Here is a 144179-nt window from a genome sequence, read left to right as displayed (position 1 = left end):
AAATAAATGTCAGCTTGACCACGAGCTGCTTGGGAGGAGTGGGAACAATTATAAGGGACTGCTTTACTGCACTGAATCTCAGACTTTCACAATACAAGTAACTGCAGACTTTTTAAGCAGTATTTTTTATATTCTAGTCTTCTGAAATTCTGTCGTTTCACGACCCAGCATTTTCCATGTTTTATTTTCTACCTACCACAGAGAACACGTTCTGCTAGAAATTAATTTTCATTCCAGTGGCCAGTTTTACCTCCACTTTTGCTTTCTCCTTCCCATCACACTCTCTCTCTGATGGTACTAATGGTTATTTCTCAGCGAGTGCTGTACCCATTTGCCCTCTTGTTGTATCTGTTTGTACTTTCGTAGATCGGACCTTTCCACTGATCATCTAGATCAGTATCTCTATAGCTACCATTTTCCTTTCATATAGCATGTGCACTGACCGTCTCTGCCTGCCTGCCTGTGTCTATCAGCTATCTCTACAGCAGAGCATTTGCATATGTCTCAGTCTTTCTCCATTGGTAATATATATGCAGACAGAAGCTAGCTAAATTAAGGACTAGTATTATTAAATTAAATAAATCTGGATGTTAGAAAGAGTATGAGCGAACTGAAAGGGCAATTGAGTACAAGCAGGGGAGTCTGAGTTTAGCATAAATAAACTGAGAAAGAAGATATGGAGAAATGACAGTTGGGCACTTATAACTGTCAAAAGAGGTCATGCTGTGAGCTCCCTTGTGAAATATTAGATTAGCCCTAGTGTGAGAAAGGGAGAGAATAATGAGGTAATCTATCTCGTAATTAAACAATGCTGACGAAACAGTGGCTGAGCTGAGAAAAGGAGGTCAGAGTAGAAACGTGATAAAAGGTTATGGGTAGACTGGTCATGCCTTGCAGTAAAAGAAGCCTCATCAGTGAAGTCCTGATGCTTTCATGTTCATGAAGGTCTGTGACAAAACAGGATAGCGTTATTAATGATACTGTGAAGATTTCAGTTTCACAGCAACATCCGTTAATGCATAACTTTTGCATTTCTTCAGTATCATGTGACTGACCATTTGCAGGGTTATTTATACACTGCACTGATATTTGGGTGTTGTTGTTATTTACACTGATATTTAGGTAGCATTATTCTTATTTTATAATACCATCCTTCTGACACTAGGATGCTAATACAAGTTCAAATATCATGTGTATTAGTACTATTAATCTGCAGTGTAGCTTAGAACACTGTAACTATCAGTTTAATTTTCTTTTGTAATATGCACTGTCTATGTCACAGAGATGATTTCTTGCCTGTTGATGCACCACACTAAGATAACTGGTATCATGCATGCTGCAGCTGGCATTGTGTATACACTGAATTAACACATGCACCCCTGAACCAATAAAACCCTCAGACAGCTTTCTTCCATTTGTATAACTTCCCCCACCACATGTGTTGGAACACATAATGCACTGGTGACACAGATGAGACACATTTAAGTATGATGCATACTTAACCCCAAACACCCACTCCTTATAAAATCCAGACTTGCTATGAAGCAGATAACCAGAAGTCCTTCTGTCATAAAAGACAGTTTCTTAAACACAATGTTTTATTATCATTCATTAATATTAACTGTTCAATATCATTTACTAGCATGAGAAGACAATTTAAAACTTTGGTAGACTCTATTCATACTGATGCTTGTTGTGAACAGGTTGTTTATCTAGAGATGGTAGGATAACAGATTTTACATTTTAAAAGAAACAGTGTATTATTTGGGATGGAGAAGTAAAGATAACTGAAGTATTTTGGAATAAAAAAGGTCCCAGCCATTGTGAATACGTTTTTTACTGTTGTTATTGAATATCCATAAAGCAATAATTAAAAAAATGGTTAACATATTTATTCTAGACCTGCTCTTTATTTTTGCTATTCCTTAGGTGAGTGATGCTGATGTATTATTATTATTATTATTATTATTATTCTATAGTTCCATTATCATCCTTTTGCATACTTGCCCCTCCACAGATGTATGATGTTGTGAAGTAATGTCACTGTTCTTTTGTCAATGTGCTGTTCTTTTTTTATGTCTATCTCTCACCAATGCTTCTTTTCAGGGATAGCCTGGGAAAAACACCTAAGTAGACAAATGGAGACTAAGGTAACCAAACAAACAACTACAACATAACGTATATTAGCAATTCGTCACCTTAATCCTTTCCACTACACTGCCAGACAAAGGATCCATGATGTGCAAATGTGATTTTGTTATTGTCTGCTGCTGTGTGTATGAATAGTCATAGGGTATTGCCATGTTGCCTGCACGCTTTCTTGTTTTAACAAGACCATTACATTATTACTGTGCTGTCTGCATGCAGTCATTTTAATATATGATTCTGTGTTGTCATTCTGTTGGTTATATGCTGTCCTGCACGTGTGATGTTTTCAGTATTGCTGTTTGATTTATTGTTTTCCACCTGCAGTTGTGATGTTCTGAAGATGCCGTATCATTGTTTTGTTATCTACTTTTTGTATTAATGGTCATTGTCATTGGTTATATGCTTTGTCAAGGTTTGTGAGCCTGCTGTCCCATAGATGTGAGGTGCTGTTTTGCATTTCTCCACTATAAGCATGATGTCATGGATCCCCATCAAACTATCAAAGTTTCAAAACTTCAAAATTCATATGGCTGAGACCATATGATTGAAGTTCTGAAACTTCAGTTTTGAATGCAGATTGCCCTACAGCATGTAACGGGAAATTTACTGTTTTCCTCACTATAGTACAACACTGGAGTTGGTGTATTTAATTAGCAGGAGGTTTGGGAGGTGTAGGGGGGATTGCCCCCCCTGCAAAAACGTAAATATATATATATATATATATATATATATATATATATATATATATATATATTTTTATATTTTATTTTCAAAGTTTCAAAACTTCAATCATATGGTCTTGGCCATATGAATTTCGAAGTTTTGGAACTTCAGTAATCTGATAGGGATCCAGTGTCATATAGATGTGCAATGCTATTCATTATTTCTGTGCTGTGAGGGGTAGGGGGGATTGCACCCCCCTGCAAAAATGTAAAAAAAAATGTTTTATTTTTTTTTTATATTTTATTTTCAAAGTTTCAAAACTTTGATCATATGGTCTTGGCCATATGAATTTCAAAGTTTTGAAACTTCAATAATCTGATAGGGATGCAGTGTGGGTCTATATTAGAACACCGAACGTTCAAAATTTCGAGTGTTCTAATATCGACCTGTTTTCAGTGAATGCTGAAAATATCAAAGAAACAGAAAACCAAATTTTTTCCCAGGGAAAGAATTTGGTTGTCCATTTCTGATGCTTCGGTATTTTCAGCACTGTGGTGGAAAGTTACGGGTCAGGTTCAGTTAAGTGTGCGATTGTGTGGACATGAGGGTTAGGGCGGGTTAGGTGAATTAGGGTTAGGGTGCGGATCAGGTAAGTGTGCGATTGTGTGGACGTGAGGGTTAGGGCAGGGTAGGTGAGTTAGGGTGCGGGTGAGGTGACTGTGCGATAGTGATGGACCTTAGGGTTAGGGTTTGGGTTAAGGTAAATGGATAGTTAGTGGTGTATGTATAGTTTAATGTAGGGTTAGGTGTAAGAGTTTAGGTGTATGTGTGTGGACTGCTGTTTGTTTGGTGTGCTTGTGTTTTGGAACAGCAACATTTTTCCCTAGGAAAACATTCGCTGTTCTGTATGTTCAATGTTTTAAATTTTCGATTCATAGGGTTTGATATTAAAACACTCAAAATTTTGAAAGTTCGGTGTTCTAATATAGCCCCTACAGTGTCATATAGATGTGCAATGCTACTCATTATTTACATGTTGTGAGCCTACTGTCTGACTGACATGAAACTCTGTTTTGTATTTTTGTGTTGTGTTATGAAGATGTGAGGCTGTTTTGTGTTTCTCTGCTGTATGCCTGCTATCTCATAGATGTGTGATGCTGCTCTGCATTTATATGCTGTGAACCTGCTGTCTTATTAGCATGAAATGTTATTCTGCATTTATCCACTGTGGACAAGGTGTCCCATAGAAATATAATGATGTTCTTTGTTTATCTGCTTTGTGCTTATTGTCTCATGCATGTGTGATGCAGTTTTGTATTTATATGTTTTATACTTGCTCATGGTGTTCTGACGAAGTATGATTCTGTTTTGTATTTATGTGTTGTGTGTTTGCTGCCCTATGTGTGTGTGAGAGATGCTTTTCTGTATTTATGTATTTGTGCGTGCTGCCTTATGGATGTGTGATTCTGATTTCTATGTATGTATTGTGTGCTAGCTGTCCCCTGTGTTTGAGCATGCCATCCTATGGATGTGTGATAGTGTTTTGTATTTATATGTTCTGTGCATGCTGTCCTACGCATGTGTGATGATGGTCTGTATTCATGTGTTTTGTGTTTGCTGACCTGTGGAAGTATATTGCTGTTCATTGTTTTCAGCTGTGTGCTTGCAGTCCTGTATGTGTGATGCTGTTCTATATTTATGTATTCTGTGCTTTCTGTTTCATGTGTGTGTGTGTGTGTGTGTGTGTGTGTGTGTGTGTGTGTGTGTGTGTCTAATGTGATTCTGTCTTTTGTGCATGCTGGCCTGTGGATGTGTGATCCTGTTTTGTATTTATGTGTTTTGTGTATGCTGGCCTATGAATGTGTGATGCTGTTCCTTGTTTATTGCCTGTGTGCTTGCTGTCCCAAGCATATGTGATGCTGTTCTGTATGTATAAGTTCTGTACATGCTGTCCTATGAAATTGTGATGCCTTTATTTGTGTGTGCTTGCTGTCCTATGGATGTGTGAAGCTGTTCTGTTTTTATATATTTTGTGCATGCTGGCCTACGGATGTGTGATGCTGTTCTTTTTTTATGTATGTTGTGCATGCTAGCCTATGGATGTGTGATGCTGTTCTGTTTTTATGTATGTTGTGCATGCTGGCCTATGATTGTGTGATGCTGTTCTGTTTTTATGTATTTTGTGCATGCTAGCCTATGGATGTGTGATGCTGTTCTGTTTTTATGTATTTTGTGCATGCTAGCCTATGGATGTGTGATGCTGTTCTGTTTTTATGTATGTTGTACATGCTGGCCTACGGATGTGTGATGCTGTTCTGTTTTTATGTATGTTGTGCATGCTAGCCTATGGATGTGTGATGCGGTTCTGTTTTTATATATTTTGTGCATGCTAGCCTATGGATGTGTGATGCTGTTCTGTTTTTATGTATTTTGTGCATGCTAGCCTATGGATGCATGCTGCTGTTCCTTGTTTATTTGCTGTGTGTTTGCTCATCCATGCATGTAAGTTGCTGTTCTGCATTTGTTTATGTACTGTGTGCTTGCTGTCCTAGCGATCTGTGATGCGGTTCTGTTTTTATGTATTTTGTGCATGCTAGCCTATGGATGTGTGATGCTGTTCTGCTTTTATGTATTTTTGTGCATGCTGGCCTATGAATGTACGATGCTGTTCCTTGTTTATTTGCTGTGTGTTTGCTCATCCATGCATGTAAGTTGCTGTTCTGCATTTGTTTATGTACTGTGTGCTTGCTGTCCTAGCGATCTGTGATGCTGTTCTGTTTTTATGTATTTTGTGCATGCTAGCCTATGGATGTGTGATGCTGTTCTGTTTTTATGTATTTTGTGCATGCTAGCCTATGGATGTGTGATGCTGTTCTGTTTTTATGTATGTTGTGCATGCTAGCCTATGGATGTGTGATGCTGTTCTGTTTTTATGTATTTTGTGCATGCTAGCCTATGGATGTGTGATGCTGTTCTGTTTTTATGTATGTTGTACATGCTGGCCTACGGATGTGTGATGCTGTTCTGTTTTTATGTATGTTGTGCATGCTAGCCTATGGATGTGTGATGCGGTTCTGTTTTTATGTATGTTGTGCATGCTAGCCTATGGATGTGTGATGCTGTTCTGTTTTTATGTATTTTGTGCATGCTAGCCTATGGATGTGTGATGCTGTTCTGTTTTTATGTATGTTGTACATGCTGGCCTACGGATGTGTGATGCTGTTCTGTTTTTATGTATGTTGTGCATGCTAGCCTATGGATGTGTGATGCGGTTCTGTTTTTATGTATGTTGTGCATGCTAGCCTATGGATGTGTGATGCTGTTCTGTTTTTATGTATTTTGTGCATGCTAGCCTATGGATGCATGCTGCTGTTCCTTGTTTATTTGCTGTGTGTTTGCTCATCCATGCATGTAAGTTGCTGTTCTGCATTTAGGTGTTCTGTGCATGCTGCCCTATGGATATGGATATTGCTTTATATCTGTCTGCTTGATTGCATTCCATTCCATCTTAGCATGTTTTGCACCGGTGTTCTTTTGTCTGTACATTGTGCTATTTTAGTAGCAGCACTGTAGTACAGCACTTTCATACTGATGTCTTGATGATGCACAGTTGCTTTGCTGTTTGGGTGGCTTTTGCCAAAAAAAATGACTAAGGATGATATTTGACATCTAACTGGCTCACTGTGGTGCGGACTTTTTCAGCAAATAAGTATCACATGGTTAATACAGTCTGATCATTTCCTTATCTGTAGGAAAAAAACAGAAATGCTGTTTAAAGGGTAAATTATTTATCCCCTGTTCGGCCCTTCATAAGTATTGCCTTATGGATGTCCTATGCATTGAATTCTGCTGGTTTGGAACTTAACCTTCTTTTCTCCAAGATGTCTGTTCCAGTTACCCAACAGCCTTTAAGTGAAGTGATATAACTCCTTCTTCAGGGAAGGTTATTCTAACAGTAAATCGTAACATTCAGATTTTATTCATTTCATATTTCCTCAATCACAGCCAGAGATTCTACCATTTGTGCCTCAGACTTCTACTATATCTCTCTTCAAGCTGCAGCTGGTCAGTGTTTCAACCACACAAAAGCAAACCCCCTAAAGTTTCATCCGGACACAGAATACAGAGGAAAAAAATATTTTTATATGAAGGGGCATGCCTCTCTGACTACCACCATCTTACCTAAACATGCTAACTCCATCGTACATGTGGAGAAAACTTTGGCAGTGATTGTCTAAGAAGAATAGCAATTGACATGTTTAGAAAATGTATTAAGTGAGTTCTAACTTCATCTGATTCACACACAACTGGGGGTCAGAAAGTTCAACTCAGTCCCCTTGAAGAATGGCATTGGTCTTGTTCATGGATTCCTTTGAACATTAGTAGGTGTTTGAGACTTCCATACAAAGTCATTGCTTTGCTCCATTCTTGAGGTGAATGTTGTCTTCATCCTTGAGCTGAATGTGTTGACATCCATGGATATCAGCATCAACCCCCTTGTTCTCACTTTTTACACAGAGTGTCATGTGTCACATAAAAAGTGACCACCACATACATCCAGTGTTCATACTAACAGCCGCATAATCTAATATCATGATTATGTATAGCCGAACTAAATAATGTATTATATAAATGAAATTTTAGAAATACCTTTAAAAAGTTTGCTACTTTTTGTCCTGTTTCTATTGGTTAACCAGTGTATGTAGATAATGTTCCTTGAGGTGGTAGTTATTACTTTTGGTTAGATTTGCTAAGCACAGAAAAGTATTAATCATGTGGAAGATGCATCATACATCTGATATCTTCTTCTTTCGGCTTTTCCTGATTAGGGGTCGCCACTGAGGATCACCTGTCCGCTCATGATTGGCAGTGGAGTTTTACAGTGTCAAGTTGCCAGCCTGGCATCCAACCTTCCACAGAAGGCACACACATGCATGCACTCATGCCTATGGCCAATTTAGAGTGTCCAATCCACCTCCAGCATGTCTTTGGGATGTGGGAGGAAACCGGAGCACCCGGAGGAAACCCACGCGACCACAGGGAGGACATGCCAACTCCGCACAGAAGACACCTGAGCCGAGAATTGAACCGGAGAACCTCTTGCTGTGAGGTGGCAATGCTAACCGCTGCACCGCCGTGGCCAACCCCATCATACATCTGATATAAATGGAAAAAATATTTACTGTATAGTAATGTTATGGATTGGATTAAAAAATATAGACTATGGTAAACAAAACTGTCCAAAATATTACATTGAAGATTATATATAGTCACAACCCACTACACCAGCTGCCATATTTTCCTTAATAATGCCCATTTGTTAACCACCTCCATTGGACAGACTGGATTTTAATAATGCAGATAAAGCTGATGCTATTTCTATATTGCTATGAACTTCTACCCAGAATGGTCAAACTATGCCTCTAGCTTCAATCTCATTTGGATAAGGATTCCATAATACTAGTGAAATATGATATGAAAGTTTACATGAGTTTATAAAGAGAAGAATGTGTTGCTGTGCCCACAATGTCAATAAGCAAATGAACAAGGGGAAAATAATGTCCATGGTCCCCAAGGGAACATGGGACAGCAGGCAATATGGCAGGCATCAGCAGCAGGCTGGCCAGTGGGCATGTCAGTGGCAGTATAAATGCAGTGCTCAATGGACAGTGCCTATATAATCGGTGTGTGTGACCACTACCCCCTTTACAGTGTCTAGGGAACATTACCTAAAACCCATACTGGAGCATAATTGTGAGTACAGTAGCCTGCAGGATTTCCTGCATGCTGTAGCACACTTCTACATGTTGTAGTTACATAAGCATGTACTGTACACTGAGCAGAACACTCATTACTTCTTCTGCTGCCATGTATTTGGTTATTAAAGCTGTGAGCATGGCAGTGTGTGCTTCTCTTTGCCCACAGGGAATTTGCAAGCAGCCATATTTCTCTGCAGCTGAATGTCACTTCAGCCATGTGTCCCCAGTTAAATGTAGCACAGGGAAATGTCTCGCTGCTTAGGTGCCTGAACCTGGTATGTCAGAAACATTTACAATCATTCAAGATATCCTCTGGATATGATAATTCTTACTGGATATAAAAAGAAAGTTCTTAGGAAGGGCAGACAGATATACATTATTTTATAGGCACAATAAAACTTGCACCTTCTAAAGTTCAAATTCTGACCATAACTTATTCAGATTTTGTATGGGAGGCCTGTTTCAACAACCTTCTGACTCCAAAATAATTAGTCTTAACAAGAAAATATACTTCAACTTTTTGGGAAGGAGATGAAGGCAATATAAAGACCCTGACACCCTTCTTGGACAAATTTTAGCAAGGCCATGTGGTGATCAATAAAAGCAGTCTTATATTCACATGCCATATAATACAAAAGTTCAGAGATTTAGTTATTCCAGTTTGACACACTTTCTTACTTCAAAAAAGGAGTTAGACAACTGGATGGGAATCCAAAAATTCACCCCTGGAATGACGGCCTGTTGTTCTTTGAAAAAGGAGGTAAGGTCTAAGGGGGCACTGGTAAGCTGTAAATGACCACAGGTCCAAGCTGCCTTGTATTTTCTATGAGTGTATGAGTCTTTTCATATGTAGCATTGCATCAAGAATTAGAATAATGCAAGAAAACCTACAGCCCTGGGGCTTTGTTGTAATGGTCTGCTGTTAAGAGAAGCCTGCCATCATTCAGAATTTACAACTTTTAGTACTGAAGTAGAAAACCATTCTTCTGTGCTAAGTCTCTAAAGGTCCCTAGAAAGGTCACTGTTGCAAGAGTTATGAATGATTTCCTGAAATTTATTGTGATTCTCCAGGGATTGCAATAAACTCTTACATTACAGTAAAAAATTTTAGGGACTGACTACTTGAAGAAAATCATTACGGAATAGAAAGTTGGTTAACTACTGTTTCTCCAAAATGACTTTTAAACATTTTGGGATGCGGTCATCAGTCTACTAGTTTTGCTCTGATGGTTAATGGTGCAAGCAATTAATGACCTTCATCCTATAGTCCTTTGATTCTTTCAATTTCAGCTTACAAACTATATGATTCTCGGCAAATCAAATAAAAAGACAATGCTCTTGGGTCACCACTGAAAAGGGAGGGACACATGTTCAATGGGCTTACCTAGTAAACAAAAATAAATATACAAAACAGAAAAAAAATCACATTCCAAAGAAACAGTGACTCCTCTTCTCCAGTCAGTAGAAAACGAAGTTCTGTGATGGATGGATCCAGTGGCAAAGTAAATGTAGCCCCAACAGTTTTCAAACATTGGCCCCTTTCACTTTTTTTCAGGAGCATGCATAAATGTACTTGTTTGTGTATTCTTTTGGATTCACATTCTTGGTTGTTTTAAATGTAAACTTACCAATCAAATATGTTTAGCAAATATGTTATATTTAATAAACAAAAACTGTTTTGTGTTTTAAGTTTGAAGTGCTAAACATTTTCCACTGAGAAGTAAAATAAATTACTAACTAATAATAACAAAATTACTCATTTCAGAATATTTAAACCATAAATGACCACTTAAATTGATCTCATTATAATCTACCAAAGTCTGATTTCCTGAATTTCAGCCACTTTTACTATATACATTTCACTGTAATAAAATAGCTGAAGTACTCAAATTTACTTTTTACAAAGGCATACAAGTTCTCTAAAGGCTAGACTAATAACTGCTTAATTGATTGCAATAACGGGGTCAGTCATTATCTTCTACAGTCACCTCTTGTACCCAATAATTAAAGCAACATTGTTGATTGTATGCCCCACAAATTTTGATTGTGGAAAAATAATAATGATGGCTAAACTTCTCTCAAATACCAGATTAATGAGGTGATGACAATAGAAAAAAGTTACTTTTGTTTGGCCGCTTTCGCTACTTTGCCTTTTTGGCACTGTAGTGTGATCTCGGAGTTGGTATATTTAAGTAGGGGGGTGTGGGGGGTGTGGGAAATGAAGCCCCCCCCCCACATTAAGTAATGTTTTACATTTTTTTTTTTTTGGAACAGCGGTTGTTTTCCATTGGAAAATAATCGCTGTTCTGAAGTTTTCGGCATTGTAAGCTTTTGCTTTCTTGGGGTCGATTATGTGTCGTTCGCTCTTCTGAGCATGCAATATGATAATATAGACCCGAATATTTAGGTACCTTCTCCTTCCTGTAGATTGAAACCATACTTTTTTGCTTTCACTCAATTCCCTCTAATACAGGAAGTAGTCCTCAGGAGTCAGTCTCATTGTTATAGATCCTTCTTTGCCAAGGAAGCCATGACACTCTCTTGATTAAGTTAACCACTCAACCTATTTGTCCTTTACTTCTACATGGATCCTCACAAATTCAACAGCAGAAAAGAATGGGTTAGTTTAGAGGATAACATTTAATTCCTCAGAGTAATTTATTTCCATCCTGGTGTTACATTTTTAATTCTAAAGGAAGCCAGAAAATTATTTTAAGCAATACTTGCATAGAGAAATGGAAACTATATGTCACAAAGACTTGCAAAAAGGGCCTGGACTTATTTAGCTGTCCACTTATGAGGATCTTGGAATATTTTAATCATTTGCTTCATCGTATTTAGTATAATTTTGTATAAAATAACTTGTTTTTACAGTTTATGTCTGTATGACTTTTCTACATATCCAGGTTTACCTGTTAAAGCCTTTCTAATGAACATTTCCATTTTAGCTTTTCAAAAAGGCATACCTTTCTATCATGGAACTTTTCTTTTTACATTTTAGGTAGGTGAAATGGGAAAAGGGGGGCCATTTTCACCCACAGTCTGTTCAGAAACACTAATAACAGAAAGCACAAACACAATATTTTATATTAAAAAGTAGATACATCACAAAATAAGTATAATAGTTTAAATAACACACTTAAAAAATAAAGCTGTAAACCTAAACATGCTACCAAATATATTGCCAGCATCCATAAACTGTTTGATTAAAACCAGTTTTGGTTCGGGATGAAATAAGATTTTCAAATGATGGTGTCAGCAAAGTTAAGTAGGGCAATATTAAGAAGAAGTCCATCCTTGGTGACATCTTAAGATTTATGTCACATTCATTAGGACAACTTGGCAGATAAAACTTGCTCAGGCTACTTTCTCATCTTTCCCCTCCCATAATGCCCTATGGCGTCACCTTTGTCAAGTTATTTCCTACCATGTGAAAGTGTCGTTCAAGAGATAATTGGCTGCAGGCTGCTTTGGGTGTTTATATTAAAACATTTTGCTTATCAGGTATCATGAAATTACCTCCTCTCATTCTCTTAGTTGACTGAGTTTTTCCTACCTAAATAAGAAAATGCTTCCCTCTTTCTTCCTCATTTGTGCTAAGTGGAGATCCACCTCTTCAATTAACAATATTTTCTCTCTCTCTTCACCAAGTGTGCCTGCAGTAGGTCATTTTCTGCATTGTCCTGCATATTGTTTGGACCAGAGCACAATACATGTGCATGTTCAGTTTGCATCACTACAAAAAGGCTGCTGGAAAACTATTTTCTTTCAAAGAAACTTTCAGCATTCTAGACAAATTTCCACTGTTTACCTTTGCTCATCACTTCTTTTTTCCCTTGTCAAGAATATCATCCTTTTAAGAAGCCAATGGCAAAAGTCAGGATTCATGTCACTCAAATCCAAGGGACCACAAAAGTTATTTAAACACCAAGAATAACTGAAGATGCCATTCTTGGTGGCATAAGGTCCCTCCTGCCCAGGTTCATCTTTTCCAGAACTGCTTTTTTAAAAGTCTGTTAGCCATTAAGAGGAAACTGCAAATGCAAAGTTATTGTCCATTATTATGAAGGAGGTAACTATTTGATATTCAGATATGTGCATCACCATGACTAAAGATAGCAAAAACAGCTACCTTGTACATGTTTTTATGGCCTGTCTCCCATAGGTTCATAGGTATGCACTAGGCTAATGTGGCCCTGGGGCCTTTACAAGCCTAGCCATAGGATTACCCTGGCATTGTGCCACCTGACCTTAGTTCCCAGTGCCTCTGTTGAGTAGAGCCACTGGAGTTATCCTCAGGGTGAATTTTCTATTTCCCATCCAGTCATCAGGATTTCTCTTGAAGAGGGTCAGCGAAGTCTATTCCATAGCATGGGCAGTCTCTGGGTTATGAACCTGTCTCTCCAGTACGTTCTGTTGATTGTGGTAATGAGGTTGAGGTCTCTGGAGTGTGTGGTGCAGAGGGATTGGGATTTCTTTAGATGTAGCATTTCTAACAGATCTGGGAGGCTTTGTATGTCAAGCAGAGATCACCTCTAAGTAGGTGATATGGGACAGAGAATAGTTGGAGTTTTTTGAGTCTGTCCATATGGGACATGTTTAAGGCTTAGGATCATCTTTGTGAGGTACTTTTGTGGCCTCTCCAGTTGTTGCAAGGTGTCTAGTGAGGTACATGCCAAATGGGGCATTGCACTCAATGATTGGCCTAATAAGGGAAGAGTAGAGAAAGACAATGACCTCTTTCTTTATGGATACAAATCCCGTAGTAATAGGATATGCCACATAGAAGGACTTTCTGACCATAGTGGCAATGTGGTGATCAAAAGAGAGGTTGCTGTCAACCTGTGTTCCCAGATCTCATACAATGCCGTCTGTGTTCAGTGGACTACCATCAATGTAGTAATTCATGGGAACTGGGATTTTTCCAAGGGGAATGACGACACATTTTTTGGCATTGAGCTTAAGGCCATGGTTCTGACACCAGTTGTTGGTCTCAGTGAGGCCATTCTGTAGGATGTCAACATCACTTGGAGAGTTAATAATAGCTCCCAACTTGCAATTGTCTGCAATCTTTGTCAGCCAGAGTCCCTTCGTGTAGGCCTGGACTTCAGAGAAGTAGATACTAAACAAGAGAGGACCCAGGACCGAACCCTATGGGACTCCACTCTTGACTAGTCGGCAGTCTGACTTGGAGTCAGCTACCTTCACACTGTGGGTTCTATCTGTGAGCCAGTTTGCAACCCATCTAGTGATATAGGGGTTACTGCCTATCTTAGTGAGTTTTTCTATGATTCCTGAGTGGAGAATGGTATCAAAGGCCTTGGCCAGATCAAGAGAGGCTGTATGAACCACCTTGCCTTCATCCACAGCTCTGGTGACTGACTCAAACAAGTCGACCAAGTTTAGCAGGCATGATCTACCCTTCACAAAACCAAACTGTGTGGGATCCAGAGTTTGGAGATTCCCTATATCCTTGTTTATTAGGTCCATGATGATGTGTTCCATAGCTTTGCATATCAGACTCATCAAGCTAATGGAGAGATAGTTCCCAGGGTCTGTAGTCGCTCCTCCTTTGTGGAGAGAGATGACTGTAGCAGTGCACCATTCAGTAGGGACAAAGCCTGAGGTAAGGCTGTGATTGAACAGGGCACACAGGTGAGGTGCCAGTTCACTCTGTAGTTCATGTAGAACACAGCCAGGGATATTTCCAGGTCCCATACAAGCTGTATTCTTGGCCTTGGACAATGCTGTTTTAACCTGTGCAGCAGTAATACTGGGTGCCTGGCAATCTACTGGTATTGTGATTGGTCCTTTGGGGGTTAAAGTTGGGACTGAATCTGTCGGCCAGTATATTGGCAATATCTGTTGGCTCTGTATATGAGGTACCATTGTGCAGTAGCTCAGAGCAAATCTGGGTATTGCCGTGGAGATTCTTTACATAACTATAGAAAGCCTTGTGGTTGTCTTTACTATCTGCTGTAATTCTGTTTTCATAGCTATCTTTAGAGGATTTGATGAGGGATCTCAACTTTTTGTTGAGGCTGATAAGGGAGTTTTTCCAGTCTTGGAACTTTACCTTATTTTACATCAGCTTCCTCCTTCTGTTGTAGAGTTTGTTTACAGCAGGAGACCACCAGATTGGCTTCCTTTTTTTGGAGGAGAATGTCTTGGATCTATTGTCTATGGTGAGATCCATGCATTTGTGTACATGTTCGTACAGTGCATTGGTGCATGATTCAGCGGTCATGCAACTATTCTGCATTTGCATGGGTGCCATGAAGTTAGCCACCTCTGTTTTTAGGAGCCCAAAGTTAGCTTGGGAGAAGTTTTTCATGGTGGTCACCATTGCAGGGAGGGTAGAAGGGATGTGGATTTCCAAGGTGATTCGTTTGTCGTAGGATCTAACCAGAAAGGAGATGACTATTGGTGTAGAGAAACGGTCGCCCATGTTAGTAATGACCAGGTCAAGGATGTTGCTACCTCTAGTGGGGGTAAGAATGAGCTGGACCAGGGCATTGGAATTAATGAACTCCAGGAAACATTGGGCAAGTGTATTGGTATATGAGTAGTTTACCCAGTTAATTGAGGGGTAGTTGAAGTTGCCTAGTATGACAGTTTTAGGTTGGACCCTAATATTCTCCAGGATGCTTAGGAACGTGGAGTGTGAGTCTTGGGACATGGTTGGGGACCTATAGCAGGCTATGACATGAATTGCTGTCTTACCCAATGTTAGCTGCACCTGAAGTATCACTGATGCATTTTGTTGGGCTACCAGTCTGGAGGTGTGCGTATCCTTTATGAATATGGAAACACCACCGCCTTTGGAGCTTTGGTCCAAGATCTGGGGCCGAAAGGTGTGGAAAGAGTTATAGCTTGGTAGTGTAGGGGTGCTTTCTGCTGCCTTGAACCAGGTCTCTGTTACAGCACAGATGTCGATGTTATCCATTTTAAGGAGTGCTTTGAGTGAGTGCATTTTGAGATTTAGACTTCTATCACTGAGCAGCATGACCCTCAGATTGCATGTGTTTGTAGCTGTTATAGTGGTAATTTGGTCTTTGGAACACTGCCTAAAAAAGGCACTATAGGGGTGGCAAGAGCCTTGGCCAGTATCCGGAAGCCCAGTGGGTGACAGATGCAGGCAACCTTTGGCAAAGCATTGAGGTCTGTCAATCATGTCATCCCAGGCAGACAGATCCTGGATTCCCTTAGAATGACACCAGAAACTTAGCCAGTTGTTGAAATCAATCATTTTCTGCTTGTACTGTGGTATCATTCTGGGTGATGGTAGGATGCTGCTCAAGGCTAGGGTCACACCTGCCTGGACTACATAATCCAAGAGTTCCTCAATGTCTTTTTTCATGTAGTCCAGAGATGTATGTCTCAGTTCATTCACACCCACATGTACAATGACTGAGTTATATTTGTACCTGTTGTTGAGGGACCTCAGTGCGTGCGTTATGTGTCAGATCCTGGCACCTGACAGGCAGCTGACTGTTACTTTCTCCTTTTCAAGCTAGTGAGTGGGACATCAGTGTGACTCACTAGTGATTCACCTATGACTAGTGTGCTGGACATGCTGTTTTGGCTTAGGGGCTTTGGTTAAGTGGCACACTGTTTAGGAGAGTTATGTGTCTCGTAATTAGTGTTGTGTTGTGGTGGTTGAGTGAGTTTCTGCCTTGGAGATCTCTGCTGTTTGGGTATATTTTTATTGAGAGCCTCCATGAAAGTGGGTGTGTGGCTTGTGTTTTTATGTGAAGGCAGTGCTGGTGTGTTTTCTGGAGGGCTATGTCTTCTATGTGGTGTGGTGCAAGCACTGACCTTTTCTTTACCAGCTTTTCTGGTCTTGCTGGAGAGTGCCTGGCTCCCAATTTGGATATATAAGTGCATATCTCACAAGTCTGAGTGTTGGGAGGTAAGAGGAGAGGGTTGTCAGTGTACAAGAGGCAGTTGCTACATTGCCTCAGGATGCCCAAGTTCACCAGGTTAATAGGAGAATGCACGAGAACTGACCTTTAGACATACTTGGAGTGGTGGGCATTAATAATAAGTACTGGATTTGTTTCCTTGTATGACATTTAGTGCTGGTAGCACATTTGTGTGCTACAATAATTGCTACAAGAAGTCTGGTAAAGTGCTAGACTAATAAGCTAGTAAAAGTGCAGGAGAGGAGAGTACTAGTAGATCTAAGAGAAAAATTGAAGAGGAGACTTTGGCACCACTCAGATGCTTACAAGCAGTCCTGGATACAGCAAGTCTGTATCTGGACTAGACTACTTACAGGAAAGGCAGAAAACAAGTGCAAATGTGGGCTTATAAATCAGAAAGTTGAGAGAGCTGGAAACACTGCCCAAACGGCCAATAAACTACAATTTCTGGGTCAGAAACCACTCCTCTTGTGGTAGATAGGCTACCTAGTGCTTAACACTCCTCCTGACAAGCTAGAAGGCTTCTCTCCAACACAGAAAGGCTTGGGGGGGCCTCAGAAGCTTACAAACAGTCCTGGATACAGCAAATCTGTATCTGGACTAGACTAGTTACTGGAAAGGCAGGAAACAAGAGTAAATGCGGGCTTTTAAACCAGAAAGTTGAAAGAGATTTAAACCAGAAAGTCCACATTTCAGCTGCACTCAACAACTCTGAGGTTAGCATCTCATCATGTAAAATGTAAACATTTCTGAATTGCTACACCATGTTTTTTTACCCACATTTGTATTTGTTGTCTCATTTTGATATCGTTGTTCATTGCAATGTCATTGTATCATGTAATTATACCACCATTTGAAGCCTGTCCTGATAAGGAAGTTTTGTTCTTATTAGCTCCTTTGTGGATCAGAGGTTGTAAGTTGTCCACACTGTGATGCCTGTGCACTGGCCCAGTAATCAAGGAGCCTCAATCCTCACCACTAACACCAGTGAGGGTCATTCATATAGGGAAAGGATAATAAATACACACAAAGTAAAGTACAATTTCCCTTAAGAGCACACAGAGATCACAGTCAGTCTGGGCTGGTTTCTTTCTTTTTCTCCAGATCCCCAATAAGACTCCCCACTGGCACAGCTATGGGGTCCAGATCTCAGCCGAGTGGGCATGCTAAAACCTCCAGCACGCTCTCTGTCCAACTAGTGCTTTGTGTCCCTGCCCAAGTAGCTGACACACACACACACTTTGAGATTAGTTTTATACAACCACACAGACACTCATGGGGAAGGCTGGCACAGGTTCTCCAGCTGTGCCCCTTTAACCCAGATATACGATAGTACCAGCTGCCACCATCCACTAATATCAGCTACTGAAAGGCCCTTCTGAAATGGTGTCCAATTATTACTGTGCAATATTATTATCCAAATGGCAAGTGTAGCTCAAGGCTAAAGCTATTGGAGTGGCTTTGTACAGTTTTACCAAAGACATGCAAGTACCTTTAAGAGCTTAAATTATCTCTACACAAAGCAGCCACAGTTGAAAGGTCTAAAAATATTTAATAATAAATAATAAAAACACAAGACAATATTTCTTGCTACACAGTGCTAGTCAAGAGTTCAGAGATCACAGAGAAATACTTAAAATAATGCAGTAGAAAAGTTCTGACATCACAGAAAAACAAACTCGTCTAATCTTCCTTTTTTCCTAGCTATATCTAAGATGAAATACAGTTCTAAAATCCTAATTACATATAGACACAGGCAGTGCTGAGTTGGATGTTCTCAAGACAAATGCACAGAGGTCTCTAATTCTCTCTCTTTAAATTGATATCACAAAGCTGCTTCACATGACATCATTCTTCACACATCTCTGGTGTTCCCAGGCTAACAGAAACTACATTTACATTCCTTATACCTGGTCAGAAACCAGAGCAATAAAGGACATTTATGTATGCAAATTCTAGCCATTAACTCTGGTCTTAAAACAATAGACAGGATGCCTCCCTCTAGACATATTGGCTCAGAATTTTGACATCAAAGACAGTCATAAAATGCTTGACTTAGTTTTCTTACAGCAGAGTGCACTGTTGTTACATTTTTGCAGTTCAATATCCAATGCAGTCTTTTCACATTTAAGAGAACAAACCTGTGGCTTACATTAATATTTACAAATGACACAATTATCTACAAAATTCTATTTAGCTAGGCTGGCAGCCTTTACCTATCTTCACATGCTCCACAAAGGAACTAATAACAACAAAATGTCCTTATTAGGAGGGGCTTCCGTTTGCCTATCTCAGAACTAGCCACAGTCCTAGACCCCTTTTTGGGATAGGTGGGATTGTTATTTTTGCCTAATGCTTTTTTTATGGACCTAGATCACATTACTAATCATGCTCTCAGTTGTTTGGCTTCTAGTACACCAAGGTTTTGGTTATTTATTTGTTTGCTGCACAGGATCTGGATAGGTATGGCTTTAGTTGAAAGCCTTTAGGTAGTGTTTTACATAGGTTAGTAGTAGGTTAGCTGCCCTAGGAAGCCATTTTACATTTAGCAAATTTCCCTTCAATGATGGGAATCAAGCACTCTACCTTGTGAGGTAAGCACCTTGACCATTATGCTAACATCCAATCTTGGTTTAGTGAGAGGAATAATTAGAGAGTAATTGGACTACAGTGAATCACAGCAGCATTACTGGATTTTAAGATGAGTAGAAGGGGGTTATCTGTAGAGTATAGGAATATAATGGGGGAGTATTTTTGGGTGAGGGTAGAGAGAACTGGACAGCCTATCAGTGTGGTAGTTTCAACCAGTTCAGTTTTTTGAGAGCTAGACTGTGGTGAATCTTGTGCTGGTGGTTGGCTGCAAATTTAGCTGCTTTGTAGTAACAGTGTTTGAACTGTGATAAATGAGCAGCTTCTATATTGGTGTATATTTGAGCTGAGTAGAGGAGGACAGGTAAAGCAAAACAAGCTAAACAAAAATATTTTTGGAGGAGGCAAACCCCTTTGTACTCCCCACATCCTCTGCTACTTAAATATACCAACACCGAGATCACACTATGGTGGAGAAAGGGCAAATCCCTGGTCCCTCCCTACCACGTCTTGCACATCCTAAAACAGGCAATGTTCAAAAATTTAAGTTTCTAACTCATTAGGTTCATAGGTTCATAGGTAGGTACTAGGCTATCTGCTCGAAGGCCGCCCCCTTAGATTAGTTCCCTGTGCCTCTGTCCAGCAGAGCCACTGAAGTGATCCCCGGGGTAAACTTTCTGTTTCCCATCCACTCGTCAAGGTTTCTCTTGAAGAGTGCTATTGAAGAGCTCTGCCTTATGTAGATTGGAATCTTGTTCCAAAGCATGGGAAGCCTTTGGGACAGGAATCTATCCCTCCAGCACATCCTATTTATTGTTGTGGTGAGGTTTAGATCCCTAGAGTGTGTGGCTCGGGGAGATAAGGTTTTCTTTAGGTGGAGCATGTCCATCAATTCTGGGTTGGGCATGGCCTTGTATGTCAGGCAGAGATCACCTCTGAGCAGGTGGTATGCAATCAAGTACAGCTGGAGTTTCTTCAGTCAAGCTGCATAGCGCATCTGTTTGAAGCCAGTGATCCTCTTGGTGAGGTACTTTTGTGTTTTTTCCAGCTGTTGCAGGTGTCTTGTAAGGTACATCCCAAATGGGGAGTTGTACTCTATGATGGGTCTGATGAGTGATGAGTAGAGGGGCACAATGACCTCTTTTGATCTGGGTGCAAACACTTTTGTAATTAGGTGGACCATATAGAAGGATTTTCTAACCACTCTGGCAATGTGATTATCAAAGGAGAGATTACTATCTACTTGGGTCCCCAGATCCCTTATTACATTTTCCGTATTTAGGGGACTACCACCTATGTGGTAGTTTGTGGGTACTTTGTTATTTCCAAAGGGGATAACTATGCACTTTTTGGCATTTAGCTTGAGGCCATGATTTTGACACCAGTTATCCGTCTCAGTGAGACCCTTTTGGAGGATGTCTTTGTCAGCCGGTGAGTCAATTATAGCCCCTAGTTTGCAGTCGTCTGTGAACTTGGTCAGCCATAGTCCTCCTGTGCTTGTCTGTACCTCTGAGAAGTATATGCCGAACAGGAGGGGTCCTAGGACTGAGTCCTGGGAAACACCACTTGTAACAGGTTTAGAGTCAGACCTAGCTCCCACAACTGTCACCGTGTGGGTTCTGTCCGTGAGCCAATTGGCAACCCATCTTGTGACAAAGGGGTTTATGTTCAGGCTGGTGAGCTTGTCTATAATACCAGAATGGGGAATGGTGTCAAAGGCCTTTGCGAGGTCTAGGTAGGCTGTGTGTACCACCTTTCCCTCGTCTATAGCCTTGGTAACTGTCTCAAAGAAGTCCACCAGGTTTAGGAGGCATGATCTGCCTTAACAAAGCTGAACTGGGTAGGGTCCAGTGTTTGGAGGTTCCCAATGTCACTGTTAATGAGTTCCATGATGATGCGCTCCATAGCCTTGCAGACCAAGCTAGTCAGGCTTATAGGGTGACAGGTCCCGGGGTCTGTTGTGGCTCCACCTTTGTGGAGTGGAATAACCGTTGCTGTGCACCACTCTATGGGCACGTAGCCTGTGGAGAGGCTGAGTTTGGTGTGGGGTTAGTTCGACTGATGTTTTAAGTGCTCAGACTTTTTGTAGAAGTTGAAGGCAACCCATTTCAGGATGAAGAGGATGAATTTAGTTTTATTTAGATTAAGAAATAGTTCAGAATCTGTTAGTCGTGTCTCCACTGAGGTGAAGGATTCCTGGGTGATTTTCTGTAGACTCTCTAAGTTTTGGGCACAATAAATAAAGGTGGAATCATAAGTGTATTGGACTACTGAGGCTGTTGAGAGGTCATTGATGAAAATGTTAAGAGTATGGGACAGAGCCGTAAGGAATGCCTCTAGATATTGGAAGAAAGGATGATAATTCACTTTGCCATTTAATGGCTTGGGATCTGTTAGAAAGATAATTATGGAACCAGGACAAGGAAGAGTTATCAAGATCTAGAGTAGAGACTTTTTGTAGTAAAATGTGATGAGAAACATTGTCAAATGCTTTGTAGAAGTCAAGAAAGAATGATGACACTAATTTACCTTCATTGCTATGTATGTTACTATATTGTAGGTTCGTAGATTAGTACTAGGCTAACATCCCTAATGGGCCATTTTAAACCTAGCCAATTAACACATGTGAGAATCAAACTCTACACCTTGTGTCTGTAAGGCAAATATCTTAACCATCATACCAACCTTCCTTTATTGAAATGTAGGAGGGTAGTGTTAGCCCTGTGGTAGAGGTACAAGCCATGTTGGGAAGAGGTGAGGAGGCTATTTTGGATAATGAGCAGAGTTAGTTAGGCCCCTATGCATTTTTTCTAGTACTTTTGTTAGTAGAGACAATTGCCATTGTTTAGTGGAGTTTCCACCATTATGTAGTGGTGAAATATAACATGTTTTCCAGAGGAGTGGGACATAGGATTCTGTAATACAGCAGCTTATTAAGATAGACACCAGGTATTCTATTGCCTCAGAGGCTGGGAAGATAATGAAATGAGAAAAGCAGGTATAAGATAAAGTAGTAGTAGAAACTGAATGCTGCTGTGACTGATTACTGTAGGTGCAGGTTATGTGCTATGACCTGCTGTTAGAATTTGATTTATGATGGACCCCTGAAAGTTTTGGGTTTTTGAAGTTTTTTGAGATTGCAAGTTTGTGTAGTAGTTTTTTAAATGTAATTTGATAAGGTATTTTGAGCTGTTTCTGAGTTGTCTGCAGTTTTGAAGATTAATATAGGTTTTGTTTAATGTACAAGTTTTCCAGGCTATGTCTCTCTATTTCATTAGTTGTTTTATGATTCTAGATAAACAGAGGGCTTGTGTGAACTTTATTTATTTTGTTCTGGGGATGGTGGGGGTGAGGTTATTTAAGATGTTAAGATGAGTTCTGTTGAATTTTGGTGCAGCATCATCTAGTGGGAGATGCATCAAATATTGCAAGTTGCAGATATTTAGATTAGAGATAAACCTGTTATTTTTTTTTTTTGAATGAGAGAGCTTGCCTACTTTATTGAGGTAGTGTTGTTTGGGGGTGGAATGTTGTGGAACCTGAGGAAAATGTATTATTTCAGGAGGAAGTGAATATCCAGTATAGGACTGTTCCGTTATCAGTATTTTTGTTGTATTGGGTAGAAGAGGTGATCGGTAGAGTGAGGCCATACATGATTATTGCATTATGAGAGGAATCTGTGCTAATGGAGAGCCAATCAATGTTAAAATCTTTTTGTTTTGTTTTTTCATGGGGAATGTTGGATGCATCCCAGGATAAGAAAGTCATTCAATAGTCCACAAAAGAAGCAACCAAATCTGCAGCAAAAGGATCTTTTATTCACAAAACAGACAGAACATTGGTAAGCGCTTTCACCCCAAAAGGGCTTCCTCAGACCATATAAAAATAGTATCATTTTTTTTCACTTTATAAAGAGAGAAAAGGCACCAAACCCAGCCCATTTAGGCATTCAAAATCAACTGACACTTGTTAAAAACAATTGATACATCATCCTCAATAGTATAAAACCAACCATATGTATACACAGATGTCAAATACGTTTATATACCCAATAATAAGATATTAAAATATATACCAAAGTATATTTATCTAATACGCAAGTTAAATGTTCCATCTAATAAAACATGTATACATTGTTTAAAAATGCTCATCTCTTGGTATAAAACATACATTACTACAGCTGTTACCCAAAAACCAAATTGAATAATTATCTGAGCACTCTAGACTTCAGGAAGGGCTTCAGTGATATCTTGTCATTATGTATACCCAGGACTTAATGACAAGATATCACTGAAGCCCTTCCTGAAGCCTAGAGGGCTCAGATAATTTATTTTTATATTATGTTTTATATCAAGAGATGAGCATTTTTAAACAATGTATACATGTTTTATTAGATGGAACTTTTAACTTGCGTATTAGATACATATACTTTGGTATATATTTTAATATCTATTAATGTATTGTTATTTTATATTATTATTGGGTATATGAACGTATTTGACATCTGTGTATACATATGGTTGGTTTTATACTATTGAAGATGATATATCTGATTGTCAGTTGTTTTTAACAAGTGCCAGTTGATTTTGAATGCCTAGATGGGGTGGGTTTGGCACCTTTTCTTTCTTTATAAAGTGAAAAAATGATACTATTTTTATATGGTCTGAGGAAGCCCTTTTGGGGTGAAAGCGCTTACCAATGTTATGTCCGTTTTGTGAATAAAAGATCCTTTTGCTGTGGATTTGGTTGCTTCATTTCTGGAATATTGAATGACTTTCTTGAGTTGCGGCCTTGCTTCGCTCCAGCACCTGTGTTTTTGCTACGTATACAAAACATAAATGATCCAGCATGCAAAAAAATAAGAACTTAATCACCCTGCATTTTGGTGATTTAATAATCATAAGGTCAATAAACTTGTCAGGTATGTTTGAACTGCATGGCTAGGCTTCAAAAGGTGCCTGTGTTCATTATCTTACTATAACCTATGAATCTATGAAGCTATGAACCAATGATACAGAATTACTAAGCTCAAGAGAAGTATAGATAAGAATAAGTTTAGAGGATGAGGAATATAAGTCAAAGTATGAAGGAAGGGTCTAGATAAGAGGATATAAGTTTAAATAGTTATAGTGTTTAATGAGTTTTCAAGGAAAAATCTTGGTACTGAGATTTATATTTATTAGACAAGAGGACTAGATTCTGTAGCTCTGTTAAGTGAGTAAGAGGTGTAAGACCCTGACTAGGGAATCGAGGATTAGAAGAACATTCGCTTTAGTTAGTAAAGATCTGTTTCTGTGTTATGCATACTAATATATTATCTTTATGAGAGGTTGTAGTAGGATGTGGGAGGGATGATAGGTTTATTGTGGAGTGTGAGATGGTCAGATACAGAGACAGAGGAGATGAGTTTGGTAGTGACTTTTATGACAGATGGGTTTAAGCTTAGAGTAGGTGGGGTGTGGGGGAATTAGGGGTAGGGTAGGGAAGCAGAGTGAGCCTGAGCATAGCAAGGCCAAATGGAGGAGGGTCCTTAGTCTTCCAATTACAGAAAAACAATGTCTAAGTTTGCTAATGGAGTGAGAAAGACACCAGAAGATTCCATATAGTAGAAATCAGCCAAAAGAGAGACAATCTGGGTTCAAGGATTAAATGGCAAAATTTTGGTACTGAAATGAATATCTATTAAGCAATAGGGCTAGATACTGTTGCTCTACTAACTGAGTAAGAGGAGCTAGACCCCGACTGGGGAATGCAGGATTAGAAGCAAGTTAGCTTTAATTAGTAAGGGGCTGTTTCTGACTTATGAATACTAAATCTGCTCAGCATACCTCTGTCTTAAACAATTGTCCCAAACAGACTGCTAGAGACACTTAGCCGAATTTAACAACCTAAGTTACTCCTTAGTAGTGAATCCTCTTCTCCAGAGGAGAAATATGAACAGAGGCTTTCTCCAAAACTATTTATTAGTCTATGGATGAAAACTTATACAGATTTTTACATGTTCTCTATCCTAAAAATTGCAATGGCCTCTAGTATATGGTGGCTTTGATGAAGAATGTCCTAACCACAAATAACAAGGGGAACAACTCAAGGCAGCTACTAAGAGTTTCTTGGTAGATAAAATAATAATTACTTGGTTTTAATGTTTAAAACACATTCACTGCGCCTAGCTTAGTTTATTTATCCCATGTGATACCTGTTTGCATATTGCTTATGCCAGAACTGTACTTAGCTGAAGAACTTTGTGCAGTCAATGAAATAGTATGATCTGTGTTTGTAAACCTGAGCAGATTGGAACCAGGCTGAATATTACAGCATGGGGTTTTAGCAGGACAACGAAAGAAAATAGGAGAGAAAGTGTTGAGTTTATTGATGCATAGGAAAAATAAAAAGGCAGAAACAGTATGAAGGGGGTTGAGAGTAAGAGGGAAGTAACCAGAAATAAAGAGAGAGAGAGAGAGAGAGAGAGAGAGAGAGAGTGCAAAAATGTAGTCTGTGAGATAAAATAGAACAAAATCCAATAGTGAATGAAGCCGAAAACCAAAACCTTTTAGTAGTTTTATTTATTATGGGTACAAATTGAGGAGTAAATTCCATTGCAACTCTAAATTTGTAGTATATATAGCTAGGTGCCAGGTATGTCCAGCTTTCTACATCGGTAAAACCGAACATAGAATGAGGGACAGGGTTTATGAACATACCCATGCCATTGATAAGAAAAAGGATGAAAACCTGTGAGTAAGACACCTTGCTGTGTACCCTAACCACAGTTTTCTATTTAAAGCCATTGATCAAGTCAATATGGACCTTAGGGGTGGGCCATTTAACTTGTTACTTGAAGAACGAGAGCTTTTATGGCAAGTTAGATTAAACGTGTTCTCAAGTCCAGGATTAAATGAAGCCTGTAATATATCTTGTCTCTTAAAACTTAAGAGTTTGGCTAGATGAACTCTTAGTATATTTCTTTGTACACACCAATGTGATTACACATTGGGGTTGGCTATGGACTTTATCTGATGTCATGCTACATTTGTATTTGAACAGTTTTTTATTGAGTAAGGCATAACTTTAGTTCTCAGTGTTATGACTTTTTCAAGATATGAAGCGCAACATTTATGCATTTATATATATATATATATATATATATATATATATATATATATATATATATATATATACACTTTTTAGATAAAATGTTTAGTCGACTTACAAAGTCACTTTTTATATTTATCAGACTTGTTAAAGTACAGTTCTATACATAAATAGTGAATGACAACCTTAACAGATTGTCACTCCAGGGGGTGTTGTTATTATATGCATTTGTTTCTTATCAGATAGCATTAGAGTGCTTTATTTGCTCATTGACATAGTCTTTCTTAAAGAATTGTATTTAGATGGATATTTTGCTTTAAATGGTTTTAGATACATTGTGTTTGTCAGCTGATGCTAGTCATATGACCTTAAGTAACTACTTATACATTTGAATGTTACTTTTTAACTGAATCTGATGAAGTTGCCGCATTAGCGTCAACGAAAAGCGCTTTATTCCGAAATAAAACTACTAAAAGGTTTTGGTTTTCGGCTTCGTTCACTATTGGATTTTGTTCTATTTCATCAGTTTGTTGGTCTTGTTAGTTTCATGTAGTCTGTGAGATAGGCTATAGGTAACCTTAAAATACCTCAGTGTTAGTTTGTCACACTGAAATGATGACATTCAGGGATCCTGCATGCCTGTGCTGAACAGGAGTTAAAAAAAGATGATCTCTCTAATCAATTATCAATAGTGTTATCAGTAATTCAAAAGAAGTACATTGCAATCCTGTGTGCGAAAATAGTGAAGCTGAACAGAGCACACTCAACAGCAACACCCTTTCATGAGCAGGATAAATTCAAAGCAGATGAACTCAGACATAATGAATACATACATGCATAAATAAATTATTCACCATGATTCTGGTGAGAGAACACTTTATACTATAACTCTTCTGGTCTTAATAACCACAAAAGATTCTGCTATGCAGGATTTTATTGATATAATATTTTATACTGTCATCAATGCTGCTGTATCTCTGTTCCAAGGACAACCTAGTTTCAGTTATATCTTCATCCAATAACTGTAATAAGTGCTGCTATACTATTGTTGGGACAGCACAGATTCATTAATGCTGTAATGGTGATAATAGAATATGACTGTCATGTTAATTGTGAGGGCAGCCAAGATTTGTCTGTACCCTGATACGGACAACATAATGCTGCTGTACTTTTGTTCCAAAGGCTAACTGTTTTGGGGACATGCTTGTTCAGGACACTCTTCTGTGATGATTCCAGTATCAGAGTGCTCTTGTATTGCAGTTTTGGTAATGACATTTTATATGGCCTTCCTAATCCTAGTGACAACACAGTTTTTTGCAAAAGCGGCTCAGATTAAGAATAACTGCTTCTGTGGTCCTTCCGAACACTTCTGTTTTGTTCTGAGAATATGACATACAATCCGACAGTACACTGTGAAATTTGTTTGTCTTTTCTCTTCTGCATTACGATGCATGGTCCCCATTTCCTCTTCAGACCCCACCCCACACAACAACAAATTAGCGTCTATGACCTATCATGAACAAATATTCATAAATCTAAGCAGTCCTAAAATAGGAATCTAACTTTCATTTTTAATGGATACCATAGTTTCACCATCAGCAACCTGTAAGATTTTTTACCAAATCATAAATGGCACAGTTGTTCATCATTTCTCTTGCTGATGCTTCCCAGACAAGGGGCTGCTGACCAGAACATTGGTGGAGATGCATTCTATGTGGTTGAGTTTGGACTACAGGTGTCTCTGATTTCTGGTACCTTAGCCCAAGTAGATAGACCATTACGCAGTTCCAGCCCTGATGTTTATCACTGATGTTAGCAGAGGAACCTGAAATGACATAATCACTTCTATGTCACATCAGAATGGGATTATCGCAATGAATTCTGACGGGGGTCCTACACACCAATCCATTTCCTCCTCCTTCCTCTAAGAATTGACCTCAGCTACTGGTCTTGTAGTTCTTTCCCCAAGAACTGACCTCAGCTACTGGTCTTGTAGTTCTTTCCCCAAGAACTGACCTCAGCTACTGGTCTCATAGTTCTTTCCCCAAGAACTGACCTCAGCTACTGGGTGCATAGTCCTTCCCCCAAGAAGTGATCTCAGTTACTAGGCATATAGTCCTCCCCCCAAGAACTGACCCCCAAGAACTTACCACAGCTACTGGACGTACAGTCCTTCATTCCCCTCTGTCTAGTCTTTCTTGTATTTTGAACTTTTTCTTAGTCTGTGGTATTTATTACACACGTGTAAGTCCTGCTGCATGCAGTTTACCTTTGTTATGTCCCTTAGAACTCACTGTGATACTTGAGGAGATGCTTTTTGGCTGTGTATTTTATTTCATTTTATTTATTTTATTTTGCTTTTGTATACCCAGTTTGTCTTGCTGGGTTAAGAGGCTTGGATAGCTTGGATCTAATAGATTAGAAACATTTTAAAACAGACATTCAGTAATAAACATAAAGTTTTCTTTGAATCAGACATTAAGTAATATATACTAACAATTATACATATATTTGCTAATTAGATTATATTCCTATGAAAAAAACACAACTATTACAGTATAAAAGATACTCATACATCAGCAGATGTCAAACACTGAGCATCTGAAGAGGTGTATTATGGGTTTGTCAAATAGATAATAGATCACGTGATTAGCGCTTAGAAATTGAAAGATATGAAGGTGAGGGAAGGAACAAGGTAGGACAGAAAATGCTAATATTGTATTTGTTAGGTAGGGTTTAAAGCAGATTCATAGAGAGCTACAAACATTGTTATCATTAGGTTTGTATTAGAAGTATAAAAGAGGGAGGTGAGCAGTATCACAAAACTATGTATGTAGCTGGGAGAGGCTAGTAGGCTAGGAAACCTGTTCAGGTATTGCCGAAGGCTGCTACTGGGGCATAGGATTCTGAAGGAAGGGAAATGGTTTGACAATATAGCAAGCTGAAGGTAGCAGTTGCATTTATCCTGGAGGTGTACAGGAGCAGATCCATGGATTTGATATTTGACGTTTTAGTTGTATTTTAAATGAGTGTGAATTCTGAATGGATTTCAGTGGTACTGGGATATGGTTCAATATTTATCCTCACTATTTGAATATAGAGAGTCACCTGCAGTACTACATGATTTGGTTATAGGTATTAGTGACTTTTCACTAGAGTGTAAAATTCTATTGAGGGACTTGTGTTGCATTAAGTTGTTTAGGACAGGACAAAATATACTGGAATATGTATACCTACATTGTCTTCTATCAGGGGTCTTGCCAGTCGCCCATGAATTTGATGTAATCCCAAGAAGCACCATCATCATGGCATACTATTTCAGCTCTTCCATAGTCACTAATAAACTAAATCCCAACCACGTCATTTGCCATTAAGTGTGGCATTTGTTAGTGTAGTTTATATGTTTGGCATCAGCATAGCTACAGTGGGATACCTGTGTTCAAGCCTGGGAAGAGGGTGGGAGTGACATTCTCAGCATGATACAGTTTTCATTTTAAGAACAGAATGTTTTCTCCTTTTCTGGTTTTGAAGCATAAAATTATTTCTTTTTGAAGCACAAATTTGGCTCATTACGTCATGTCTTTCTTTATCTGTCCTTCCCCCTCCCTCGTTGTCTCATGCTTTGCTTTCTCTATATTTATCTTTGCTTTTTATTTGCTAAATAATTTATAATTCTGAAATACTTCTGAAGTTCCCTGAACTTAATGATTATCCCCATTTTCTTTTCTTTTTTTCTTTTCATTTTAAAGTTTTCTTTAGCATTTTTATCGGGGGAGCACATTCTGTACTTTTGGCAACTTTACTATTTTGGGTAACTACAGCATAACCTACTTTTGTTCTCCTTTAATTATGTTATACACTGATGATTTTTCTATCAGCATTTTTTGAGATGTAAATAATTCAGTCCACGACACCAGCTTTATATGCAAGATCATCACAGTTCTTTCTCTTACAAAGAATCTAATTTTGCTTTGCATATCTCATGTTACAGTTAGGATGTATGACTGCCAACAGATAACTTTCCATCTGAAATTATCACTGGAGCTGAGACTGCCTGGAATAAAGTGATGGGAGTTTTGGAAGGTAGGAGTAAGGGACAGCGGCTTTCTAGGAAAACGGTATGAAAAAGCAAATACAAATGGGCAGATAAGGCAGCCTATGGGTATGTATCTGCTAACATTACATGTAGTTTTATCCCATTAAAGGTTTCTCTTTCAAAAGGTATGACAGTAAGAAGAGATGGAGTAACCGGAACCAAAAGAGGACAATAAGAAGCCAAGTCATAGAAAGTAAATGACCCATGCAGGCATTTATGGGGTAGTCTATTTAGATAAATATTCTCACTTTTGCATACCTCCCCATAACCACTAAAATATCCATTTCTGATGTTATTCAAAGATAAGACAAAAGTTCTGTAAAGAAGAAATCTGTATGTTTTTGTGTGTGCACTGTTTGAGTAGTTATTCAAACAAGCAGTAAAGAATGTAGGATACACATTAGTTTGTCAAACACCACTTTTTAGAACTAGCACATGGCAAATGCAGTTAATTTAAAATATTTAAGTTTTAAAAACTAAAACTAGAAAGACTTGAAATTATTTTAATCCTGACATCAATCCCATCCTGCAAAATGCAAAAGGGAACTCAAGTTGCAATCTTTGAAAGAAATACCATTTTTGATTAAATAACTGTGTTAATGAATTTGACACATTACATTTGATAAATTCATCTTTGAACAGATGGATTCATTGTATTGATAAATTCATCTATGAACAGATGGATTCAGTGAACTGCTATTGTCTGCGTACAAAATTCTTAAATGATTTCACTAAGCAGAAAGATCTAGAATCTTTCTGAGAAGTAAATTAACAAATTTTATGTTAGCATTGAGAAAACTTCTACCTTTTTATTTAACAAGTAAACGGGATCTGTAACATTCTCCTGAAAAATTGTACCAAATCTTATTTCAGCAGCCTAAAACACAGTGCTATACAAATTAGTGCAACCATCTCTCTATTTTCTATAAAGCTCTTCTATCTGAATTAACTTCAGATTGGAACTGCAACCTTTTTCCTGCCAAACCCTCCCCTGTTCTGATAATGCTTACTCCCTGTTTTACTGATTCTGAATGAGAGATTCCCCAGTAAATATTTTGCCAGGTCACTTAGTTTGTGTCTTCCAGATATGGCAGGTCAACAGAGGGGTACTCTAACCCTCCACACCTGTGACATAAAACTTGACATTGGTTAGAAAATTCAGTATATGTAATAGTGGGGACTCTGGTGGATATTTGATTTGTTTCATCCAGTGCTCATGTTTCATTTAAATTAGTTTTTTTCCCCTGAAACTCCCATGCATCTGTGTGTGTGTGTGTGTGTGTGTGTGTGTGTGTGTGTGTGTGTGTGTGTGTGTGTGTTCGTGTATATGTGTGCGTGCCTAAGGACAACAACTTTCAACATATTGATGTGGTCATCAGCTAATGGCATTGTCACTGCATTTTGGGAGAAAAACATAATGTGAAGTATTGTCATAAATTCTAGTGGTTTAAGCCAATATAGGGCAAACATCAGTCATGTCTGCCTGATAGAAAGTTGTTTGTGATAACAACCCTCAAGTTCCCTCATGTCATCTCTTTGCCCATAATTGGGATGACTCACATTTACACCAGTCTTCTTGCCCTTGACTTGTGATGACTTACATTTGCACAAGTCCTTCACATCAACGTATGGGAAAGGACACAGGAGATAAATCCCAACCCCCACCTTTGGGAGATGATATTTGTGACATTTAAATTTTGATGCAGACAGTGGATGTCGGGTCACAATAATGCTGGTGTGATGCAAAAGCTATGGAGAGTTGAAATGATGACAAATGAGCAAGAAAAGGGTCTGGGGGTGTTGATCATACTTAGAAGGGAAGAGCAGTACCAGTGTGAGGGGACAGTGGCTGCAGCAAACAGAATGTTGAGGTGCTGCAACAGGGAATAGTTTCCAGGAGCAAAGAGGTAATGCTTCTTCTGTTCTGTCAAACCTTGGTTACGCCACACCCTTGTCTTTAAAGCAAGAGAGAAAGCAGGCTGCTGGAAGGAGTTCATAGGAAAGTCATCAGAGAAATACAAGAAATAGGAAGGAAAGGATATGACTATGTATGTGACAAGATGGAGCATTTCTCAGTACAGATCAGAATGGGGAAGTGAAATGATGCTGGCGCACACGATCATATCAGGCAGATGTGAAGGGCTCATTCTGAAGATGAAATTTTAAGGGGGGAGGAAAGGGCTTATGTAAAAATTACAGGAACCAGCTATTTCCTGTATCCGTGAAAGCATTTTTGCACAAAGAAGAATGTGGACCCATGGTATGAACAGCTGGAATGGGTTATGAATAAGGATTCTACTGAGGTACTCAAGGAGGTATCAGAACAATGAAATAAAGCTGAGAGGGAAAACTCTTAGATGTCTCTGACTTGGAAGAATGCTCCTGACTTTGCCTCACATTTTTACACTCTATCTAAATGTTTGATTTTCTGGTATATCACTGAGAATTAGAATCAGTAAATAATGCTAGAAATTATTTCATACTTCTTATTCTTTAGAAAATGCATGCTGAAGCAAAACATGCTGTCCTAATGACCTTTTAAGTGAATTAGAGCAATATTTAAAATTATTCCTGATGTTTGGGAATTTGTGCCCCGTTATTTTTTGGCTTTGTTCTTGATGTTTGAGCAAAAGAAGTTGAAGGGATATGGTGAGAAGGAAGAAATGGATAGGCAGGAGGTTGAATGTTAAATGTTCCTAGTGGTCAGACCAGATAAGTTTATCACCTCTTTCTGCCATCAGACAAGTATAATACAACTTGTCTTCAGCACCAAGCCCACTACTAGCATCTCAGATCCCCAAGCCACCAATGGCACTTATTTCCTCGAGTGCTGTCACTGTGTCAGCTAAAGTCCATCACTTGTTCATCTCACAATTGACCTTAGGCCACTGCTTCAAAAGGAAAAGAAGTCTGCCCCTCAGCCACCACACAAAGCCTCTCACTAAATGGTCTCTTCTTTTGGAGAAGTCTTGAGGCTTAGAGTATCCACCATAGAATGGCCTTTGAGCCCCATTCCTTTTTTCTAGAAATGCTTCCGTGAGTACCTGGGGAGAAAGTAGGCACCTTGGGTTAACCTCGCACTGGAACCTTTTATTAAGATTAATTGTATTTTTTTACATTAGTTATTTTAGTTATTTATTTAATTTGTATTGTCTAGGTTAATCCCACCATGCCAGTGTCATTTTATTTAAGGGAGACGCAATGTTGTGCTTATACTGACTATGGGAAATTTTACTGAGGTGGTTCTATTTTTTTACTGCCCTTTCTAGTAGTCAAAAGAAACACCTCTTATGTCAAATATTTTGACTGGTTACTGCTCCAGTTATTGATATAAAATTCTGCATTGCCACAATGTAAATACCATCAGCTTCCAATCCCAGTATGATTCAAAACACCAAAAAATTAAATAATCAAACTCATTATAAATCACAGGTTAATCGTTTTAGGTGATCTTCATGTCAACTAAAATTGTCCATACAGTAGTCAAGTTATTTGATATCTAACCCTCAATAAACTATCACAATCTGTTATCAGAAGAACCAGGCCAAACACTTGCATTATATACTATTTAATACTGGATATAGTAATTGCAAATATTCTTGACAACTATTATTACAAATGCTTCCATATTCTCTCAGGAGCCATTGTTCTATAATATTTATGTGGTCTTTCAAACTAAACAGGTATCCTCCTGGAATCGCTTAATTATATCCCAGGTTTCCGCAGCAGGGCTAGCCACCTGACAGTGTGAACTTTGGCTCTAGATGATTGTCAATTTTGAAGTGACACCTCGACCCTATGTGCAAAAATTGGAAAAAGGGGGTGGAGATTAACAGACATTGTGATGATGTGGCCAAGTACCAGCATAGCCAGCTGGAGTTTTATAAAGAATGATATGTCCTTTGAATATCAAACTGATTTATATAAGATGCTTGTGTTACAAATGTAATGTAACTATGTCATTTGTATATAAAACTGATTTTGTACAGATGCTTGTGCTGAAAATGTATTTGTGAACTTTGCTTGTGTTGAAATTTATCAACAGTGCACCCTGCTGAAATGAAGAGAAATGTACATGTATTATTGTAGCGGAATTAAATGTATATGTTTTAATAGAGGATATTAGCATAACAGAGGATAACTTTAAGAAAAATAATGGAAATGTAAATGAGCTGTTAAACCATTAAAAGGCACACCACAGTGCTGAATAGGACCAGAGATGCTGGGTCTGGGGAAGAGCCTTTGTCCATTAGCTCAGTAAAAAGAGGGGATGCCCCAGGAACTGCCATACACATTTGGATGTGTATTGTAGCCATCTGTGCTAACTTCCTGTCTCTGCTTCAAAGGGGAATACTGTGAGAACCTAGTGTCAGGTGACCAGATGAGGTTATTCTGCCAGCCCTCTTGGAAATTATATTTTAGATATTACAAACAGAAATCTCAGGGTATTGAGTATTCTGTTTGGGAAGCCTGACTAGAAACGCCCTCAACCACAACATATTGCCTTGTGTTAGTAAGTAACTTAACTAGGAAACAGTAAAATTATCTTAGATTCAGTCAGGAATATAGTGAAGTTTAGTTTAGAGAGTGTTTTTCTTTATTTGTAGGAGTCTGTCCATCAGTGTTAATTTCAATATTTTTGTGATTTGAACTCTGTGGTTTACTGTTAATATATATTGAGTATTCTCATGTACTTTTATTATTTATTATTAAATATATTTAAAACTTTTATTGTGGCTGGTCCTTTAAGAAAGTATCTAACCTTGGAGAGTGCTTATATTTATTTGGTGCCACCATGTGGGCCACTCCAGAAGGCCTAGTCATCTTGGTGAACTACTACCATTTGTATTAGTATTAATATTACACAGTATAATTGGATACCCTTTTAAAAGCCTTATAGTAACTGACTGGTGGCAGTGATAACTACCTTATAGTTTGGGCAAAGTTGGTACAGTGGGTAATCTGTGCCAGCCTTTCCCAGAGGTGTGTGTGTGTGTGTGTGTGTGTGTGTGTGTGTGTGTGTGTGTGTGTGTGTGTGTGTGTGTGTGTGTGTGTGTGGGGTTACAGAGAGGGTGCTGGAGGACTTGACCTGAACACTCGTCTGAGGACTGTACCAGTGGAGAGTCTTCTTGGGGACCTGGAGGTAGATGGATATAGAGACATCCAGACCATAGGCTGAGTGTGTTCCCTGTGTGCACTTAAGGAAAATTGTACTTGATGCAGAGAGGTCTGCATCTGGAAATACTAAGTGTATCCATTTGCATTCCAAGTACATGTCCCTCTCCACTGTCAGTGCTGATGATTCAGGCTCCTTGATTAATGGCCCAGCATGAGAACAACATATATTAGTAACCATCACATACTGGGCAGTGGTGGGCCACACAAACACATTAAGATTGATGAAAGAAATAGATTACAGAAAGTAAATAAGATGCAGAATGTTAAAAGTCTGATAAAACAGGTGAATACAGTAATCAAGACTATTAACAGAAACTCATGTGATATAAGAGAAGTAAATAGGATATATTACCATGCAGCTATTAATAAAAGATAAAGTTTTACCACAAAAACATAGAACAATGGGGAAAGGAAGTGAAGAAATAAAATGCCATCATGCAAAAACTATAAAGCAATTAAAACATGAAGTGTAACTGTTAAAGGAATACAGAAGAGGGAACCGATCAACAAAAATACTTATAAAGATAAACATGGTAAAATCAATGCACAGTATTAGATCGCACCAGGATCTATCCTACACTATTGCAAATAATAAACAAAAGATATCAGCTCAGGCAGAAAAACTTAGAAGCTATATAGGCACTTGCAACAGTTGGAACACCCTCAAAGTTTTCTCACCGGGAGAATCCACGGTATGAATATCCTGACCTATACAGATCGCCTTAAGGCCCTATCTCTGTACTCAGTTTCCTACAGGTTACTGAGAGGCGATCTATGCCTGGCATATAAGGCATACATAGATCCAGTTCTGATGGATCTCTTGCATATCCACAAGACAAACAGCACCAGAAACACTAGATTCAAGGACCTGAACTTTGTCTGCAACACGACATAACCTGCTGTAGGGACCAATGTGTGTCTCAAAGAATTTCTGCACTATGCAATAAGCTCCGCATGTATGTGAAGCAGAATTCATCCCTGACCCTATTCAAAAGAAACCTTGATCATTGGACGGGCAATCACAAATTCATCCCCAGGTCTAGCCCACATGTTTCTGATGGGCATAGTATGAAAGTAAATAAACTAATCCCCAATTAACATAGCCACTCCCTGACATAACTCTTAGTTACCTCTTTACTAACATACCCGACCATAGATCTGTCCAAGTAAATGAGTTAGGTTGTGCAACTAGGGTTGTAAAGACCCCGGTAGTCATTAGCCTTCTATAAACTTATGAGCCTATAAACATAAAGGAAAAATACAAAATAAACTATTCATTGATAGCCCAAAAATGTTTTGTAGAGAACTGGGAAACAAAGCAATAGTAACAGAAACTCACCAAAAAAGAAGAAATAAACACATTTTGGAGAAATATTTATGAAGACCCATGGATCATTAACAAAGGTGCTGAATGGATAGAAAATTTAAAAGAAGCAGTAAAGAGCTTAAATGTACAAGATATGCAATGGGATGAATTAATGGCCAGAGAAACTGAAAAAAAATAAGAAAAGATCCTAACTGGAAAACCCCTGGCCCAGAAGCAGTATCTCATTTCTGGCTAAAAGTATTAACATCTTTGCACACAAATTTAGCCGTGAGCAAGAACTAGTTATATGTGCATCTCGAGCAGACACCAACCTGGTTACAACAGAAAAAGTGATACTTCTCCATAGCAGTGAGTCTATAAACCATTCTAAAAACTATAGCCTAATAACCTGCCTTCCAACAACGTACAAACTATATACTGGAATTGATGCAGACAGTTTATAGTCATTTAGAAGAAAATTCAATCATGGCAATAGAACAAAAGGGTAATGAAAGAAAGTCATATGAAACAAAGGATTATTTCTTGCTAAATAAAGCCATAATGGGGAATTGTAAAATGGTGAAGAATTTAATTATGGCATGGATAGATTACAAAAAAGCATTTGACAGCATCCCACATTCATGGATGAAGGAATTCTTACAGATGTATAAGATTCATGCTGTATTAATTAGCTACATTACCTCTTTGCAGTTAAGCCATGATAATGGGCAAATTATTATCCCACAGATAAAAATTCAGAGGAGATTTCAAGTGATTCTTTGTTATCACTGTTGTTTAGTCTTGCCCTTAACCCACTGAGCTGTTTACTTATCAGATTAAGTCTTGGTTACAATTTGTCTCCCAGAAAACAACCTTACTTAAAGACTTTGTATCTACTTTTTGTGGATGACTTAAAACTGAATTCATCTGATGAGGAGTTGAAAGCACAACTGCAAGTGATTAAAGCTTTCTCAGATTATATAAAAATGACATTTGGTCTTGATAACTGTACAAAAGAAATGCTTAAAGCAAGAACATTTGTCTTGATAAATGTACAAAAGAAACGTTTAAATGAAGAAATTTGCAGTATTAAGAAAATATCAACCTGGACAGAAATGTCATATAAAGCTACTTGAGCAGGATGGAGTATGAATATTTGGAAATTGATGAAGGATCATCAATAACACATGAACAAATGCAAATTAATCTCAAGGAATATTTTAGAAGACTAAAATTAATATTGAAAACAGCCTTGACATCCATTGGAATAAAGTCCAAGCTATAAATCAATTTGATTTCCTGTTCTAACTTACGGTTTTGGTGTGACTGACTGGCCTCAAAAGGTATTGGACCAGTTGGACAGAAAAACAAAAAAAAATGCTTCACTCTTATTAAATGATAAAAAAAGTCATTGTATACCAAGATTAAATATGTCATGCTCTGAAGGAGGTATTGGCTTTCTTGAAATTGATTACATGCATAGATCTGCAGTTGGGGGTCTGCATACATGTCTGCTGACTTCATCAGATTGAAAATTTTAAAACATGAGGAGAAGAAGTAAGTCTAAGATTACTGCTCTGCTTAGTTTAGCAGAAGGATATCGGTGTCAGGCAGGACTGGAAACCAAACCAGAAGTACACAAAAATCAGACAGCAAATGAATGTGTCAAAACACAAAAGAAGCAATATAAGGAGAAGGATTAAATGAGAAGGAAGAAATGTGGAAAAGTCATTAAATATAGTGGTAAGTATAGACAGCTCCTGGAATGAGGCCGCAGTGGTGCAGCGGTTAGTATTGTCACCTCACAGCAAGAGGTTGTCCGGTTCGATTCTCAGCTGGGGTGCCTTCTGTGTAGAGTCTGCATGTCCTCCCTGCAATGATGTGGGTTTCCTTTGGGTAGTCCAGTTTTCTCCCACATTCTAAAGACATGCACTCTGAACTGGCAGTAGGTGGGAGTGTGTGTGCAAGTGATTGGTATGGATGAACTACCATGGCAGAGCTAGCCACTTGGTGGTGTAAACTTTGGCTCGAGATGATTGTCACTGTTGAAGTGATACCCCAAACCCATGTGTGAAATGGGAAAAAGGGGTTGAGGATGGATGGATGGACGATAATGATTTGATACAGAAATGGTTGAGGAGAGGTGAATTGAAACCAAAGGATGAAAGGTTAGTAAAGTCAACTCAAGACAGTGGATTACACACATGCTGGTTTACAAAGTCCTTTGAACATGCAGGAGAAACAGACAAATGTAGGTTTTGTAAAAATGAATTGATAAGTCACACATCATGCTGCTGGGTGTAATACACTCATGGTACAATAATTTGGCAAGACTGTTGCATTCAGGAATGTACAAATACTGCAATATAGAAGTAACTGATAAGTATTGGTAACATGAATCACAAAGTATTATAGAGAATGACTAGGTCGGCATCACATGGGATCACCCATTACCAGCAGTTCAAAAACTGATGGAAAAAACTGATAGAGTAGTCCATGAAAAAAAGACAAAATTAGCATTGATCATTGAAATTGTTACATCTGGCGATTATAGTGTCTCATGGACAGAGAGACACAAAGTCATAAAATATCAGGATTTGCAGGCAGAAATGAGAGCAACGTGGAAGGAAGATACACAGACAATTCCAATAGTAGTAGGAACGACGGGTCTAATAAAAAGAATCAACCGTCATATTTAAATATGCTACCAATACATTTAACTCAGTATGAACTGCAGAAGGAATCAGTTCTGGGCACAATATGGGTGCTGCAAAGAGCAGATTTGGCTAATTTCCAAGATTAAAACAGCAGTTGTTTACAAGAAGGGCATTTGTTTTAAAACTTTTTTGGAGAAACTCCCTGTTGTCAAGTCCAAGGGTGTTAATGGTTAAATGTGGCCATTGTTCACAATGTAGTTTCATTCTTTAAACACCTGATTTACATCTTGAGAGCTTTGAGACTATTAAACTACCATGTAGGTACCATTGTGGCAACAAAGGAATAGTTTATGTGGTGACGTGTCAGATGTGTTGATGTTTTTATTTAAGTAAAACAAAAAGGTTACTGAAGAACAGGATTTACCAACATCAGTATGACATTTCATGGGCGGACAAGAGGAACACCTTGTTTAAGCATATCAAAAATCACCCCTCTCATTCATTCAAATACATCACTATTGACCATGTCAGCCTGGGATCCATGGGAGCGCCATCTGATTTATATCTTGAGTATAAGGAACTTAGGTGTCAGATGAAATGTAATGCCACTGTTTTTCCAGGATTAAATGACATGGTATCAATTAGATGTGTAGTGAAGCTGAAGGCTATGTTTGCCATTTAGGGGCTAGTACATTGGTGATATTTAACATAGATCGTTTTTATTTTGGGTAAATATGTGTGCTTATTTGAGTTGTGTTTTATTCCACGTACATCTTTTTGAATCTTTTTTTTTGCATATTCTTTGCCCTGTTACAAGTGCTTGTGTATATTTTCTCATGCCATGTCTCTTTAAACTTTGACAAGTTTTAATTGTGTAGGTCATGTGGATTTTTAGTGCTATAAATGTATGATGCTTCATGGAATGAGTATTCTGAAGAAGTCCATTGTACCCAGGACGAAAGTGCTAAAGTTGTTTTAATAAAGTGACGTATTATGGCCACTGGTGTTCCTTTCCTTGGTTTTTTATAAATAGGCATTGCCTCCAGAATAAAAAGAGTTTATAACCCCCCTGTACTCTTTTCTTATTAGACCAATGATAGAGTATAATGCACCCTTTGGTGTGTACCTTGCCAGGCACCTCCAACAATTGGAGAGTCCTCAGAGGTACCTTACAAACAAAATTCAAGGTATCCAACACCTGCGCTATGTTGATAGACTAAACTCCCTGTCACTATACTCAGTGTCATTTAGACTACTCAGGGGCGATCTTTGCCTAGCTTATAGGGCAACTTTGGATCCTGCCCTGATAAGAGAAATGGGACTCATTCCACCCACTCTAGTGACCTCAACATGAGAAGCGATATTAACAGGACCTGCTGGAGAGACAGGTTCATCTCCTAGAGGCTCCCTTATTCTGTAATAAGCTTCCAATCCTAGTAATACAGAACCCTTCACTGAACCTTTTCAAGTGTAATCTGGATAATTGGTTGGGAAATCACAAATTCACCCCTAGGGTTTCACCTGCATTCCTTCTGGACAGGGGCAGCAAGTCTTGAGTCAGGTCTACTAATAGCACCATTAAGAGATGAAAAAAAGTAGCTAGGCTTGTAAGGGCCTCAGGGCCATTAGCCTAGTAACCTACTATGATCCTATGATAAAGCTTGATGTAATTGCTGTGATTGAAAGTATAACCTACATGGTCAGAGCTAAAAGCCACAATATAACAGTTTAAATAAAAGAACACAAGATTAAGTATTAACATATTCAAGATTGGCTAATGAACATACAAAAAGCACAACTGTTGCAACCTAAGAAATTCTGAGATGCTGAATAAAATATTGGCTCCAACAAATTTCCCTAAAGTTTCAACACACACAATGCTAGCAAAGACTTTGTACCTCTATACAGGCTTTTACCTAATCCAAACTTCTATTGAAAACAATTTTGAAAGGTAAAGTAAAATACTTTTTAAACCAAATTGATTTTGACTATAACCCCAAAATCCACACCTTCCATCTAAAACCACTTTAAATAGGCAGCCCCATAATTTGTAGTCCTCTTACATATATTTCTAGCATTTTAGTGACAAATGCCATTATTCAGCAAAGATTTAAATGCACTCTTATAATACCACTTCCAAGGATACCTACACAAAACTCTCTTAATGACTGCCTTTTAATAGCCAAAATCTTTCCTTTAGCAAAATTCTTGAAAAATCATTTATGGGAAATTATTGAAATGCACACAAAAATACATATTTACAAACAGGCAGCATATTATATTTGGGTCGGAAACCACGCTAACAGCTAGATATATCCTTATCCACTTAATTTATGCAAATATGCATCAGGGAGTTTTAACATGTGTTGTCATGCCTCTCAAATGTCTTTGCCGAAGAATTCTGGACAAAGCCAAAAATAATGGAGGGACAATGGTCCAAAATATAAGACATAATCATAGATATCCAGCAAAATCAGTGACAGTTGATGTGTATGGTTGCCATTTCCTTAGATTTAAATACATTTGAAACAGCTGACCATATTTTAATGCAAACATCAAAGGTAAGCAGTCATCTTAAAAAGTGACAATCTGAATTTGCTACCTGTCTGTACAACTGCAATTTGTGAATAATAGGTAATAGTGTACAATTTATTTTATTTTTATTTATTATACATTTGATTACCGGGTTTGTCCGATTGAGCTCATAGCCCTTTTTCATCAGAGGCCCGGGGAGAAAAGCTCCACAAATTTACAATAAAAATAAAAATTATAAATGACAATAGCATTAAAAACAAAGATATTAACATTTCCAGTTGGAACAGTAAAAGCATAAAGATTATTTACAAAGTTTAAGTTGCCATTTAACTTAAGATATGTGCAGAAACAATATGCAAAGTTTGTAAGCATAGTCAAGGTAGTTACAGTTAGTGAAGATAATACTGGTACTATTTCAGTAGAGATATTTTTAAGACTGAGTGCCAGGTAATTACCTAGATAGGATGGCTAAGAGAGTTGGACACATATCAGAAGTGAAACCAATGAGGGCAGACAGTAAGCTACATAGGAAAGGAAGACAGTTTAAGGAGGGTGAGTACAATGGCATGACCAGCAACTTTTTAGGTATTCTTTGGTGGCTGATTTAAATTCTTTGAATTTGTTGAGTGATCTAATTTCCAATGGGATCTTATTCCAATAAAAGGTAGGGTAGTAGCTGTAAAGGTTTTGACCAGTTTTACTCTTGGGTTTATAGATTTATAGTACAAGATAGAGTGGATAATTTGAAGCTGAGAGAGGAGAAGTTGGTGAGGTAATTCAAGCCAGTTTAAGTATTTTAGAGAGAGACAGTGATGAGGTCTATAATTTTGGTTCACAGAAAATTGGCCACTTTGTTATAGGCATTTTTTATCTTAGGAGAGAAGTTTGGAGGTTGGTGAGGACTTGAGAGCTATACAATTGGTTTGGTACTAGATAGGCATGAGAGAGGTAGACTTTCGCTTTGTTAGTTAGGAACTTTTTATTTCTATGTAAGAGTTTAGTATTGGGTTCTACTACTATAGGTGTGTTATTCAGAGAATAGATAGCAAAAGTGGATTTAAGGTGGTTTAGGTTTTTGGGAAGAAAAAGTAAGAGTTTTTTTTAGGATTCAGAATTAGCTGGTTGTTAGAGAGCCAGGTTTCAACAGAGTTAAAGAATTTCTGAGTAACAGAATTTAAGCCAGAGAGGGTGTCTGCAATGGTGGTGACTGTAGAGTCATCAGCATATTGGATGAAGGATGACAGAAGGCAGGAGGTATAGAGTAGATTAGTAAAGATATTGAAGAGTAGTGGACCAAGAATAGATCCTTGGGGAACATCCGTTTTGATAGGGAGAGGAGGGGAGAGACCATAGTGCCATTTTACTGATTGTAGTCGATCTGTGAGATAACTAGTAAACCGGGCAATGGTAGAGGTGGAGAAGTTAAGGTTAGTCAGTTTGTCCAGAAGAAAGGAGTGACAGACTGTATTGAATGCTTTGGAGAGATCTAGGAATAAGCATGATACTAGTTTATTGTTATCTCTGGCCAGTGAAATAGTGTTGATGAAGAATAGGAGGATAGTAGTGGTGCTATGTTTTGGACTAAAGCCATGTTGTGTCGGAGTGAGTAGATTTTCTTGAAGTAAGTTTCCATGACTTGCTTATGCACACATTTTTCTAATATTGTAGAGAGAGGCGACACGATGGCTAGGGTCTCAAACTGGAGATTTCTGTGAAGTTACCTCCTTTGTGTATGGGTATGGTATAGGATTCTTTCCAAACAGTGGGAACTTTTGATTCAGAGATAGAACAATTTATCAGTGTAGAGATTGGGATGGCTAGATAGTCTGTTGCTACCTGAAGGAAGTAGGGAGGTATGTTATCAGCAGATGTAGAACAGGGTTTTAGTTTGCAAAGTAGTGATTTAATGTAACTGGTAGGTATTGGTTTAAGGGAAAATATGCTAGCAGAATTTGAACTTGGGGACGGGTCAGAAGGGTTTATAGTGTTAGATTTAGAAGGGTCAGAACTTATCATCTTACTAATGGATTCAATGAAGTAGGAATTGAAGATGGAATCTGTTTCTTGGGGCATATTTGTTGGGCATGGATTAGGAGATGAGGGGTTACCAGGATGCAGTATTTGATTTATTGAGTGCCATAATTTATTAGGATTTCATCTTTGTGCAGTAGGTGGTTTATTATAGAAATCTTTTGTCTTTGTTATGTTTTTTAGTCAGGTTTCTGAGTTCTTTATATTTTTGTAAGTGGATGGGGAGCTTAGTTTTTACCCAGGTTTCCACATTCTATCTCTTGTTTTCATCAAGGTGTGGGTAGCATTAATTAACCAGGGGGATACGTTAGATTTTACAGGTAATGTGCACAAGGGTGCCAATGAGTTAAGAATATTTAGGAAGGTTGAGTTAGATGAGTGCCCTGCTTCATCTAGAGGGAGATGGGTCAGAAAAGACCAATTTATTTTGGAGAGGAGGGTATTTTAGGTTTCTGAGTAGAAGTCTGATAGCTTGTGACATTTAATGTATCTATGTGGTCTGGAGAAATATGGACAGTATCTAAGAACCTTTACTGGGGAGTCATTGTTTAGACAGTCAGGTAAAGTTTCAGAGTTGTGATATTTACATCAGTCTGAGACTGATATCTAGAAAACAAGTGAGCTAGAGTTCTAAGATTTACTAGCATGGGTGGGTTTACAGATAACTTGTGTAAAGACATGCAAGTTGATACTAAAGGTGGAGTTAGGTAAGCAGAAGGATAGTGAATTTATATTGACATCTCCAAGGAGGATGATTTCATTGTGTATGTGTTGAGAAAGACAGGAGAGAATATTTTCAAGCAGGGGAATGTTGTCACCAGGGGGTATATAAATGTATGCTACAGTAATTGTAATATGATCATTAAGTTTAAGATTGGCAATCAGGAGTTCTGCATGTAGAAAGGACGGGATTGGTTTATCTAGAGATGTGAATATAAGATGGTTTGAGTAGGCAATGGCTACTCCTCCACCTTTTTTCTTTTGACAGTCTAGTTGAAGTATATTATACCCCAGAGAAAGAATGTCTTTATTAGAGTTAAGAGGTTTTAGCCATGTTTCAGTGAGGAATATAATATCTGGGGAGTGACTTGACATCCAGGCATGGAATTAACTGACTTTATTTAGCACACTTCTAATATTCATCGAGTAAAAAGATATATGTTTTTTGGGAAAGTAAAGTGTCCAGTGATTGGGTCAGTTGAATTGTTGATAGGGGAGACAGAGTTTGGGCATGGATTTGGATGAATATCACCTGATAGTAGTAGGATTTTAAGGAGGATGGTAACAGTATAGAGAGAAGGGTAGTAGATGAAGCACTTTATTTTACTGTTTGGAAAATTTATGGGGGAAGAAAGAATTTTGATTTTGGGAAGGAGAGTATTTGTAGGAAAGATGGAAGAGGAGATTTCAAATGAGTGAAGAGGTTGTGTAAAGACATTTGGGTGAGTGGATGCTGGAGCTGGATTTTCAGGTGTTAGTTGGATATTATAGGAGGTGAGAAGGTAAAGTAGAAGTAAAGGAGGCATGTAGAAGAAAGTTAGGATCATGCTGGTTAGGTCAATTCTGTAGGTCAATAGTAGTATGAAAGAAAAAAGGAAGTAATTATTATAAAGACAGTATTCATAGTTACAGAGTAAGTAGGGAGAAGGAGGGATGACTTAAGTAGAAGGAGATGGAATAGGTGAAAATTAGTTAGTCCACACAGTCCTGGTGATTATTTAGATGTGAGGTGTAACTAGCTGGGTTGGGCCAGGGGACAGGAAGGGGTGGGGTTAGAGGTGAGGGGAAAAGGAGAGGTTAGGTATAAATAAAATGGTATGGGGTGGGTGGGAATGGGGGTTGGGTAGGAGAGCTGAGTCAGCCTGAACTGTGGTTCACCAGGAAAGTTGTCACTTAGGTGGCCATAATCATTAATCCTATTTATTAATGACATCCACTGGGACCTCTCTTACTTAAACTGCCTCTTATATGCAGACAATTTTGCAGTTTCCAGTTCTCATAAGTCCTCTATTTTACTGAATAAGAATCTTCATAGGAAATCCTGTGCTCTTTGGAAGTGTTTATATCAAATGGATTAACACAAATACTCAAACGCAACCATTATATTATTTGACTTGGTTCTCTTTCTAAATATTGAAGATTCACAAGCGTGAACATTAAAACACCAAACCCACATCATCAAAAACCCAGAAGCTCAAACATTATGGGCTGTTACTGTGCAGGATAACAGTACAGTGGGGAGAGGGAGTTTGCCCTTTTCCCCACTGCAGTGCAATATCTGAGTTTGTATATATAATTAACAGAGGATGTGGTGGGGTGTAAGGGGTCTGCCCCCCTGCAAAAAAAGATTTTGTAATCCTGGCATAGCATTCAAGCTTCTGGGTTTTGGGTGATGTGGGTTTGGTGTTTTAACATTTGCTCTTTGTTCAGTATTTAGACAGTGATCCTACTTGAATTACTCAAAAGAATTGCTGCAGCCCAACTGCCATTAAAAATAAAAGATCCCTGCAGACACTTATCTTCAAACTGCGTAATAAGCTTTCATTTCATATACATAGAAAAGCACACATGCAAAAAGTCAATAATCAACTAAAGGGAACATAAAAAAATGACTCTGCTTATACCTGATACATGAAAAGCAATTACTATCAATGTTTGTTACTATCATATTAGAATATGGATGTCATCTCTTTGGCTTCAATGTCCCCATAAAACTGTACCATTTTGCAGACTGCAGAAAATAGCAACATTTCATACATTTTTAACTATAGGGAACACAGTTATTATATCTAATAAATAACTGACTTGTTTTTGGTGACAGCCAAAGCAGGGTTTCTTTAAATAAATTATTGAGGCTAACTGTATTCTCTGATTTCTCAGCCTTAATGTGTATTCTAAATGTTATTTGTATGAATGTTTGATTAGCTATTGAATTATTCTGTTTTTTTATTGCATTTTAACTGCATTTGCCAAATAGCCTAGGTCATACCTGAAAAGCACTGTAGGACCACTTCACATACCAAATTAAAATAAAAAAAAGAAATGCATTTCTGCAGCATGGTAATACCTGGATATGCTTCTCTGGGATCTAAGAAGATAGATGTTCTGCAGAACATACATATATGTATACATTTTCATGTTTACCCTTCCACCCCTTTTAACTCACAACAAACGCACATAACTATTAACATTTTCCAGAAAAAGTAAATTACTCTTCCATATTTGGGCAGATGCCCCAAATAGACAGCTACTCCCAGACATTTCACCCATTTCTAAAGTTTAATCATGCTGACAATACATGTAAAAGCATGTGTTCCATTCTGCACCCATACTAAACTTATTGTCCCATCTCAACTTCTCTCCCAAATGTGAAAAACAACTTGCATACTCTCAATTAACTGAATTATAGCCTTAAGGAAAAGTGTCCTGTCTCATTAAAGGAATAGATTTTTCACTGATATGAGTCATACTGAGGTGATTATTACTGGTAATTGCATTCTCTTCAGTGGCACAGACTTCATTTACTTTCACGGAGCTACCTATCCTATCTTTGAGTATTAATTTTAATGTTTCTTCATACAGATAGAAAGCACCAAATAGACCAGCAAGGCAGCCCAGAGTTCAATAAATTTATTGAATACTGATAAATATAACAAACTAGTTTCGGCCAACAGCCTTCTTCAGTGTAAAACAGTATAGTCAAGTTCATTTGAGTCATCATTTAAATACATATCAAGAGCCAATCAAAAAATTAAGCTCATGAATATTCATAGATTTAAAACATATTTTTGAGACATGTTTTAAGGCACTTAAAGTATGTCATACAAATGTACAGTGGAAAAATAATATATACACTGTTGAGGTCCGTCCATAAAGAAAATATAACCACCAAATAAATACATGAAATTTGGCAAATTATTAGTATATTCTAACATGTCCATCTGGCCATGTATTCATACTTATAATCTTATTTTTATCATTCCATATTGGATAAGCCACTGTCACGTGCTGTTGAGCAGTTCTTGGTTAGAGACACCATAGGTAATAAATATCAAGTACTTATGTTCAAAAGGACTCAAACATGCTATATCATAAGGGAGCATTTGTTTAACAGGTTAAGTTGTATATATATACGTATGTGTATATATAGATTTATAGTGGGCAAAACAGGTAGTAAACATGAAACACAATGTAAAAATTAGATTGACAATGATGAAGGTAACGAACAGGTTGTTACCTTTATCATTGTCAATCTAATTTTTACATTGTGTTTCATGTTTACTACCTGTTTTGCCCACTATAAATCTATATATACACATACGTATATATATACAACTTAACCTGTTAAACAAATGCTCCCTTATGATATAGCATGTTTGAGTCCTTTTGAACATAAGTACTTGATATTTATTACCTATGGTGTCTCTAACCAAGAACTGCTCAACAGCACGTGACAGTGGCTTATCCAATATGGAATGATAAAAATAAGATTATAAGTATGAATACATGGCCAGATGGACATGTTAGAATATACTAATAATTTGCCAAATTTCATGTATTTATTTGGTGGTTATATTTTCTTTATGGACGGACCTCAACAGTGTATATATTATTTTTCCACTGTACATTTGTATGACATACTTTAAGTGCCTTAAAACATGTCTCAAAAATATGTTTTAAATCTATGAATATTCATGAGCTTAATTTTTTGATTGGCTCTTGATATGTATTTAAATGATGACTCAAATGAACTTGACTATACTGTTTTACACTGAAGAAGGCTGTTGGCCGAAACTAGTTTGTTATATTTATCAGTATTCAATAAATTTATTGAACTCTGGGCTGCCTTGCTGGTCTATTTGGTGCTTTCTACTTGGTTTGGACCGTGCATCCCCTCGTGCATAGGACTTGGTTTACTCTTCATACAGATAGCTCACAAGTCACAGTTCAGTCATTTCTTGATTGATGAGCTTTGCAGGCACTTGAAGAGCTCTGCTGGCAGATAAAAAGGTACCTCCAACTTTATCTCTAGCATTAACAAAAAAATACCCCGATAAGACCTCAAACTTGCATTTGAAATACCTATAAAATAACTGCAATGTAACCTACAGTCACCTTCAAAAAATGTCTTGTACACATAACTAAGAGAAGAAAAATAACTTGATGTACTTATAGGTTATACACATAACACCAAGAAATAAAGGAAACTTTTTCTGATTACAGTTTCTTCTTTACATCCTTTATTATCATTCTAAACATTAACAACAAAGTGAAAAAAATGATACTTTACAGTCCACAACCAGTTTAAAATAATCCACAGACTTCCAAGCTCTTTCTTTTCTTCTGTCCTTCCCTCAAATTTTTATAAAAAGCAAAGTTCTGTGCCAAATTGCAACTTATGGTAATATTTCTTTACATTTTTGTGTGTTCCTTTCCTACTTTCCAATTCTTGTTGTTGTTCTTTTTCCTTTTCTTGATCACTCGACATTGATCTCCAGTTCAAATCAAATGTACTCTATCATTTTCTCACCAGCTCCTGTGCTTTTTTCTCTGTTGCTCAATTATTTTCCTTTGAAACACTGGAAAAAAAGTTTTACTGGCATGTTCTGTCTCTGGGCTGGTTGCAGTCATGCTTAGATAACCAGCAAGCACTCTTGGACTGCCACAGGTAATACCACACTCTTCCTGGACAGCAGTCATTTGCAACAAACACAGGAGTATGGGACTCAGTACCGCCTATTTACAGAAGGGGAAGATAATACAGCAGTCGGTACCATTTCATTTTCAATGGCAGGCAGGTTGCTAGCTCATTTACTTTGTGTAATGAATCTATTGGCAATGAACATTGCAAGAAAGAGGAAAGGCAGGAAGGCAGAAAATAGCAATAGAGAACCTATTTTTTGTTTAGTTTTTTTACAGTACTACACTTCATGGGAACCAATTACTCTGCCTACTTTCCTGCATTTTTTCTCACAGAATCCCATTACCTGATGCCTTATGACCTCACGTTCACTTCTTGCTTCCCACCAAGATATATTGCACAGCATCAGTGCACACTTGAAGTCCATCATCATTTACTCTGTTATTACATTACTTGATAAGCCTTTGCAGGCCTCTGCAAAGTGGCAGGGAAATAATTCTTCACTTTTCCTCACTCACCACTTTAGCTATTTTTCATGCCTTCTTACCACAGTGTGTGTGTGTGTGTGTGTGTGTCTGTGTGTGTGTGTGTGTGTGTGTGTGTGTGTGTGTGTGTGTGTGTGTCTGTGTGTCTGTGTGTGCGTGTGTGTGCATGTGTGTGCTTTTGTGTGTGTGTGTGTGTGTGTGTGTGTGTGTGTGTGTGTGTGTGTGTGTGTGTGTGTGTGTGTGTCTGTTTGCTGTATGTGTGTGTGAATGAGCATAAGCAGATCATCCAGACAGTAAATGAAGATCTATGAGGGCACTTCTAATGATCAATAAGTTGGGTGCCATTTCTCAAAGTCAGAATTTGACTTTTTTTCTTTTGCAAAATCCTGCATTCAGGGATTTCATCAAGCTCTGCTGATGCATATTGTGACATGGCACTTTGGTTACATAAGCATGCTTATACACAGAGCTTGTTATTTATTTCCTGCCACTGTCATGATCGGATCTCACTGGTTTCTGTCAATGGGAAAGTACTGCTTTTCCATGTCTTAGCTTCATATTGTGTCCCTGTGACAATCAGACTAGCAGCCAAGACCTGCATTCATTTCTCATATTATCTGAAGAAAGAGCACAATGTTAATAGCTCCTACTGTTGCTAAAGATGCAACCCAGCTGCACAGCACGGAAGGAGGATAAAGTTATTATCCCACTTTACAGACATGGCATCAGTCAAAAATCTCTTCTCATGGATATTAGCAGGAAGGTCCTCCCCACAGCCTCTGTCATATACTAGAAAATAAACATAGCAGCAAGCACTCAGAGGCTAGCGTAAGTTCAGGCCTGAATATCCTGAAGGTAAGTCCAGTGTTTCAATGGTGTTTCAGAGCTTTCACAAAGTGAGATTGACCTCAACTACTAAGGGTCAAAACAAAACAACTGCACTGCAGGCAAGAAAGAAAACCCAACTTTATTGAAAGTAAAAATAAAAATAAAATCAATAGGTTAAGCGCTTCGTCTGTACAATTTCCATACTTCTTCAGAACAAACAATCTAATGCTCTCAAAACTCTTTTAAAGCAATTCCCAACTAATCAAAAACTCTTCCATCACAATGATTAAGTAAATTTACATAAAATCAATACAGTTAAAACATTTCTTTGTGTTATGAGCCCAGTCTCCCATTGCATACAAGTGAAAGTCTTTCCAACATGTTAACAACTGCCAGTAGTCAACCGAAAAGTTTTGAAATGAATAAAATGTAAAAAGTGCATTTAAAATAAAGATGTAAAATACACCACAGAAGTATGTTTGTAAGTAATATATGCACACAAAGGAACTGTTTCTATAATTTGGCAGCTCTAATTTTAAGCACACTAAAAATGCTTATATTGTCATTCAACCCAGGGGGTTTACTCACGTCCAGTCTTAGTTGCCACAGCAACTCCTTGTATTCCAACCTTGCTTCCCACAGTCCACTCCTAGGCTCTTGAATCACTTGTTCTATATAAAAAAACAATATTTACTAGTATGACACTCCTTCAAGTGCCTATAAAGTGTGTTAGTGTCTTTACAATGTGCCACCTCATACATATGTTTATAGATGCTCTTCTTTACAACTCTTTCTATCTCACAATATAAAAGCTCATGCAGGAATTGCATTTCACTAAATAAACAACCCCGTGGCTGCCACAATTGAAATGTTCTTTGGATATGATAAAAGAGTCCCTAGCCTCTAAATATAACTCACTGGCATTAATAATGTATTGACACTGATTACGAAACCGACACTTGTAAGCGCCAAGTTTCTTACTAATAATGATGTTGGAATTGTTAAAACTGTCAAAATTCTCTAAAATATCTTTCAAATTCGTACCCCTTCTAACAAATTCAGGTGTATCCCATATTACCTTTTTAATTTCTGGTGTTAATGTTAAAAATTCCAGTATTTCCTTATAATGTTCTCAATATCTGTAGCATTAGAACAAAATTTATAAAGAAAAGCCAAATCATGAAAGTTCTCCTCACTAGGTCTGTTTATCTGTAACCTCGTTTTAGAACCCAAGATAGGCCAATAGCTGTATGTATACTTGTTGTTAACCTCTAGGCAGGTTGGTCTATCAAATTTTCAGGGTTACATCTTTCCCAAAAACAAATATTTAATAAAACTAATTTCTTGTTCAAATATATCCTGGTCAGTAGTCATTCTGGAAGCCCTAATAATTTATCCTTTAACTATACCCTTTTTTTGACAGTAAGGGTGTTCACTGAAAAAAATGTAAGTATGAATTAGAAAATGTGTCCTTATGGAAAATCTTGGATTGAAATTTCTTCTCCTTAAAATCTTTATAGATATACACATCTAAGTATATCTATAAGTAAGGAAACTCCCACCCCCCAATAAGGAAACCTCCATAAAAAACTTCTCCAAAGCCAACTTCATGCTACTCAAGTCAGAAGTTACAAACTTCATGACACCCATGCAGATGTCAACTGAAAGTTCGACTGCTGAGTCCTACACTAAGGCACTGTACGAGAACATCCACTCATGCATGAATCGTGCAATCTCAAATAGAACCAAGATGCTCTCCTCCAAAAAAAGGAAGCCAATCTGGTGGTCCTCTGCCATAAACAAACTTTATAACAAAAGGAAGAAACTGTTGCAGAAAAGAGTAAAATCCCAGGATGCAAAAAACTCCCTTACCAACCTCAGTAAGAAGCTGAGATCCCTCATAAAATCCTCCAAAGCTACTTATGAAAATAAAATTGCCAAAGATTCCAAAGACAACCCCAAGGCATTCTATAACTATGTCAAGAATCTAAATGACAATGCTCAGATCTGCTCTGAACTACAACAGAATGGCATGAAATATACTGATCCCAAGGATATTGCCAATATCCTGGCAGATTGATTCAGTGCCAACATCACCTCCCTGTTACCCCCTAAATGGCCCATCTCAATACCGGAAGATTGCCAAATTCCGGTAATAATGGCCACACAGGTAAAAAATGCACTCTCCAAAGCTAAGAATACAGCATACATGGGACCAGATGACATCCTGGGCTGTGTACTACATGAACTACAAAATGAACTGGCGCCTCACCTAAGTGTCATGTGTAATCACACCCTCACCTCAGGCTTCATGCCCACTGAGTGGTGCACAGCTACAGTTATCCCACTCCACAAGGGGGGGATCCACCTTGGATCCCAGGAATTACCGACCCATCAGTTTGATGAGCCTGATCTGCAAGGCCATGGAATGTATTATCATGGAACTTATAAACAAAGACATTGGCAACCTTAAAACACTGGACTCTACCCAGTTTGGGTTCGTGAAGGGCTGATCTTGTCTCCTGAACCTGACTGACTTCTTCAAATCAGTCTCCAGAGCTGTGGACGAGGGTAAGGCAGTCCACACAGCCTATCTGGACCTCGCCAAGGCCTTTGACACCATCCCCCACTCTGGAATCATAGATAAACTTACTAAGCTGGGCATTAATCCCTATGTCACTCGATGGGTTGCCAACTGGCTTACTGACAGAACCCACACTGTAAAAGTAGCTGACTCCAAATCCAGCTCCAGACAAGTGACAAGTGAAGTACCTCTGGGTTCAGTCCAGGGACCTCTCTTGTTTGGCATCTACTTCTCTGAAGTACAGGCCAACACTAAGGGATTCTGGCTAACAAAGTTCGCAGATGACTGCAAACTGGGAGCGATTACTGAATCCCCAAATGATGTTGATACTCTACAAAAGGGCCTTACAGAAACAGATGCTCGGTGTCAGAGCCATGGGTTCAAGCTCAATGCCAAGAAATGTATAGTTATCCCCTTTGGGAAAAAAAACATGTACCCATAAATTACCACATAGGTGGCAGTACACTAAACACCGACAATGTGATAAGAGACTTAGGGACACAGGTGGACAGTGGTCTTTCCTTCAATAACCACATCGCCACAACAGTCAGGAAATCCTTCTATGTGACACACTTCATCACTAAGGGCTTTTCATCGAGAAAAAAGGAGGTCATTGTCCCACTGTACTCATCCCTCATTAGACCCATTGCAGAATACAATGCCCTATTTGGTATGTACCTTTCAAGACATCTGCAACAACTGGAAATACTGCAGAAATACCTCACTAAAAGAATCACAGGCCTAAAGCAGATGCCCTATGCTGACCACCTTAAATAATTCCAGCTATACTCTGTCGCATATCGTCTACTCTGAGGCGATTTCTGCTTAACATACAGGGCCATGTCAAACCCAGAGCTGTTGGACATGTTACACTTAAAGAAAGCCCAATCCCTCAGAGCCACACACTCAAGGGATCTAAACCTTGTCATCACAATAAACAAAACATGCTGGAGGGATAGGTTCCTAACCCACAGACTCCTCAGACTCTGGAATAGACTGCCCATACATGTCAAGCAGAGCACCTCTTTGGCCCTCTTCAAAAGGAACCTTGATGACTGGATGAGAGAAAGGAAATTCACCCCATGGATCACGTCAGTCACCTGCTAGACAGGGGTCCAGGGAAGTAAATAGTGTGGGAAGAAATAGCCAGGGAATTGTTATGGCTAGGCTTGTATAGGCCCTAGGGCCAATAGCCTAGTACCAACCTATGAATCTATGAACCTATAACTTCCCTAGAATGAACATTACTGAATCTTAAAAAAAGGGGGTGGTACCTTCAATGTAAACACAAAATTTCTCCAATTCCTCCTACGTACCTTTCCAACTGATTGAACAACTTGTCCTAGTGATTAAGAACAAGCATGCACACAGCTATTAAGCCTATCTTGGGTTTTGAAACAAGTTTATAGGTAAACGGACCTAGTGAGGAGAACCTACATGATTTGGCTTTTGTTTATAAATTTTGTTCTAATGCTACAGACATTGAAAACATAATAAAGAAATACTGGAATGCTTTACATTAACACCAGAAATTAAAAAGGTTATACCAAATACACCTATTTTTGTTAGAAGAAGGGGTACAAATTTGAAAGAAATGTTAGGGAATTTTGACACTTAATTCCAACATCATTAGTAATAAGAAACTTGGCACTTACAAGTGTGGGTTTTGTAATCAGTGTCAATACATGATTAATGCCAGTTTGTTATATTTAGAGGCTAAGGATACTTTTATCAAATCTAAAGGACATTTCAATTGTGGTAGCCAAGAGGTTGTTTATTTAGTGAAATGCAATTCTTGTACAAGCTTTTACATTTGTAAGACAGAAAGGTCTGTAAGGAAGTGCATCTATGATGAAGTGGCACACTGTAAAAACACTAACACACTTTACAAGAACTTGAAGGAGTGTCACACTAGTAAATAGTGTGTTTTTATACTAGAAGAAGTGATTCAAGACCCTAGGGGTGGACTGTGGGAAGCAAGGCTGGAATACAGGGAGTTGCTGTGGCAACTAAGACTGGACATAGGTAAACCCCCTGGAAAGAATGACAATATAAGCATTTCTAGTCTTCTTAAAATTAGGGCTGCCAAATTATAGAAACAGTTCCTTTTTGTGCATAATACTTACGAGCATACTGTTTTGGTGTGTTTTACATCATTATTTTAAATGCATTTTTTTACATTTTATTCATTTCAAAACTTTTTCAGTTGACTATTGAAGGTTTTTAACATGATGGAAAAAATTTTACTTCTATGCAATGGGAGACTGGACTCATAACACAAAGAGTATATTTTAACTGTGTTAATTCATTTTATATAAATTTACTTAATCATTGTGATGGAAAAGATTTTGAATGGCTGGGAATTGCTTTAAAAGAGTTTTGAGGGTATTAGATTTTTGGTTCTGAAGAAGTCTGGAAATTGTATAGACAAAAGCACTTAACCTATTGGTTTTATTTTTATTTTTACTTTTGATAAAGTCAGGTTTTCTTTCTTGCCTGCAGTACGGTTGCTTCATTTGGATTCTTGGTTTTCACAGAGGTTGTGTTTTTTCGACTACTAAGGACTCAATCCCAAATTGGTTAGGGGCCTTAGAGTAGAAGAAGCATGTCCTCATCTCCCACTTTAGAGGTGCAACCTGAAATTCTTCTGCTACCTTATCTATGAACTTTTGTCTTTAGCCTTTGGTTGATTTGTCTGATCCCAAGGATCAATTTTCTAGGTCATCCATTCATGGACTGGGGTGATCAGGATTAGTGAAGCTTTCCACTTGAGTTTGTCCATTGTTTGCTTATGCTGAGCAGCAGGGCTTAGTTAAGAAGAGTTGCTCAGTCATGGTACATTGAGACTTGTGCCTGAGGGCCTGGATGTCAGTCAGTTGTTTGGTATCTGGTGGGAACCTGAGATGAACATGTAGGATCACTCCATTTGAAAGTTAGGATGGAAGCTTTAACTGTCCTGATTTAGCCATTTCTCCACACCACACTGCCTTTGTCTACTTTATGATCCAGTGTTAGTTACTGATCTTGCAATATCCAGCACTGATTTGTTATGTGCTCTCTCAGGTATGAGGTCAGACAAATATGAAGTAAGAGTCATTACTCTTTCTCACCTACTAAATCCTAGAGGAGTCAAATAATCTCAAAGATACTGTCTCAGAGACTTAGAGAAAGAGAAAGGGATAATGAACATACCTCCTCCCCCTCTATATCCCCTTCTAGGTGACCTCCCAGGTGGTATAATTGTGAGCATAGCTGCCTTCCAAGCAGTTGACTCAGGTTCGATTCCTGGCCAATGCAAGAAGTTGGTACATTTATGTTGCAGTGGTGAATCAAAAATGAAGTGCTCATTTGGGGTGGGTTTGACATGATGATTAAGGTCTTTAACTGATAGATATGAGGTGCAGGCTTTGATTCTGACATGGGGTTATTGGCTAGGTTTAAAGTGGCTCTTCAGGGCAGTTAGCCTAGTATTCACCTATGATCCTTATAGATGTGAAACAGTCTAGACTGGCTTCTTTATTCTGTTTATTACCATAAAAGAACCCATTGGAGTTTCTGGGGAAGAGGCCTGATGGGTCATGAGACATCCCTTCACTGAAACATGTTATACAGAATACTATCTTAGCATCCAGAAATCTTATTGAGTCGGCACCATTGTCTATCCACTCAAAAAGGATAATGCCCTTTACAAGGTATATCCCAGTGTATCACCAGACTTAGCAGATCACCTTACAAAGCATTTCAGTGCTCACTTATGTGATTTTTCCTGTCCAGTATAGGTCCCAGTGGCCACACAGCAATTAACCACAATACTGATAGACTAGGAATCCAGGGTTTTAGACAGATGTGAAAAGGAGGTGTATTCTCCTGACATTTTGAGACTTAGGATGCTCAACTATTTGTCTTTGCTCTCTGATTTCTATTCACATCAGATGAAAAAGACACTGGATAAGTTGATTGACCTTCAGGAGTATCTGCCGAGATACCATGTGCCATTACACAAAGAATATGTCTTAACTGTGTTTTTTTCTACGATGGCAGAGTCAGCTGGGTGCTTATATAAGATGGTATGGCTTTAACTGTCCTCCCTTAAACAAGTAGTGCAGGCATAGGAGCCTGGATTTCTTCTTTCTGAGGGATATGGAAATTGTTCAACTTACCCTTAGTAGTTGAGGTCTGGAATGTTTATCCCTCAACCTCTGCTGAAAATAGTTTCTGTCCTAGTTGGACTTTCACGGTCAACAAATGTTAAATAAATAAATAAATAACTGTTTGATGAAGAAGAAGCCGGCCATCATCTCTGTGGAGGTTCACTGTGGTCCTCTTGTTGTTATTTCAACCCCATTCTCTATGAAGCCTGTCCTACCCCCAAATGAGGAGGACAGGGGCAGATGGGTGCCATCCTTTTCTGGATATGATTATTTCCTACCTGCCTATCTAGTAAATTTGCTTCCAGGTATCCTGGAGGCAATCGTGTTCTTGTTCCCACCCAGTGTTGTACCCTAGTAATTAACACAGATCATGATAGCACCATATATAATCTAAAGTAAAATCCACCCACTCTTGTACCTCCTAAAACCAACACAGATTATAATAACATCAACTTTAAACTAAAAATAAATTGCTATGTACTGTTATACCCTTGGTAATTAACAGATTATTATAATATCATATTTAATCTAAAAGTAAAACCCATCCTCTGTTGTACCTTTTGAAACTAACACAGACCATAAATTATTATAGTTAATATAAAAGTAAAACCCATCTACTGTCAGACATATATTGGGTGGGGTGAAGGGAGCAGCTGTCCAGGGTGCAGACTATCAGGGAATGTGATTGGCAGATGCCAATGGAGCATGACTATAGTACCAGCATTGATTTATGAAGCTGCAAGGATATACATATGGGCTCTCAGATGAAGCTCACATAGTGTGTAAATGTGTAGTAAATGTCACTAGCTACTTGTTAGAGTTTCAGCAAGCAATTTGCAATAAAATTATAGTTCACATCATAATGGATCATATCCAAAATGATACAGTGGACTCATTTCTACTAGATAGGAAATAACATGGCCTTGCTGGGAAGACAGCTTAACTGTTAATCTTGTGGAATACTTTGTAGAGGGACCACAACATTTCTTGATAAAAGCCTAACAAGCCCATACTGCTTACCTTGACCTTGATAAGATATTTGACACTCTTCCATGCAGGGGACCAATTTACAAATTGATAGTATTAAAGATCAATTTGTGTGTAATTGAAAGTATAAAACATTGGTTAAGCAAAAGAACAAAACAATCAAGGATGGAGGTTTCCTGTCTATCCTGAGAGATTCTCCACTAGGAAAATTGCAACATCTTGTGTGCCCTTTACTCCTCCCCCTCCCTGACTAACTCCTCCAGAATCAGGGCCACTAAATTTACTCTAGTTGCTTGGGTCGCAGTCAGGGATTCAGCTATCTGCACCATGGAACCAAGCCAGTAAAGCAGTTTTAGTTTTTAAACAAGCCAGCTGAAGGAACTTGAAAAGGTGCAGTGATCCTTTACTACACAGATCATAGTGTTGGAAAAATTAACTATTCACAAAGGCTTCCGGGCCTTTCATTATGCTCAGTTTATTTTATGTTTCTTAGTAGTGACCTCTGTCTGGTCTATAGGGCTATGTCTAATCCTGTCCTACTTCAATGTCTGCACTTAGAATATACTGCTGGGGAAGCTAACACCAGGCTAGCAACTTCTTCTTTTGGCTTTTCCCAGTTAGGGGGTCACCACAGCGGATCACCTGTCTGCTCATGATTGGCAGTGGAGTTTTTACGGTGTCGAGCTGCCAGCCTGGCGCCCAACCTTCCACAGAAGGCACATGCACGCACTTACACCTAGGGCCAATTTAGAGTGTCCAATCCACCTACAGCATGTCTTTGGGATGTGGGAGGAAACTGGAACACCCGGAGGAAACCCACGAGACTACAGGGAGGACATGCAGACTCCGCACAGAAGGCACCCTAGCCGAGGATCGAACAACACCAGGCTAGCAACATGATACTAAAATAAACAGAAATAATAAAAGTGTCAGATACATTACACAAATGTTCTAAGATTATGGCATATACTTCCCGTGACAAATAAGATAAGTGTATGCATGTATGTATATATGGATTCCTGCCACTTTGCTGATTTGCAGTTTAGTCAAATGAAATGGGAAAGTGATTTGAGTTCAAGCTTCCATTTCCTTGACTATTATCGTTATTTGTGAGATTTTGTATTGTAGAAGGGTATTTGTATCTTGGATGTACTACTGTGGTTGATGGTAGGTGTTCTTCTGTTACTAGGTCGGGCTTTTATGTTTTTCAGTGCTTTCTCTATTTATTCTGAGTGCTGGTATATGTGATTGTGCAAATGTGCAGGTAAAGTTGATTTGCCCTGTTCTGCACTACTATACAATCCTGAAGTTGATATATATAATTAGGATAGAGTGTGGGGTGTGAAATGAGGCTTGCTTTCTTGGAAAACAGATTTTGTTGAAAATTTGACTGATATGATTTTGATGTATTTCCATTATTATAACATAAACTTTGTGTGTGTGTGTGTGTGTGTGTGTGTGTGTGTGTGTGTGTGTGTGTGTGTGTGCGCACGCAATGTAGGTATATATGTATAGATAGATAGATAGATATGAATACACATATGAGTATATCATCAAACACCAAGCATTCAAAATGTTGACCATCAAAAGTGATAATTTTAGATTGAATATAAAATGATCCAAATACAGCAAAAATTAAAAATCTTTTTTTGCAGGAGGGGTCAAGCCCCGCAGCACCCCCACACCCCTGCTAATTATATGTACCAAGTCTGAGATTGTACAACAGTGAGGTAAGGACAAATTATCTTACTCTGCTGCACCATAATCCTATACAAAATGCTGCTGGCAAAATCTCAGTTGAAAACAATGTTCACTCATATGAGTGTTTGCTGTTAGTTATAACCTGAAAAAAACATTTGTTTATATGAGCATTTAATGTTTCAGACTGTACCCATGTACGGATCCTACGAATATTTCTGTAGTGGTTCCATATTAGCAATAAATCAGAGACTTTGCTACAGTATAAAAGAGCAACCTAGGAGTGTAAAGTCAGTGAATAAGCATCTCATTGGAGAGAAAGTGTATGGTGCTGAAAGGAAATCCTGAAAACATGGACTGTGAGACAACCCATTTGGAGTTAGCATGTGGAGCTTTGCTTGTTGACTGTCTCTGAGTATGAAGCCTAGGATTAAGGTCCAGAAAGTTTGGAGCAGAGAATGATGCCTAAGAGAGAGATCTATAATTAATGTGGGACTGAACAATTTCAATGCCTGATTTCTGGAGATGAAATCAAGGCCTAGAGTCTGGGACCACAGTTTGATCACCTGAGCTTGGAGTGATGCCTAGGGACAAGTATTTTCTATATTATGAAATAACGTTTATGACAGGATGAACTTTATGGACTGAAGCAATATTTGTTTTTCTCCTCTGTTAATAATATTTGCTCATTGTTTCAGTTGTCAGAATGACTTTACCATTTGTGATTACTCCATGTTTATGAATTAGTTCTATTGTATTTGTTGTGATTGTTTTTTCAACCAGGCTGTGACTGCAAATGGTTTATTGTGATCAGTGTACTACCCTGGTAAACCTACTTAAATAAAAATAAATACAAAAATAATACATTTTGAAGACACTATTTGCTTTGGGTATTTAAAAGCCATGTAAGTTTGAAAGGCACTGTTTTTGTTATATTTTGAAAATCCAAATACTGATATTTTGAGTATTAAATAAATGTGTGTTTATGTGGATAACTAACTCCAGTGTTTTCATAAATCCTATGTTTTGTGTCTATCTGACATTCTACATTTTTTTATTAATTTTCAGCATTTCTTTCTAGCAGTAAGTCTCACACATGAGGTTTGACAATTAGTACAGGGGTTAATGCTATAAGCTGTAGTTCCTGTGGTAAGGGACTGGATTCCCTCCACCTTGATTTGCCTGCTGTGTGACCTTGAGCTAGGTTCCCCATTGCCCCCCTAGTCTGAAAATCTAGTAACTACCTGCAAACATTTATGTTATTGTCTGTGATGCATTTTCAGCTCTCACAGCATCACGTTTACAAGTAATTTCAGTTAGCAGTATCAGCTCACAGTTAATTTTCATATTCCTGTTTAACAATGTTCATATTCTTTTGTCAGATTCATCAGATATAATTGAAAACTAATACACTTTCTTGTCAGGTTTATAGTAATACCTGCTGCAAACTTAAAGTTCAGTTGCACGCATAGCTCTTTTTTTCTAGACTACAGCTTTCGTACAGGACATTGTCATATAGCTTTGTTTTTATATCCATTACTTTTACAATATATCTTGCCATTTTTCATCTTATTTGGCACTCCTTCTTTTTATCAGTTCATTTTTAAAAGTGCACTAGTAATTTCACTTGCTGCGCACATATACAAAGCATTAGATAAGTCCTGGTCTAGTTCTCTTAAAAAAGCCTAAGGTTTTCAGGAGGGTGCAGTTGAGCCATATTTCAAATGAAAATTATATTTCTGTTGTTCTAAATTATAAGACTCTTGAAATCACATATATTCCTTCAGTTTTCCAGACCACTGTTGAAAAGGGCCTGACAACCTGTCAACTCACCTGATTAACAAAAAATAAATAAATGCAAAATAATTTGCACACTGTTTTACCAGTTATACCACAGATTGTAATATCTCTTCTTACAGTGTTGTATAACTTTATCAAATTCAGCATCTGACTATTCTTCCGTTCAATAACATATCCATCTATAGCTTCTGTAGGACCAAATGCTCTTGTAAAGAACAAATATCTGAAAAATGGCAGCTTTTTTCTGTGCTAGCAGTAATCACTTGATTTTTCAATAAGTGCTACATTTTGTCTCTCTTCTCTTCACGAAAATTAAAACAGTTAAATGTCATTATAACTTATTTCCTAACAATATACATAGATGCAGTTCTCTGAACTTTACATGTTTTTTTTTCAGTTAATCTATTTACAGTCTTGTGTCTTTCAGCTTTTCCTAGTTAGGGGTTGCCACAGCGGAACTCCGGTCCGCTAATGATTGGCAGTAGAGTTTTACGTGCTGGCTTGCCGGGCCTAACGCACAACCTTCAACGAAGGAACGCCTATTCACGCATGTCACCACACAGAAGACGCTCTAACTAAGAATCGAACGGACGTCTAACTGTGAGGCGACAATGCTACCGCAGCACCACCACCGCAGTCTAGTCCATTTACAGTAAATAATAAATATAATTTCTTGACCCCTTGCTTCCTTTTTGTCGGACAAATTTCTATGAAGCCCAATAACTTTAGAAGGGTACAGTTGAGCTATAATTCCAAAAAGCGAGAACTATACTTTTGTACTTCAAAATGCCAAGACTTTTGAAGTCAACCATATTCTTATATCCATATATAACAAGAGTAAGACTGAATAGTTGATGCTATAGCGCCGTCTGACCTGGCTACACAGCATTACTGATACCAGGCAGAGGCCTGGTACTATGGAAAAGACCAGTGAAAATAGTAGAGTGTATGTGCACCTACTAGGCAGCTAGTTTTTTTTTTTAACATTTTTTTTTTTTTTTTTTAACAAGAAACATCTTTACTAAATTATCGTTTATGGCATAGGCAGTCATACATTTATATAAATGAAAACAAACCATATTGACATATATTCAGTTGTACACATTATGCCTCACTTATAATTAGTCCAGTCATTGTCAGTCAAACATTACAAAGCTCATTCAGTTCCTGGCTTTCCATAAACCTCATTCCTCCTCCAAAACATTATTCTACATGTATTGTTCCCATAATTCCCATTTTTTTTCTAAATAGTTTGTTCCTACCTTTTTCTAAACATCCCACTGCCAGTTATTTTATCTCTGTTACTATAGTCATTGCTTCTAGTACAATTGGTACAGACTTTGATTTCCATTTTCTAGCAACTGTTTTTTTTCTAGGTAGATAGCGTTGTGCTGTAATCAGTTATGGGCGCATGTGCAAAAACATGCATGCGGTAAAAATAACATCATCGGGTTTATGTGTGGATGCTATAACCAAAGGCTAAAATCCACATTGTGTGGCTTCTTGAACGATGGCTCCTCTGTCTGTTAATTCTTGTCATTACCATCAGATGCCATGGAGCCGCGGTGGTACAGCGGTAGCATTGTTACCTCACAGCAAGAGGTTCTCCTGTTCGATTCTCGCTTGGGAGTGCCTTCTGTGTGGAGTCTGCATGTCCTCCCCGTGGTTGGGTAGAGTTCGAAAGACATGCGTGCGTAAATGGGTGTGCCTTCATTGAAGGTTGGGCGTTGAGCTGGCACCTCAGCGTTTTGTAAAAATCTACTGCCAATCATTAGCGGACCGGAGTTCCGCTGTGGCAAACCCTTACCGGGAAAAAGCCGAAAGACAAACAACAACCATCAGATGCCATGGAGTGCAGGTATCATTAGGAAACTTTCTAATATAGAGAAGAGGTTCTCACTACTTGAGAAAATGCAGAGTGTAGCGATCAGTGCATTAGGGGAACAAAATGGACAAAAGACTTCTTCCAAGTTAGGGGATGATGTATGACTGACATGAAGGGAATACTCAAGAAAAAAAACAACACTGGCTGGTTTGTTGTAGGATAAAATGAACATGCTGAAAAGCAAACATCATGACCTGGAGAATAAATCCCCTGGTGAAAGTCTAAAGTACAGTAACCAACCAGAAGTTGTGGAAAAGAGGAATGTATGCAGATTCATAATGGACCAACTGTTTTTGATTTCTGACAAAATTCTGTACATTGATTACACATGGAGAGCATTCATAGTGTGTGAGAAGCAATCACAAGTCCAACAAAATGGATTCTCCATTAAAATGTGATACTGCTGTGGTTAATGGAAAATAAGGTGAAAGTGGGTCAGGACTTTTCCTAGCCATGTGCATTCCACAGACCTGTTTCCTTCTCCTGACATGGGGCAATAGACAGCAGGAAGTTAAAGTAAAATTATCCTATCCAGTGCTTTTGATGGTCATCTGGAAGGGGCTGTTATGTGTCTTAAAACAACAGGGGGAGCACTGAGTTTTCATCGTCATGAAATGAGGAGTGCAGCATGCGGGTAGTGATAACAGATTGTGATGGAAGGAAGACCAGAGATCTAGGTGAAAACAAAGTAAAAGATTAGATTGATAGCCCTGCAGATAAAGTCACAGTTATAAGGACAGAAAATAAACAAGAGGCAGTAGGCAAGATGGCAGAAGGAGGATAACAACATCATCAAAAGCTGAAAGACAGAGGCACATCATCTGCTGATGGATCTGACCAAAAAGAAATAGAATAAAACATGTTCTGGGATACTTTTGTTAAAAAATAGGATGGTTGCGGAGTGTCTTTAGACACTTTAGATAAGTTTGATGAAAATGGCACCAGGGATGCCAGGACTGAGACAGTAACTGGGGGTAGAATATGCTAGAATTCCAGAGAAGGGCTAGATATTGCCTACTGGACAAGAGGTAATGTGAGAAATCAAGAAAGTGTGCCCTAAGGCCATCCATTCTGGGTAAGGAAGACAATGAGACAGGTTACTGTTTCGAGGAGCGGCCTTAGGTCAACTGGTGCCCTAGGCAAAAGGGCTCCATGGCACCCCCTACCACACCACCTGGTGCCCACATCTTGGTCTACTACACCAAATAAATACTGGAAAAGTGCCCCTGCTAGAGTGGCGCCCTAGGCGGCCACCTAGTTGGCCTATGCCTAAGGCCGGCATTTCACACACTATTTGACATCCTGCTTAATTTTGCCCCTTTATTTCTCTTTGCTTCTGTAATCCTTTCAGGTGTTATTTCATCAAGCTGGCTTTGGAAGGGTCTGATGAGAGATTCTGGAGTGTCAGAGATTATAAGATGGAGGATAGAGGACCTAATTGTAGGGGTGGCTGCCAACACTTCTGGTTTGGGTGATGTTTGTTAGACACAGAGTGCAGAATAATTTGTGATATTTGAATGCGGTCATCATACCACTGGAGTTTTTTTTTCTGATTAGGTCATTTTGCCTGTATCTACATAGTTATTTCAGGAAGAAAATGTTGCAGTCTTGAGCATTGTAATGAGCAACCTTTGAGGACACATGCCCACTATATAAGTTAAATTTTACAATTACTGCTTGTTGAAGGATAGTAATGCAATGAAACTGAACTATGTGCACCACACAGCTTATACCCAACTGAGGAACAGCAAAATAATCCTGTAGTATGCTGAAAAGGTCTACATGTGATAGATGAAAGTGCTTAACCTATGTGGTTCATTATTTTATGTTTTTTAAAAAATAAAAAGATATATCTATCCATGGTTCATGTGAGCTGTGATACCTTTTTAGAGTACTACAAGATTATTTTGCTGTTAATGAAACCGTACTGCTGTAGCAAAATGCTTAATAGTGGTGGCTAATGTCAGTTTGCACCTACTTTGAATCATTTCCCAGTCTGAGAATCAACTTTTGTTTTCCTCCTATCTTTTCTTTTGACTGTTAGTATAACTCCATAATAGTACATGTTTATGTACAGAGCAGGGTACATCCACAATGGCTACTCCCAAGTAAAGAGGTTTTAAGAGAGTCACTATGGTATCAAAGCAGGGAAAATGAATGGATGTGCTCCAGCAACTGTAAGTTAAGGCAGCACAGACCATCAGTGTCTTCTCCATACCCTCCTCTCATGATACAGCAGGTGCAGAAACATTCATATTTGGTATCAGGTAAAGATCCTGCAGGCTTCTGGTGAGAATTTGGGGAAAGAATGCATTTACCTTTTAATTGTGGTATAAAACCAAACAGACACTATAGCAGATGTTGACAAAACTTTTGGCATTAAAAGAAAAACATACCCGATCCCACCCAGTTTTTAACAAATGTATCCTCAAGCCTGCTACTAACACAATAAAAATTCTTACACTTAGTTTATATGTATACAATGTGTCTGCTGATCACAAAACACATTTAAATCTGGTGCTGTAAAGCAAGAGGGCAAAGTATGAGATCCAGCAATGACTTGTGATATGCAATTGTTTATTGACCAGAAAATATCTTTATTCTGGACATATGCAGTGACATTGCTTCTAAATTGTAGTTGCTTCTTCTAGAAACATGCATCCATTCTGTCAAAAATGGGTCTTGCACTGACTTTCATATGCTTTAATGTCCCCTTGTGCTTAGAAAGGAAGAACCGAGTGTACCATTTTTCACATTCTGTGGAAAAGAAATGATGTACTCTGTTTTCCATTTCTAAACACAATTAGGTATTAAAACACTTTATCTAATTAACTTTTGATTAATGGCTCATGTTAGCTTAAATGTGTTGTGCAGTTCTGAGGTGTCAGCTGGGGAAGTACAGATAAACACAGAGACAAGCAGAAAGGTTTATGTGTAAATCCTGTGTTGGGCCAATAAAAAGTATCATGTCACCTGCATGATCTAGTGCTTTCTGTTAATAAACTAGCATGGTGCTTCATCTTTTTTCTGCCATGTTTTCTCATTTTATTGGCCACACGTCTTTAACCAATATTACTCCTGTTCAACTGCAGCATGCTGTGAGCTAATATCAAACTTTGAAATATGCATTTTTTTATTCATTTGTTAAGTGGGCAAGCTCAGTGAACAGAATGACAGAAGTGTCCTTTTTCAAGGTCAGCCTGCTCAGGGTCAAACAATAGGCAGATGGAGATTGGAAGAATCAAACCCTGTACCCTTAGCTATAGGAAGCAGCTTATTAACAGCTCAGAATCTTGGTCCTCTGCTCTAATTATGAAGCAGAACTGCTCCTCCCATCCCGGCTACTCCATCTGTACCTGCATTACTATTTTTTTTCTTCTTGAGATCTTATCCCCTGTTAGGTCATTCCTTTGTGCCTTAAAACACTAGCCAGGACTGCTGAGTGTAGGGATTGGGGGTGGACTTTTGTAGTGGTGCGATGCCACAGGAAAGCAGACAGGGCTTCTCCACAGCTACTGTACAGCCATCATGCTCTTGTCCCCTCCACCTACTTTCTGTTTCATTAGGTCTAAGTTCTGAAATCTGAGTCCTTTCTTTGGTATTCTATGAAAAACAAGCTGTAAGCAGGCTGGTCACCTATGCCAGGACATCTCAAGGACCCAAAACCTCTAAGGTACCACTCTCTAAGCTAGAAGTACTGACTTTGTAAGTTTTTTCCACAAGTCCAAGTTCTTGTCTTGGAGTATGACAATCATACTCCTTCTCGCAGGTACCTGATAAGGGGAAGGACTGCAGTGTGCAATGGGATGGCAGCAGAGGGCATCCCCTCACTTCTGCAAGGGGTATTCCCCCCAGATATCCTTGCCCACCACATGAGGATAAGCAGTGTGTTTCTCAATCTTCAGCAAAGGTTAGCACCACTCTGTGTACCCTCAAGTGCTCTACGTGTGATTCCCATGATGATAAGAACTCTCTCATCAAGCTAAACAGGCATCTAATGAGGCTAATTAAGTCCAGTAAAGACAATTCCAAGGTAAAGATAGCCTTCCAGGCAAAAGACAGTCATATGGACTTCTTCAGCTATGTCAGAAATCTTAAAAGCAGCAAACAGCGGTGTGCTGACCTGGTGGTTAATGATGCCACATTCACTGAGCCAGGCTATATAGCGATATGTTACGCTGCCTGACAAATTCAGTTCCAGCTTCACCCTCCACTCATCCCCAGGTCTATATTGAATTGTCGACAGCTCACAATGTCGACTCTGAAATGTTCGATGCCAAAATGTCGAACTACGAAAATAGCAAACAGCCATATAACCAATTTCTTCCCAACGGAAAGAAATCGGTTGGCCAAACAACAACGACACACATAAATAAATATATTTAAGTGGGGGACTGTGCCCCCCAGACTCCTCCTAACTAAATATTCTAACTCCGAGACTGCACTACACTCAGGGAAAGGGCAGGTGTAAGGGAACGGCCAACCGATTTCTTTCCATTAGAAAGAAATCGGTTATATGGCCGTTCGCTATTTTCGTAGTTTGACATTTTGGTGTTGAACATTTCAGAGTTGGCATTGTGAGCTGCTGACAATTTAATATAGACCCTCATCCCCAGCAATCTCCCAAGAAATACCCTCAAACATAACCCCTCCAGCTACAAATAGAGAGCATGTCCTGGCTGCACTTGCTAAGGTCAAGAACACAGCCTCAATGGGCCTTGATAATATCCCAGGATGCCTCTTGAATAGTCTAAAATATGACTTATCAGGGCCACTGGAGTCACTGTTTAACTGTAGTCTAAAAACAGTTTCATAAAGGTGGACCATGAACTACAGACATATTATTCTGACTAGTCTAACTTGCAAAGCCATGGAAAGAATTATAATGGAAATGATCAACAAAGACATTGGAGACTACGAGATCCTAGATCCATCCCAGTGTGGCTATGTCAGAGGAAGGTCATACCTACTGAACCTGGCAGACTTCTTTGAAAAAGTCACCAAGGCAATGGATGAGGGTAAAACGGTGCATACTGCTACTGTGATCTGGCTAATGTATTTGATACAATACCCTACATGGGCATTGTTAACAAACATGGAGTTAGGCAAAAACCCCTATATAACATACTGGATAGCCAACTGGCTTGTGAATAGGACCCAGAAGTTTAGGATCAGTGAGACTAACTCAGCTAAGAGGATGGTCGCCAGTGATGACCCTCAGGGCTCTGTGCTCAGCCCACTCCTCTTTGGCATTTACTTAGCAGAAATCAAAGCTAATGTTAAAGTCCTCTGGATGACCAAAATTACCATACAAAAGGGTCTAACACAGACAAATGACTGGTGCCAAAGCCACAACTTAAAACTCAATGCCAAGAAATGCATTATAGTACCTCTGGGAAACTGTCCACCTGGGAAACTATGTCACAGATAAAATACCCCTAAGAGTTGATTCACTAGTCAGGGATCTGGGAACTCATGTAGATAGTAACTTAGCCATTGACTAACATGTGCCCAAGGTAGTAAGAAAATCCTTCTCTGTTGCTCAGCTTATCAGTAAGGGCATGGCATCTATGTCCAGGAAAGTCATCCTAATACTGTACTTAGCCCTCATCGGACACATCATAGAATATAATACCCCCTTCGGTAGGTACTTGACCAAAAATGTACAGCAACTGGTATGTCCACAAAATTTCCTTACAAAAAAAGAATACAGAACATAACCACAATGTCCTTTGCGGTTCACCTCAAAGCCCTACGACTATACTCTGTCTCCTATGGACTACTGAGAGACAATCTATGCCTGCCTTACATGACATCCTTGGACCATGCTTTGATGAACATTCTGCACATCCACAAAACAAACAGTATCAGAACTGCTCTGTTAGATCCAAAGATCTACATTTTGCTTGCAACGTAAGCAGGACATGCTGGAAAGACAGATATGTATCTCAGAGAATTCCCATTCTAGGGAATAGATTCCCCATCCATGTGAATTGAAGTCCCTCATTAACCCTGTTTAATAGCATAACTTGGAACATTGGATGAGAAATCATAAATTCACTCCAGGTCTTTTGTCTATGTCTCTGTAAATCATGTCATAACCAAAAATTACACCCTAAATAAATGTCTAAAACATAAAACTTCTGGGTCACATTTAGTCTGCACGGCTAGGCCTATAAAAGCCCTATTGGTCATTAGCTTAGTATGTACCTATGTACCTATTTACCAAAGCACCTATGAACCTATGTACCTATGTACCTATGAACCTATGAAGTGATAAAGTGGTGTAACAGGAATACAGTTTAGGATCACACTGCAAGTAGGGTGTATTGGGATAGAAAAAAAAAACTACTCTGAGTTTATAGCTTTGACATGCTTCCTCTGCCTTTAATGGAAATTTTTTCGTTCACTCTCCCCAAAAATACTGTGATGAAAGAGGTAAAGAAGAACATTGTTTCTAAGCCCTGAGTTAAATCCGTCAGGAAACAAGATGACAGTGCCCCTTGTCTTGTCTAAAATAACTAAGGTCTTTGTACAAACATTGCAGCTCCAATCCAGAGTCATATGTATTCCAGCTGACATCTCCTTTTATAAACAAACATTCTCATGAATATTTCAGTTACACTTTTTGTATGTATTACTAATGCTCTCAGTGATAAAATTACTCCGGCACTGAATTAGAGGAGGGGGCATTAGAAATCAGGATGGTGTCAGCACATTCTGCTGCAGGGAAATAAATGTATTTCATAGACCAGTTAAATGTCCCTTCTCCAAACAGTTTATATATTTGATGGAAATATATCGACACCTGTATTCAGTCTAATAATGGAAATAATGTTGTATCTCACAATAATGAACCCAATCTCATCTCTTTTAACTTTTTATTGTTTTATTGTGTCCATACTTAAAATGGATGGTAGTGATAATTTGTAGAAAAGAAGAAACTTCATTTCAGTATTGCAGTTCCTGTGTAAATATAATGTAAATAAATAAGGGAAATCACTTAACTTGTTAAGAGCAATATTTTACATTTCAGACATTCTGGTCTGTGTGAACACATAAAGATTATTAAATGTGGCATTCCGAAAGAGAAGATACTGTATCTCAGAAGCATATTTTGAGTCTATACATTACCAAAATGCTTAAAATATGACCCACTGAGGAACGCAGCATTACATTTCAGGTATTTTATGGCAATGTAAAAAAAATAAATAAAAAGTAAGGTTTATTTATTATAATTTAGTTTAATTTATTTTATTTAAATCTGTTAACTGGGGTATGATTTGATTAGGAAGGGCAGGAAGTTAAGTGCAATGATGACAAGAAAGTTAATTAGTTGCTTTGGGTCCCAAAGTGAACAAATGAGTGCTGTCAGATTCAGACACAGATTTACAGTCCACTGTCTTAACCAGTTAAACTACCTCTTTCATTGTACTAAGTAAGATCAGGTTCATATGGGAAATGAAAACTTACATCTCAAATAGTTATTATCCAGAAATTGCAGTGTAAAACTGGATAACACAGAATGTCATGGCCACCAAGCTATACCTGCCTTAATTGCCTATTTTTAGTACTTAATGTAAAAATAGGCAAGCTAAGATATCATGATGAAGGAGATATCCAGTGTGAGATCTCAACTCCTAACTTCCTGCATATGTAGTTTTAGGAACAAACCTGTTATTTTAAGCCGTAGAAGAGTATATCCCCAAACAGAAGGCTGCAAATGCACAAGTGATTCAATTATATAGAATTATTGCAAAGTGTAAAACAGCTACTGATTACAAACTGGAATGTGCGACACCTACCAGAATGGAGTCAAGACACAGTAAAGCCAACATGCAAGAATAGCAGTTAAAGAACGTAGCCCCAGGACAGTTGGGTAATGGTAAACTGACCATTCCATTACAACAAGACGGACCTTACCAAAACAAAAAGCAGGGCAATAGTAAGAACTACTGCTGCTATCCTGAAAAATGTATAACAAGTTGATGCTGACGGGCAGATGGATTACATATAGCTGCAGGTGAAGAGTTGACAAAATCCATGGCACATCACCTCTCATACAACAATGTAGAAGCTGAGGTGGTGAGATTTACAGCAGAGTTAGAATGTGTAGAATGTGTATAAATTTATATATTTTTAGTTACTTTAACTTCAATTCTGCTTTGATTAGCTTTAATACACAACTGCATGACACCAGAGATTTAAATGGTAAATTCAAAACATACAAGTTTTTATGCCGCTGTTACCATGTAGTATTGGTATAATTCTCCCATTTTGCATACTGGTGCATGCTCATGCACACTTATGTACACACCTGCATAATTTTATACATTACTAGCTTACTTCATCCACTGTTTTCTGTATTTTTGTGTGCTTTTTCTACTGGTTTCATTGTATAAACATTTTTTTGGGGCTGTAAACATGAAAACTGTCATGATAGGTGTTTTTTTTCAACTGCAAAGCACTGACATTTTTTCTGAGCTGTAAATAATTTATTTTTTATGCACACTAATACATATAGATGGATGCTTATTAGATATTATTACACAGAGATATATTTGCATTTATACTGTTCTAATTAGATACTGTTTATGGTTAGATAGCTATGTGTGTTTTTTCTTGCATCTATCTAGTTATCTCTTTTTACTTATCTATCTATGTATATGATTTTAGTTCTTGTCACAGACCTGATGAAGGCTTTATTGCATTAGTTAGCTGAAAGCGATTTTAGTTAAAAGCAAGTAGTTTTATGTCTATGTTATGCTTTTCTTAATACCTGATTTTGGAATGTGGGTTGCAAGTAGGGTAGTGTTTTCCTTAACTAGGATTTGGTTTGATCTAATCAGTAGTAGTGTCTGGGGGTGGGTACTTGTTGTTCTTATAAGTGCTTTTACAACCCTGTTTATATTGTTTGCCTACAGTAGAATGGTTTAAAATTAACTTTAAAATTCACAACACCGTTAAACTTGTAAAAATAAAAAAAGGTGGTTGGTTTTAAAACAGCACACTACTAGCTGCAAATTAAATATTTAATAATTACACACCGTATTTAGTGTTTTCATCTTATATCAAGTGAGACTTCCATCAGAATACATTCATACAAAAGCCAAAAGAATTTAAATAACCCTGTCAGTTAAAAATTCAGGTCACATGATAACAGTAATCAATATTTAAAGACATCATTACAAAAATCACATTTCTTCCTAAAATTATTATCTTCCTTTTACTAAAAAATAATATTATCATATAATATGTATACATCATAGTATTACCAGCATAAATGTATATCCCACTAAATATACTCTGATATAAAATACATTATATTTGACTAGCCCTTTCATGTAGTAAGGGTGCAATGGATATAAAATCATTTAAGCCTGGTGGAAACATAACAGCCAACTTATACTGCCTTCAGTTTCCTTCTTTTTCAGCCTGTTTTTCCAGTCACCCCCCCTTGGTTGTATTTTCACTATTTCTAGAATACCAAACATGAATTTATCAACATTTTGGCAAACTTGAACATGTCTATATACAGCATTATAATATCATTTAGATGCTCATATATCCTGTTCTTCTAAGGCCGTCTCTTTTTTGCCAGCATAAAAATGTTGGCATGATGAACATAGGTTCGTAGGTTCATAGGTAGATACTAGGCTATCTGCCCTAGGGCATTTATAAGCCTAGCCAGAGTGTATTTGGCTTCCGCCTCCCTATTAGATTAGCCTACTGTGCCTCTGTAAAGTAGGTCACAGAAGGTACCCTTTTAAGATTAGTTTACTGTGTCTCTGTCTAGCAGGGACACAGAAGAGATCCCAGGGATGAATTTGCGATTTCCCATCCACGCGTCCAGATTTCACTTGAAGAGGGTCAGCGAGGGGCTATGTCTAACTTGGATTGGGATTCTATTCCAGAGTGAGGGGAGCCTCTGGGAAATGAATCTGTCCCTCCAGCATGTCCTATTTATTTTTGTGCTGAGGTTTAAGTCCCTGGAGCGTGTAGCTCTAAGGGACTTGGATTTTTTGAGGTGGAGCATGTCCATTAATTCTAGGTTTGACATGGCTTTATACGTCAGGCATAGATCGCCTCTGAGTAGGCGGTAAGCAACAGAGTAGAGCTGGAGTTTCTTTAGTCGAGCTGCATAGGACATCTGTTTATAGCTCATGATCCTCTTGGTGAGGTACTTTTGGGGTCTCTCCAGTTGCCGCAGGTGTCGGGTAAGGTACATCCCAAAAGGGGCATTGTATTCAATTATGGGCCTGATGAGTGACGAGTAGACGGGCACAATGACCTCTCTTGATCTAGATGCGAACCCTTTTGTGATAAGGTGGGCTATATAGAAGGTCTTTCTAACCACTTTGGCAACATGATTATCAAAGGAGAGATTACTATCTACACTGGTCCCCAAATCTCTAATTACTTCTTCCGTACTTAATGGATTACCATCTATGTGGTAATTTGTGGGCACCTTGTTTTTCCCAAAGGGGATGACTATGCACTGTTTAGCATTTAGCTTGAGGCCATGGCTCTGGCACCAAGCATCTGTCTCTGTGAGACCCTTTTGGAGGATGCTTGTGTCAACTGGAGATTCGATTATGGCCCCCAGTTTGCAGTCATCTGCGAACTTTGTCAGCCATAAACCCCCCATGTTAGCCTGAACTTCAGAGAAGTATATACCGAACAAGAGAGATCCCAGAACTGAGCCCTGTGGGATGCCACTTGTAACTGGTTTGGATTTGGACATAGCACCTGCGATTCTGACCATGTGGGTTCTATCTCTGAGACAGTTTGCAACCCATCTTGTGATATAGGGGATGATATTTAAGCTGGTAAGCTTATTTATGATGCCCGAGTGGGGTATTGTGTCAAAGGCTTTTGCGAGGTCCAGGTAGGCTGTGTGGACTACCTTGCCCTCATCTATGGCTTTGGTAACTGTTTCAAAGAAATCAACTAGGTTTAAGAGGCAAGATCTGCCCTTAACAAAGCCGAATTGGGTAGGGTCCAGTGTCTGGAGGCTCCCAATGTATTTGTTTATGAGTTCCATGATAATACGCTCCATAGCTTTACAGACCAGACTAGTCAGGCTTATGGGACGATAGTTTCCGGGGTCTGTTGTGGCACCACCTTTGTGGAGTGGTACCACTGTAGCAGTACGCCATTCTTTGGGTACATATCCTGTAGTAAGGCTAAGTTTGAACAGTGACTTAATGTGAGGGTTCAGTTCTTCTTGGAGCTCAGGTAAGACACAGCCTGGGACACCGTCCAGTCCCATAGATGCTGTGTTTTTTGCTTTGGAGAGGGCAGCTTTCACCTGCGCATCTGTGATGTCAGGGAGGTTACATTCAGTTGGGATAGGCATTTGCTCCTTTGGGGGGGAAGGGGGGGAGAAGTGTGCGCTGAATCTGTCTGCCAGGATGTTGGCTATGTCTGTAGGTTTGGTATATTTTGTACCGTTATGCAACAATTCAGAGCATATCTGGGAGTTTCCACCCATATTCCTGACATAACTAAAGAAGACCTTGTGATTATCTTTAGTGTCTAGGGCAATTTTAGTTTTGAAACTGGCCTTTGATGATTTTATGAGGGATCGAAGTTTCTTGCTAATACTGATCAGAGATGCCTTCCCTTTTTTGGGATTTTGCTCTGTCATGTAGTAGCTTCCTCCTTCTGTTGTATAGCTTATTTATGGCCGGGGTCCACCAGACCAGTCTCCTGTTTTTGGAGGAGTGAGTCTTGGTTTTATTTGGGATAGCATGATCCATGCATTCCTGCAGGTGCTCATAGAATGCATTTGTAAAGGATTCTGCGGATTGGGCTGTATTATCCTCTGGCCCGGGGGCTTTGAAGGATTCCACCTCAGTCTTGAATAGTGCAAAGTTGGCTTTTGAGAAATTCTTTTACAGTTATTTCCTTGGCTGGGGGTGGGGACGGGATATGGATGTCCAGGGAAATTTGTCTGATCTTACCAATGAGGGGTTTACCTCTGGTGTGGAACATAGAGTCCCCATGTTGGTGATGACCAGGTCCAATATGTTGTTCCCTCTTGTGGGAGTGGTGACCAGTTGTTCCATCACGTTAGAGTTTATAAATTCAAGGAACCATTGGGTGAGGGCGTTTGGGCTTGAGTAGTTTTCCCAGTCAATGTTTGGGTAGTGGAAGTCACCCAGTAACATAGTGTTTGGAGAGACCTTCATATTCTCCTGTGTTCTCAGGAATGCCAAGTGGGGTTCCTGTAATAGGGAGGGTGTTCTGTAGCAGGCTACAAACTGAAAGGCAGTTTTGCCCATTGTTAGTTGCACATGGATGGTTTCCGATGCTTCGTGCAGTGCCACTAACCTGGAGGTGTAGGTATATTTGATGAATATAGATACTCCCCCTCCTTTTGTGCTTCGGTCCGAGTGTTGGGGCTGAAACGCATGATGTGAGTTATAACCTGGTAGTGCTGGGGTGCTCTCAGGAGCCTTGAACCAGGTTTCTGTTACTGCACAGACATCGATTTTCTCCATACTGAGGAGAGCCTCGAGTGCGTGCATCTTGAGGTTTAGACTTCTGGCATTGAGTAGCATTACCTTTAGTTTTTTTATCCTTGGGTTGTCTATGGAGGTGGGTTTGTCCTTTGAGCCTTGCCTAAAGAAGGCACTATGGGGGTGGCAAGAGCCTTGGCCAGTATACAAAAGCCTAAGGGTGACAGGTGCAAGCCGTCCCTAGCGAAGCAACGTGGCTTGTCGAGCATGTCATCCCAGGCTGACAGACACTGGATCCCCTTTGAATGACACCAATACTTTAGCCAATTGTTGAAACTGATCATTTTGTCTTTATACTGTGGCATCATTCTTGGTGAGGGCAAGATGCTACTCAAGGTCAGGGTCTTACCAGCCTGGGCTACATGGTCAGAGAGCTCCTCTATGTCTCTTTAAATGAAGTCCAGGGAGGTACATCTCAGGTCATTCACACCAGCATGGACAATGACGGAGTCATACTTGTACTTGCTTTGGAGTGACCTGAGTGCTTGCGTTATGTGGCGGATCCTGGCACCCGACAGGCAGCTTACACTGACCTTCTCCTTGCTCAGTCTGGTGAGCGGGATGTCAGTGTGCCGGAAAATAGAGTCCCCTATAACAAGTGTATTTGGTGTGTTGTTTGGCCTTAAGGGCTGTGACTGTGAGGCACACTGATTTTGTGAGATATGTGATTCGTGGGTATTGTTGATGGGTGGCTGTTGCTTGGATATCTGCTTAGGAGGTATTTGCTGTTTAGGCAGATTTTTGTTTAGAGCCTCTGAGTATGTTTTTGTGTGTTTATGTGTTGGGTATGCAGATGCAATAGGTCTGTGTGAGACTGGATTTGTGGTGCGGGTGGTTACCTTTCCAAATATACTATTCCAATTGTCAAACAATTCACTTTCTGGAATAGCACCTGACTACGCAGATTATTATTCAAGGAAATTATTTTTGTTTTATTAATATATGGGCTTTAACTACACATTCCACAAGGGTGTGTACCTACAGATGTCATATCTATAGGATCAACCTTATTTTAAAATAACCATTTAAAATTAGGTCCTGTGCAATTTACAAATCTTGGTGTACTAACCACCCTGTTTAAAATGTCATGGTTTATCCTAAAGATATTAAATTTAGCTCTAAATGCTCCCTTAATTTCATCTGAAAGATGATTATATTGTAGCACACCAGCCTTTTCATATGTAACCTCCTTTTTATGACCAGAGCTCATAGCCTTACTAGTGACATCCATCTGAAAGATGATTATATTGTAGCACACCAGCCTTTTCATATGTAACCTCTCTTTGGTGTTGCTCTAACCAAGACCAGGATAGATCTTTTTGTAACAGTTCTCTGAGTGATGCTGATAGTAGTTTCAAGTCTGGAATGAACTTGTCTAGGTAATTGGCCATGACAAGAAAACATTGCAGGGCTTGAACATTGTCTGGAGCTGGCATCTTGAGAATGGCTGATTGCTTCAAAGGGTCTGGTCATGAGCCTGTACTTGTGAATAAATGACCAATATAGGGAACTTCTTGTAGCATGAATTTGCATTTCTGTACATTGAGCTTAAAATTTACTTGGCGTGCCCTTTCTAGAACTTTTCTAAGGTTTCTGTCATGTTCTGCTTCATCGCGATCTCCTATCAGTATGTTGTCTACTATAATAGCACAAGAATAGACAGAAAAACAAATTTTGCTCCATTGCATGTTGAAAGACTTCACTTGCAGAATTGATCTCAAATGGCATTCTCAAAAATCTGTACCTAACAAATTGAGTACTCAATGTAGTGAGCCATGAGGATGTTTTGTCAAGCTGAATTTGCCAAAATTAACTTTTTGCATCTAGAAAATAGTGGCATTTGGCATCAAGGCTGCAACTTCTTAGACTGTGTGCATTGGATGATGAGGTCTTTTTAGTGCTTTTTTCAAATTTCATGGATCAATACATATTCTGATGTCATTTGAGCTTTTCTTATGAGCTACCATCATGGAAGATACCCATTCTGTTGGAGTTTCCACTGGAAAAATGACACCTTGTCGCACCATTTTATCTAACTCGATTTTGAGTCTGCCCTGCATGGCTATTGGAACTTTACATGCTGGTCTGATAACTGGACTGACCTCTGGATCTAACTTCATGGAGTACACAACTGGAAGTTTGCCTAGTTTGTCTTGGAAAAGATCAGCATAGGCAATAAAAATGTGCTGGGCAAAATTAGAGTAGTTGTCTTTCAGCTTAGCATGATGGATTTCCTTATTAAATGAAAGTAGTCCCATTTTCAAACTGTCTCTGATCCCTAATAATGACTGAATGTGCCTCTTAACCACATAAAATAACAAGTCGTAGCTTCTTCTACTCTGCCGGAAGTCACATGAAAGCACTACTGAGCCTTCAGTATGAATTTTTTCACCTCCATAAGCAACAAGCTTCACACACCCTGCCAAATCAAGCCTTTCACCTTTACATACTCTCACAAATGTTTTTGCAGACATAACAGTGCACTTAGAACCTGTGTCAACTTTGAGCTGTGTGGACTTGCCATTTCTCCGAACAGTAAAAAATACTTCATTCTTGGCCCTTAAATCATCTGCATTAACCGTTTCATGAAGCACACATCATCATCATAAAGAGTAGGCTTGTCACAATCTAACTGATCAACTCATTTCTTAAAATGTTCCCTTTTAATAAAAGAGTGCCCATATTCTTTTGATTTACAAAATCTTTTGAAATTATTCCATTTATTACATTTCTGGCATGGTGACCAAAAGCTAAACACTTTTTCCCTTTTTGAGTCATGACTTCCACCACAGTTATGACAGTTGGCAATGAAAGTGGGTGGGGACCCATGCTTTGGGTGTGCTCACTCACTCTTGTACTTCACTGAGGCTGTGTGAGGTCTGGAATGTGCTAGAAAGTTCTGGAGTTTACCAGTAGGTGCTGCAGGGGTTACAGCTGCCATGTGCTTGGGCCTGTTTCTTTTAGCCACGTACTGCATACTATCAACATGAGCTTTATCACTGTGCTTCATAGAGCTGCTCTCATTTGTAAGTATATTTGTGTGCTTTTCTTTAGACTCATATTTGACAAATCTCAATAGCCTTATTCAAAGTTAAATCATTGTCACGAAGCAAAATCTTTCTCACAGCATCATCTTTTATACCACACACAAGTCTGCTTTTATCAACTCATCCCTTAAGTCACCAAATCTGCATGTTTTAGCTTTATTTCTCAGGTCAGTTATATATGCTGCAAAAGTTTCACAAGGCTTTTGACCTCTTGTGTAAAATAAGTGCCTCCCTAATGTAACATTTGTCTGGGGGTTACACATTTCTCTAAACTTACATTTTAAGCACTCTGTGTCCTTCCTTGACTCAGCCTGTACAACGATATAATGATTTTCCCCCTCTCCAGCATAAATAGCAGGTGCATACACAAACGAGCATTCCGTTTCTATACCTTCTGACCCAGCTAAATTAAGCAGAATGAATGCCTCGGTATGGTCATCTTTATCAGAGAATGCAGCCTGTATGAAAATGTTGTACTCTTGCTCAAACACTCTCCAGTTCTCATCAATATTACTGTCAAACACAAGTGCACTGGGTTTTCGAAATCTGTCTGCCATGCCCACAAAGTATGCACAAATACACTGAAAATATGGCCCTTGTAACTATGTATGAACAGACTGTTCTGTCAGCTTGTAACAACATCCAAATGCACAATAAACTCTTCAAAATACTTTACTTTGTGAAATATACATTGTAATGGCTGTACATTGCGAAATAAATTTACTGTAACACTGCACAAACATGCAAACACTTTATACATTTCTGAAAATTTGGATATCTTTGCTTAATATGAAAATACATATGCTTTGTGAAAAATGAGGTCATTTCCCCTTACTTTATTTGTTTTATGCAATTGGACTTTATTTTAAACATTTTCCGTAGTAACTGGAATATTTTTATCAATATCGTACATATTTGTTTATGTGAAAATTATTTAGAATGTTCTGTATGCCCCATTTTATATTATGCAAAAAAGAAATAGTGCCGAGCAAGTTTTAATACCTGAAATTCTTTTTTGACTTGTTTTATGAAGTATGCACAGTTTTGGGATGGACAACTGCTGTATATTTGCCAGCATCTGGATAAGTGCCTTAAATAATTTTCGCCAAGCATTTTAAACTGCGTGCCCTTTTAGTATGCTTGTTCTGACTTCAGGCCCTTTTAGATATGCTGTTTCTGGTACCACATCCTTTAGATATGTCATTTCTGATATCATGTCACTTTGGATATGTCACTTCTGTCACCATGCCGCTCATTCATGTCTGTTACAAATAATAAGAAGGCTTGGGGTTTTGTTCAGATATTTTAATATATACAAACACATCGGGATGGATAGCAGCATCATTAAATACAAATTAACTAGTTAACAAACAGAGTTTACATACATACATGTTCACATCTCAACAGCTAACTACAAAATGGCAATCAGGCTCACACGTGCTAAGTATTTATACTGTAGTGCAAGCCCTTGGATAGTTTCTTAAAGGTTTACACACACACACACACACACACACACACACACACACACACACACACTGATCTACAACTTCTAAGTGTTTAAAAGCTGTTATGTTTAACATTGTAAAATATTTCTGATTTTTTTTTTATTGAGGATCGTTTGTCTGTGACGAATAAAGGTCTGTTGCTTTGGAACACTACCTGGCTTTCATGATTTTTGAAAATTATTGAGCTCATCAGATGTTTTAAGTGTATTGATTTTTCTGTTTTTTATTATTTTCTCAATGCTCATGTTGGTGAGGTTGGAACTAGACAGATTCTTGTGCTTGTTCATTTTTTTATATTAAAAGCAAAGGTCAGGCAAGGATCCACTGTCAATAATAGCATTATATTGTTTATCTATGAACAGTGTAAACCTTCTACTTCATCTAAGTACAACTGCATGGTCCCCAGAAGCAGTCCTTGCACCAAATAATCTGCCTGGAGAAACAGATGCTCATTTGTATGTGTTAGAAGACCTTAGCTGAAATAAATGATTTTATTGAGGAGGGTGTGCCATTTAAGAACAGATGTTTTATCCTCTGGCAATAGTCCGTGATGGACAACAAGACTAAGATGTGTGTTTTGACAATAGATGGAAACATCAGGGAATCTGGCTGTGAGCATTTTCTGGCTTATGGATGGGCTATTCCACAGAGTAATTGCCATTTGTCTGAAAGTTTACCCTACTAATGGTGTACTAGGCTCCAAAAATAATTATGCCCCCACATCTATATACTGTTGTCATACAAGAGCCAGATTTCATATTATCAGTTGTTTATGGAGATTCTTGGTATACCAGAGGCTGTTAGACTACATCTCAGCTGGAGCTGATACTCGGTGGCTTTGAGGTAATCAGTAAATAACTGATTTAAAGAGAACTTCCCCCAGACAGGGATCCCAGAACCTGTGGAAATGCCTACAAAAGTATGAACTGCATCTTGTTTAATCTGTCCCAAAACCTGTGGAAATATCTATTCTGTCTGCCTCAAAACCTGTGGGTATGTCTGTCAGAGTATGAACTGCATCTAGAACCTGTGGTAGTACCTGCAGAAATGTGGATGGCATTCTGTTCCATCTGTCTCAGAACCTGTTGAGATGCCTACAGAAATGTGGACTGTACCCAGTCTCATCTGCTGCTGAATCCTTAGAGATGCCTGCAAAAGAGTGGACAATATCCTGTTCCATCTGCCATAGAACCTGTAGGGATGCCTGCAGAAGGGTACACAGCATCCTGTTCCATGATCTGTCACATAACCTGTGGAAATGCCTGAAGAAGTGTGGACTGCATCTGAAGTGTTGTCTATGTCAGGTATATCAACCGAAAATAAAAAGGTCCTGGTCCTGTCCTTCCTGCTATCAAAGGGTATGCTTGTTACCTTTAACTAATCCTTTGCCAAATGAATGCATCAACTGAACTCTTTAACCAGTTCCAGGTCATCTATATACTTGCCTTCCCTTTGAAGATACAGGAATAAGATTTTTAAAGCACATATTTTGCCTTCTTTGTTCCCCCACCCCACAAACAATTCTGGTCCTTGCACTCTCTCAGTCTCAATGACCTGCCATGCATGCAGAATAATGTAGAGGCATGCATCAGCTTACCCCAGAACCACAGGCTGTGATCACTGCTATGAGTACCACAAACTATGATCACTGCTATGGGTACCACATGCTATGATCAGTGCTATGGGTACCACTGGCTATGATCACTGCTATGGATACCACAGGCTGTGATCACTGTTATGGGTACCACAAGCTATGATCACTGCTATGGGTACCACAGGCTATGATCACTGCTATGGGTGCCACAGGCTTTAATCACTGCTATGGGTATTGCAGGCTATCATCATTTCTATGGGTACCACAGGCTATGATTGTTGTTATGGACCAAGACTTTAAGTCTGCGAGAGCTTCTGGATGTTATTAGGCATGAACAAGATCATATAAATGTCAGTAAAGGCAATTTAGGTATGATTCCCACTGACATGGAAGCATTGGGAAGTCTGGAATGATGCTCCATTACAGTTTGTGCAGGGATGGCTGTTTATATCAGGGTGACCGTACACAGTTTTAGTTGGTGTTCATTGAGAGTGATCTATAATGTGGGTACCTCCTTGATGGTGTAAACACTTTGCTGAGTTACCAGGAGTGCATGAGTTATTTGATTTGGTTATGAATGAACATGGTTTATTGCTGTCTTGGTGAACTGCTGAATAGCTTCAACACATCTAAATTTATTTTTTTCTCTTACCAGGAAGGGCAGGCAACATCCTGCCATGAGACTTCTACAGGTGTCCCGTCCTTCTCTAGGAAAAATCTTGTCTTTAAAGATTCACCTTTTGAGGTTTTCAGACCTATATTTTGGGGTTATAGTTGGGGGACATCATATGGGCAGCTAATGAGGGTGGGGATGTTTTTGACATGCAGGACTTTGGATAGGGCATAAATGGGGTGAGGTGCATTGTGATATCAGATATATACTACTCAGTTTGGATTTGTCAAAAGGAGATCACACCCGTTAAACTTGGTGAACTTCTTCGAGACAGTCACCATGATCCTGAACAAGGGGAAATCTGTGCATACAGCCTACCTAGCCTTAGCCAAGTCTTTTGACACTATCCCCCACTCAGGCATCATTGATAAACTCACCCAGCTAGGTATCAACCCTTATATCTAATATAACCCTATTATAACCCTTTGCCTCTACTTCCTCTCCTACCCTATACCTCATAAACGTCCCCACAACCCACTCCCTTTCTCCACTATATACCACCTTTTACCTCTCCCACCTCACTTTCCTCTCCCTGCCCTCTCCTCACATTTCTAACTTCCAAAAAAAAGGCTTGTTTTTTTATCTGTACATAAATGTTTTACTTACATATTTTTTCATGGCAGATGTGTATATACACACACACACACACACACACACACACACACACACACACACACACACACACACACACACACACACACACACACACACACACACAGATTCACTGTCTTAAACCATGGCTTATTTTTGTTCTCCAAGTGGGCCTTCATCATTTCCAGTAACATGCAGGCCTTTTATTTATTTAAATTCTTAAATTCTTTTATTTAGTTTTTCAAGTCATAAGAATACAGACAAAATAAAACAGTACAACAATGATAACGTACATTGGGTAAAGAATTGCAGGTACACAAAATCGATTCATACATAAACACCTAACTTATTTACAACTGTACAAAGGTGCCATATACTTTATTTTCAAGGTGAATCTGTAAGCTTACAATAGCAGCCCTTTTATTTTAATTTTAATTATTCGTAGCTAGCAGTGTACACTTTGCAAATGAGCACATTACTAGAGGTGAGGCTATTAAGCATGCCAGTCTAATTGCCTGTATACTATTTCTTTACTTTTACAGGAACATCTAATAGTTTTTTATCCAAGTGCTTTACTCTGAACAGTCTAATGTAGCTATTGAGAAGTTTCCCAGTTTGTCAAAAATGCCCCATTATTTCAGTTTAAGAAACATCGGATTGAAATTTCCTGGATGCCCCGCAAGCTGTTTCATTCACAATTTCAGTAAACTGTTATAAACAACAGTGCTAAAATATTTTAGTGATCATTGCACATTGTGGTGGCCTATGCCTTATTCAGATTTTCGGCTATGACTCAGAGACCCACAAAGCTTGTTGTCATGCCTCAAAACACTGCAAGATTTACTTATGTAGCTTGTCATTAAATATCAAACTTGGCTGCTTTTTTTGCTAATTTTCAGCTTCTACTAACAGCTTAAGGAAAAATCAGTGCCTCTTAGGTTCCCTTGTATAAGTGGCATTATAAGATCTCCCTTTGACAACTGAATTTAGTAGATTTAGTTTCCAAATAGTAATGAAAGGAATAAATAAATTAATTGAAATTGAATCGTGCTGTAATCTTGTTACAATGAATAAAATAAAGCTGAATAAAAATATCTGTACATATTAAAAACGAGATTAAGTAACATGGATATGAATGCAACAAACCAAGCTTACAGAAAATGTAATGGCTTACAGAAAACCCACAACACTTTATATCTAAAGCTTTGGTGTCATTTACTTATTAGAGTAGATATTCAAAAAGAGACAGCTGTCAAGTGTGTCCAGCAGAATATGGGTCATAAAATCAACACCTGCTTAATCAGCCTATATTTGAAGTTGACCTAGTTCTACAACTGGACTCAAAACAGCAAGTGTGGCTGAAGTTAGGTGTGACACCTCATTACATATTATAACATATTCCAAGGTCGCCTAAGGGTAAGTTGCAAAATGTGGAAGACCACAACCACTTGATGAACTGCATCCTGCCTCATCATCTTTTACTAAAGCAGGTATCAGTCTCACAACCAAATACTGGACCGGTTTTCTTGAAGTGTAGTCTTCAGTTCCCATCTGGTTTTACCCCTTATTATTGATTATCATGACACTGTATTATATATAAGTTGTGGGTGTCCTTACATATGTAAGCAACCATCATTTCTCCATAATAAGCTACTGATAAAATGTTATTTTTGCTTTTGTATATTTTCCATGAATACTAAGTCTATATGCATAAAGATACCCCCTGGGTATAGGCAGTGTAGTGTTATATGCTTTGATGTTTGTGTCTTTCGGCTTTTCCCGGTTAGGGGTCACCACAGTGGAACTCCGGTCCGCTAATGATTGGTAGCGGATTTTTACGTACCGGGTTACCAGCCCTGACGCACAACCTTCAACGAAGGCACACCCCATTCACATATTCCTCCACACAGAAGACGCTCTAGCTGAGAATCAAATGGGACAACGTCTTGCTGTGAGGCGACAACGCTACTGCAGCACCACCACCGCAGTAGTGTTATATGCTTTGATAATATGTGAAAATGGGTCAGTGCTGGTTGTGCTGTCTACATGGTGTTGTGTGCAGAAGACTTGCCCCAGGATTCAGCAAGCTCTGCACGGAGAGCCTGAATAGTGCCAGAGCTGCTGCATGCAATATGGCTGACGAGCAATCCTGGATCGAGCCCTCAAGACGTAAACGAGCACCCTTACACTATTCCCACATGGACATCACTGCCATATGCTAATTATCTAATTTGCTGGAGAAAACTATGCAAATGAGGTGAATTAGCAATCCAGGAAGCAGGCAGGCGTCTGTGCAGGAACAGTGTAACCTGCAGAAATGTATTTGGTTACTAACCAAATACATTTCTGCAAATTACAAAACGGAGGCATGACAGCTCAAAAGAAAGCATGTATTCTATGTAGTAGGCATGCCAATGGCCAAATATATGGCTATTGGCATGAAAAATAGGTGAAATCTTATAAAAAAAACAACTTTTATTTTTTTTTGGCCGATCTCGGCCATTTAAGCGTAGGGCAGTGGTGTGCAAATGGGATCACCATGAAAATAAAAAAAGGGGGAGATAACCTTTTATACCCAAATCTGCATTTTGCCATTATAGTCAATGGCATGCATAAGACAACAATACCAGGGAATAGTGGTTGATAAGGAGGAAGTCTCAGTGCGAGTGTGGTAACTATGAATTAGCATTCTGGTTTATGCAAATGAGGGAATTGATACTGAATCACAGATTTCCTCTTAGTGTTAGCTTGCACCCAACCATGTAGGTGCAGCAACACCATTGTATAAGAGGTGGATGACCTCATAAGGAAACGTGTCATGCATGCTGTAAGCTTATTGGAGCTCTGTGGCCCTTGTTTGTCCTTAGCTAAGCACAGCTAAGGAAGGGGGGTGTCTCACATTGTTGAGCACTGTTTTCCTCGCTTAAATGGGGGTGCATGCCACGCACCGGGTTTTAGTCAAAATAAAAAAACAGGAAATAGCAGTACTGTTCACATCTGAGCACTGGGTATGCACAGCCAACCTCGGGGTATAAACTGGAAGTTAACGGGAAGAGAAAACAACAGTAGGAAGGCAATCGAGGAGAAGTAGCATAGCTGGCAGGTGAAATGTATCAGAATCAGCCAATTGCACAGGCAGCAGCCTAGCACAGAACTATACAGTATGGAAACACCTTTCAGTCTCTTTTTTCCCCACAAACACTACACCACTGATTTACACAGATGGGGAATTTTTGCTGCTGTCGCTCTCATACATCAATATGTGCAAGAGGCTGAGGGTGGTGAGGATGTGAATGCTGATGACCATCCCACAGTGAGGAGGAGGAGGAGGAGGAGAAGAGTGTACAGACCCGGGGTAACCTACCAGGGGCTACATGAGCTGGAGATACTGGAGTGCTATAGGGTGGACAGGGACATTCTACAGCAAACTGTTGAGCTGTGCCGGCCACGCTTCACACACAGAAGTAACAAAGGGGAACCCATCCCAGTGGATACCGAGGTATGTGTAGGCTTAAGAATAATACCCATAGGTACCTTCCAAAGGGCAACTGTAGATATCATGGCTATCTCACAGGCATCAGCATCCAGGGTATTCCACCAGTTCCTGGATGCCATGTCAACACATGCCAGTGAGCACATATATTTCCTCAACACTTGTGAGGCCTTGACCAGCAATATGCGTCTCTTCCACCAAATAGCAGAACACCCTGAGGTAGTGGATGCTATAGACTGCACGCACATTAACATCAAAGCACCACCTGGTGAGTGGCGTAGGATCTACATAAACTGCAAGGGCTTCCCCTCCATCAACTGCCAGGTCATGTGCGATGCCCAAGGCATTATCATAAAGGTGTGTGCTGGCAGTCCTGGAAGCTATCATGACTCCCACATTTGGCATATGACACAGCTGTACCAGTCATTTGTAAGTGAGGACATCCCATATGGCCACCTAGTGGAGGAGGCTGGCTACGCGCTGGAGCTGTGGCTGATGACTCCCCTCAGAAATGCACACAAACCTGAACAAGAACTACATAATGAGGCACACGCACAAACCAGAATCATTACAGAGGATGTGTTTGGGATGCTCAAGTCATGGTTCCGCTGGCTGGACATATCTGGTGGAGCCTTTCAGTACTCTCCAGCTACATGTACACAAATGCTCATAGTATGTGCCATGCTACACAATATGGTCCTGCAGAATCAGCTGCAGCAGAAACAGAATAAGGCAAGGCCACACAGCCCCCCATGATTTCCAAGGCTGTCACAGGCACAGAGTGACTCGGAGGAGGAACTACCTGAGCCTGCCCCTGCAGGCAGAAGGAGGAGTGCCCATTATGCCCAGGCCTTGGCAAAGAGGCAACGTATAGCACATACACTGACAGGGTAGGGACCTATGGAATTACACCACTCTCTAACTCGCACATACAGTAAAAGGGATGCCAAACATGGCACTACCTGTGCTTTACCATGTATAGGGAGTGTACTATGTGCATCTGACATAATCAGCTCTCCAGCACCGTACTCAATACTGGCCCAGCCACAAGGTAAGTCACTCTTCCTATCAATTACTGAATAGAGTAGTATGTTCTGATAGTTGTATCTATGGTATGGATGCAAGCATGCAAGGGAATCGGGTGGCTGAATGGGATGGCAGCAGATAGCGGGCACCTATATGGGCAGCATGAAATCCATAACAAATACTGTTGTCAACATACTAGGCAGTACTAGACAAAGTGACAAATCCCACCGCAGTACATGTGGTGGCCCAAATAACTGTGGGTGTCCATAGGACACACACATGCATGTCAGTGAGGCTCACATACCCACCACCAGCCTCAACCAGCAGGACAGGTGTAGATGACCATAAAGAAAGGCTGGGATAAGGCCTCCAAATGATGGCAATGGTGAACAGCCCCCCTCCAGACCTACACAGACAGACTACAACAGGTCTGGCAGTTGTATGTTAGTTCTGAAGGGTAAGAAGACTGAAACTGAAATGTAGGTCAATAAAACCTAAGATCTGTACTCTACTGATATGCCTCCAATCTGCATGATAAGTCAGAATACAAAATGAAATGGAAGCCAACATACTACCTGAAATACCAGTACAGTCATAGCAAATCCCCCCACAATCCTATGTAGAAATGCAGTAACATGTAAGTGTGAGGAGTAATGTCAGTGGAGCACAGATTGACTGAGCTGGCCCAATCTACAGGATAGACTCTTGCATGTGTACAATATGCAGGGGTCTGTGTATTAGGTTGTCGTGTGTTTAATATTGTCTGGAAGTGGTCAGCATGTAGGTATGGAGGGTTGTGTCTCGGTGGCCTCTGGACAATACTGTGGTTAACAGGGCCATGTTCCAACAACTGCAGTGCCAACCACAATGATTCTCAGCAATACCCATGTCAGCAGTCATCCATATTTACTGTCCAGATGCCAATATCTGTCATTGTCTGAAATATGGACATGCCATGAACATGGGCCCATACATACACAAAGTACACAGGTGGAAGTACCCTAGACAGAGTGCATATAATGTAACTGTCAGCTGCAGACAACTTTGGAATTGTACATACAGGTTAGCAGCACATTAGTTGTACGTGTAGTATGGAATACTGATGTAGTCTGATCAATCACTGGCAGACCACAAAAGGCACAGTTATAAAGTAATGAGAGACTGCTTATGTCCACACACAAGGCAATATAAGGGGAATCTCTTAGGTATATCAGTGAGTCAGCTGCAAGTAGCTTCCATATCACACATGCACTCATCTCAGCCCACCATCAGTCACAGGTTTATCACAGGTCATATCAATGCTGTTGGGAATGAGTACAGTATGACCCCAATTATGTATGGGAATACCCACAGAATGCAGCATGCTGAAGAGGTGTCCTGTGCAGATGTGTCCATAGCTGTAAGCAGCACCCTGCCTGCATCCAGACCAATGGATCAATATGGACTTCAAGTATTGCCAGTAACACCTCGCACACCTACCCTGTCACCCGAGGGGAATCCACTGGCTTGTAGTCTGGGAATGTATGAGTAACAGAATGCACTGTTTTGCTACAGATGGCCCACATCACTATCAAATGGCCTACAGACAGTCCTCTGCCAAAGGCCTGTGCCTCACCCGTAGTGCCAATGTATGGTATCTCGGGTCTATATTAGAACACTGAAGTTTCAAAATTTCGAGTGTTCTATTATCGAAGAAACAAAAAAACAAATTTTTTCCTAGGGAAAGAATTCAGTTGTCCATTTCTGTTGCTTCGGTATTTTCAGCACTGTGGTGAAAAGTTACGGGTCGGGTTCAGGTAAGTGTGCAGTTGTGTAGAAGTGAGGGTAAGGGTGGGTTAGGTGAGTTAGGGTTAGGGTGTGGGTCAGGTAAGTGTGCGATTGTGTGGACGTGAGTGTTAGGGTGAGGCAGGTGATTTAGGGTTAGGGTGTGGGTGAGGTGACTGTGCGATAGTGACGGACCTTAGGGTTAGGGTTTGGGTTAAGGTAAGTGGATAGTTAATGGTGTTAGTATAATTTAGTGTAGGGTTAGGTGTAAGAGTTTAGGTGTATGTGTGTGGATGGCTGTTTGTTTGGTGTGCTTGCGTTGTATGTATGTGTTTTGGAACAGCAAATTTTTCCCTAGGAAAAAATTTGCTGTTTTGTATGTTTTATGTTTTAAATTTCTGATTACTAGGGTTCAATATTAGAACACTCGAAGTTTTGAAACGTCAGTGTTCTAATATAGACCTAGTATCTCATGGGGTCCTAACTAACAACCTAACACAGTCAACAGAACACAAATGCAAGGCCATGTTGACAAATCCCAGTAGCATGCCCACCGTGTCCTACTGCATGAATTGTAGACCAACCCCTAAATACCACTGGGATGAAGGGGCAACTATAGGGATACTTCTCAGAAATCGCTCAGATAATGTTAGGAAGAGGATAGAATAACAGGAGGCGGGTATAGATGCATGGACGTTATAGGATGTGTGATGTCTGAAACTCTGATGTGTGCCCATACTACCCCTGCCTGAAAACCCATTAATGGGTGGCTACAAACCTGCTCGTAAACCACAATATGAAAGGGAACTGACCATATATGTAAGCCCTGATTCTGGGAAACCTGGGTGAATCTGTACAGCTGAGAAGTATGGCCACAGCAAGATATGGCCATTCTGTTAAGTCGATATATGTATATTAAGGGGATCCTCAACCACCATACTACCAAGGTGCCGGACCATTTACACAGACCCATCAGCAAGTGTATGTAGCTACCTCTCCAGAATGGCAGGAGTGTGCAAGAATGTGTAAGCTGTGGCTCACAATACTGGACTCAGCTGCATTCTTCTTGTATTTCCCACTAACCACAACATACCACAACACAACACTAATCACGACACACATAACTCTCATAAGCAGTGTGCCATTCAACCAAAGCCCCTAAGGCAAAACAGCATGTCCAACACACTAGTCATAGGTGACTCAATAGTGAGGCACACTGATGTCCCACTCACTAGGTTGAATAAGGAGAAAGTAACAGTCAGCTGCCTGTCAGGTGCCAGGATCCACCACTAAACACATGCACTCAGGTCTCTCAACAACAGGTACAAATATGACTGTCATTGTACATGTGAGTGTGAATGACCTGAGGTGTACTTCCCTGGACTATATGAAAAGAGACATGGAGGAGCTCTCAGATTATGTAGCTCAGGTGGGTATGACCCTAGCCCTGAGCAGCATCCTACCATCACCCAGAATTATACCACAGTACAAGCAGAAAATGATTGACTTCAACAAATGGCTACGTTTCTGGTGTCACTCTAAGGGGATCCAGTATCTGTCTGCCAGGGATGACATGACTGACAAACCTTGATGCTTTCCCAGAGCTGGCCTGCATCTGTCACCCCTGGGCTTCTGGATACTGGCCAAGGCTATTGCCACCCCTATAGTGCCTTTATTAGGCAGTGTTCCAAAGATCAAATTACCACTGTAACAGCTACAAACAAATACAATCTGAGGGTCATGCTGCTCAATGCTAAAAGTCTAAATCTCAAAATGCACTCACCCAAAGCACTCCTTAAAATGGAGAACATTGACATTTGTGCTGTAACAGAGACCTGGTTCATGGCAGTATAAAGTACCCCTGCACTACCAGGCTATAACTCATTCCACACCTTTTGGCCCCAGAAATTGGACTGAAGCTCCAAACGCGGTGGTGTTTCCATATTCATAAAGGATGCTCACACCTCGAGACTGGTAACCCAACATAACGCATCAGAGATACTTCAGGTGCAGCTAACATTGGGTAACACAATGATTCAGGTCATAGCCTGCTATAGGTCCCCAACCATGTCCCAAGACTTGCACTCCATGTTCCTAAGCACCCTGGAGAATATTAGGGTCCAACCTAACACTCTCTTACTAGGCGACTTCAACTACGCTTCCATTAACTGGGTAAACCATTAATGTACTAATACACTTGCCCAATGTTTCCTGGAGTTCATTAATTTCAATGCCCTGGACCAGCTTGTTCTTACCCCCACTCGAGGTAGCAACATCTTTGACCTGATCATTACTAACATGGGCGACTGTTGATCTACACCAATAGTCAGCACCTCCCTGGTTAAATCCGACTACAAACTAATCACCTTGGAAATCCACATCCCTCCCACCCACCCCCTTGCAAAGGTAACCACCATGAAAAACTTCTCCAAAGCTAACTTTGTGCTCCTAAAAAAAGACTTGGCTAACTTAGCACCCATGCAAATGGAGAATAGTTGCGTGACTGCAGAATCATACATCAATGCACTGTACAAACACATACACAAATGCATGGATCTTGACATACCCAATAGAACTAAGATGATCTCCTCCCAAAAAAGGAAGCCAATCTGGTGGCTCTCTACCATAAACAAACTCTACAACAGAAGGAGGAAACTGATGCGGAATAAGGTGAAGTCCCAAGACTGGAAAAACTCACTTATCAGCCTCAACAAAAAGTTGAGATCCCTCATCAAATCCTCTGCAGCAGATAGTAAAGACAACCACAAGGCCTTCTATAGTTATATAAAGAATCTCCATGACAATACCCAGATTTGCACTAAGCTATTGCACAATGGTACCTCCTATACTGAGCCAACAGATATTGCCAGTATACTGGCCGACAGATTCAGTGCCAACTTTACCCCTCCCCCTTAAAGGACCAATCACAATACCAGTAGATTGCCAGGCACTCAGTATTACTGCTGCACAGGTTAAAACAGCACTGTCCAAGGCCAAGAATACAGCTTCTATGGGACCTGACAATATCCCTGGTTGTGTTCTACATGAACTACAGAGTGAACTGGCACCTTACCTGTGTGCCCTGTTCAAGCATAGCCTCACCTCAGGCTTTGTCCCAACCAAATGCCGCACTGCTACAGTCATCCCTCTCCATAAAGGAGGAGTGACTACAGACCCTGGGAACTATTGCCCTATTAGCCTGATGATCATCATGGACCTAATAAACAAGGATATAGGGAATCTCCAAAGTCTGGATCCGACACAGTTTGATTTTGTGAAGAGTAGATCATACCTGCTCAACTTTTTCAACTTCTTTGAGTCAGTCACCAGACCTGTGGATGAAGGCAAAGTGGTTCATACAGCCTACCTTGATCTGGCCAAGGCTTTTGATACCATTCCCCACTCAGGAATCAAAGAAAAACTCACTAATCTTGGCATCAACCTCTATATCACTAGGTGGGTTGCAATTGGCTCACATTTAGAACTCACAGTGTGAAAGTAGCTGACTCCAAGTCAGACTGCTGACTAGTCACAAGTGGAGTCCCACAGGGTTCGGTCCTGGGTCCTCTCCTGTTTGGTATCTACTTCTCTGAAGTCCAGGCCAACATGAAAGGAATCTGGTTGACAAAGTTCACAGATGATTGCAAGATGGGAGCTATTATTAACTCCCCTAGTGATGATTGACATCCCACAGAATGGCCTCACTGAGACCAATGATTGGTGTCAGAACCATGGCCTTAAGCTCAATGCCAAAAAATGTGCCATCATCCCCTTTGGGAAAAACCCGGTTCCCATGAATTACCACATTGATAGTAGTCCACTGAGCACAGAAGGTGTTATAAGAGATCTCGGAACACAGGTTCACAGCAACCTCTCTTTTGACCACCACATTGCCATTGTGGTCATAAAGTCCTTCTATGTGGCACATCTCATTACTAAGGATTTTGCATCCAGGAAGAAAGAGGTCATTGTCTCCCTCTACTCTTCCCTCATTAGGCCAATTATTCAGTACAATGCATTTGGCATGTACCTCACTAGACACCTGCAACAACTGGAGAGGCCGCAAAATACCTCACAAAGAGGATCCTAGGCCATAAACACTTGTCCTATATGGACAAACTCAAAAAACTCCAACTATTCCCTGTCTGTTATCGCCTACTTAGAGGAGATCTCTGCTTGACTTATAAAGCCATGTCTGACCCAGCTCTGTTAGAAATGCTACATCTAAAGAAATCCCAATCCCTCCTCACCACATGCTCCAGAGACCTCAACCTCATTACCACAATTAACAGAACATGCTGGAGGCACAGGTTCATAACCCAGAGACTGCCCATTCTATGGAACAGATTTCCCATACATGTCACACAGAGCACCATACATGTCACACAGAACACATCACTGACCCGCTTCAAGAGAAATGATGAGTGGATAGGAAACAGAAAATTCACCCCGGGGATAACTCCAGTGGCTCTACTCAACACAGGCACTGGGAACTAAGATCGAGTGGCACTATGCCAGGGTAATCCTATGGGTTAGGCTTGTAAAGGCCCCAGGGCCATTAGCCTAGTTCCAGGGCATTAGCCTAGTTCACACATATGAACCTATGAACCTAAATAACTGTGAGCAAATAATTATATCTGTCAGTAGTTGATGACATAATACATGACAGTTTAAACCAGCACATATGTCTGAATATCTCTGCTAACAACAAACATGTAACACAAGCAGCACAGATAGCAATTATTACAGTATCCCCCTATCTTTTGCCCATTGTGACTCCATATTGTCAACCTATCTACAGATATCTTGCAGAAACAGGTTGCTAGGTGTAGGTGTAGAACACCATACCCTGGACTGGAGTACAATCCTACCCGTAATGGATTCACAAACTCACTACAGAAGCTCATACTGGGCATGCTCCTACACTTAGAGAAATGAAGCCCATGTCTGACAATGCAGTGGACTATACATATCTGTCATTTGCAGATGTATGTGCATACACACCAAATTGTACACCATGTATGCTTCACACATACATTGGATGGGGATACTCACACATATCTAAGGCCAACAGACTATAATATGTAAAACATACACACACAGAGATATGGGGAAGAGAGAGACAGACAGTGACACTCTGAGAGAATTCCATTATGAGGCCTGTCCCACCCACTACACATCCCATTGGTCTATATCACATGATGTGCTGATGTCAATCACTGTAGAAATTCTTTTTGGTAGCCCTCAGCCCTATAGTGTCTGTGGTGCTTGTGATAACTGTGTAACACTATAGTACAAATAAGTATTCATGTAGCATTTGTAAACACAGTCCTGTCAAATGTAAAGTTGTGTGTGAGTGAGTGTGTGTGTGTGTGTGTGTGTGTGTGTGTGTGTGTGTGTGTGTGTTTCCAGAGGAACAATGTATGGCCCATTCACACACATTGCACTTCCCATTGCCCATGTTAGCACTCCTGCTGATGTTAGTCACCTTGAAATAACCCTTTGGGCAAGTCCCAACCCTATAAGCTCTGTGTCACTTGCAATAACTGTGTAATACTGTGTTGTAGCAAACTAGTTAGGTAGGAGTTCTAATCCTGGTCATGACAACTGTGAAAATGTGTCTGTTTGTGTGAGAGGGTGTGTGTGGCTTTGCTGACACCTGATTTTGGTGTCAGTCACACTTACTACACTTCCCTTTAGCACTGCTGCTGATGTCACTCACCTTCAAAGATACCTTTGGTCAGCTTTTCAACATATACGCTCTGTGGTGCTTGTGATAACTGTGTTAATACTAAAGTGTAGCAAACTAGTTAGGTAGTGTTTCTAATCTCAGACTTGGCAACTGTTAAACTGTGTGTGTGTGTGTGTGTGTGTGTGTGTGTGTGTGTGTGTGTGTGTGTGTGAAAATGAATGATTTTATGGCCATTCACACTCACTACACCTCCCATTGCACTACTTTAGAATTCCTGCTGATGTCAGTCACTTTGAAATAACCCTTTGGGCAAGTCTCAGCCCTATAAGCTCCAAGGCACTCATGATAACTGCATAATACTGTAGTGTAGCAAACTAGTTAGGTAGGAGTTCTAATACTAGTCCTGGCAACTGTGAGAGAGTGTGCGTGTCTTTGTTGACACCTGATTTTGGTGTCGTTCACACTTATTACACTTCCCTTACCCCTCCTTTAGCACTGCTGCTGATGTCACTCACCTTCAAAGACACCTTTGGACAACTCTCTAACCTATAATCTCTATGGCACGTGCAATAAATGCATAACACTGTAGTAGCAATACTTAGCTAGGTAGGGGTTTGAAACTCTGTACTGGCAAGTGTGTGCATCTGTGTATCTGTCATCAGTATCCTGTATGGGTGTTGGTGTGATTGTGTAGTAACAGGATCCATTGTGGTGCGGGTTGTGCTACATTATTATATTGAGAACCTATATGTCCCAATGTCCACATTACAAGGCCAACAGTTGTCAAACACCATAGAGGTTGGTGTAGACAATCCACAGCCATAAATGTCTAGTGCCATGTGCAATGACTGTGTGACAGTATGAATTAGTGAACAACATAGCCAACCCTTATAATACTCAGAGACCACTTTGCACCCACAGATCACACAAACATGCTTGGCTAGCCAGCAACCTCTATATCAGTAGTTCTCCTGCAAATTGCCTCACAAATACTACCTATGGTGTGACTGCAGTGGACTACATGCCTGTCAACTGCCACTGACATCAGAAAGTACGTTGATGTGTTACATCTCCTGATGGAGTGTGTGTTATGCAATAAGTAAAAGGACATGGAACCCTGTTCCTTCCCCTCAGTAGCCCAATCAATGTGTACAGTGGCCCTTTTGCCATATTCCCCACTGAATACCTGCAACAACTGTAGAGTCTGCAAATGTACCTCATAACGAGAATACCATGCCTTATACACATGCCCTGTATGGACAGACACCAATAACTCCAATGAATCCCCATATCATGCTGTCTATGTAGGTGCAATCACTACCTCAGTTACATAGCCAGGTCTCAAGAAACAAGGTCAAGAATGCTACTTCTGAAGATAACAATCTGTCCACACAACATGCCCCAGAGACCTCAAACACACTACCACACTTCAATTAACATGCATGTGGGACCTGTGCACAACCCAAACACTGTCCATGTTATGGAATATGAATCACATGCATGTGCAGCAGTGCACATCACTGGCCAGCCACAATAGATATCTGGATGAGAGTGGATGGGGAATGCAATACCCACCCCTGGGGACCACTCCAGCGACTATACTCCTGAGCCACACTAGGAACTATTTTCATGTGGCCTGATGCCAGAGTATTCCTTGGGCTAGCCTTGTACAGCCTTCAGGTTCATTCATCTACTACACACCTATGAAGTAATGAACCTATGGCTCTCAGTACTAGCAAGAGTGTGTGTGTGTGTGTGTGTGTGTGTGTGTGTGTGTGTGTGTGTGTGTGTGTGTGTGTGTGTGTGTGTGTGCTTGTGTGTGTGTGTGTGTATGAATAGTAATCCCAGTGCGTTTGTTTGATGAATAGCCCCTGTGGCTGTGGTTATTAGCAATCAAAGGTGTGTCCAAACCACAACATGTACCATTCTCCAACCTACAACAAATGTAAATCAACATATACCTATGTACAACCCTCAGCCCTATAATATGTGAGGCATATACAGTCACTGTGTTACAGACTGGGGATTTCTGTGCACATATTGTACCCTGCCTATGACATGGTGAATGTGTCAGCACACTTTCATACCCCATGGTCATGCTGCAGGGCCACATCCTGGTGACACACAGATGCCTAGAACAGAAATGGGATACAGCATGTGAGAACACATTCACTCAGCACTTCACTTGTGGGAGAGAGAGGGGTAAAGCTGGAACTGAATGTGTTGCAAAGACTGTGGCCAATATCTGTTGTCTCAGGATAGGTATTAGCACTGTGCAGTAACTCACAGCACTTGAGTTTAATGCTGTGGAGGTTGTTGATGTAACTATCAAAGGCTGTTGTGACTGTCATCATTGTCTGCTGCATCTCTGCCATCATAGATGCCCGTAGGGGATTCCATGTGGAATCCAAAGTTGTGTTTAAGGCTAATAAGGGAGTTCAACAGTCATGGGACACCACCTTTCGCTGCAACAGTGTCCTCCTTCTGCTGTACACTTTAGTAATGACAGGGGACCATCACATTGTCTACCAGTGTTTGGAGGACAGTGTCTTGGTTTGGTTTGCTCTGGCTAGTATCATGCATTCTGTTTGTACATTGCATATGTGTATGATTTCACAGTCATGCAGCCATTTCCCATCACCATGGGTTCAGTGAAGACATCTACCCCTATTTTCATGGCTGCAAAGCCAGCTTTGGAGAGATTTTGCAAGGTGATTACCTTTGTGGGGGTGTGGCTGACTTGTTGAGTTCCATGTTGATTACAGCCTGAGTGAATCTCACCATGCAGGGATTGACATCTGTGGATGAGTAACAGTCCCATATCTAAGTAGTCAACACAGGTCAAGGTTGTTGCATCCTCTAACAGCAGTCAGTATGAGATGGTCCAGAGCAATGGAAATGATGACTCCCAGAAGTGTTGGGCCACTGTACCGGTGCTTGGCCACTTTCCACAGGTGATGGAGGAGTAGTTGAAGACTCATACTATGTCAGTGTTGTGTTGGCCCATCATAGATGGCAGGGTGTTAAAGATTGTGCATTGACAGTCTAGAGACTTAGCTGTGGACCCATAGCAGGCTATGGTCTGGATTGCACTATTACCCCAAGGCAGTTGTACCAGAAGTATCTCCAATGCATTAAACTGGGATACTAGTCTGGAGGTGTTCCTAGCCATAATGAATATGGAGACAACACCACCTGTGGAGGTGTGAGGTGGTCCATGTTTGGGGGCTGACAGCTGTGGAATGTGTCATAGGCTGATACTGCAGGTCTGCTGTCTACTGCTGTGAACCACCTCTCCATTGCAGCAGACATGTGTCCTCCACTCCAATGACTGCTGTGAGTGACTGCATCCTGGAAGTTAGATGTCTACTGTTGAGCAGCATGGCCCTCAGATTGCATACATGTGTATCTGTTATGGTGGTAATAACATCAGGAACACTGCCTAATAAGGCATCATAGGGGTGGCAAGACACTTAGCCAGTACCTGGAAATCCAGTGGTGATGGATGTAAGACATCTGTGACAGGTAATTGGGTTTTATCAATCATGAAATCCCAAGCAGAGAGGTACTGGATCTCCTGAGAATGACACATAACACGTAAGCCAATGTTGCATTCAATCTGTTGATAGTACTGCAGCATTATTCTGGGTGACAAATTAAGCAAAACACCAACCTAACAAGGGTCAATACTAGTAAAAACAAATGAACCAAAAAACGGACTAAAAACTCCACTTTTAATAATAAAGAGCAAGACAAAATCTCTCAGTACCTAAGCACTTTCTCCAAATCACACTGGCTTCATCAGATTTAATGAAAACTTAAAGCACACACTTTAAAATACCCATACTACAACCTTGTTAACCAGTCACCAACATTCACAAATAAATAATTATTAATTAAAATAGTTTTTAACTATAACCTTTGATCCATTGTAAAAATATGTTAATGTAAATAATTAAAACAGTTGTTTGTCTTTCAGCTTTTCCTGGTTAGGGGTCACCACAGCGGAACTCTGGTCCGCTAATGATTAGCAGTAGATTTTTATGGTGCCGAATTGCCAGCTCGATGCCCAACCTTCAACGAAGGCACTCCCATTCACACATGTCTTTCGGAATGCCACTTGAATGCGGGGAGGACATGCAGACTCCACACAGAAGGCACTCCCCGCACTCCAGCACTCCAGCCGAGATGATCCATAAAAAAAAAAAAAAAAAAAAAAATATATATATATATATATATATATATATATATATATGTAGAGTTCTTGCTAAATATGACCAAAAAATCATTCTGGGTTACAGTGGTACACTGCCCAGGGCTACTGTCACACCTACCTGGACCACATAATCAAAGAGTTCAACTATGTCTCTTGTCAAGTCATTCACATCCACATGGATACAGAGTGATCCTTGTAGTTGTTGTGGAGTGCCATGGCTGGCTGTGTCATGTGTTGGATGCTGGCATGTGAGAGATATTTGTCTGTTACCTGCTCCATATTCAACTTAGTGAGGGGGATATGTGTGTGCCTCAGTATTGAGTTACCCATGATCACTGTATTGTGCAAGGTGGTTAGCCTTAGGAGCTTAGGTTGAAGGGCACACTGTGTAGGTTAAATATGTGACCCTTGGCATGTGCCATGTCGTGTTGCCTGAGTGGGTGTCTGTCTTGCTGGTGTTCTACTGTTTGGGTAAATGTCCATTGAGTGCCTCTGTGAAGGTGGGTGTGTGGCTTTTCACTGAATGTCAAAGTGTGTGTCATGGTGAGCTATGTGTTCCACATGGTGTGGTGCAGGTGTTGATCATATCCTCATGAACTGCTAGTCCAGTCTTCGCTGGAGAGTGCATATGTCCACATTGGGTGATATATGGGTAACCCTCATATGTCTGCATGTTTGGAATTTAGAGGGAAGGGTTGTCTGTCTACATGAGGCAGTTGCAACAGTGCCTCAGAATGGACAAGTGCTCCAGGTTAATGGTGAAAGCATATATAACTGCCCTACAAACATGCCAGGAGGGGTAGACATATCTACCAAGTACTGGGGTTACTTCTGTGATGAACAAGTACTGCTGACAGCTCCCAGGTGTGCCACGTCTTGATACAATAACCTGAAGAAGTGCCAAGCCATAAGGCTAGTTGAAGTGCAAGACAGGAAGAACTAGCATTCTGTATGGGTGGAAAAGAAGGCAGACTGTCTGCTACCTGTAATAGTTTACCATAGATGTGCAGTTATCAGCAGCTTTGGCCATGTGCAAGCTATGTAAACTCTGTATTAAATGCATTAACTGCGTAGCACTATAGTAGACATACCTAGATGGGCAGGAGTTTGAATCCTTACACTGACAACTGCTTGTGTGTGTGTGAGGATCATATCTTGTGTGGCTTATACCATTTCGATGTGTATACCACACATGGCTGGTGACTACCTCCCACTGCTATGACTTTATATAGTGTGGTAACAGCATCTGTCTCACAGGCACTATGTTAAACCATTGCACAGTCCTCTGTACATATGTGTCTGGCATATCCATATGTTTGCAAACTATACGTGGTCTGAAGTGGTCTCTGTGCCTTAACAATGCCCATGGATGTGATATTATAGACAAATAGGCTACAGTGAGTGTACTGACACATATGGCAGCATGAGGTATCATACATGACTGAAACATCATGCTGATACAACGTCTGCCACCCTCACAGGTGGCCTGCCTTGTAGGTGCAATACATGAGTCCAGATGTATGGTTTTACAAGTGAACTGTTCCCGTTATGGGTCATTATATATATATATATATATATATATATATATATATATATATATATATACAGTGGTGGCTGGTGACTTCAAATTAAAGGGGGACTGCAGGAGACAGCTGAATGGGTGGGGCCAATGGGAAGGGGTGTGTCCAACTAGAAAGGGGTGAAGCTATGCTCAAAACCACGACTAGAACTTTAATTAAATCCGTTGCCCTGGGTGCCAAACCATCAGTATGAGAGTCCAATCAAGACAAAAGAAGTGTAGAATAAAAAATATTTCAATGCATTGGCTACATGACAACTTACTTAATATCTAGATGGAAACACAAAGGCTGTCAGGCATGAAAAAATAAATTACATTTTAAATACATTACTGGAATGCCAGTCAAAATCAAGTATAAAAAAACCAAGCAGCACTCAACTCAAGCCACTTCTCCTTGCACTGCAGTTCTAATTATAATTTATATTCAGCTTTATAAAATTACCAAGTAACATGTGAAAGTAGTAATCTCTGTGATACCCCCACTTGTAAAAATGTTTCTTATCCAAAAAAGACCTGCTGCCTGACAACTATCTATTTGTTTCATGGAGAAGACATGATCAAAGTAAAAAATGAACAGCAAACAAGAAACAAGCTCAAGATAGGTTCATAGGTTCATAGGTAGGTACTAGGCTATCTGCCCGAGGGCATTTATAAGCCTAGCCAGAATGTGTCGGTTTTCACCACCCCATTGGTTAATTAACTGATCCTCTGTCAAGCAGAGCCAATGAAGTGATCCCACGGGTGTATTTTCTGTTACCTATCCACTCGTCAAGGTTTATCTTGAAGAGTGCTAGTGAGGGGCTCTGCCTAATGTAGTTTGGAAGTTTGTTCCAAAGCACAGGGAGTCTCTGTGACAGGAATCTATCCCTCCAGCATGTTCTATTTATTGTTGTAGCAAGGTTTAGCTCACTAGAGCACTTGGCTTGCAGTGACTTGGATTTTTTAGGTGGAGCATGTCCATCAATTCTGAGTTGGACATGGCTTTGTAAGTCAGGCAGAGATCACCTCTGAGTAAGCGATATGCCACTGAGTACAGTCGGAGTTTTTTCAGTCGGGCTGCATAGGACATATGTTTGAGGCCAGTAATCCCCTTGGTGAGGTACTTTTGTGGTCTTTCCAGCTGTTGGAAGTGTCTTGTGAGGTACATTCCAAATGGGGCATTGTACTCTATGATGAGTCTAATGAATGACGAGTAGAGGGGCACTATAACCTCTTTATTTCTAGATGTAAACCCTTTAGTAATTAGATGGGCCACATAGAAGGATTTTCTAACTACTTTGGCAATATGATTGTCAAAGGAGAGATTACTATCTACCTGGGTCCCCAGATCTCTTATTACCTCTTCTGTATTAAGGGGGCTGCCACCTATGTGATAATTCTTGGGTGTTTTGTTTTTCCCAAATGGGATGACTATGCATTTTCTGGCATTTAGCTTGAGGCCATGACTTTGACACCAGGTGTCCGTCTCAGTAAGGCCCTTTAGAAAATGTCCGTGTCAGCCAGAGAGTCAATTATGGCTCCCAGTTTGCAGTCATCGGTGAACTTGGTTAGCCATAGTCCTCCTGTGTTTGCCTGTACTTCTGAGAAGTATATGCTAAACAGTAGGGGTCCCAGGACCAAGCCTTGTAGGATACCACTTGTGACTGGTTTAGAGTTGGTCATGGAGCCCGCTATTCTTACCGTGTGAGTTCTGTCTGTAAGCCAGTTGGCAACCCATCTCATGATGTAGGGGTTTATGTTCAGGCTGGTGAGTTTTTCTGTAATACCTGAGTGGAGAATGGTGTTGAAAGCCTTGGCGAGGTCAAGGTAGGCTGTGTGAACCACCTTTCCCTTGTCTATGGCCTTAGTGACTATTTTGAAGAAGTCAACCAGGTTTAGTAGGCATAATCTGCCCTTAACAAAGCTGAACTGGGTCAGGTCAAGTATTTGGAGGTTCCCAATGTCTTTGTTAATGAGTTCCATGATAATGCGCTCCATAGCCTTTCAGACCAGGCTAGTCAGGTTTATGGGGCAATAGTTACCAGGGTCAGTTGTGGCCCCTCCTTTGTGGAGAGGAATAATCATTGCTGTGCACCATTCTATGGGCACGTAGCCTGTGGAGAGGCTGAGGTTGAACAGCATGTTTAGGTGGGGGTGGGTTAGTTTATTCTGTAGTTTGTGCAAGACACAGCCTGGGACACCCTCTGGCCCCATTGCCTCTGTGTTTTTGACTTTTAAAAGGGCTGTTTTCACCTGTGCGTCTCTGATTTCCGGGACACTACGCTTTTCCGGTATTGTTGTGGGCCCTTTTGGGGGTGAGAGGGGGGTGAAGTTTGCACTGAATCTATCTGCCAGGATATTGGCAATATCAGTAGGTTCAGTATATTTTGTACTATTTTGCACTAGTTCAGTGCATATCTGCAAGTTGCCACTTAGATTCTTAACATAGCTAAAGAAGACTTTGGTTATCTTTTGAATCCTTGGCTATTTTTCTTTCAAAGTTAGCCTTGGATGATTTTATGAGGGACCTTAGTTTCTTACTGATGCTGATCAGGGATGTCTTTCCTTCTTGGGATTTGCTTTTTTTCTGAACTAGTTTCCTCATTCTATTGTATAGCCTGTTTATGGCAGGGGTCCACCAACCTGGTTTCCTTCTCTAATTAGAGTGAGTCTTGGTTTTGCTAGGGATGGCACGATCCATGTATCCTTGTAGGTGCTTATAGAGTGCATTTGTATCTTGGGCAGCATTATCCTTTAGCGTGGGGGCTGTGAAACTTACCACCCCTGTCTTAAGTAAGGTGTAGTTTGCTTTAGAAAAGCTTTTTACTGTGGTTTCCTTAGTTGGGGGTGGTGGTGGGGTGTGGACATCCAGAGTGATTAGTTTATGGTCTGATCTAACCAGTGACAGGTTGACATCCGGTGTGGAACACCTGTCGCCCATGTTGGTGATGACCAGGTCCAATATGTTTTCACCTCTGGTAGGGGAGTTTACCAGCTGATCCAGGGCATTTGAGTTGATGAATTACAGGAAGCGCTGGGCCTGTGAGTTTGTACTCGCGTAGTTTTCCCAGTTAATGGTAGGGTAATTGAAATCACCCAATATCAGGGTGTTCGATAGGACCTTCATGTTTTCCAGTGTCTCCAGAAAGGTGGAATGGCGGTCCTGGGTCATGGAGGGTGATCTGTAGCAGGCCACAATTTGCACTGCAGATTTGCCCAATGTTATTTGCACATGGATGATCTCAGAGGTATCATGCTGTGCCACTAACCTGGAGGTGTAAGTATCCTTGATGAATATGGATACACCCCCTCCTTTTGTGTTTTGGTCCGTGTTCTGTGGCCAAAACATGTGGTATGAGTTGTAGCCCGGTAGTGCTGGGGTGCTCTCTGGAACCTTGAACCAGGTTTCAGTTACTGCACAGATGTCGACATTCTCCATACTGAGGAGTGCTTCGGGCATGTGCATTTTGAGATTTAAACTCCTGGCATTGAGTAGCATAACCCTCAGTTTTTTGTTAATTGTGCTGTTTACGGAGGTGAGCCTTTCCTAAAAAAGGCACTATGGGGGCAGCAAGAGCCTTGGCCAGTGTTTGAAAGCCTAGGGGTGATAGGTGCAGGCCATCTCTTGCGAAGCAATGTGGCTTGTCAAGCATGTCGTCCCAGGCTGACAGACATTGGATCCTCTTTGAATGACACCAGAAGTTTAGCCAATTGTTGAAATTGATCATTTTTTTTTTTTATACTGAGGTATCATTCTTGGTGAGGGCAGGATGCTACTCAGAGTCAGGGTCATACCAGCCTAGACTACATGATCAGAGAGCTCTTCCATGTCTGTTTTCATGTAGTCTAGGGAGGTACATCTCAGGTCATTCACACCAACATGAACAATAACAGTCATATTTGTACTTGTTCTGGAGTGACCTGAGTGCCTGTGTTATGTGGCAGATTCTGGCTCCCGACAGGCAACTATCAGTAACCTTCTGCTTGTTCAGCCTAGTGAGTGGGACATCAGTATGCCTGACTAGAGAGTCACCTATTACTAGTGTGTTAGGTATGTTATTTCACCTTAAGGTCTGTGATTGTCCGGCACACTGATTTTGTGTTTTATGTGTTGGTCTGGTTTGTGACAGGAGATGCAGGTTGTCTGGGTGTCTGCTTTGGTGGTCTCTGATGCTTATGCAGGTTTTTATTTAGAGCCTCTGAGTATGATTTTGTGTATTTATGTGTATTTTTTGCCAGTGCTGTTTTAGTAGGTCTATGTGTGGCTGGAGGTGTGGTGCAATTGTAACCCTTCTCCTCTTGACTGTCTGTTCCAGTCTTGGGTGAAGACAGCTTAGCCTCCAGTTTGGCTGTATAATTGCATCTCTCGCGTGTTTTGTGGTAGGAGGAGAGGGTTGTCTGTGTACATGAGGCAGTTGTAACATTGCCTCAGGATACCCAGATTCACCAGCTGGACTGGAGAGTACACCTGAAATTGCCCTTTGATCATGTCTGAATAGTAGGGTGAGTCGCTTGGTTGGTGAGGGGTGATTAATGAGGGTCTATATTAGAACACCGAAGTTTCAAAACTTCAAGTGTTCTAATATCGAACCCTATTAATCGAAAATTTAAAACATCGAACATACAGAACAGCGATTTTTTTTTCCTAGGGAAAAAATTTGCTGTTCCAAAACACATACACACATCACAAGCACACCAGACAAACAGCAATCCACACACATACACCTAAACTCTTACACCTAACCATACACTAAACTATACATGCACCACCAACTATCCACTTACCTTAAATCAAACCCTAACCCTAAGGTCCATCACTATCGCAGTCACCTCACCCGCGCCCTAACCCTAACTCACCTACCCCACCCTAACCCTCACATCCACACAATCGCACACTTACCTGACCCGCACCATAACCCTAACTCACCTAACCCGCCCTAACCCTCACGTCCACACAATCGCACACTTACCTGAACCTGACCCGTAACTTTCCACCACATCACTGAAAATATCAAAGCAACAGAAATGGACAACCAAATTCTTTCCATAGGAAAAAATTTGGTTTTCTGTTTCTTTGATATTTTCAGTGTTCACTGAAAATGGGTCGATATTAGAACACTCGAAGTTTTGAAACTTCAGTGTTCTTATATAGACCTGAATAAAGAGTCTTGCCCTGCTAGTCACTCAAGTGTCAGGGTATATTAGTGCTTGCTATTAGGTCTGAGCAAGTGCTGTGCTGTAGGATGATTTTTGAGTGCTTAGGTTGAGAGTTAGACTAGTTTCAAGGGAAAAACTGAAGAGGAGACGTAGTGGAGCTGGGAATAATTTAACCGCAGCTAACTGGCGCTGCCCGGCACGCAAAACCGTGAAGATGCTGTTTTTATAGTAGGGAAATGAAAGAGATAGAAATTAGCCCAAAATGGCCAATAAACTACTAACTTCTGGGCTGGAACCACTCCTCCAGGGACAGATAGGCTTCTCAAAGCTCCCCTCTCTCACAGGCGAACAGAGAAACTTCCTTCTATCCAAGTAAGGTATGGGCAACTCAAAAACTAGTATCACAGCCCTGAATTCAGCACTAGCCTGAAAACTGGACTATACTAGCTTAGAAAGGCGGGAAACAAAGAATTTTTTTGTTTTGTTTTTTTATAAAAGATATGGCAAAAACAGTAACAAATACAATTAAAACAGCTTTAAACAGCTACAAACGATCAGAAAAGGCTATCACACTTTAGTGTGTAGCCTACAACAGTTAAACAAATTATTTAAACAAAAATGACTTTTTAAAAGTGCAGGCAGTCAAATAAGTACAATATGTGAAAAAAAAAACAAGCTTTTAAATCACAATAAATGCTGGAAAATCTGCGTTTAGGCTTAAAACAGTAAAGTAGAGCAAGAAAGTACAGAAAACTGATACTTAATCATTCCAAAGTCTCTCTCTTCTAAGCTAGAAGGCTTGTATCAGTTTAAGGCTTTCTAGTGCTACCCAGTAGGTTAGTTACAGGAAAGATGGGAAACAAGTGCAGATGTGGTCTTTTAAACCAGAAAGAGGTGAACAAACTGTCCAAATGGTCAATAAACTACAATTTCTGGGCTAAGAACCACTCCTCTCGTGGTAGACAGGCTACCTAGTGCTTATCACTCCCACTGATAATCTAGAAGGCTTTCCTCCAACACAGAAAGGCTTGCGGGGCTCAGAAGCTTACAACAGTCCTGGATACAGCACATCTGTACCTGGACTAGACTAGTTACATGAACAGTAGGGAACAAGTACAAATGCAAGCTTTTAAGCCAGCAAGTTGAAAGAGATGGAAAACTGCCCAAACGGCCAAATAAACTACAATTTCTGGGCCAAAACTCACTCTTCCCATGGAGGATAGGATACCTAGTGCTTACCACTCCCACTGATAAGCTAGAATTCTTCCCTCCAACACAGAAAGGCTTGGGGGGCTCAGAAGCTTACTAGCAATCCTGGATATAGCAACTCTGTAACCAGACTAGGCTAGTTATAGGAAAGGCAGTAAACAGGCGCAAGTGCGGCTTTCAAACCAGAAAGTTGAAAGAGATGGAAAAAAACTGCTCAAACAGCCAATAGCTACAATTTCCGGGCCAGGGACCACTCCTCTTGGGATTGATAGGCTACCTGATGCTTACCACTCGCACTGATAAGCTAGAAGGCTTCCCTCCAACACGGAAAGGCTTGGGAGGCTCAGAAGTTTACAAAGAGTCCTGGATACAGCAAATCTATACCTGGACTAGACTAGTAACAGGAAAGGCAGGAAACAAGTGCAAATACAAAAGCTTCCCAAACGGCCAATAAACTATAATTTCTGAGCCAGAAACCACTCCTCCTTTGGTAGATAGGCTACCTAGTGCTTACCACTCCAACTGATAAGCTAGAAGGCTTCTGTCCAACACATAAAGGCTTGAGGGGCTCAGAAGCTTACCAACAGTTCTGGATACAGCAAATCTGTACCTGGACTACACTAGTTACAGAAAAGGCAGGGACTAAACTCAAAATGGGCTTTTAAACCAGAAAGTAGAAAGAGATGAAAAAAATGCCCAAACGGCCAATGAATTACAATTTCTGGGACAAAACCCACTCTTCCCATGGTGGATAGGGTACCTAGTGCTTACCACTCCCACTGATAAACTAAAAGGCTTCCCTCCAACACAGAAAGGCTTGGGAGTCTCAGAAGCTTACCAACAGTCCTGGATACAGCAAGTCTGTATCTGGACTAGACTAGTTACAGGAAAGGCAGGAAACAAGCTTAGAATGTTTTTTTTTTTTTTTTTTTTTTACAGAAAAGCAGCTACAACAGCAGTAAATACAATTCAAATTGCAGTGCAGGCCAGCACACCCAAGTGTTTAGCAATACTATGGAAAATACAGTTCAAATCAATACAATTAAATTAACAAATGACTACAAAACAAGTGCAGAAGGCAGTAAATTAGAAGGCTACTAACAAGCAGAAATAAGTGCAGAGTAAGAGTGACTGAACAGATAACAGCATGCAGAACAACATCTAAGACAGTTACAGTAAGAGCAGCTGAATAAAATATATATATATAATTTATTTATTTATTTATTTTTTTTCTTTGAGGGAGGAAACAGAGCAGGATTAATAGGCTACAGGGGTTGTCCTTCCCAAATGCTCTTTTTGTATACAGTAGGAGTGGCTGAAATCATAATATGATCTCACTGCACTCAGTTGAGTGAGCAAAAGATAAATTGCTTAAAGGATTACTGCAAAAGTTATGGACCACACATGATAGATTGGCATTCTGTTTAGTTTATGGGTAAAACCTGCAAAGATGACTGTAAGTCTCCAACAAATTTAATGAGTTTCTGAAAATACTGTAATCTTGTCCTTTATTACAAATACTGTCATATGCATTTCAATACCTAAGGTTTATACGTTATCTAGTTATGTAAATATTCTCTGCATGGCAACAACGAAAAGGCTTTCAATATTGGTAATTCTTTAACATTATACTTATTAAAGATTACTTGCATCTTACAATCTTCTACAAGCTTACCTGATGGTCATTAAAACACTGCTACTTAAACACAGAGCAACAGGGCTCTGCGACACCATGCATTTTCTCAATAATGACGCATAAATCAACAGTATAAAAATATGACAGAAAACTATAACATTCTGCAAAATCAAGGACAGATGAAAAGCCACAGTCGTACATGTGGTCCACCTTGGATGGGGGAATACTCTGCACACTTACACTGCATAACTGCTCCTTGCATTTCTTGGACACATCTAGAGACACTATAATGGGGAGTGGGGTGCAACAAGTATGTCACAATTTGAAATGTCTCTGGCTGACGATGATGGCTCTGACACTCATACCTCTCAACCTCAAAGCAAAAAATCTGGACAAAGCCATACATAGAAGTGGAACACAGGCCCCAAAAGAAGGACAATTTTTAAATATTGCTCTTATAAACTTAGAAAGATAATAGAATAGTAGTAGGTCTTGCATTAGTATGAATTTTCTGAAGGGTATGAAATCTGAAACCCAAATGTCTGCCATTATTTTCTAACTTCAATCTTTAATGATTTGCCACTAATTTGCCAGAAAAACACAATTTTATGAAAAACAGACCAAAAATGTAATGCAAAAATATAAAATTGCCACACAATACAGCTGGGAGCCTGTCAAAAAGGGACACCTTTTTAATATTAGTATTGTTAACTTGAGCAGCTGAGAAAATAAGAGCATCTACATGCATTTCTGAAATAAAAGCAAACTATAACTCAAATCATTACAGTTATTTATAATTGTAAACCCTCCACGTTTTCTTCCAAAATTGCCATTTTGCAGAGGGATTATTAGGGGGAGAGCAACATTTTGAGCCAAATTGGGGATGGTTGAAAGGTTTGGATATTTCTAATTCTATAAAGCGATTTATTTGCACATACCTCTCAACTTCTTAATGCAGGAAATCTGGACAAGGCCAAATATATTGGGGGAACATACAAACAGTATTAAAATTGCTGTTGTATAAACTTAAGACAGTTGATAGAAAAACAGGTCTTGCTTTAGCATGCATTTTTCTGAAGGCTATGACATCTGAAACTCGATATCTGTCATTATTTAGTGACTTTATTCCTAAATGATTTGCCAGAAAACCACACATTTTATGAGGAACAAACCAAAAATAAGAAGCAAAAATCTATTCATTCTGCAAAAATCTGAACAGTTGAGAGGTATAGTTTAACCGTGGCTGTCTGAGTTTGCTGCCCTTCCCCCCCTCACAAACTCATGGTCGAATGGAGCTTCCCCCCTGCAGCCATTCCAATGTCCCATTCCTTGGTTATTTCACCCCATTTACCATAAACACTGTAATGTGCATACTGCTTTACTTCTGCAATAATTTGGATTTCATTTGAAAGTTTTGTTTGCATTTTACAGCACAAGCCCCAATAGATATCTGCTAAACAAAGCAATGCAGTCTCACAATGAAAATAGACTTAGCATTAAAACGTCTGTGCCCTTGAAACGCACATTCATTGAAACAGCATTGAAACCCACATTCAAAGAAAATACATTTTGCCAGTGACAGATAAAGATTAACTTTGGGCTGTTTTGAAATCATAGGCCCCTTGAACACGAAACATACACATGCTCTTTGATACACCTTCCTGATTGTATTAAATTATATTCCTTGTACAATCAGTACAGTTGTTAGACGGCATTTTAAATTTGTTTTGAACATTTTTCCAGTATACACTGAAACAAAATGCATGCACCAATAATGACAAAACTGCCCAATTCAGAACATTTCCATCATAAAAGTCTACTCAAACATCTACAGTCCACCAGTATCAGTAAATATGCACAATCTCTGAAGTAAAAGTCATCTAAATAATTCCACATTAAAGACATCTGTAACTAATGAAGAGGTTGCTGTTAGCAAACAACTTTATATGTCATTGTTTCATCTACAAATAAAGTGCCTGTTGCCCTTGAAGAATAAATTGCCTATGTTGCATTCAAAAAATGATAAGCTAGTAATATCATAATAGGGAATGGATGGCAAACTTATAACAGGTTCATAGTTACTAGGTATCTTCACCAAAAAGGACTGCAGTATCCACCCCCTTTACAAGGCAATACAGTATCAGCAATGCATCTACCTACTGTGGGAGTAGAACCCACAGCCTGCTGCATCAAAAACAAGTACATTACCTGTTGTGCTATTAACAATGCAAGCTGACTCAGCATAAGCAGCACTAAAATTATATTCCCCTGCAGCTCTCAGCTCCTTGTAAAATTTACATGACACTCAGCTGTATCTCTGAACTTTGCAGAATAAGAAATCTGGAAACAGCCAAAATTTATTGGGGGGAGACAAAAGCCCCAAACCCAGGGACACATTTTAAACACTGCTTGTATAATGTTGGAAAGTTGCTAGAATAAAATGCTGTTTTGCCACCATACATTTCACTGCCAAGTCTTGAACCCAGGAGACTTGTGCAAAACAGTCAGAGCAACATACCACTATGTCAAATCAGCTGTTTTGTGAATGAGAGGAAGACTGAAACTTAAATGGCTTTCATTTAGTGAATTCAGTTCTCACCATAGCTGCCAACTTCTTAGCACAAAACACCTGAACAAAGCCAATAATGGGGGAATACAGCCACCAAACATATTCAGTGAATTCAGTTCTCACCATAGCTCTTAAGCTCATAGCAAAAAACACGTGGACAAAGCCAGTAATGGAGGAATACAGCCCCCAAACATATTCATTGAATTCAGTTCTCACCATAGCTCTCAACCTTAGCACAAAAAACCTGGACGAAGCCAATAATGGGGGAATACAGTCCCAAAAATAGGGACAAATTTCAAATATCCATGTTATAAACTTAGAAAATTGCTGGAATAAAAGGTATTGTGTTACCATGTACTTTCTGAAGAATATGAAGTCTGAAATTCAAATGCCTGTTATTTTTATTTAACATTTGTTAACCAGGAAAGTCTGACTGGGAACAAAAGCCAATTTTCAGCAGAGCAGGGACAAACACTCCAGATACATGTATTTGTAAGATGGGAGGACATGCAGACTCTACACAGAAGGCACCCCAGCCAAGAATCAAATGACAGAACCTGTAGCTGTTAGGCAACAATGCTACCAGTACACCACTGCACTACTAACTTTGTAAGGAAAAACAAACATACCCAACCCACAGATTTTATGAGAAACATAACAAATATGAGGCCAAAATCTGCAAATGTTTTACAAATGGTGGTGGGTAGGGAATTCAGGCCCTTGCCTCCTGCACACAAGGTACATGGTTCAAGCCTGAGTATTCTTTAGCCACCACCATGTGTTATCTAGCCACCAGTATATAGCAACTGGGGCATCACACATATACACACACACACACACACACACACACACACACACACACACACACACACACACACACACACACACACACACACACACACACACACACCTTATCTGCAGTAGCCCTGAATCAAAGTCTCCTTAGCCCACCTGCACAAGCTAACAGCTGGTTTCCAGTTCTCCTGGCTCTGCGAGAGTAGGCTGCAGGCTCCAGCCTGCGGATGATGCAGTCCGGTGTCCTTCCATTCTGTGCAGCTATCACCACACAGGCTTCTGGGCTGCAGGGCAGAGATGCCTTTCTCCCCTATCCAGCCTAACACAGCAGTCTGGAGTTCTGTGAGTACCAGGAATGAGGAAAAGTAGAGGGAGACAATGACCTCTTTCTTCCTCGATGCAAAACCCGTAGTAATGAGATGTGCCACATAGAAGGACTTCCTGACAACAGTGGAAACGTGGTGGTCAAAAGAGGGGTTTCTGCAAACCTGTGTTCCCAGATCTCTTATAATGCCTTCTGTGTTCAGTGGACTACCATCAATGTGGTAATTCAAGGGAACTGGATTTTTCCCAAGGGGGATGACAACACCTTTTTTGGCATTTTCCATGGCTCTGACATCAGTTGTTGGTCTCATTGATGCCTTTCTGTAGGATGTCAACATCACTCGGCGAGTTAATAATAGCTCCCAACTTGGAATTGTCTGCGAACTTTGTCAGCCAGAGTACCGTCATGTTGTCCTGGACTTCAGAGAAATAGATACCAAACAGGAAAGGACCTAGGACCGAACCCTGTGGGACTCCACTCTTGATTGGTCAGCAGTGTGACTTGGAGTCAGCTACTTTCACACTGTGGGCTCTATCCTGTGAACCAGTTTGCAACCCACCTAGTGATATAGGGGTTGATGCCTAGCTTAGTGAGTTTTTCTATAATTCCTGAGTGGAGAACGGTATCATAGGCCTTGGCCAGATCAAGGTAGGCTGTATGAACCACCTTGCCTTCATGCACACCTCTGGTGACTGACTCAAAGAAATTGACCAAGTTGAGCAGTTATCATCTACCCTTCACAAAACCAAACTGTGTGGGATCCAGAGTTTGGAGATTCTTTATATCCTTGTTTATTAGGCCCATGATGATGCATTCCATAGCTTTGCATATCAGAGTCATCAGGCTAATGGGGCGATAATTCCCAGGGTCTGAAGTCACTCCTCCTTTGTGGAGAGGGATGATTGTAGCAGTGTGCCACTTGGTAGGGACAAAGCCTGAGGTGATGCTGTGATTGAACTGGGCACACCGGAGAGGTGCCAGTTCACTCTGTAGTTCATGTAGAACACAGCCAGAGATATTGCCAGGTCCCATAGAAGCTGTATTCTTGGCTTTGGACAGTGCTGTTTTAACCTGTGCAGCAGTAATACTGGGTGCCTGGCAATTTACTGGTATTATGATTGGTATTTTGTGGGGGCAATAGGGGTAAAGTTAGCACTGAATCTGGTGGCCAGTATATTGGCAATATCTGTTGGCTCAGCATAGGAGGTACCATTGTGCAGTAGCTCAGAGGAAATCTGGGTATTGCCATGGAGATTCTTTACATAAGTATATAAGGCCTTGTTGTTGTCTTTACTTTCTGTTGCAATTGTGTTTTCATAGCTAGCTTTAGAGGATTTGATGAGGGATCTTAACTTTTTGCTGAGGCTGATAAGGGTTTTTTTCCAGTCTTGGGACTTCACCTTATTCTGCATCAGTTTCTTATATATATATCTGTGTGTATGTATATATATATATATATATATATATATATATATATATAAAATGTATACATATATATATTATATATATATATATATATATATATATATATATATATATATATATAAAAGAGATGCCAATAAATGACTGGAGTACTACAAAAAGTCAGAATTCGAAATAGGTTTAACGCATTTCGTTCACTTTTAATCCACCATGAACTTCTTCAGAATGACCTTTACATACTTGATTGCCATATAAATGTAATTTTGAACAGACCATGTGACCTAACCGACCACTGTCTGATTAAAATTATATCTTCGAAAATTAAATTTAAAGTATATTTTTGATGTTATAACTAAAATAGATTATGGTGAGGACAGTTGTAAGAGAAAAAGCACGTTTAATCCTCTCTTGATTTCCACTCTGATGGTATTTGATAAGTTGTGCGAGCATGATTTCAGGAAATTAAAAAAGTACAAACACTATAATGGGCTTAATTTAACTGAAGGTGAACTCCAAGCTTTGAATTATATGGCCCACAAAAATGAATGGCGCATAATGAAAGCTGATAAAGGGGGCACATTAGTTATAATGAAGTCCATTGATTACAGTGCAGCTATGAATTCTTTGTTGAACGATGATAACTGTTACAAGATAGTTACTAAAGAATATAACAACAAGAGTTTTCACATAGAAGATATTTCTCTTTTTGATTTATTCACTCAGGGTAGCATCGACAACACAGTTTATGAGTTTTTGAATATTGAACATCCAAAACTTGCTACATTGTTCGGTATTCCCAAGCTGCACAAGTAAGGTGAGAATATACCTTTTAGACCAATAGTTTCAGCTCATTTTTCCAAGACAGAGTCTATTTCTATATGGTTGGACAAGTGTTTGAACCATATAGTTCAAAAGACCAAGTCGTATTTAAGAGACTCTTGGCACTTGCTGGAAGTTTTGGGTCAATATTATGTAAAAGACACAGAATTCAGTTTTGCTTCCTTAGATGTAATATCGTTATACACTTGTATTGACCAGACAGTAGGGGTGGAATTCTTAAGGGAATATTTAAGTACACAAACTGACATGGAAAACAATTTGGTCAGTACTATATGTACTTTAATGGACATAGTTTTAGAAAATAATTTTTTCACCTTTGAAGACAATTATTTTCAACAAATTTCAGGTGTTGCAATGGGGTCCAGAGTTGCGCCCAGTTTTGCCAACATTGTAATGGCTATGTGGGAAATCAAGTTTTTGTATTCACATCCACTAACTAAAAATATTTTGTTTTATAAGAGATACATAGATGACTTGTTTTTCCTATGGAGTGGAGATTTTGATTCCTTTCAGAATTTTGTGGATCATTTAAACAAATCTACAAATTTCTTGAGGTTCACTATTGGCCATTTTAGGGAGGATATCAACTTTTTGGACCTACATTTAAGTTTAAATGGTGACAAGACTTGCTTTGAAAGTGATATCTTTAGGAAGTCCACTTTTGTTAATCAATATCTACACCACGATAGTTTACACCCTGATTTTATGAAACGTGGTATAGTCAAAGGACAACTTATTAGATTAAGTAGATTGACAAGCAGGGATGACATGTTCTTTAATGAGGTGAAGAAATTGAACAATTTTTTTAAAGAAAGAGGTTACGACAGTTTTTGGTTAGACAACATTCTGATGGAAGTGATTGTTCTAAGGAATGATAAGGCAAAGCCTATTTTACACTTTTCCCATTCCCATCTCTAATGAGATGGGTTTTATTAGGAAAATCATGTCTAACAACTGGAAAGTTGTATTAGGTAACAATGATTTGAGTTCTATTATTGGTAAGATTCCATTATTTACTTACAAAAAAACTATTAACATCAAAAGTATGTTAGAAAATTGTAGGCAGACTAACTTTGAAGAGTCCAATTATGGCACACTTCCATGTAACTGTTGTAAGCAATGTAGGTATATATCTGGTTGTAATAATATTTTTTTGAAACATTTGAAAAAAGTAGTTCGTTTCAGAGGACACTACACCTGTAAAACCCAAAATGTGGTCTATATTGGTCTGTGTGACACATGTCAACACTTTTATATAGGTAAAACTATCAGGTCCTTAAATAAACGGATTTATGAACATACCTTAGCTATCAAGAAGAAAGCCATGTATAATGCACTTGCAAGACATGCTGTATCTTGTGCAAATTTTAAAAAGTTCAGTTTTTCAGTACTTGAAAAAGTTCATGATGCACAGTTTTCTGGTAATTTCAAGGTTAAATTAGAATGTAAAGAAGCCTTGTGGCAGATTCTGCTAAATGCAGATGAGCCTCCTGGGCTAAATGATGTTATTAACATCAAGTGCTTTTTACAAGCACAAAGATTATAAATTTATAAATTTACAATCTTGTGTTTTTGATAGAGTAAATGTTAAAATCATTTTTTTAGTACAGTAATTTTATAAAGTATGGACACACCTTCTACTGTTTAGTAAACAATGTATTTGAAAGTAAGGTATTTTTACTATGAAGGAATTTTACATAAAAAATGGTTGTGCATCAGACAGTGGTCGGTTAGGTCACATGGTCTGTTCAAAATTACATTTATATGGTAATCAAGCCTGTAAAGGTTATTCTGAAGAAGTTCATGGTGGATTAAAAGTGAACGAAATGCGTTAAAACTATTTTGACTTCTGACTTTTTGTAGTACTCCAGTCATTTATTGGCATCTCTTTTATTTTGTTCTTGAGTGTGTGGTTTAAATATATATATATATATATATATATATATATATATATATATATATATATATATATATATACATATATTTATTTATTTATTTATTTATTATTTATTTTACATTTGTTGACTGGGCTAGTCTAACTGGATATATGTCCATTTTCAGTAGAGGCCTGGGGAGAGAAGCCCCAACCATCAGCAGTGACAAAAAATATATAAATACAATATATAGTAACAGCCAAGTGAATTACAATACATTAGCTACATAGGTGAGAACAAAAGTTTTACAGAGTAACTTAGAAAGTTTAAGCTAAGATTAAATACAGAGAACAAAAAACATAAAATTAAGGAAGTTGTTTTTTTTTTTTTTTTTTTTTAGTACTACTGATAGGTGAGATAAAAACAGTAGAGTAGAGAAGTATAGAGAGAGCAGGAGATGAAAGAGATATCAGTCTGGGTTAGAGCAGGGACACAGCCAGTGATTTGTAAGATATTCTTTCAGATGCCTTTTAAAAAGAATAGTGGAAGCATGGGAGGAAAGTTCAGTAGGAAGCTGATTCCAGATTTTACCTACTGTGTTAGTGAAAAGTGAGCCTCCAGCATTGTTATTTGATTTAATCGTGGAAACTAGGAGCTTATTAGCTGAGTGTAGTATAGCAAGATTTTTGTAGGGTGAGATCAGGTTAGTGAGGATAGGGGTATTTTTAGGGTGGTAAAGGATCTTTTGGGTGATAACAATTTGTTGATAAAGTAGTTGGTTTTGCAATTCTAGCCATCCCAGTTGTTTTAGGTTAAGACAGTGGTGAGTTCTAAAGGTGGTGCCAGTGGCAAATCTGGCTATGTTATTGTAACTAGTGGAGAGTTTGGTAAGGTTATTTTTTGATAGATTGGTATATATTGCTGAAGCATAGAACAGGGTAGAGATAAGGTGGGTCTGGGCAATAGTTATTCTGGCTGTAGGGGAAAGGAAGGGTTTGATTTTGTAAAGAGTGCCTAGTTTTTTGTTGACTGACTTTATAGTAAAGTTAACGTGGTTATCAAAACTAAGGTTATTATCAATTGTTACTCCTAGTAGATGGGTAGAAGTGTCTGGGGATATGTTAGTTGCATTGTTAGAGGTTATTGTAAAGTGCAGTTGAGGTGACTTATGAGTTGGAGCAAAGAGCAATAACTTTGTTTTCTTAGGGTTCAGGAGGAGGCAGTGTTGCATAAACCAATTTTCAACACTGTTAAATACTGTTTGGGTGAGAGACTGGAGAGAGGTTATGGACTTAGCTGAACAAATTAAAGTAGAGTCATCTGCATATTGTATGCAGGTGGCTTGAGGAATTTTGGTATGTATGTCATTGATAAACAATGAGAAAAGTAGAGGTCCTAAAATAGAGCCTTGGGGTACTCCCGTGTTCACGGGAAGGGATTTGGAAAGATTATTATCCCACAATACTGCTTGTTGCCTGTTTTCCAGATAGGATTTAAACCAATTTAATGCTTGTGAGTCAAGAGATTGGGCTTTTAGAATGTCTATAAGGATATTATGGTTGACCATCTCAAAGGCTTTTGAAAGATCAATAAATAATGCAGAGGAAAAAGTGTTATTGTTACGATTTTTGTTTATGGAGTCAGAGAAGGATAGAAGGGCAGTTGTTGTACTATGGAAAGGCCTAAAACCATGTTGGCAGTTGGCAAGTAGATTGTATTGGAGAAGGTGGTCAAGTAGTTGTCTGTATATGCATTTTTCCATTATCTTAGCTATTGGAGACAGTAAGGCAATAGGCCGAAAGTTGGAGAGTTCAGTAGATGACCCACCTTTATGTAGAGGGATGATATGGGATATTTTCCAAATGGAGGGGATTTTGCTTTCTAAAATTGTTCTATTTATAAGGATGGAGATGGGATAGGCAATAGCTTTTGCTGCTATTTGCAGATATTCAGCTGGAAGACAGTCAGCAGAAGGAGTGCATGGTTTTAGTTTTTGAAGGAGTTTGCAAATGAGTGATGTAGGTACCGGTTGTATTTGGAAGGTAGGAGATGGAGTCTTTGTGGTATTTAATGGGGATGTAGTAATAGGTGGTAAAGTACTGGCTAAGGTTTGAATGGCTTCAGTAAAGTAGTTATTAAATGCATCAAGAATTTGGTTAGTTATTTTGGTTGAATCCTGTAGGGGCAGGAGTTTTAGAGTGTCCTAGCTGAAGAAGTTTGTTTATGCCAGACCAGAATTTTTGTGGTTTTTGCTGATGATTTTGTTGGAGGTGAAGGTAATAGTCTTTTTTGTCTCTGAGAATATCTTTCTTGGTGGCATTTTTTAACTGTCTAAAGTAGAGATGATCTGATGGACACTTAGAGACTCTCCATTTGGCCCAAATTTTATTTCTGAGGAGGATCTTTTGCCTAGTTTGTTTTGTGAGCCAGGGGGCAATTTTGGTCCTTATTTGGGAAGAATGATAGGGAGCGTGGTAATCTAGGATCTGAAGGAATCTAGTGTTAAAGTAGGTCACTGCATCGTCAAGTGGAAGATGAGACATAGGTGACCAGTCACATGCTTTCAGTTCATTTTGGAAGCTCTCCGGGTTAAAAAATTTTTTGGAACGTGAGGTTTTAAAATTATTAGTAGTTGGGCTATGGATTCTTTGTTTAATAATATAGGTTAGCATGTGGTCACTAATATCGTCAGGGAGGGTTCCCGGTTTATAAGTATCAAGGTGGCTGTTGATAACGATCCAGTCTATATATATATATATATATATATATATATATATATATATATATATTTTTTTTTTTTTTTCCCCCCTACTGTTTATTGACTGCGCTGCATGGTATATTTGAATACACATCAGGCATAGCTACAGCTCAGATGGCTTAGTGGTAACTTGCTGTGGGTATAACGTGCAGGGTCCTGGGTTCAAGTCTTGCTAGGGCTGATTATTTTGTTGCTGGTCAGGACAAGTGGTGTTGGATACACTGTGATGAAGGCACTTTTAAGCAGTTGTAAGCAGGCTTGCATGGGTTTGTGCGGTGGTCAGCAATGCTAACTTCCGGTTAACTATGCCCACACACAGTCTTAAAAAGTGCATAATCTGTGTAGGCATCGCTTAGCACCGCACAAACAGACTTACTCCCACTTACTACTGCTTACTCCTGCTTACCCTAGTGCTAATTTCTTTAAAAGAAAAGAAAAAGGGGGTGATAGGAAAGTGGTGAAAAAGAGGGTACAAAGAGGTTAAAACAATATGAAAGATAGCTAGGGATGTACAGGATGGATGTAGGGAAGGTCCATAGATGTCCATTTCTTTTACAGCAACAGCTGTGCATATATACTGAATTTGGAGGTACATTTGGACACTCAAACCCCTGAAAGAGAGGGGTGAGGACAACAATAATGTGTTGTAAAGCCAATTAGACAAGATTACATGTGTCCAGTGGATACATGTGCAAAATGGACAGCTATGTATGGGGCAAAAATTTTTTTTTTGGCAACAGATTGCTCTTTTTTTAAGGTAAAAGTGGGATGTTGCAGAAGGATAGTAGGTATATTTGGGGAGGTAAGTTGGTTAGGAAGACAGACAAGACAGACAAGACAGCACAGGGGCAGTATATGACACATGTGATGGGTAAACACCTTGAACAGGGAGGGGTGTTTGGTAATCAGAAGCCCACGAGCCCCAAAATGGATATAGTGGGACTGAGGTCCATAATCATGGGCAGTCACCACTGCACCTTCATGGCCCCGAAGGAGGCTGTGCTGGGGGCTAAGTAGGAGGTGCAGGTTGATCCTCTAATTGTGCCATGCGGCCCTCAAGCTGGCATAGCAGATCTCCCAGTTTCTTGTTGACTCGCTATGCACCAGACTCTAGACCTGGCTTTGGGTGATATCCATGTCCGCACCTGGGGGGGGGGCGAGCTCCATCCCCTGAGGCCGTTCCACCCAAAGGTGATGCAAGACCAGCGGATGAAGAGGTCCTGGGGTGGGCCCCAGATGTGCTGGGGGTTGGTGCCATGGCCAGATGAGGCAGGCGAGGCAGATCCACTGGCATTGGCCTTCTCTGACATGCTATGGTGTTCCAGTTTTTGAAAATATGCTGGTTAGTAATGGTGAGCACATTCCAGGATTAGTTATAACAGCATGCATGAGTATTCCCCTTAACTCCAAAAAACAGATTTGGAACATTTGCATAGCAAACACAACACATGCATATATGGAACCACAGTGGGCATTACACCGGCATGCTGGTTACATTTATAGCAACAGGCCACCAATGATAGTTTTTGAACAGGGAACATTAATTGGAATAAATGTCAACATTTTAAGAACAACAGGACACATGTCCCAACAGTAAGTTTGGTGGAAAACATACCCATTCATTTATGTGTTTAGATTATTGGTGAAGATACGGTGGGGGAGAGAGACAGATGTCAGTAAACAAATGTAGATTCTTGCAGTGGTCACAACTTTAATGATATTTGCTCTAATCATTACTCTACAGGTATTATTACAACAACTATGGCCTTGGGTTGGGCAGTGGTATGTTTGTACACAATGTAATTATAGCCTTCTTATAGCTACTTTATACTTTCTCTTACCTGGAAGACATGCTGAGGGAATGTTTGTTAATACTACATGACTGTTTCTACACATTTTCACAAAATCCTAGTTGAAATTATGCATACAGCTTACTACCACTCCCAGGATTCAAACCGTGGCTGTTTCTGCTAAAAATATAACAAGTGTGTGTTTCATCAGATGGAACTATTGAAAAACTGTTGTCTGCAGAGAGTTATTTCTTTCTCATTCTCTCTTTCTTGTATGATCTGACCTTGTAATTACAACATTCTTATACATACATTCCTATCCATAACTTTTCACGTAGCACAGTTTGGAAATCAGAGGTTGACACTACATTACTATTCAGATATCAGATCTTGGGGCATGACATTTGTAATATCAGTTAATCTCGTATGTTACAGAGGCACTAACTTTGTCAGATGAGGCTTGATTGTTTAATGCTATAGTTGCTATGCATAACCTCTATACATTTCAAATCATACCATACCTGAGTAAACACAGCCAGTCCAGGGTTTTGACTTTTATTGCCAGGCACTTACATTTTTATTAATATATGACCTATATGAGACTATTACTGTAATATTGTTTGCTTTATTCAGTACAAACCATACCCATTTGTAATGATGCCAGGTGACATTCTACTCCTTTATATTTATTTGGTATAAATACTGCAAGCTAGATTGTTACTCACCAGCCTCATGATGCAGCTTTTGCAACCTGCTGGCATGGGCTTCCTGATTCGCAACCCGCTCAGCTGGAGTTGTAATGAAGATAGCGAAACATTTATGCATACCTATTCATCACATACACAGGCTGGACTGTGGTAAACAGTTATTGCTATGAATACTTACACACTGCTGGGACATCACCTCTCTGTCATGCTTCTTGGACCCACTGTTCCAAGAGCTCCCTCTTCCTCCGCTTCAAGTCAGCATAGTGGTGTCAGACCTGCTCACCAGTCCGAGGGATGCCAGTGGCACTGGTGAGATCATAGGTGAGACTTTCCCAGGCTTCCACTTTGTATTGGGAGCCCTGGTACTGGTCCTGCAGCAGTCTCATATCATGTTTTTTTACAAGGAGTCCTACCATGACCTTGGACTCTTGTATGCCTTGGCGCTGTGCCCGAAAACACATGCCCTCTCCAACACCTGCCATACTGCCTACAGTGGAGAACTACAACCAGTTATGAGCTGTAATCTTGCCTGTGAGGTTTAAATATGGCCGATTTCCCACACTTTACCATGATTGGATGGTTTTGAATGGGCAAACCTGCTTAGCTAAGGTTGGCAGTGCTTAAAGGGGCAGGTTCAGTACTGATTAGAAATTGGCAAATCCAGTTAGCTGGGCTACTCATTGCTTAGCATTCATATTTACACAGGGTGTACACCCGGTCAGCATAGCTGTGCAATGCTTAGCATTGCTTATGTTTTATTTTATGGGCTACAATCTGTATGGGATTGATTCATAATTCCTGACATATTATAAATTTGTTTACTTTCCATGACATCCCCGAATATGTTTTCATTACATTTATTATTGTGTCACTATACTGTATGGGGCACTTGTGTTTATATGGGGGTTTCACAACTTTACTACACTGACACCTTACATCTGGGCCTAATACACTACTGTTGGTTGAGAAATATAAGTTACTTCCTACATAAATATACAAATAAATTAAAATTATAATGATTTCACATACGAAATGGAAATGGCTTTGGTGAGGCTCAAACCATGAATGATTACATGCAAGGCATACACTCTAACTGCTATACTATTGCACTACTGCTTATGGTGGATGTCTATTGCTATTTAACTTCTCGTGCCATTTAAGCTGAGCTGAGCATAGCTAAGCAATGGGAACACCCACGCAGCTACACTTAAACTTTATTGTAGATGTGAAAATAATAATGATTTATTTGTTGGGGGCTGTGCTTTGCAAACATTGATGACATATAACTTTTCCCAGTTTGTCAGGATTTGTGCTTTATATTTTTGGTCCACTTTTCATAAACTTGTGGCTCTGTGGCACATCATTATAGATTGAAGTTTGAGAATAATGACAGACATTTGCATTTTATACTTCATATCCTTCAGAAAATTCATGCTAATGCAAAACCTGTTATTCTATCAACTTTCTATAAGTTTGTAATAGCAAAATATTTCACAGTTGTCCCTTATGGCTTTGTCCAGATTTCTTACACTAACGGGTTGTGAGGTGTACATTTTAGACTTCATAACCTTCACAATATTCATACTAATGCAAAACCAGTTATTCTATCAACTTTCTAAGTTTGTAATAGCAATGTTTAGCAGTTGTCTCTAATGGCTTTGTCCAGATTTCTCACTCTAATGGGTTGGGAGGTGTAACGAGCGATCTTGCTCATTTTAATTTGCAGTACGGCAATTCTGGTGTGCAGGGGGAATGTGTATTATGAGATCACTGCTCTCAAACATGCCCCCTGCACTCTTACACATCCCCGTGTATGTATTACAGCACAGCAGCGCGTCTTCATACATATGCATGGCGCGCTGCCGTGCTGCATGGGAACGGTCCCTTCCATGCAGGAATAACTTATTCCTGCATAGCTGTTTGCTGAATCCGGGGGTTGGTGTTTTACTCTTTAATTGTGTGTCACATTTCAGCTGCAGCATCTTATCTGGAACTCTGGTATGTCACCAAACAATTGTTTATTTACAGCTTGTTAACTCAGCAGCACGTCAACATCTGTTGAAGTTAAAAGTGAAGCAGCTTGAAAATGCTTTTATTTCTGGGTTTCTGCTTTTCTATGAAGAGCACTTAAGTCACAAAGCAGTGTATGACACAGACTGGGGATTCACCACTTTGCTTTTCATGCATGAGTGTACTCTTTATCAACAGACAACTTTCAATATTACTCTCTGCTGTTCTGCTGAAATGCAGATTATGCAAAGCACAACTTACCCTTTGTATTCCATGTTGTTTGCTGTCAGCAAGTAGTTACTGAGCTTGGCAGGGTGATTCCTGTGGCTTTTGAGCTGATTAAGTGGGTATTTTGCATAACCTGAGTACAGCCAATCACATTTGCATTTGTGATATGAGGCTGATGTTGAAAATGGATAGCGCTGGCTGATAAATACCTTCATTGTTGATGCTTTTTGTAGTACCACCTGTTATACTCAGATGCTCACTGTACAGACTTATGTAGCTCATTCCAAATAGCAGTGCAGCCTTCCAGTTCCTTTAAATTAAATTGCCAGTAAACTAGGAGATACAAGAGGAAAAGTCAGACCCCCTTTGCCTCCAGAATGTGATGTCTGCGCAAAGAAAAGAAAATGATTTAAGATTTCCTGAAATGTTTAATCATAAAGATGCACAGCTTGCAAATGTGACCATGGTGTGTAGCGTACATGCTAATAACAGAGATGCACTTTGCTGCATACCTCCCTTCAATGCAGTAAACAACATTTTTTTTCTAAAACCTAATGATTTACTATTTCAGGGAGAATCACTGTGTCATGAGGCTTGACTCAAAGAAACATTGGTCTTTTAGTGGCTGTTTCACTTTACTTTTTTTCTTATACATTTTATTCCTTTGCCAGCTTTGACCATGTAGTGCTGTGTTGAGTGGAGCCTTCTGTTATCCATCATGCCTGCATTAATGATTTTGAGTAAGGCATTGTGCAGCAGTTGTTCACCACTGGTTGGGATATTTATTATGCAATGAGTTCCCTCTTCCTGCAGTGACTGGTATAGGCTCTGCTGTGGTAGGGTCTGCAGTACCAGGGTATTTGGCACTTTGTTCCATAGGCTGAATCCTAACTACAGTGCTACACACTGCTTGGTAGGCATTGGAGCTCATCATTTAGTTGATCCTGCTGTTGTTACTATGTTGACTCAGTTGGTGCCCATAAAGTGGGCCAAGCCATCTTCCTCCCCCTATAATGGGTGAGACAACATTAACCAGTCACTGACATCCCTAACCAGCTTCTCTAGTATCCAGGATGAATAGGTGAACTTCAGTTGATGTCGATCAGAGTCACGGATTCATCAATTTATCCATATAACAAAAAAACGCTGGGTTCTCCCCAAACAAGTAACTTTTTTAGAACCTTGTTTTAGTGCTTTTGTCTTAAAAACCAAGACTTCAGTGTGGCATTAAGTCTGAGCTATCAATAAAGTTCATGGTGTTCGAAAAAGTTTCCCAACTCCACCTGCCCGAAGTCATGTTCATGTTTTCCAGCACCTTGAAAGTGAACTTGGAAAACATCTTGTAGCAACCATCATGTTTACTTAACATATTGATAGCTGAACCTTTTTTGATATTGCAAACATGCTCATGTATTCTTTCCCTTATGCTGCATTCAGTTTTGACAATGTAAAATGTGTCACAGGATGAGCAATTAGCTAAATAAACAACTGCTCTAGTCTCACAATATACCTTGACATGTCCAAATGTTAACCAGTGATATTTCAATATTTCTCTTCTGCCAACCACCAGACCCCCAGATCTGAATGACTCTATCAGTATCACTAGCGTTCTTACAATGAATGTATCGGGGATATAAATGATTGTTTGATGTTAGAATATTTACTTCTGTTTCTAAAATAATTCTTATATAATTCTGTGTTATAGATGTCATATGACTGTTTTATAAAGTGATGTTTTCATTACGTAAGTTTTTTAGCACATGACTTTCATCACATATTTAAAATGGAGTTTCTCTTAGAGCTTTGTTATTTCTGAAGTTTTGATTTTCAAGGTGAAAACACTAAAACAAAATTCCAATAAAGTGAGTTCTTTGGTGAGGACACAGCATGGTGTTTCTTTTTGCGTGTTTCTGTCTTCTTTTTCTAACATTGTGGAGCTACTTATTTTTTTTTTCTTGGTTATTCATCAATCAATCAGTTATACTATAGAGACAATCATTTGTTCTTGTTGTTTGCTTATTTATTTTTATTTTTATTTTTGCTAAGAATGATTGATGATGATTGCACTCTCTGAACATCTTTATTGTTGCAAAATACATTGAACAAATTGTTTATTATATATTTATTTGCATTTGTTTACCAAATTTGTCCAACTGGATTTAGTTAAAATCTCTTTTATTGGTGGAGCCCGGGGATAAAGGCTCCATGTTTTACATACATTTTAGACAGTCAGTATTATGCACAAAAACATTTTGACATAATAAAGAAAAAATACAACATAATGTACAGGAATAAATTAATTAGATTACATTCAAGCAAATTGAATGCATTTATTACAAAGGAAAGATAATACTGCAGTGGTTGAATTAAGCTTTTGTTTTACAAAATGTTAAAGAGTTGTTTAACAAGCTTTTCTATTGCAAGCTGATGCTATCAGGTCATATGCCTCAGTCACCTGTAAGCATTCATTCATGTTTTCATACTCTGATACCAGCTTTATGTTAGTGAGAGCCATTTGAGATTTTCCTTGCCTGGAGTTCTTTTTGGATTTTTTAAATACACACACACACACACAGACACACACACACACACACACACACACACACACACACACACACACACACACACACACACACACACACACACACACCCAGAGCACGCATGCACACACACACGCACGCACGTGGGCACACACACGCATACACGCATGCACACACGCGCGCACACGCGCGCACATGCACGCACGCACATGCACGTGCACACGCACGCACGCACGTACACACACATTCACACAATGTATGCTCCTCTACTGGCAGTTTGATGAGCACTAGATCACATAGAACCTGTCTTTAGAATGTAGAAGGTACCTGGATAGCCAGGTAAAACTCACATGGAAACAGGAAAGACATGCAGACTACAGATGAATCCCCGCCCCGGAACTGAACTGAAGACCAGTTGTTATGTTTGGAGGTTAAAAAAATGATAACAGAAGGCATGGAGTCATAGAGGCAATATTGGGGTCATACAGAAAAAGTACTAAACAAGGATTTTTAACAAGTCCTATTTTTCTTTGGATTATGTACGAACAAGATTGCAAAGGTTTAGAAATCAAATAGAAATAAGGGAATATGACTATGGGAGTGTCTTCACTTTCCATTTGTTCCAATATGCATAAACATGATTGTGATGGCTAAGACTAAAGTACAGCAGAATTAATAATGTGAAAGAAACAAAGAAAGAAAAGAATTGAAGCAAAATGGAAAAAAAAAAAACAGTATGTGAATTTCATTGCACAGGTAGAGAAGAAAACAGCATTCTTGTAATAATGTTCAGAATTTTCAGAAACAAAATATTATTTTTGGCAAGTCTGGTTGAACTAGGAGAAAGTGCTGAAAAATGAAGGAGGTAGTTGTTTTATAGGGTTAAGACAGTGCTGCTCTGCTTGAATCATCACATAACAACACTTGCATGTTACTGAAAAAAGCTGAAAGAGAAATGATGTTATTGTTATTTTCAGATTTTTGTGAGGCCCTAGATTAAATCCAGGGAGGGAAGCATGTTATATGGAAGGAGAGCGGGGAAGAGCTCAGTTGTGATAATGTCTGTCCTACAGTTTGCTACTTTGTTGATATATTAGGTAACGATTCTTTATATCAGAGGAGAGACCCGGTACTGTAGGGAAAGGGAAAGGTAAAGGTACAGCAGTACTGGTCAACAGGTTCAATTGGTATCCTATCCTGGTCAAGGGAATCAAAGAAAAGGATATCTAATGTTCTGTTCAACTCCTCCAGAGAGTTAGCAGGTAGGTTCCCTTATTATGACCTTAATGCTAGTATTCACCTATGAACTTACACTATGAAGACTTGGATTTCTATGTGTGGACAGCTCCAGCAGGTTTTGTAGGTGCAAGGCTGTAAATGCAAAAGTTCAATGCTGGTGTGTGTGTGTGTGTGTGTGTGTGTGTGTGTGTGTGTGTGTGTGTGTGTGTGCGCACGCGCACATCTGTACCATTCCTCTGTTCATTAAATAACTCTTCTCTGCTGATTGCCAAATTTTAGGTTATTTTTTTTTTTAATATACTTTGTTTCTTTCTTCTTTGAAAAACATGCTATCGACCCTCTTTTCTTGTTTTTATTAAATGGAAATGGTTCATCTTCATTCTTTCTTTCTTTTTTCTTCCTTCCTTTATTTATTTATTTTACAGTTCCATTCTTTTAGGGTCCTCTCCACCCAAACAACTACCACATTTGCTCCCCTGTCCTAACTGGCCATAGTCATTGCTAGTGGTGGGAAAGGATGATGGTATGCTGCGCTGTCATCTTAGTTTTTTGTTTGACGGTATGCTGCACTGTCATCTTAGTTTTTTGTTTGGCAGTATGCTGCGCTGTCATCTTAGTTTTTTGTTTGACGGTATGCTGCACTGTCATCTTAGTTTTTTGTTTGACGGTATGCTGCGCTGTCATCTTAGTTTTTTGTTTGATGGTATGCTGCGCTGTCATCTTAGTTTTTTGTCTGACGGTATGCTGCACTGTCATCTTAGTTTTGTGTTTGATGGTGTGCTGCACTGTCATCTTAATTTTTTGCTTGATGGTATGCTGCGCTGTCATAGATTTGAAGGATGATACAAGGCTACTGGCCCTTATAAGCCTAGCTAAGAATTTCACCCATGTTCCCACAAAGTCAGCACCTTTTTCCCCTGTCCAGCAGGAACATAGGTGGGATCCCGGGGTGTATTTTCTGTTTCCCATCCAGTCATCCAGGTTCCTCTTAAACGGGGCTAGTGAGGTACTCTGCATGACATGGTGAGGGAGTCTAGTCCACAGATAGGGGAGTCTTTGTGACACAAATCTATCCTGAACAAGTTCTATTAATATTACAGACCAGGTTGAGGGCTTGCATGTGGGTTACACATGTGGAGTTTGACTTACAGATATGCAGCAATTCCATCAAGGCTGGGTCTGAGACGGCCTTGTGTGCCAGACACAGGTCACCTCTGAGCAGTCTGTATGAGCTGAGTAGATGGACAGGGCTTTTAGCTTACTTGTATAGGATAGGTGTTTGAGACCCTAGATTTTCCAGGTGAGGAAACTGTATGGTCTCTCCAGCTGCTGCATGTGCTTGGCAAAGTGCATGCCAGAAAGGCCTTTGTACTCGATAATGGGTCTGATAAGGAAGGAGTACAGGGATGTTATGATGTCCTTGTTCCTGGATGAGATACCCTTACTTATGAGGTGGGCTATATAGAAAGCCTTCTGTACAATGGAGGCAACATGGTGATCAAAAATCAGGTTGCTATCAACCTGGATGCCCAAGTTCCTCACGACTGATTGTGTACTTAGTACACTGTTATTAATGTGATAATTAGTGGGGATGCTATTTTCCCCCAAAGGCTTCTGGCACCAGTCATTATTTTGTGTAAGGCCCTCTTGGAGGATGCTCACATCATTAGGGGAATTTAAGACAGCACCCAACTTGCAGTCATTTGCAAACTTGGTCAGCCATAGACTACTGGTTTTGGTTTGCATCTCAGAAAAGTATATCCCAAATAGTACAGGCCCCAAGACCAATCATCTTAGTTTTTTTTTAGTTTTTTTTTTTTTTGATGGTATGCTGCACTGTCATCTTAGTTTCTTGTGTTTTTGCTGTATTTTTTTCTTTTTCTTGTTTCCCTACCAGCACTTTTTAAGGGCCTGCTTGACCCATGAAATGGAACTGTGCAGGTTGTAGGGATGGTCTCTCCTTCCCATACCACCTTGACAGGTTTCCTACTTGTGCTGCTCAGAGAACACAGCCCTTGAGAGATGATTCACATTCTCCACAAGCATTACCGCAGAAGAAGGATCTCATCAAAACCACCCCGTAAAGAAGGTGACTAGGCTTCTGCCTGCTTATCGCCTCCTCCCATAGTCAGCTACCCCAATTTCCAGGCTAATAATCAAACCGAGGTCGTGCTCCATAGTCACAGTTTAATACTGTATAGCATGGAACCAGCTAAATCACGGGGATGTTTACATTTGCCTTCTCTGCTTCTTTCTTATCTGACACAGTTGTATCCTATTTTGTATAGATCATGGGACTGATGCATGTTTTTCTAATGTTTTCTATGAAATGTTTAATATTATTTCTTCAGATGATGGTTTGTTAATCTTAAGGATAGCATGGCCATGTTTCTCTTTTGTTTTTTACTCCATCTTCTTCCCTACTTGCTTGTGCTTTTTGAAAGAAGGTTACCAATCACTTTTGCATGGGTGCAGCCACTGTTGTACAGATAACTGAACAGCATCAACCCGCCGTAGTATTTTCCAGATTGTTACATCTTTGGGATTATTTATTTTCAGAAACCTAGTGTCAAAATGCTTTGCAAATGGTTGAATTGTTGAGAAATGAGCTTGTGCTATGACAACACTTAGTTAAAAGACAGCAGAGCTAGGAAGACGGACAATACACTTGCCTGGCCTGGAAAGGAGCACTTCCCACCTGCATAGTTTGTGAGGACATACCATGGTGTTTAGTTTACTCTTGAAATATACATAAAAATAAACTGACTCCTTGTATCTTTTGCAGTCACAGATTACAGAATAAGTGTTAGAAGAAACCTCTGATTCACTAGGATACAGATGGCTTAAAAATATGGGATCTGTTTGCTGATTGTTTGCTGTTTTAATAATAGTGACCCTCCATTAAAACTTAACTTTTTAGACAGGTAAAACGTGTTACCTACTTTCACATCTAACTCCTCTAGTGCACACTGCAGTGTTTAGGATAAACCATTTTTTTTCATCGTACCTTTAAGCATCCATTGCAAGGCCACCAGTTATTGGAGAGCTCACATTCTGTCTCTCAGTAGTCATCTTGGGATCAGTGGTTCTGTTTTCTCCTGGTGAGAGAAGAAGTACAGGGACATTATTTCCTGGAGACTGCTGATCACCAGAAAGCCTAATAACTGCTTTATACATAACAGCTTAGAATCTATGCTTATATTCTGATCCTGGTGAGAGTTGGAGCAGAGTGCATTGATTCCTGACTGTTTCTGGTTGGAGAGTGAGTGTCTGTGCTTAACGTACCTGATTGGTCTGGTTGCTATTCGAGGTATCTACCAGAAAAAGGCTACAAGCCTGCAGACCCTTGCATCATCTAGGATAAGACTGTGACTCACCAAACAGGCTGTGACCTGCTTCTCTTCTTGGGATTGGTGCTGATATTTTGCTTCTGGTGAGAGAAGAAGCAGAGAAGCATTGTATCCCAACAGAGTGAAGCTGTGGTGAGACCAGCATTAGTAGTAGCCAGGCAGTAGCCATTCATGCGACTCCCCTCTTTTCATCATTCTTGACAAGCTAATTCTTTGTTTTCAGTAAGTACTGCTTGATTTCTTCCTAACTTCAGAGTATCTGCCTAAATACTTCATCCTTAAATTTTCAGGGTGTACATATTGTGTTTGGCAGTTCTCTGTACAGACTCAGACACTTTGAGTGACATTTTTCCTGTAAAAGGCTTCAGTACTTAATATAGTGAGCTCATATGCAGGCATGCCTAAAGGTCAGTTCTTGTGCTTTCTTCTGTCAACCTTGTGAACTTGGGCATCCAGAGGCAGTGTAGTATCTACCTCATGTACACAGACAACCCTCTCCTCTTACCTCCCAACACTACGACTTGTGAGAGATGCACATATATAGCCAAATTGGAAACCAAGCACTCTCCAGCCAAAACTGGGTTAGCCAGTCAAGAGGAGAAGGATAACACCTGCACCACACCACATTCAACACATAGCCCTCCAGAACATACACCACCACAACCCTCACATAGTAACACAAAACACACACCTACTTTCGTGGAAGTTCTCAATAAAAATCTGCCCAAACAACAGAGACCTCTGAGACAGAAACGCAAACAACCATCACATCCCAGCACAAACCATGAGACACATAGCTCACATAAACAGTGTGCCACTCAACCAAAGCCCATAAGACAAAAAAACTTACCCAATACACTAGTCATAGGTGACTCAATAGTAAGGCACATTGATGTCCCACTCATTAGGTTGAATAAGGAGAAAGTTACGGTCAGCTGCCTGTTGGGTGCCAGGATACACCACATAACACACGCACTTAGGTCATTTCACAACAGGTACAAATATGACTGTGTCATTGTCTATGTTGGTGTGAATGACCTGAGATGTACCTCCCTGGACTACATGAAAATAGACATAGAGGAACTCTCTAATCTTGTTGCCCAGGCATTTATAACCCTAGCTCTGAGTAGCATACTACCGTCATCCAGAATGATACCACAGTACAAGCAGAAAATGATTGACTTCAACAATTGGCTGTTTTTGGTGTCATTCTAAGGGGACCCAGTATCTGTCTGCCTGTGATGACATGATCAACAGACCTCAATACTTCACCAGAGATGGCCTGCACCTGTCACCAGGGATTCCAGATACTGGCCAAGGCTCTTGCCACACCTATAGTGCCTTTTTTAGGCAATGTCCTAAAGACAAAATGACCTCTATAGTCAGACACACTGATGTCCTACTCACCAGGCTAAACAAGGAGAAAGTTACTGTCAGCTGCCTGTCGGGTGCCAGGATCTGCCACATAACTCACGCACTCAGGTCACTTCATAACAAGTACAAATACAACTCTGTCATTGTCCATGTTGGTGTCAATGACCTGAGACATACCTCCCTGGACTACATGAAAAGAGACATGGAGGAGCTCTCAGATCTTGTAGCCCAGGCAGGTATGACCCTAGCCCTGAGTAGCATCCTGCCATTGCCCAGAATGATACCACAGTACAAGGACAAAATGATTAACTTCAACAATTGGCTAAGCTTCTGGTGTCATTCTAAGGGGATCCAGTATCTGTCTGCCTGGAACGACATGGTCGACAGACCAAGATGTTTTGCCAGAGATGGCCTGCACCTGTTGCCCCTGGTATTCCGGATACTGGCTAAGGCTCTTTCCACCCCTATAGTGCCTTTTTTAGGCAAGGTTCAAATGCTAAATTCACCACCATAACAGGTACAAGCAAGCAAAATCTGAGGGTAATGCTACTCAGTGCTAGAAGTCTAAATCTCAAAATGCACTCACTCAAGGCACTCCTTAAAATGGAGAACATTGACATCTGTGCAGTGACAGAGACCTGGTTCAAGGCTCCAGAGAGCACACCTGCACAACCAGACTATAATTCCTACCACACCTTTTGGCCTCCTAACCTGGACCGAAACACTAAAGGCGGAGGTGTGTCCATATTCATTAAGGATATCCACACCTCCAGGCTAGTTGTTGAACATAATGCATCCAAAATTATCCAAGTGCAACTAACATTGGGCAAGACTGCAATCCAGGTTGTAGCTTGTTAGATCCCCACCATGCCCCAGGATTCCCACTCTTCATTTCTTAAGATACTGGAAAATATTAAGGTACAACCCAATACCTTAATTATGGACGATTTCAACTACCCCACCATCAACTGGGAAAACTACTCATGTACTAACTCATTCGCACAACGTTTTCTGGAATTCATAAATTCCAATGCCTTGGATCAGTTTGTCCACACCCCCACCAGAGGCAACAATATCCTGGACCTGGTCATTACCAATATGGGTAACCGGTATTTCACACCAGAGGTCAACTCCTCACTAGTCAGATCCGACTACAAGCTAATCACCCTAGACATCCATATCCCACCCTCACCCCCCCATTAAGGAAAGCATCATCAAAAACTACTCCAAAGCAAACTTCATGCTTCTTAAGACAGAAGTGGCAAACTTCATGACACCCATGCAGACGGAAAATAGAGGTATGACTGCTGAATCTTACACAAATGCACTGTATAAGCACATACAGAAGTGCATGGATTGTGCCATGCCCAACAGAACCAAGACACTAGCCTCCAAAAAATGGAAGCCAATCTGGTGGTCCCCTGCCATAAATAAACTCTACAACAAAAGGAAGAAGTTGTTGCAAAAAAAGAATATTATCCCAATATTGGAGGAACTCCCTGGTCAGCTTCAGCAAGAAGCTGAGATCCCTCATAAAATCCTCCAAAGCCAGTTATGAAAATAAAATCACCACTGACTCCAAAGACAACCACAAAGCATTCTACAGCTATGTCAAGATTTTCACAGTGGCAACACTCAGATCTCCTCTGAGCTACAGCACAATGGCACTAAATATACAGAACCAACCGATATTGCCAACATCCTGGAAGATAGGTTCAGTACTAACTTTACCACCCTCTCACCCTCCAAGGGCCCATCTTAATACCGGAAGAATGCAAAGCCCCTGTAATCATGGATGAACAAGTAAAGACCACACTCTCCAAAGCCAAGAACACAGCATCCATGGAACCAGACAACATCCCAGGCTGCGTACTGCATAAACTACAGAGCGAACTGGCAGCCCACCTAAGTACCATGTTCAATCATAGCCTCACCTCAGGCTATGTGCCTACTGAATGGTGCACAGCGATGGTTATCCCACTCCACAAAGGGGGTGCCACCACAGACCCTGGAAATTACCTCCCCATTAGCCTGACGAGCCTGGTCTGCAAGGCTATGGAACATATCATCTTGGAGCTTATAAACAAAGACATAGGTAACTTCTAAACCCTGGACCCCACTCAGTTTGGGTTTGTAGAAGGTAGATCATGTCTACTAAACCTGACTGACTTCTTTGAAGCAGTCACTAGAGCTGTAGACGAGGACAAAGTAGTGGCCACACCCTATCTTGAACTCACCAAGTCTTTCAATACCATCCCCCACTCTGGAATTATAGATAAACTCACTAAATTGGGGATAAATCCCTATGTCACAAGATGGGTGGCCACCTGGCTCACTGACAGAACCCACACAGTAAAAGTAGCCGAATCAAAGTCCGACTTCAGACCAGTGATGAGTGGAGTACCACAGGGTTTGGTCCTGGGTCCTCTCCTGTTCGGCATCTACTTGTCTGAAGTGCAGGCCAACATGGAAGGTCTTTGGCTAACAAAGTTCGCAGATGACTGCAAACTGGGACCCACAATAGAATCACCTAATGATGTAGGCATTCTACAAAAGGGCTTCACAGAGACAGATGCTTAGTGTCAAAGTCATGGCCTCAAGTTCATTGCCAAGAAGTGCATTGTCATCCCCTTTAGGAAAAACTCGGTACCCATGAACTACCACATAGGTGGTAGCTCACTAAACACTGAAAGTGTGATAAGAGACCTCAGGACACAGGTGGACAGTAGTCTGTCCTTTGATAACCACATTGCCACAGTAGTCAGGAAATCTTTCTACGTGGCACACCTCATCACAAAAGGGTTCTCCTCTAGAAAAAAGGTGGTCATTGTTCCTCTCTACTCATCCCTCATCAGACCCATTGTAGAGTACAATGCCCCGATTGGCATTTATCTCACAAGATACCTACAACAATCAGAAAGGCCACAGAAATACCTCACTAACAGGATTAATAGCCTCAAACAGATGTCATACGCAGACCATCTCAAAAAACTCCAGCTCTACTCTGTCACATATCGCCTACTCAGAGGCAATCTGCCTAACATACAAAGCTATGTCAAACCCAGCACTGTTGGACATGCTACACTTAAAGAAATCCCTATCTCTGTGAACCACACACTCTAGAGACCTAAACCTTGTCACCACAATAAACAGAACATGTTGGAGGGGCAGATTCCTGCCCCAAAGACTTCCCATACTCTGGAGCAAACTACCCATTCATGTTAAGCAAAGCTCCTCATTGGCCCTCTTTAAGAAAAATATTGACGACTGGATGGGAAATATAAAATTCACCCTGGGGATCACTTCTGTGGCACTGCATGACAGGGGCACAGGAAAATAATTTTCTTGGGTGGCGTAAGCCAGGAAACCTTTTTGGCTGGGCTTATATAGGCCTAAGGGCCGATAGCCTAGTACCTGCCTATAAATCTATGAACCACCATAACAGCTACAAGCAAACAAAATCTGAGTGTTATGCTACTGAATGCTAGAAGTCTAAATCTCAAAATGCACTTGCTCAAACCACTCCTTAAAACGGAGAACATCGACATCTGTGCAGTGACCAAGAACTAGATCAAGGCTCCGGAGAGCACCCCAGCACTACCAGGCTATAATTCATGTCACACCTTTCAGCCCCTAAACCTGGACTGAAGCACTGAAAGTGGTGGTGTCTCCATATTCATAAAGGATATGCACACCTCCAGACTAGTAGCCGAACATAACGCATCAGAGGTACTTCAGGTACAACTAACAATGGGTAAAATTGCAATCCAGGTTGTAGCATGCTATAGATCCCCCACCATGTCCCAAGACTCCCACTCCATATTCCTAAAAACACTGGATAATATTAAGGTACAACCCAATACCCTTATACTGGGAGACTTTAACTATTCCTCCATTAACTTGGAAAATTACTCATGTACCAACACAATTGCTCAACATTTTCTGGAATTCATTAATTCCAATGCCCTGGACCAACTCATTCTTACCCCCACCAAAGGTAGAAACATCCTTGACTTGGTCATTACTAACATGGGTGACCATTGCTCTACACCAGTAATCAACTCCTCCCTGGTTACATCTGACCACAAGCTAATCACCATGGATATCCGTAACCCCCCCCCCCAAAGGAAACCACAGTAAAAAACTTCCCCAAAGCCAGTTTTGGGCTTCTAAAAACAGAGGTGGCTAAATTCATGACACCTACACAAATGGAAAATAGGTGCATGACTGCTGACTCTTACACCAATGCACTGTATGAGCACATACACAAGTGCATGGAATGGGCCATACAAAACAGAACCAAGACGGCCTTCTCCAAAAAAAAGAAGTCACTCTGGTGGTCCCCCACCATAAACAAACTCTACAACAGAAGGAAAAAACTGTTGCAGAAAAAGGTGAAGTCCCAAGACTGGAAAAACTCATTTGTTAGCCTCAGCAAAAAACTGAGATCCATCATCAAATTCTCTAAAGCTAACTATGAAAATAAAATTGTTGCAGATTCTAAAGACAACCAAAAAGCTTTCTATAGTTATGTCAGGAATCTACATGGCAATACTCAGATCTGCTCTGAGTTACAGCACAATAGCAATACATATAGAGAACCAACTGATATTGCCAACATACTGGCTGACAGGTTCAGTGCGAATTTACCCCCTTTTCACCCCTTAAAGGGCGTATCACAATACCTGAGGAATGCCAAGTCCCTATTATCATGGCAACACAGGTAAAAACAGCACTGTCCAAAGCCAAGAATACAGCTTCCATGGGACCTGATAATATCCCTGTCTGTGTTGTACATGATTTACAAAGTGAACTGGCATCACACCTGAGTACCCTATTCAATCACAGCCTCATTTCAGGCTTTGTTGCTACTGAATTGCAGACTGCTACAGTCATCCCACTCCACAAAGGGGGAGCGACTATAGACCCTGGGAACTACCGCCCCATTAGCCTGATGAGTCTGATATGTAAGGCTATGGAGCATATCATCATGGACCTTTTAATAAGAACATAGGGAATCTCCAAACTCTGGACTCCAAGCAGTATGAGTTTGTGAAAGGTAGATCATGCCTACTCAACCTGACAGACGTCTTCGAGTCTGTCACCAGAGCTGTGGATGAGGGCAAGGTAGTTCACACAGCCTACCTAAATTTTGCCAAGGCCTTCCACACCATCCTTCACTCAGGAATCATAGATAGACTCACTAAACTAGGCATAAACTCCTATGTAATAAGATGGATTGCCAACTGGCTCACTGATAGAACCCACACTGTGAAAGTAGCGGACTCCAAATCTGACTACCGACTAGTTACAAGCGGTGTCTCACCAGGATTGGTCCTAGAGCCTCTCCTGTTTGGTATTTACTTCTCTGAAGTTCAAGCCAACACAAAGGGACCAAGTTCAAAGATGATTGCAAACTGGGAGCCATTACTGATTCTCCAGCTGATGTAGACATTCTACAAAAAGGTCTCATTGACACCAATGACTGGTGCCAGAACCATGGCCTTAAGCTCAATGCCAAAACGTGCATTGTCATTCCCTTTGGGAAAAATTTGGTGTCCATGAACTACCACATAGGCGGTAGTTCACTAAACACCGAAGGTGTGATAAGAGACCTGGGGACACAGGTTGACAGCAACCTCTTCTTTGATAATCACATTGCCACTGTAGTCAGAAAGTCCTTCTATGTGGTACATCTTATTACAAAAGGTTTCTCATCCAGGAAGGAAGAGGTTATAATCCCTGTCTACTCATCCCTTATTAGACCTATTATAGAATACAATGACCCATTTGGTATGTACCTCACTAGACAATTACAACAACTGGAAAGGTCACAAAAATACCTCACTAAGAGGATCTTAGGCCTTAAGACACATGCCCTATATGGACAGACTCAAAAAAATCCAGCTATACTCTGTCTTTTATCGACTACTTAGAGGCGATCACTGCTTGGCCTACAAAGCCATGTCTGACCCAGAGCTGCTAGATATGCTGCACCTAAAGAAATCCCAATCCCTCCGTGTCACATGCTCCAGGGACCTTAACCTCATTACCACAATAAACAGAACATGCCGGAGGGACAGATTCCTAACCTAGAGACTTCCCATACTCTGGAACAAACTTTCAATTCACGTCAAGCAGAGCACTTCACTGGCCCTCTTGACGAGTGGGTGGACAATAGGAAGTTCTCCCTGGGAATAACTTCAGTGGTCTTGCTTGACAAAGGCAGTAGGAACTAACTTTGTGTAGCATGATGCCAGGGAATCTTCTTGGGCTAGGCTTATATAGGCTCCAGGGCCGTTAGCTTAGTACACACCTATGAACTTATGATTGGATGAGTGAAATTGAATGATCCCTCTTCTAGTTATCTTTCTAAAGCTGCATGGCATTTGAGCATAGCTGTTCCGCTCAGTGTTAAAGACCTAACTTCATATTCCCTCAGTCATTGCTTGTATGAGCAAGTGTAAAAATAAATAAAATATCAATCCCTCCTCCCTACCTGCTTATTTAAATTCAGTGCTTTATGGATGGGTGCCTAACATTACCATAGCTATACAACACTAAGGCAAAGGTCTAGAAGTATTCCTGGTGGAGAGATATAATACGTCTGATAATTAAATATAAAATACAGAGGCTGACATTTTTTTCTTGCACTTAAAATAACTCCTTAAAGTGTTTAAAATGTCATAGTAGTACGCCCTCCAGGGTCTGTTAACCAGGACTTTACTATATTTCCCAAATAGCTGAGGTATACACACCTGTGGCATTGTATCTTGTTGCACACATAGGGCATCTATTATCACACAAATTGTACATTTATTAAGATTACTTGTACGAATTGTAATGTGACCATGTTAATACATTTTGAAAATAATATACTCCCTACCTTTTTAATGCATTCATTCATTCTTTCTTTGATGTCCAGTTTGTCTTATTCAGGTCACAAGAGAGTCAGAGCCTATACTTGTAAATCACACGCACACACGCACACCACACACACACACACACACACACACACACACACACACACACACACACACACACACACACACACACACCACGCAAGTACTTAAGAACCTATGAGCAGTTTAGAGGATCAACAATTCACCTGTCAGCATGTTTTTGGATGTGGAAGGTAATGGGAGACCCCAGTGAAAACCCAGAGATTTAGAGAGGATATGAGGAAGAAGGCACCCTAGCCAGGAACTGAAATGGAGAAATATGAGCTTATGGTGGTAAACCTAACCACTACGGCACCTTCCTTTCCCACTGCCACTTAATGCAGTCATTTATAAAATGATAACAGAAACCAGACAGTTTCATTATGTCAATTGACCTTATTAAATTTCTGTGCATAAATTGAATTCTTAATTTCTCTTGTCCAAAAACTGACTTCATGCTGTCCTGTAACAATCCATTCCAGCATGTGTTCCAGATAATTTTATTACATTTGAGAGTGAGTAACAGCATTTGTCAGTTGGCTTTATGCCTTAATAGGTCACTGTGATATGCATTTAAATGTTCCTTAGCATGTCCTGCAGACCTGATGCAAACATTCAGTTATACACTTTATCTGGCTGGTTCTACCCCAACAGTTTCTGTACAGCTGCTGCTATCCATTTGCTTTTCAAAGCACTTTCAGACAGTGTACAACAAAGGTTTTTATTTTTTTTTCAGTTCTGTAGTCTTTCTGTAACAGCATGACACTTTTTTCCTTTGCAAAGCTTTTTAAGCATGTTTTGCTTTGGAAAGCAAACAATTATTCATAATGCCTAAAAGATACTTTATTTTCCCTAATGGCATAGTATATTCGATAGAATTCATTCCATTATTATATTACTCTGTGAAGTACTGTAAGTTCTCGAGTGTAGAAATGTTACATAATATAAATTAAGATTCCTCTTTAATATCAGTATAAGCAGCTTTAGGATGCAATATTTGCTGAAGATCTTGCATAAATTCTTATTATTTTCCTGTAAATGTTGAAATGAGTCTGATTTGCTATGTAAAGAAACAATAACTAAAATTAAACTCATTCCAGAGTTTTGGCTTTGTATTCTATATTTATTTAATTTTTTAGTTCATTGTTCTCTTCCACACATGAATAGATGGAAACAGTGTTCAAGTCTATAGCAGAAATAGCTGATTAGCTCATAAGTTCATAGGTTCAAAGGTTGGTACTAGGCTATTGGCCCTAGGGCCTATACAAGCCTAGCCATAACAATTCCTTGGATATTTCTTCCCACAATATTTATTTCCCTGGACCCCTGTCTAGCAGGGTGACTGACATGATCCTCGGGGTGAATTTCCTACCTCCCATTCAATCATCAAGGTTCCCTTTGAAGAGGGCCAAGGAGGCGCTCTGCTTAACCTGTATGGTGAGTCTCTGGGTCAGGAACCTATCCCTCCAGCATGTTTTGTTCATTGTTCAGTTTAGATCCTTGGATCGTGTGGCTCTGAGGGATTGGGATTTCTTTAAGTGGAGCATGTCCAACAGCTCAGGGTTTGACATGACCTTGTATGTTAAGCAGAGATTGCCTCTGAGTAGACGATATGCCACAGAGTATAGATGGAGTTGTTTTAGATGGTCAGCATAGGGCATCTGCTTTAAGCCTGTGATTCTTTTAGTGTGGTATTTCTGTGGCCCTTCCAGCTGTTGCAGATGTCTTGTGAGGTACATCCCAAATGGGGCATTGTACTCTATAATGGGTCTAATGAGGGATGAGTATAGTGGGACAATAACCTCCTTTTTTCTGGATGAAAAGCCCTTAGTGATGAGGTGGGCCACATAGAAGGATTTCCTGACTGTTGTGGCGATGTGGTTATTGAAGGTGAGACCATTGTCCACCTGTGTCCCTAAGTCTCTCATCACACTTTTGGTGTTTAGTGTACTGCCACCTATGTGGTAATTCATGGGCACATGGTTTTTCCTAAAGGGGATAACTATACATTACTTGGCATTAAGCTTGAGCCCATGGCTCTGGTACCAAGCATCTGTTTCTGTAAGGCCCTTTTGTAGAATATCCACATCATTTGGGGATTCAGTAATGGCTCCCAGTTTGCAGTCACCTGCAAACTTTGTTAGCCAGAGTCCCTTAGTGCTGGCCTGTACTTCAGAGAAGTAGATGCCAAACAAGAGCAGTCCCAGGACTGAACGCTGAGGTACTCCACTTGTCACTTGTCTGGAGCTGGATTTGGAGGCGGCTACTTTTACAGTCTGGGTTCTGTCAGTAAGCCAGTTGGCAACCCATCGAGTGATGCAGGGATTTATGCCCAGCTTAGTAAGTTTATCTATGACTCCAGAGTGGAGGATGGCATTGAAGGCCTTGACGAGGTCCAGATAGGTTGTGTGCACTGCCTTACCCTCATCCACAGCTCTGGGGACTGATTCGAAGAAGTCAATCAAGTTCAGGAGACAAGATCAGCCCTTCACGAACCCAAACTGGGTGGGGTCCAGTATGTGAAGGTTTCCAATGTCTTTGTTTATAAGTTCCATGATAAAGCATTCCATGCCCTTGAAGATCAGGCTCGTCAGACTGATGGGATGGTAGTTTTCGGGATCCAAGGTGGATCCTCCCTTGTGGAGTGGGATAACTGTCGTTGTGCGCCACTCAGTGGGCACAAAACCTAAGGTGAGGCTATGATTAAACATAACACTTAATTGAGGTGCCAGTTCATTTTGTAGTTCATGTAGTACACAGCCTAGGATGTCATCTGGTCCCATGGATGCTGTATTCTTAGTTTTGGAGAGTGCGGTTTCTACCTGTATGGCCGTGATTACCAGAATCTGGAAATCTTTTGGTATTGAGATAGGCCCTTTAGGGGTGAGAGGGGGTAAAGTTGGCACTAAATCAATCTGCCAGGATATTGACAATATCCTTGGGATCAGTATATTTAATGCCATTCGGTTGTAGCTCAGAGCAGATCTGAGCATTGCCATTTAGATTCTTGACATAACTATAGAATGCCTTGCGGTTGTCTTTGGAATCTTTGGCAATTTTATTTTCTTAACTAGCTTCGGATGATTTTATGAGGGATCTCAGCTTCTTACTGAGGCTGGTAAGGGATTTTTTTGCATCCTGGGATTTTCCTCTTTTTTTGCAACAGTTTTGTCCTTCTGTTGTATAGTTTGTTTATGGCAGAGGACCACCAGATTGGCTTCCTTTTTTTGGAGGAGAGTGTCTTGGTTCTATTTAGGATGGAATGATTCATGCATGAGTGGATGTGCTCGCACAGTCCGTTAGTGTAGGATTCAGCAGTCGAACTTTCAGATCCTGTCTGCATGGGTGTCATGAAGTTTGTCACTTCTGACTTGAGTAGCATGAAACTGGCTTTGGAGAAGTTTTTTACGGAGGTTTCCTTACTGGGGGGTGGGGGTGGGATGTAGATATCAAGGGTGATTTGCTTATGGTCAGACCTGACCAATGAGGGGGTGACCACTGGTGTGGACCATCTATCTCCCATGTTGGTAATGACTAGGTCTAGGATATTGGAGCCCATGGTGGGGCAATGGATTAGTTGATCCAGGGCATTGGAATTTATGAATTCCAAGAACCGTTGGGAAAAGGTGTTGGTACCCAAATAGTTTTCCTAGTTAATGACAGGGTAGTTGAAATGACCCAGTATTAGGATGTT

Source organism: Protopterus annectens, chromosome 11.part0 (genome assembly GCF_019279795.1).
Source record: "Protopterus annectens isolate FY-2018-M chromosome 11.part0, PAN1.0, whole genome shotgun sequence".
Classification (NCBI taxonomy): Eukaryota; Metazoa; Chordata; order Ceratodontiformes; family Protopteridae; genus Protopterus; species Protopterus annectens.
Note: the sequence above shows the minus strand (reverse complement) of the source record.